This window comes from Salvelinus fontinalis, chromosome 42, assembly GCF_029448725.1.
Source record: "Salvelinus fontinalis isolate EN_2023a chromosome 42, ASM2944872v1, whole genome shotgun sequence".
Taxonomy (NCBI): domain Eukaryota; kingdom Metazoa; phylum Chordata; class Actinopteri; order Salmoniformes; family Salmonidae; genus Salvelinus; species Salvelinus fontinalis.
This window is the reverse complement of record NC_074706.1, coordinates 12,440,833-12,562,029: the sequence shown is the minus strand read 5'-3', so window position 1 is coordinate 12,562,029 and position 121,197 is coordinate 12,440,833. Positions and strand designations below refer to the sequence as shown.

Here is a 121,197-nt window from a genome sequence, read left to right as displayed (position 1 = left end):
TAGACATACTCTCCAGACTCCAGCCCAGAGGGAATTGTTGAATATGCTGTCAATTCTGTATAGATAACATTTTATTTGGAAAAACCTTGACAAAAATGTCTTTAGTATTGTTGCGTCAAAAAACCGAACACTCAAAACATGAGCACAATGGCAGCTCTTCCTTTAAAGAACTCCAGGCCTCAAGAGGGCAGATAACCCAAAAACACGGGTGGAACTAAAAAATTGAGCCAGGATTTCTGGAGGGACTACTTTTACATGCACACCTGGCAGATAAGCATGGGTATAAAATGTTTGGGCATAGCTTTGCTTGGGTCCTCAACATACAAACAGCTCATTGTTCAACCCTAAAGACGCAACTGGTATGTAATGTTTGGAATTATTTATTATGTTGCATCCAGTGCTTAGCACAATTTACATGTTTAACTCTGGTAGGAGTGGTGACTTCTTTTGTTGTGGATATTTTCTGACTGCAGAAGTAATTGCTTGAAGTGCTAGATTAAATTGTTTAAACGTTTACTTTATTCAAAGCCATGCTTTGTTGCTGTGTCATGCATTGTTTATTGTGTAAAATAATGCATGTTTATTCTCTGTTTAAGGTTATCATCCTATTCCTATTCCCTATTCCTTATTCCTCTGTCATTCAACTACTCTATTCAACAAATCAACTGTTTCAACATATTCAACAAATGGCATCAAAACCATAATAAAACACTGGAAAGGAATTGAGTTGTCCCTTTGCATCCTTCACGTGTTGAGCAAGCCGTTTTCAAGTTTGGGCAGAACTGAAATAATTATAACACCTAGACAACTTGACAGTTGATAACCAGCGTGGCAGTGAAGACAAAAGGATTACCGGCCTGAAGTCAGGAAAGCTGTCGTCGCAGAGAGGAGGATTGGCTTACATCTCAAAATGGCAGAGGAAACTCTTGGGAAAACAGTGAAGGAGCTGAAGCAAGAAAGAACTTTGGCTAAGAGTGCTTTTACCAAGCAAGCAAACTTCCTTAGCAGAGGTGCAAAACACATGACTAAGAGCGAACTGCGAGAGGAGTTCAAGAAGCTCACGTCGGAGGCAAGTAAGGTCAGTGAGACAAATGATGAATACAGGGCTGGACTTCTGGCAGACATTGAAGCTGGAACCGATGAGGGTGAAGAAGCTGACCTGAGCAAGCAGCAGTAGACTGAACTTGAGAAGACATTCCAAGAATGCGAAGTACGATTGGATGAGGTCAGGGGGATGATCCAGTCCAACCTATGGCCTAGATACGGGGAGGACGAGGTGAAGTCTGCAATCAAAGAAGCTGAGACCACCTGTGATGGAGTTGCTCAAATACCTGTTATTGCTGTAAATAGAGATGGCTTCGAGCTACGGTGGGATGGTGCGAAGGCACAAGTCCAAGATGCAATCACAAGCCCAGCAGAGTGGGAGATGTGGATTCCAGTAGCAGAAAAAGAACGTCTGGAAGCCAGAGTAAAGGATCTTAATGCTTTCAGATACAACCTTGAAGCAAGGAGGGCAGGATTTGCAGAAGCGCAAAGAAGCGCAAAGAATTGCAGAAGAGGATAAAGACAGAGGGAGAGTGCCGCAGATGCCCGTGCCAGCTCCACAGCTGACACTGAGAATAAAACCAACCTGTTTACCCAGGTTCAGTGGGTATAAAAGTAATTTCCATCGATGGAGGAGAGACTGGGAGAGTCTACAGAAGCAGGGGGAACCAACAGGCTCAGTCGAAGTAAAGAAGATCCAACTCCTTGACAGTGCAAATCAGCCAAGGAAAGTTATCGACATGATCCAAACTATAGAGAAGGCACTGGATGATCTCACAGAGCTTGGAGGCACAGGAGCCATCAACAACCCTCTAGTGATCAAATCCATAGAAAGCAAGTTACCTGACAACATCAAGCGAGATTGGCTTGTCTTCATGGTTAACCCGAGGAATAATGTCACGCCGGACAATCACTTTGAAAACCTTCTTAAATTCCTGAAAACACAGGAGGAAATTCTTGAAAAATTAGAGCAGCTGGGAGTGAGTGAAAAGCCAGAGAAGAAATATGCTTGTGTGGAGAGAAAATATGCGTCCACACGTTCCACAAGTAAAGGCGGCTGTGTTGTCTGTGGAGATGAAAAGCACAGAGAAAATATCTTCTTTTGGAAGCGTTTCAAAGAACTGAAGCCTGTGGAAAAGTTGGATGCTGTAGAAAAGCTAGGGGCCTGCAAGAGGTGCTTGGTCTGTCATGGAGAAGATGATGAATGCAAAGACACTTACCTGTGCAGGAAAAGAGACTGTAAGAAAGACCATAATTTCTTTCTTTGTCTGAAGGAAGATTTCAAGAGGAGTGACTCAGACAGAAGACAATCCAATGTGAGAAGGTATACGCTTACAGAGGAGCAGGAGGAATTTGTATCTAAGCTCTCCCCAGAGATGGCAGAGAAATTCAAGAAAGCATTCACCAACATCACTGCGAAAACAAACTGTGTCGAAAAGAATCAGCTGGGAGTGACTGAGTCAAGTGCAGTAGAAGAATTGCCAGTTATTCTAATGCTGCTCAAGGTAACTGCTAATGCAGGACAAAAAATTGGAACCCTGATCGACTTGGCATCGGACACAAACTACATCACTCACAGAGCTGCCAGAAGATTAAATCTTCGAAGTGAAAACATCACTTTAGTCGTTCATCGAGTCGGAGGAATGGCCATGAAGGTTAGAACCAGAAGATATCTCCTTAGAGTGAGGGTCAAAATGCCCATAGGCACGGAAAGAGCTCATGAGCTTATCTGCTATGGTTTGAATGAAATTTCCAACATCCACAGAGTCATCAAACCTGAGCAACTCAAGAAGTTCTTCCCAGAAGTCAATCTAGGAGATCTGAATAGACCGGAGAGTATTGAGCTACTGATAAGCCACCACGAAGGAAGACTTGCTCCGCAAAGAGTGAAGGTGATTGGAGACATTGTCTTGTGGGAAGGCCCGCTAGGAAAGACTGTTGGTGGAGCACATCCAGATCCGTTTGAAGAAGTGGATATATCCGCACACAGGTCTGAAACACACTTTGCTCGATCCATGAGAGCAACCGCTGTCGAGTATCAAGAGATAGCTAAGCTGTTCACAGCTGAAACCAAAGGCACAGTTGCTTGCAGAAAGTTCTTGGATTGGTGGAAATGGGACAGCATTGGAGCAGCTTGCGACCCAAAGTGTGGAGGATGCCGGTGCGGCAACTGTCAACCAGGAGGCAAGGAAATGACTCTGAGTGAGGAAAGAGAGCTGGAGATCATAAGGAAAGGCCTCACCTACATCAAAGCAGATGCTCACAGTGATGAACCCCACTGGGACACAAAATACCCCTGGATTCAAGATCCAAGTTCCCTTCCTGACAACAGGAGTGGGGTGGAAGCCACCTTCTTGAGAACAGAAAAGCAACTCAAAAAAGAGCCAGAGTGGAGAATAGCATACACAGCTCAAGTCCATTAAATGGTGGAGAGAAGAGCAGCGAAGAAACTCACCAAAGAGCTCATTGCCAGCTGGAAGGGGCCAGTATGGTATGTCAGCCACTTGGTGGCTGCAAACCCGCACTCTCTCACAACACCTGTGCGACTGGTATGGAACAGCAGCCAGAAGTTTAGAGGGGTCAGCATGAATGACCTTCTGCTGAAAGGGCCTGATGTCCTCAATCCCATCCGAGCAGTACTACTCAGGTTCAGGAGAGGCGTCCATGCTGCCCTCGGCGACATTAAGAAAATGTACAATTCTGTGTGGTTGGAAGACCTGGAGATGCACCTCCACAGATTTCGCTGGAGAGACACTGAGGAGGAAGAGATTGAAGAGTATGCGCTCACCAGAGTCAACATTGGTGATCGACCAGCAGGGTGCATTGCGCAATTGGCTATGAGAGAGACAGGCAAACTGCCCATGTTTGCTCACCTGGAGGAGGAACGTAGGATCCTTGAAGAGGATACCTATGTCGATGACATCCTGACTTCCCATAATGACTTGCAAAAGCTGGACCAAAACACCAAAAGGGTTGAAGAGATCCTGAAGGCAGGCGGCTTCGTCCTCAAGCCCTGGGTCCGGTCAGATCAAAGTGGGAGGCAGGAGATCGTACCAGGAGAACAAGGAGCGCAGTCAAGCACAGCACAGCACTCATTCTCCCAAACCAAATGAGCGAAGGAGACATTAAAGCCCTTGGAGTTGGATACCTTGTTGAGGAGGATAAACTGTACCTCATGACTTCAATCAATTTCTCAAAGAGGAAAGGGAAAATGAGAGTCGGCCAAAATCTCCTTGATGAAGAGGTGATAGGGAAAACTCCAAACCCACTGACAAGAAGAGAACTGCTGAGCCAGGTAGCTAGCCTGTATGACCCAATAGGCCTTGTCACACCTACCAAACAAAAGGGCGCCATTCTTGTCAGAAAGGCGTTTCAGGAAGCTGGAGGCAAAACTCTGACCCGAGACACTTGGGACAAACCTTTGTCTGAAAATTTGAGGGAAGAAGCCATCCAATTCTTTGAGGAATACACACCTCTTGGCCAAATCACCTTTCACAGAAGCCTCCCACCAGTCAACTGGATTGGAAAACCTTGGGGAATAACATTCTCTGATGGAAATGACAAGAGCTATGGAGCCATAGTGTACTTAAGATAAGAGACCCAACAAGACATCAAAGTCAGACTGGTTGAATTCAAAGCAAAGCTCACACCATTGGACCAAAAGGGAGAACCAGTAAAAGCTGAAATCTGCGGTGCTGTCTATGCAGCACGACTTCGAAAGTACGTTGAAAAGCACAGTCGAATAGAAATTGAACGATGGCTCCATCTACTGGACAGTCAAACTGTGTTGGGAGCAATCCAGAGAGACAACTATGGATATCAAACTTTCTTTGCAAATAGAGTTGGAGAGATCCAGAAATCCACATCCGTAGAAGACTGGTGGTGGATCCCAGGAGGCCTGAACAGTGCTGACATCATAACAAGAGGGGCAGCCCCAGAAGACCTCCAGGAAGATTCCATGTGGCAGGATGGACCAGCATTCCTGAGGCAACCTGTGAAAGAGTGGCCACATAAGTCAGCCAAAGAAATCGCTGCGTATGCCAAGGAAGGCATAAACAAACTTCGAAGGAAAGCTTTCTCGGCAGCACTGACCAGAGCGCAGGTCAAGAGAAACCAGAGTGATGCACAGCAAAATAACCCAGATGAACCCAAGACTCGGATCCGAAGATCACCAGCCGGCTCTGCGGTAACCAAACTGATTGACATCAGGAAATTCAGCAGTCTGACCAGGCTGATCCGAGTCATTGCCTGGGTTTGGAGAGCCGCAACGAGATGGAAAGAAATGTTGACCAACAATTCAGCCTCAGATAAACCAAAGTGGGAGGACGCTCTTTCAACAAACTGGAGGTCCAGAGCCAAACAAGCTGTACTCACTGTCGGAGAGTGTGAAGATGCACTAAGAGACTTGTTCCTTGCAGCTCAAGAAGGTATAACCTTTCAAGACACCACTCTCAACAGACTCGCTGTTTACAGAGATAGACTGGGCTCTTAGTTTGTGGAGGAAGGTTCCAGATCTTTGATGAGGACGAAACTGCCGTACTAATTCTACCATATGAGGCATGGATATCCAATCTTCTAGCTCAAGAGGCTCATGCTGCAAACCATGAAGAAATAGCAGGCACACTCCTCCGGATGAGGAAGAAAGCCTGGGTGATAAAAGGCCGGAAGCTGGCTAAAAAGAGAGTTGACAACTGTGTGGTGTGCAGAAAGGCCAGGGCCAGAAAGTGCCAACAGATCATGAGTGACCTTCCATCCGAGCGGATAACACCAGCCAGACCATTTGAATACACAACAGTGGACTTATTTGGACCGTATGAAGTCAAGGACGAGGTGAAAAAGAAAACCAAGCTCAAGGTGTGGGGTATTGTCTTCTGTTGCATGGTATCCAGAGCTATACACACAGATGTTGTCAGGGACCAGTCGACTGAAGGCTTCCTACTGGCTTACCAAAGATTCACGGCACAGAGGGCACCCAAAGAAATTGTGGTCCGATCCTGGAAAGAACTTTGTGGGTGCCAGACCTGCCCTCAAAGAACTCTCCCTCTTCTTCGATCAACTAAGTAAATCTGAGCTTGAAAATGAAGCTTCCAAGCATGGGACAGAATGGAGCTGGAAAATCCACCCAGCAGACTCCCCTCACAGGAATGGAGCTGCAGAAGCAGCTGTTCGTACTGTGAAGCGAGCTTTGCACAACCTGGGAGGAGAAGGAGTCTTCACATGGAGTGAGTTTAAACCATTTCTCTACACGGCTGCTAACCTTCCCAATGAGAGGCCCATAGATGCAAGAACTCAAAGCCGGGAGGACTGCATAGAATACATCAGCCCAAATTCCCTTCTGCTTGGATGGATTGGACCCAGAGGAGATCTTGGATGCTTTGATTTTGAAAGCTACCCATACAAAAGATTGAGAGCTATCCAAACAGAAGTTGACCGGTTCTAGAGGAAGTGGAGTCAGTTAGCTGTGCCCAATCTATTCGTGAGGAGTAAATGGCACACAACACATAGGAATGTGGCTGTTGGAGATGTTGTCTGGCTGGCTGACCAAAATGCCTGGAGGGGTCACTACAAACTAGCCAGAGTCATCAGTGTCAACATTGACAAGAAGGGAATCGTCAGAGATGTGCATGTCAGAACTTTTCCCAGCTACCCAGTCCCAACTGTGAAGCCTGCTCAAGAGAAGTCAAAGAAACTCTCAACTAAAATACCTGCTACAGTTCTTCATAGGGATGTCAGACGCATCATTGTTTTACTTCCTGTTGAAGAAGGAAGAGCCTGATAGCTGAAATCGAACCTGCCCCAACACCGAGGTTCGTGTGACCTCCTTGGGTTCAAGAACCAGGAGGTCAAGTGGGAGGTGTTGCGTCAAAAAACAGAACACTCAAAACATGAGCACAATGGCAGCTCTTCCTTTAAAGAACTCCAGGCCTCAAGATGGCAGATAACCCAAAAACACTGGTGGAACTAAAAAATTGAGCCAGGATTTCTGGAGGGACTACTTTTACATGCGCACCTGGCAGATAAGCATGGGTATAAAATGTTTGGGCTTAGCTTTGCTTGGGTCCTCAACATACAAACAGCTCATTGTTCAACCCTAAAGACGCAACTGGTATGTAATGTTTGGAATTATTTATTATGTTGCATCCAGTGCTTAGCACAATTTACATGTTTAACTCTGGTAGGAGTGGTGACTTCTTTTGTTGTGGATATTTTCTGACTGCAGAAGTAATTGCTTGAAGTGCTAGATTAAATTGTTTAAACGTTTACTTTATTCAAAGCCATGCTTTGTTGCTGCATCATGCATTGTTTATTGTGTAAAATAATGCATGTTTATTCTCTGTTTAAGGTTATCATCCTATTCCTATTCCTTATTCCTCTGTCATTCAACTACTCTATTCAACAAATCAACTGTTTCAACATATTCAACAAATGGCATCAAAACCATAATAAAACACTGGAAAGGAATTGAGTTGTCCCTTTGCATCCTTCACGTGTTGAGCAAGCCGTTTTCAAGTTTGGGCAGAGCTGAAATAATTATAATACCTAGACAACTTGACAAGTATTTTACAGAAAGCTTTTTTTAAAAGTCAGATCCTGGACTGTCTTAACAAAATGAAACAAAAATATTTAAGCTGACTTCATTCCAGTGTCCAGAAATGTTTATTTGCGTGGTATGCAAATACGGGCATATTTATTGAGATATCGCCTGATTTGCTTCTTATATTTGCGCCTCTTCGATGGTCCAACATCCCTGTCTGTTCGGTGCTTTCCCGGGTAAGGGGGCAGTAGCTCTTCGGCTGCATCAGATTCACAACTGTCAGTGTCCATGCTAGCTGGGCTAACAACAAATGTAAAATTACTGATGCTAGCATTGGATGTGCTTGTGGAAGCAGAACAACTTGTGTCATCGACAGGTGCAGATGTAGTACTGGTGTGTTTCTATGGACGCGGGCCTTACTTTTTTTTAACCATTTATCCATTTTCGAGCAAACGGAATGAGCAGCAGCTATGTTTGGCAACATACGGATCGTTAGTGGAATTCCCCCGAGAGAGTAACGGTTAATGTGATTGGATGTTAATTATTTGACTAGGCTACCTGTATTTGACATTGTGTTATTTCGCTGAACACTAGACACTGATTTATTCCAGAAGTATCGAAATGAATGAATTAATTCATGGTACATTTCTTTAGTGGGAAAGAACCTGACATACTGTAGGTAGCATACACGTTTGAAATGGTGCTAGACAGGGAATCATTTCTCTATCTATTAACCTATATTTTCATTTTAAAGAAAGCTACACCAATTTGTAGAAATGAACAGCAGAAACACAGCAACCCAGTGCCACACAAACATCGATCCATTCATTACAGCCAATGTTCTCCTACACGTCAGATTATTTCCCCATTGGCTCTTTTTGTGGCAGACCACCTAAACTGAGGGCATCGTGTTAACAGAAAAGAGCATCTGCTATTCTCCTATAGGACAGTAAAGACATCACAATACGTTATCTGTTAGGGCTTACACTATCCCTGTGCAATATTAACTGACAGCTACAAAGGTCATCATTTTTCAGGTCAAGTAGTGGGACGATTATTAAGGTTAAAGTCTTAATGGAACCAAACTTTATCAGAGATGCAGATGATTAAGGTAGGCAATGGAGGCAACGGTTAAGATCCAAGGCCACCGATGTGAACCAGTCCTAACACATAACTGTCCTTATCACATCTTTACTGTCCTATAGGAGAAGAGCAGACGCGCTTCTTATGGTGCACTCAGTTTAGGTGGTCTGCCACAAAGAGCTGGTGGGGAAATAATCTGACGTCCATAGACCAAATAGGCAGCGCTATCTATGCAGAGCCAAAGGTGAGAATGACGTCAAGTTCATGGTGAAAGTTTACGTTGATCTTTATTGTTCCATATAAGACATGGGCCAGAGGGCAACTTTTCACATATTGGTCCACCCTGGGGTGGCATAGTCTAATGATGAGTTTCATTAAGGTCCATGTCTGTGGGTTATGTTTTGGCTACACACGAGCAAAAGACCAGAGCAATGACAAGAGCAAAGTTCATGAAGGTTACGTTTATCTTTATTGTTTCATAGTCATTGGGCCGGGGGGGGGGGGGTGGTTAAAAAAGATTTTCATTGAGGTCAATGTCTGTGGGTTATTTTCAGTATGATAACCACTTATCGGATGTAGCTAAGTTGTGGTTATCTGTACATTAATGTTATGACCCCAATAAGGTAAGTGCTCTATTGTGACACGGTCCCTTGATGATAACTCACACCAAATTTCACATACAACATGGAGACCCATTGAGAAAGTATTTTAGTTATATAGAGTCATCATATGTTTAGTCCATGAACTAATAGGGACATTTGATCTGCAGGCAGGATGACACAGCAAACTACATACAATACAAACCAAAAAGACAGTAATATAAACTATACATAATGTAAAATAAATAAATAATATATATACAGCACATTGTGCTATTGAATAAAAATACATGATTAGGAAGAAATAGTAAAAATATGAAATTAAATAATTTCATATTTTTTTCTACTTGGTACTCATCCCGGATCCGGGAGCACCCTCATCAGTAAAAAAGATGACTAGCATAGCCTAGCATAGCGCCACAAGTAAATACTTAGCATCTAAATATCATGAAATCACAAGTCCAAGACACCAGATGAAAGATACACATCTTGTGAATCCAGCCATTTCTGATTTTTAAAATGTTTTACAGGGAAGACACAATATGTATTTCTATTAGCTAACCACGATAGCAAAAGACACTTTTTTTCCCCCACCATTTTTTTACTGCATAGGTAGCTATCACAAATTCGACCAAATAAAGATATAAATAGTCACTAACCAAGAAACAACTTCATCAGATGACAGTCTTATAACAGATTTATTGTATAGCATATGTTTTGTTAGAAAAATGTGCATATTTCAGGTATAAATCATAGTTTTACATTGCAGCCACCATCACAACTCTCACCAAAGCAACTAGAATAACTACAGAGAGCAACGTGAATTACCTAAATACTCATCAAAACATTTATGAAAAATACACAGTGTACAGCAAATGAAAGACAAACATCTTGTGAATCCAGCCAATATTTCAGATTTTTTAAGTGTTTTACAGCGAAAACACAATATAGCATTATATTAGCTTACTACAATAGCCTACCACACAGCCCCATTCATTCAACATAACGTTGGCGATAGCGAATAATCCAGCAAAAGATATTAATTTTTTCACTAACCTTCTCAAACTTCATCAGATGACAGTCCTATAACATCATATTACACAATACATATATGGTTTGTTCGAAAATGTGCATATTTAGCGGTACAATTCGTGGTTGAACAACGTGAATACTAGCCAAACTACAAACAAAATGTCGGGAGCAATCTTGGGAGAGGCACCTAATCTAATCAATAACTAATCATAAACTTGACAAAAAAATACAGGTTGGACAGCAAATTAAAGATACATTAGTTCTTAATGCAACCGCTGTGTTAGATTTTAAAAATTAACGTTACTACGACATAGCGTACGTTAAAGCGAGACCGCGCCGAAATTAATGGCGGAATAATAGTTTAACATTTTCGACAGAAATACGAATTAACATCATAAATAGTTCTTACTATTTGATGAGCTTCCATCAGAATCTTGTACAAGTTGTCCTTTGTCCAGAATAATCGTTGCTCGGTTGTAGAATGTCGTCTTCAACTGTGGAATTAGCAGCAAACGTTAGCCATGTGGCACAGACGTGTCCAAATCCCCAGAACGCAGCACAAAGAAATATCCGAAAATCGCAATATACTGATATAAACTGATATAACTCGGTTTAAAATAACTGCATTATGATATTTTTAACACATATATCAAATTAAATCAGAGCCGGAGATATCTAACTTATAAAATGAAAGCTTTTCAGAGCGCAATGCAAGACGTCCATCTTGCGTCAGGCCAGACGATGAAAAGACCAGTCCTTCCGTTCCAAGAAGTCTTGTTAGACCTCAGATCTAGCTAGATACCCCATTCCAACTCTCACTGCTTACTGACATCTAGGGGAAGGCGTATGCAGTGCATGTAGACCCATAGATTCCATGCAAATTAATGAACTGACCCTGGAACAGAGCCCCCGATTTCAGATTTCCTAGCTTCTGACAGGAAGTTTGCTGCAAAATGAGTTCTGTTTTACTCACAGATATAATTCAAACGGTTTTAGAAACTAGAGAGTGTTTTCTATCCAATAGTAATAATAATATGCATATTGTACGAGCAAGAATTGAGTACGAGGCAGTTTAATGTGGAAAGAATTTTTACAAAGTGAAAACAGCGCCCCCCTATTGAGAAAAGGTTTTAAGGTTTATTTGATTGAAAAAACACATTTATAAATGTGTTTAAATGTAGTTAATGAACTGTTATTTATTCGTTTATGGATGAAATACTTATACATTCGATTTTTAAGTGTAACCAAAATATGGCCATGTAACCACAAAATCTGGTCACAATCACCATAATCTGATCAAAATTTTCCATGTCTACACTTGGCATTAAATTGTGTCTTTTATCAGTCCACTGTGACTGTGGCTTAAGCTATGCACAACGGACACAATTGCATTTTATCGATTGCAATTTGAACGCACAGAAATACTGTGATAAGATCCAGAGGCCCAATGTGAGGCCCCTTTTTTTTTAAGGTATCTGTGACCAACAGATGCATATCTGTATTCCCAGTCATGTGAAATCCATAGATTAGGGCCTAATGAGTGTATTTAAATTGACTGATTCCCTCATATGAACTGTCATTCAGTAAAATCTTTGAAATTGTTTCAAGTTGCCTTTATATTTTTGTTCAGTATATAATGACATACATATAACCAAAGATAAAATGATATGACTCGTTTCTGAAAGTTAGTCCCACACATTTTCAATTGCTCACCTCTCACTTTAGACCCCTTTGAGAGAGAGAGAGAGAGAGAGAGAGAGAGAGAGAGAGAGAGAGAGAGAGAGAGAGAGAGAGAGAGAGAGGGGTTAGGAGGCACACATAATTTTAACTCATATTTGATGTTTGTTTTTCAGCGGCTGTGATCAGACGATTCCACGGTACCACCAAGGGGCAGCTTGGGAAAGTAATAAATTGCTGAGCTCCGCAACTACTACTACTACTACTAGTCTACTACTATTACTACTTTACTACTACTTGTAGTAGGAGTCGGACCAGCAGCAGTACTGCTCTACTAAATAAAACAGTGACCCATTGTTTATAACAAAGGAACTATCCTGTACATCCAAAGCACAGCACTTGTACACAGATTATCTGCGACCACAAATAATTATGTGATAGTAAAGGGCAAAGAATGTCAGAACAATGCCCTTGCATTGTATGATCATTAAAGGGACAACTCCCATTATACCCAATCACAGCTATTGGCACTACACAGTGGGAGATCATGACTTGTGTAGCCTTGAGGAAATATGAGCTTTACACAGCAATATCAGCATATGAGATAGGGGAGAGCGATAAGAGAGTGAGCTAACACGGGACATGGTTTAAAAGGCCAGGTGGTAGGCTAAGGCAGGTCACTCCTTAGAGTAGAGCCAGTCCAACCCTTCCAGCAACCATGACCTACAATGGCACTTGGAAAGTAGACCGCAGCGAGAACTATGAGAAATTCATGGAGCAGATGGGTAAGAGATTGATCGTTTTTGGAAAATGTGTTTTGGGGAAAGTCTTTTGGGTATAAATGGTGCAAATGGATTTGAAAGCAAAGACAAGTAGGCCTACAAAATGTATACATAAACATGCATACAAAGTGCATTTAAGAAATAATGATGTCAATTAACTTTTTTACCACAGGCAAATTCAGTGTTTGTAATAAAAGCTATTTTTAATGCATTAAATGCCTTTAGATTAGAGGACTATGTATGCACCTTGCACCTAAGGCGCTGTAAAACGAATGCATCATCTCTAGCCAGGCTCTGTACATGCAGATGAAATATCGTGTATAGTCGTTTGCTCATGGTTCAATGAGATGTGGGGTTGGACACATGGATTGTGTGTCTGGTCACAGGTGTCAACATGGTCAAGAGGAAGCTGGCCGCTCATGATAACCTCAAGATCACCCTTGAACAAACTGGAGACAAGTTTGTCGTGAAGGAGGCCAGTACTTTCCGCACCCTGGATATGGAATTTACCCTGGGTGTCACCTTTGAGTATGCCCTTGCAGACGGCACAATGCTATCAGTAAGCAATGCATTTATACAGTATTATATAGTATTATATTATTGCAGCCATACATACAATGGCTGTGGAAGAGCCTATGCATAGTTGTTATGTTGATGCATAGTGTATTCCCAGGATAATACATTTGTAACAATATAATTGAATGGGTGCATACCACAATTCCAAATATTTTAGCCCAACCTCTTATTGCTTATAACAAAAATGTATTGCATTATTTTTCTGTGCTCAAAACTATTGAGAAGCTATTCAGGACTTGATAATGAGTTGCAAAGTACAAGGCAGTTATTCTTCCTCAATGAAACAGTACAGTCCCATTGGCTATGTTCCAATGTGTCCACACTGGGATACCGGTTAGAACACATTCACAATCCACTTGTGAGAACCACAGGCCTGATGAAGTATAAAACCTTTCAGCAACTAGATGAATATGATATCATCTTTTGAGATGTGCAGCACGACTGCAATGATTACCTGGAATGTTGCCACTTGATTCTTGGACCAGTATCATGATGAATTATTTGACCTTTCACCTCTCAGGGTTCATGGGGCATGGAAGGAGACATGATGAAAGGTACATTCACCAGAAAGGACAATGGAAAGGTGCTGACAACTACCAGAGCCATTGTTGGAGAGGAACTTGTACAGGTTAGTTACCCTCTCTGGAAAATGTTTTACACACCATTAATGAAAACCTCCATAAAACATATTTACACTTCTGAAGAAGAAAACAGGCAGCAGACCTTGGCCAAAGTACAAATCAAATGCTTGAAAGTACCCGTCTTATTTTACCTTGGAGTTTGCAATGTTGGGACTATTCCATTGGTTCAATTGTACATGGCAAACCAAATCAAGTGCAGCATTTGACAGAAGTATTTGTCATGGATATGGATTTGAACCAGGTCTGGTTGTAAGATATTGTCATAATAATATATATATATACTCCTCCTCCAACAGAGCTATAGCTATGATGGAGTCGAAGCCAAGAGAATTTTCAAGAGGGGTTAGAGGAAACCGATCAACCAATCCAGCCACTAAGACCAAGAGGCGTTACCTTCGAATCCAGAATGATACCATTGTGACACTGAACATTTTACAACCATCCCTAAGCCATTGGACCACTTCAGGTCTTTGTGACGCCAACATAATTATTCGCTGTACAAAATGTACTATTTGTGATAGAAATGTATAAAGCAGGTTTGATTTGCACTTCAAGTTTTGATATTTTAAGAAGTAAACACGTTTTTGAATTATTTATGGACTGATTTTCTCAATTTCTCAATGTGCACATAATGTATACAGATATTTCTGAATATTCACGATTAGATGAGTACAAGCACACTAGTGCAATACGCTATTGCCAATGACTGACTCACTGTTGGCAATCAACAATGGAAATCAGGTGACTTCAAAAACCAGAGGCATACAAAACACGTTTAGTGATTGCATAATCTGAAGTTTATTAAACAATGAATAAAAATAAATGCATAGGCATCTCCAAAAATATAAAGTGCGCACAGTCAGCTATACTGTACATGTTTCTTCTTAAATGGAACCTGTTCAACTTTCTCATGGAAAAAATGCAAAGGCACTCCAGATACAACAGCAGAGCAATGTATACAAAGTCCATACTCCCAAAAATAGCCAGTGAGAAGCAAGACTTACATAAATGAATAATAAACTGTATATTACATGAATCATTTAATGTAAAGCATTGAAATAACCAACTTAAAAACACTACCAGTGAGAACTGGGAACACATTTCATGTGAGCTACAGTAAAAAAAAATACGAAAGGGGATTCATACAGTATTTCAACAGCCCAGGAACATTAGTGAACAAATACTAAGACATTTTTATTGGAAGGTCCCAGTTTGAGTCTTACCCCAAATTCTTTGAAAAGCCAAAATGTCAATACTTATTTTACCATTCCAAAAAATGTATTTTTACCAGAAGTAATGGCAAAACCGTGAATTTCAAAGCAGCATGCATTTTAATAAACGCCCCAAAATCAAATGACAGAACACAATTGGATTATGAGTCAAATAAATAGCATAATCCATAAAGAAAAATACATTGTTTTGCTAACTGAAAAATGACAGCCAAAATGCTAAGTATTCAATAGCTTTTTTCACGTAAATTTTTTTGCCCATAGAAGCTGCACTACATTTTATGCCGATGAGTCAACATGTAGGACCTGAACCATGAAAAATTCTAATATCAGGGATATTGACTTGCATTGAATTTGTGACATACATGCTAAAAAGTTTGGAGACAGTGGCCAATTAAACAAAACCAAATCATGGATTGCTGTCTTACCTTGTCCATAGACTGCATAGACCAACATGTCATTTTGTAATTTGGGTGAACTATCCCTGTAAATTATTTTTCTGAAAGTACCAGGGTCCTCTGGGACATGGGGCAAGATTCAGACTCAAGTTTTGTTTTTGCTTCTGCCCAACCATGCAATTGCTGTATCTGTTCTTTGCACATATTGCAAATGGATCAAGGAACATTGTAATTAAAATAAATCATTATGTTAATTAATCTACATACAGTGGCTTGCGAAAGTATTCACCCCCCTTGGCATTTTTCCTATTTTGTTGCCTTACAACCTGGAATTAAAATATATTTTTTTTGGGGGGGGGGGTTGTATCATTTGATTTACACAACATGCCTACCACTTTGAAAATGCAAAATATTTGTTATTGTGAAACAAACAAGAAATGAGACAAAAAAAACGGAAAACTTGAGTGTGCATAACTTTTCACCGGGATGAAAAAAGAAGAAGCTGAACCTCCGTCCCAGTCTCAAATCTCTGGAGGACTGAGACAGGTTTCCCTCAAGAATTTCCCTGTATTTAGCGCCATCCATCATTCCTTCAATTCTGACCAGTTTCCCAGTCCCTGCCGATGAAAAACATCCCCACAGCATGATGCTGCCACCACCATGCTTCACTGTGGGGATGTTGTTCTCGGGGTGATGAGAGGTGTTGGGTTTGACCCAGACATAGCGTTTTCCTTGATGGCCAAAAAGCTACATTTTAGTCTCATCTGACCAGAGTACCTTCTTCCATATGTTTGGGGAGTCTTCCACATGCCTTTTGGCGAACACCAAACGTGTTTGCTTATTTTTTTCTTTAAGCAATGGCTTTTTTTCTGGCCACTCTTCCGTAAAGCCCAGCTCTGTGGAGTGTATGGCTTAAAGTGGTCCTATGGACAGATACTACAATCTCCCCTGTGGAGCTTTGCAGCCCCCTCTGGGTTATCTTTGGTCTCTTTGTTGCCTCTCTGATAAAGGTTCTCCTTGCCTGGTCCGTGAGTTTTTGTGGGCTGCCCTCTTGGCAGTTTTGTTGTGGTGTCATATTCTTTCCAATTTTTAATAATGAATTTAATGGTGCTCCGTGGGATGTTCAACGTTTCGGATATTTTTTCATAACTCAATCCTGATCTGTACTTCTCCACAATGTTGTCCCTGACCTGTTTGGAGAGCTCCTTGGTCTTTATGGTGCTGCTTGCTTGGTGGTGCCCCTTGCTTAGTGGTGTTGCGAACTCTGGGGCCTTTCAGAACAGGCGTAGAAATATATATATACACACTGAAATCATGTGACAGATCATGTGACACTTAAATAAAGTCCACCTGTAGACAGTCTAACTAATTATGTGACTTCTGAAGGTAATTGGTTGCACCAGATCTTATTTAGGGGCTTCATAGCAAAGGGGGTGAATACATATGCACGCACCACTTTTCCGTTTTTAAATTTTTTGAAACAAGTAATTTATTTCATTTCACTTCACCAATTTGACCTATTTTGTGTATGTCCCATTACATGAAATACAAAAATAAAAATCAATTTAAATTTTAGGTTGTTATGCAACAAAATAGGAAAAACGCCAAGGGGGATGCATGCTTTTGCAAGGCACTGTACGTATCCCCAGTTAGCCGCAATGTGGTTTTGTCCATTGATGACTTAAATACCATAAAACCAAGATGTAGCTCTGTTGCAATTTTTTTATAACAGGCAATGGAGTTGAGATATCTGGAATGTGACATTTTCCTCTCACAAAGAAGCACTTTGCATGAGCAAGCTACCTATAACATTTTCAATATGTAATGGCATGTGATCCAAGGCAATGTCCAAATGCTGCAAAATTGCAACATAAATCATGAGCTGCAGTGTTCAGAAATCACCGTGGATAAAGTACCATCCCACCTATATAAAATAAGCAAAGTGTTACTCTGTGGGAAGAAAATGTCACCCATAAAGTGTTAAACTATGAAGTGTTAAAGGTTCAATGCAGCCACTCAATATCAAATCGTTTCTGTGATTGTTTTCAATTAAAATGGTCAAAAAGAAACAAAAATAGCTTATTAGAAAATAGCAATTTCTCAAGCAAGAATTTTGCTAGGACTGTCTGGAAGTGTTTGTGGGAAGGGGAAAACTACAAAAAACTACAAAATGGTGTTTTTGCTGTTAATGGCAGAGAGGTTTGGAACTCTCTTTCTTATTGGTCAAAAAAATAATTTACCGCATGGTGATATCACCATGGAAGGCCAAAACTCCCTCTCACCAAAACAGGCTGAAATTTGAGTAATTTCAAACAGCTCAACACAGCTCTTACACTACAATTATCACAATTTCACAGTATTATTCTAACCTCACAGTTTGGAAATATATATAGAACACGGGAAAAATCTAGACTTTGACTACAGTGGGCCTTTAAAGTTTTATACACTAGCATTGCACAAAATTATCTGAATGGTTCTTTTATCACCAAAACTGAAGCCATTTCCCATTGGGTTATTTACCTAATACGTAGGCGGGTAGCCTAGTGGTTAGAGCGTTGGGCCAGTAACCAAAAGGTTGCTGGATTGAGTCCCCGAGCTGACAAGGTACAAATCTGTCATTCTGCCCCTGAACAAGGCAGTTAACCCACTGTTCTCCAGTAGGCTGTCATTGTAAATAAGAACTTGTTCTTAACTGACTTAAGACTACTTAAATTTAAAAAATGTTTTCCTATTTTGTATTCACAATGTTAAATGTCAAAATTATGTATCTAAAAAAAACATGACAATAAGTAGAAGTTATGGTTCCTGGTTTTTGACAGGAAAGGACCCGACTTATACAATGAAAACGGTATAAAATGAATTATAATGTGAATGATATTTGTTTGGCTTCATTCATAAACATCTAGAGGACAACTTGCTATCATCTTCATCAAAATTGTAATAAATTGCACCTTAATAAATTGCGATACTATGGGTGTCATTGACAAAAACATATAGACACAATCATGCTCGCATAGTGTCCCACACCTGGGCCCGGTATCAATCTGATCGCGGGTTATAGGCATTGACGAAAACATATTGACACTATCATGCTTGAATACATTAGTATTCCACACCTTGGGACACTATGCTATTTTTCCGATTGAGACAACACTAACAGCACTTACCGTGAATAAGATCTCCGTGAATGTGGGAACATTTCCTTTAAAAGCTACAATAGCTATAACCCGTGATCATATTGAATCCCTACCGTTATCTTCACGAAATAAATAAAAATAATAATGACAACTTAATTAAAGGAGATTTTCACTGTTTTCAGACTTACCTCTATTTTTTCCACTTACTCTGAAAGTAGTCTACGGAGCCAGAGAAGCTGTCATCCACAGCTTTGATTTGTTTAAATAGCCACTACTAACAATGGGATTGATAGGGGCTTTGCTCACCATGTTCAACATTGCACGACAAAATCAACTCAAATACCTTCAAATCAGTGGTGCGAAGGTGAACGGCAAGGCACTGGAGTGACAAACCACCCTTGCTGTCTTTTTCTGGCTGGTTCCCTCTCTCCACTGGTATTCTCTCTGACCCTATTACTGGGGCTAAGTCACTGACTTCCCATGCCGTCCCTAGGAGGGGTCTAGCTTTTTTCACTATACTCGACGTCATCTTCCTGTCCGGTTTTGCACCCCTTGGGCTCGTCCGGTGCGGGAGATATTTTTGGGCAATACTCCGCCTTGTCTCAGGGCAGTAAGTCGGTGGTCTGTTTATATCCCTCTGGTGGTGTGGGGGCTTTGGCAAAGTGGGTGGGGTTATATCCTGCCTTGTTGGCCCTGTCCGGGGGTATCGTAGGTATCGTGTCCCCCCATCTCAGTCTCCAGTATCTATGCTGCAATAGTCTTTGTGCCGGGGGGCTAGGGTCAGTCTGTCCTATCTAGTGTAATTCTCCTGTCTTATCTGGTGTCCTGTGTGATCTTAAGTATGCTCCCTCTAATTCTCCAATCTTTCTTTGCTTTCTCCCCTCCCGGAGAACCTGAGCCCTAGGACCATGCCTCACAACTAACTGTCCTGGCGACTCCTGGCTGTCCCCGTCCCCAGTCCACCTGGTTGTGCTGCTGATCCAGTTTCTGCTGTTCTGCCTGGAACCCTGACCTGTTTAGCGAACCGGTTACCTGATGCCGGACCTGCTCTTTCAACCCTCTCGACCTGTCTCAACCTGTGAATGCTCGAGCATGAAAAGCCAACTGACATTTATTTCTGAGGTGCTGACCTGTTGCATCCTCTATAACCACTGTGATTAATATTTAACCCTGCTGGTAATCTATGAACGTTTTAACATCTTGAAGAACGATCTGGCCTTAACGGCCATGTATTCTCATAATCTCCACCCGGCACAGTCAGAAGAGCACTGGCCACCCCTCAAAGCCTGGTTCCTCTCTATGTTTCTTCCTAGGTTCATGCTTTTACATCAGCATTGCTTGCTTTTGGGGTTTTAGGCTGGGTTTCTGTATATACACTTTTTGACATCTGCTAATGTAAAAAGGGCTTTATAAATATATTTGATTGATTGAAGTTACTTAGAGGTGATTTTGCAACAAATTCTGAACATAGTGAGCTTTCCCCTATCATTCCTTTTACTTTTTGGTTAGCAGTGGCTGAAGTTGATCAAGTTAGCAGTGGTTGAAATAAATCTGATGTCTCTCCTGGCCTATAAAGTACTTGCACGGTACTGTACGTGGAAAAATTGAGGCAGGTCCCAAAAAAAGTGAAGATATAATTTAAGTAGACCCAATAACATAAACCAATTGGAATTTGGATGTCGGTTGGATACAAATGTAAAGTATGCCATGCGCATGCCCATACTGTACACATCACTATTGTTACCTCTTTATAAGTCCTCATGCAGGTTGGCTAACATTGTAACAGTTGTCTATTCAGCAGGATAACAACTATACAAACACAATGTTTGTGTTTGTATTCTGAGATTGCTGAATTTGGTGCTCATATTCGGAAATACAATGTGTGTTGGCCACACAATCAGGGATGCAAATTACCTTAAACCAAAAGGTACACCTCTTGATCCCAGAGGTCAATGTCACACTGTAGCAAGTGTATATTCAACAGGTTATCATTATATTGGACTGTATTATGCCTTGGGCTGCCCTTTCCAACTTCCAACTCATCTATCAACATACATAAACATTTTTCTCTCTGACAGTGGACTATCAAACTGTATCTTACTTCAAAATACATATAAGTACTTATGTAACCCACAGTGCATCAGTGATTTGGCATTTGACACTGATTTCAATTGAAGTTCTCGGAGCAACACTTTTCCAGTCAGCAGACTCTTTGGCATCCAGTTCAATAGAGTATTTTCCATGGACATCAGACCTATGAGTCAGAAGAGGACAGTAGATTATTATGATATGGATCATACTGTATGTGTACGCCATGAGTACGCCATGAGTACATTTCCAAGAAAGAAATGCCATTTAGCAGACACTTTTATCCAAAGCATACATAAATTGTTTATGGGTTATAATTGCCTTGCTCAGGAGTAGAACGACAGATTTTTAGCTTGGCAGCTCGGGGATTTGTCCAGCAACCATTTGTTACTGGCCCAACGCTCTAACCACTAGGCCCACTGTCCTGGTGTTCAAAGCACAATGCTCTACCAACTAAGCTACAGAGGCCCACATTACCAATGTGCTATAGAGCTTGTTACTAAAAACCTTTCTTGTCCTTACACACTTCTTGTACTGCAGACCTGGGTAAAATATATAATGTCAAATATTTTCAAATACATTCAAATACATTTCATTTGGTTGAGTACAATGAAACCAACGCAACAGTAAAAGAAGTGCACCACACAAACAAAATATTTCTGATTAACATATATTTTAAAGTATTTCGACCTATGTATTTGACACAAGTCTGGTTTATTGGTTGTGCATTTTTCAGCTCTTGTTTTTGCTTGTTTAAGTTGACATTTTAGTCATTTAGCAGACACTTTTATCCAGAGCAGCTTAGTTAGTGCATTTCTTAAAGGCCCAATGCAGCTGTTAATTTATCAATATCAAATAGTTTCTGGGTAGCAATTAAGTACCTTACTGTAATAGATTTCCATTAAAATGGGAAAAAAATTGCTTTTTAGTAAAAAAAAGCTTCTCAACCAAAGATTTGCTAGGTCTGGGAGTGGTCTGAGTGGGGAGGGGAAAACTGAAAACTAGCTGTCACTGGCACAGAGGTTTGGGACTTTCTTTGTTATTGGTCAATTCACCGCATGGTGATGTCACCATTAAAACCGAAACTCCCGCCCATGCAAACCTGCTGATAATATGGTCATGTGTAGATTGTATTTTCAACCAGCAACTTTCAGATACAGTGCGGGTAGTCTGTGCGGGTAGGCTAGTCTACATGAGGAGATTATTATGTGTAAGAGCGAGAATATGTGTATTTGTCAAATGGCAGTCAAGCATCGATCATCATGTCACCAGAATAAGATTTGTAAGTCGCTCTGGATAAGAGCGTCTGCTAAATGACTTAAATGTAAATGTAAATGTAAGACATTCGATATACATTGTAAAGGAGCATCAAGATCAATGTGCACTTTCACCACCATGTGAAGTTCATCATCACTTATTATCTGTAGCCTAATAAACTGCATGGTTTACCGAGTCGTAGTGGGAGGACCACCCACTATATCATCGCGTGACTCCAAGTTTACTTCGATATGATGGTTATTATATCGATACATGTGCATAAAGGTGTTTCCACCACCATTTCTCGCATGATACATTTTACAGACAAAATAATTCCCAGGTCGAACAAACAAACGATCTGTCGGCATTTATAAAATTGTATCGAAACTGTTTCCATCACAGCTGTCGTGTTTTTTAAAATACGGTATGACTTTAGTCGTATAAAAAACGGTGGATGGAAACATGGTTACTGTAAGCAAATATTTCCTCAATAAGTAGCAGAGTCAGTGCTTGTCCTGAGTAGTGGTATTGAACAGCTTAAGGTCTGGTATACAGATGAATAAATATTTTTTACTGCATTAAATTAAAATGAGAAATGTCATGCATTATCATCATCTACAGGGAAATGAAATGATTTTGTGTCTGCCAATCTCTCACTGATTTTGTCTCAGGCGAGTGCAGCATGCCGTGCAGTAATGCTTGTACAAAATAAACTGCATCTGTATTCATAGAAGGATCTGGTAGTGGAGCCATCAAAAAAGTGCTGATGAGAGGAACTATCACTTACCAGGTAATACCATCACAAATAGCCACGCTCGTCCAGTCCTTTGGCTGTCACTGGGTTCCATTTTGCAGTGGGCTTATTGCTGTTATGGCCTGTTTTCGAGGAAACAAATAAAACAATATAGATACAGATGAACTCAATGCAAAAACACATGGATTTTTTTATTTTTTTTTATGTACAGAGCAAATTTTGGGCAGATGTCAGAATTTAAAATATTTGGATGCTTTAATATTTTTGCTTTATTAGAGTTGTAATTTTACTGTTGAGACCACTTGTACAGTACGAGGAGAACATTTTTGGAACAGTGTACGTTTTGGAACAGTGTACTGTACATGAATGTCCGTAGGTGTTTTTACAAGCCGCTGTGACTGTCCAAGCTTACCTGCATCAGGCCGGGTTTTGGATGGGTCTAGCATGGAGTGTGTGTTTGCGGGGTGCAGGTGGTGGCTGGGGTGTTCTCGGGGCTCCGTCGGTGCTCGGGGCACAATAGCCGAGAGTAGGAGGGGTCGCTGGTGATGGTACTTAAGTCTGTACGTGTCCGTCATGCAATTGTCCACGCTGAAGTACGTGGTGAGGGAAACCCCTTGGGTTGCCGCTGACTCGGCTCCAGGTGGCCTGCAGATGGGCAGCCTCTCTTCACTTTCGCCCGACGACGGGTTACTCCTCTCTGGGTCCGAGCCCGACTTGGAGCTGGCACCCGACGAGGGCCTCTGCAGAGGGCCATTGGATTCCGACCTCCGGTTGGGGCTGGGGGAATGTGAGGCCGGAGTGGGCCAGACGCTGGGCCGGGGGCTGGTCTGGGAGGGCTCCTGGAGTAGCCTGGGATGGAAGCAGTTGCGGCCAACATCCCCCTGGTGAGGGGAAGCTTGCTGGGCGGCTTTGGGGTGAGGCAGTGGTGGTGTGGCGGGCTGATGTTGAGATGAGGGCTCTTCAAGTTCGATATGGGGGGGCTGGTGGAAGGCCAGGTGGTGGGGGGGACATGGCGACTCGGACAGAAGGGGCTTGCTGTTGCTCGAGCGGTAGGCACTGTCCTCTGGTTCCGAGAGATTCCCAGACAGGTTGTCGGGGCTGTTCCACTCCGAGCTGCTGGGTTTACCCAAGCGCCGCAGGGCGGGGCTATCGCCATGGTGACCACCTCTGTTGTTGTTACTCATCTCTGGTGATTCCATCATGTGACTGCTCCTGTTGTCTGAGGAGCTAGCATCCCTCTCTGGACCAGCTCCTTTCTTAGAACTACCGGGGCTGTATCTACATTTTCGTCTGTAGAATAGAACACAATATACTTTTTAAGTGCACAAAATATGGATGTACACATTGACAATTAACAACATTAAACGTATCAACATAACATTACCTTGAACTTGGACTACTTTTCAGGAGATGTGGAACTTGATGGTCACAGTTCTTTCCCTGAGATGTCAGTTGATGTTTGCCTAGAAGAAAAATAGACACAGCTGAAATTAACACAATCACTGCTTAGGACAAAATGAAAATGAAACCCCAAAATTATGCAATCACCAACATTTTATGGAGTTATTTATTTACATTATTTATAAAGTCTGGATAGTTTTCCCCCCACGATAAATCTTGATATTTTGTCCAGAAGGGTAAAGTAATACACCTTGGGGGTGATTCCATTGAATAAATTAAATCAACAGTTAATCAGGTCTGTTTATTCATGATTTATAAATTAGGAATAAGTATTTGACATTTTCATTTAAACCACCATTTTCTAGAGAGACATAGAAACTAACACCTAATCGCAGAGGAGAGAAAAAAACGAACAGAGCAACACACAGGAGAGACATTAGAGCAAGAGAGAGAAAGAAAGAAAGAGAAAGAGGGATGGACAGGCAGGTAGACAGACAGACACAGACAGAGAGAAAGAGAGAAAAAGAGTAAGAGAAATAGGGACGGGCCTATTTGTCTCACAGTGCCAGTGAGTTGGGAGAGTAAAAGCAGTTCTGTTTTTCTGATGCACGATGGCAGCACAGGGTTGATCTCCACCGCCATTGACCCTGCTGCTGGATCGACCAATCGGCAGACGGTCAGCACAGCAGGAGGCAGTATGCATGCTAAATTCATCCACTTTAAAAATAGAAGCGTCATTTTTTTCCCTTCCTGCCACTAACCTAGAGGTCCATGCAAGGATAAAACCTGTGGGAGTCGGTTTGGCTCTAGATTCACACAGGTTGACTGCAGAAGGAAGCATTGCTATAAGCTAACATATTCAGGTGAAGGGATAAAACATGTTCAACTCTATGCTCTTGCATAAAACTATGAAAGAGTGCTTGCAGCCAACACTCGATCACATGAAAATGTAAAAAAAAAGGGCCAGCACTTGATTCAGTTGCAATCAAAGCTTTGAATAGCTTAGCTTTTATATATTTTACGGGGAACATATCCTACTGGAGCACACAGCGCTCTACACATAAGCTAACATATTAACAACAATGACTAAGGCGGAAACAAGTCCAGCTGTGGCATCTGAACAAGCATTTGGGGATTACTGTCAGATTAATGAATGTGAAGGGGCTTAATGGGTGAACAGGTTAAATCAACTTTTTGGCATTCTAGAGACCAACAGTCAACCAGCGCACAATCCAAATTGACATTCTGTGTACGTTTATTCACCCATACAGCGTTTACATTTTTTATTTGTATGTGACTAAAATGTCTTCTTTAGCCTCTGAACACACATAGGATAAAACTTGACTAAAATGCCATACTCTGGCCCCTCAAATACACATAAGATACAATGGCATAGAATATCATATTCATCATCAAATACACATGGGATAAAATGTGAATAGAAGGTCATCTTTACCCTCAAACTCGCATAGGACTTGTGCATCCTGTCAAAAGATATAGCGAGCACAGAATCTACAAATCTAGAATCTAGCTATCGAGGCAGAGCGCAACAAACTCCCTCTAGGAGACAAAGTCAAGAGGGTCGAGCTTAGGCAAGGTTTAGGCAAGATTAAACCTTAAGCAAGGTTTAATCTACCTCTCAACATGGCAACAACAAATCATTGAGTCAGGATGTTACTGTATTTTTATATTTTGCCTACCCTCATTATCAGTGTGGAAAATAGTCAGAGACCTACAGTACTACACACGTCTGATAGATTTTGACGTGTCACTTACAGTACTGCTATTTACAGTAGCAACGGTAGGCCATTTGTTAGCTCGGCTCAAAATCTACTTCCACACTAGGTTTATTTTGCGATTTCTTCTCGGATATCGTCATGTTTTAAAAAAAATAGCTAGTGCAGATTAGAACGTAAGAGATTTGAAGGGCTTGATTTTGCATGACTCACCAGGGCTCTGCAGTCATGACAAAGGTCCTTTGCGTTTAGGGCCTATTGCCCCCATATTCAGTTGGCCATAATCTAGCACCATTAAATCAGGGGATCAAAATGAACAGTCCCTTAATCTGTTTTTCCTTCTTTTTTAAAGCCTATGTTTCCCTGAAATGTTGGTATGGGGGAGGGGAAGATAATACTGGTATCTCTCTTTTCAAAACACTGAGGATTTTGTCTTTGCTCGGATGTATATACAAAGTCATCTTATAATACAGTTTGACATTTTATCAAGGGTTGAACTATGATAGTGTGATGGAAATTAAGTATAACATTTCCATCACAATAGACAGAAGATACATTATGTATTGTATTGATTTAGAACTATTACTATGATTTTGCAGGTATAACGCTAAACCTTTGTAAGAACAACACAATTTTTCAAGTGTTCTGAGAGATTTGGTGTTATGAACTCTTTAGGGACAGTTTGAAATATGAAGAAAAAAAAATGACACACCCTCCCCCTCAAATCAAAAATAATGATTACCACCATAAATAACAACAACTGTAGCAACCCTGTGTTTATAAACGTGGATATCGACTTCATAAAGTTGAGGGTTTGCCGACCACAAGCTCACTCTCCCTGCCTGTATCATTACACTATGACCAGAGCTGGCTGCAGACAACGATCAGCTAGGGGGAAATCGTATTTTCCACATGTTGATGCTATATTTATAATTATATAAAATATATGCAATTAATTTTCCATCAACAGGTTTCTTGTGCCAATGCACCACACAACCAATAAGCAACATATAACTGCATACTGATTACCGACTTCGAGCGATTATCATCATGGTTTGAGTCTTCAACACCACAACCAAGAAGAGTATGTCAGTCTCGACAAAACAGAAAATACATCCCTACCTACTCAGTATTGAAGGCTTGGTTTGACAATCTCCAAATGTCATGAAACCTTTGTGTGTTTTGTAATAGATTTGTAACAGATCGAATGGCTGTTAATCAAGGAACCTACCAGGTACAACCCTAAATCCGTAAACTTGGGCACTCTCATAGATATCATCCTGACCAACCTCCCCTCTAATTACACCTCTGCTGTCTTCAACCAGGATCTCACCGATCACTGCCTCATTGCCTGCGTCCGTAAGGGGCCCGTGGTCAAACGGCCACCCCTCATCACTGTCAAACTCTCCCTAAAACACTTCTACGAGCAGTCCTTTCTAATCGACCTGGCCCGGGTATCTTGGAAGGATATTGACCTCATGGCGTTAGTAGAGGATGCCTGGTTGTTCTTTAAAAGTGTCTTCCTCTCCATTTTAAATAAGCATGCCTCGTTCAAAAAATGTAGAACTAAGAACAGATATAGCCCTTGGTTCACTCCAAACTTGACTGTCCTTGACCAGCACAAAAACATCCTGTGGCGTACTGCATTAGCATTGAATAGCCCCGGCGATATGCAACTTTTCAGGGAAGTCAGGAACCAATATACACAGTCAGTTAGGAAAGCTAAGGCTAGCTTTTTCAAACAGAAATGTGCATCCTGTAGCACTAATTACAAAAAGTTTTGGGACACGGTAGACTCCATGCAGAATAAGAGCACCTCCTCCCAGCTGCCCACTGCACTGAGGCTAGGAAATACTGTGACCACTGATTAATCTACCCCTACCAACAGCAACTTTCCCAAGCCCCCCCCCCCCGCTGCCGCCGCTTCTCCTTCACCACAATCCAGATAGCTGATGTTCTGAAAGAGCTGCAAAAGCTGGATCCCTACAAATCAGCTGGGCAAGACAATCTGGACCCTCTCTTAAAATTATCCGCCGAAATTGTTGCAACCCCTAGCCTGTTCAACCTCTTTCGTATCGTCTAAGATCCCTAAAGATTGGCAAGCTGACGCGGTCATCCCCCTCTTCAAAGGGGGAGACACACCAAAACTGTTACAGACCTATATCCATCCTGCCCTGCCTTTCTAAAGTCTTCGAAAGCCAAGTTAACAAACAGATCACCGACCATTTCGAATCCCACAATACCTTCTCCACTATGCAATCTGGTTTCCGAGCTGGTCACGGGTGCACCTCAGCCACGCTCAAGGTCCTAAATGATATCATTACCGCCATAGATAAGAGGGTTTTCATCAACCTGGCCAAGGCTTTCGACTCTGTCATTCACCGCATTCTTATCAGCAGACTCAATAGCCTTGGTTTCTCAAATGACTGGCTCGCCTGGTTCACCAACTACTTCTCAGATAGCGTTCAGTGTGGCGTATCGGAGAGCCTGTTATCCGGATCTCTGGCAGTCTCTATGGGGGTGCCACAGGGTTCAATTATCGGGCCTACTCTTTTCTCTGTATATATATCAATGATATCGCTCTTGCTGCTTGTGATTCTCTGATCCACCTCTACACAGACGACACCATTCTGTATACATCTGGCCCTTCCTTGGACACTGTGTTAACAAACTTCCAAACGAGCTTCAATGCCATACAACACTCCTTCCGTGGCCCACAACTGCTCTTAAATGCTAGTAAAACTAAATGCATGCTCTTCAAGCGATTGCTGCCCGCACCTGCCTGTCCACCTAGCATCACTACTCTGGACGGTTCTGACTTAGAATATGTGGACAATTACAAATACCTAGGTGTCTGCTTAGACTGTAAACTCTCCATCCAGACTCACATTAAGCATCTCCAATCCAAAATTAAATTTAGAAACGGCTTCCTATTTTGCAACAAAGCCTCCTTCACTCATGCTGCCAAACATACCCTAGTAAAACTGACTATCCTACCGATCCTTGACTTCGGCGATGGATGTAGTCTATCACAGTGCCATCCGTTTTGTCACCAAAGCCCCATATACTACCCACCACTGCGACCTGTATGCTCTCGTTGGCTGGCCCTCACTACATATTCGACACCGTAGCATGCGCTCCAGCAGGTATATTTCACTGGTCATCCCCAAAGCCAACACCTCTTTGGCCGACCTTTCCTTTCAGTTCTCTGCTGCCAATGACTGGAACGAATTGCAAAAATCACTAAAGCTGGAGACATATCTCCCTCACTAACTTTAAGCATCAGCTGTCAGAGCAGCTTACCGATCACTGTACCTGTACACAGCCCATCTGTAAATAGCCCACCCAACTACCTCGTTCCCATATAGTTTTTTTGTTGTTGTTTTTTTGCTCGTTTGCACCCCAGTATCTCTACTTGCACATCATCTGCACATCCATCCCTCCAGTGTTAATGCTAAATTGTAATTATTTTGCCACTATGGCCTATTTATTGTCTTTACCTCCCTAACCTTACTACATTTCCACACACTGTACATAGATTTTTCTATTGTGTTTTAAACTGTACATTTGTTTATCCCATGTGTAACTCTGTGTTGTTGCTTTTGTCGCACTGCTTTGCTTTATCTTGGCCAGGTTGCAGTTGTAAATGAGAACTTGTTCTCAACTGGCCTACCTGGTTAAATAAAGGTGAAATAAATGTTTTAAATAAAAAAAATAAAAAGCTGTTTGGATGATGGAATTCTATTAGAGTGGGGTGGATGAATGTGAGAAGGTAGCCAACAGGAGAATTTGGAAGTACTGTAGCTTAATCAGATAGTTGTGTTTATGCTAGGGTGACCAGACGTTTCCGTTTTCCGGGGACAGTCTCCATTTTTGGTGGGCTGTTTCCCGGCTGTGGCTGTCCCCGGAAATGTCCCCGTTTTTAACTGTGTGCTAAAAACAGACCGCAAAGTGAAATTATATTTTACGTTGCAAGAAAGACCGGGCAACAGAGCCTACTGGTTGATGTCTCAATCGTGTTGTGCTTGTTTTGTCCAGCAGAGGGGGCTGCTCGCTATAGCAGCTTCATTCACTCTTCTTCTTCTACTAACTACTTGCTCGCGATAGTTTTAGCGAAAACTGCTGTGGAAAACTCAGCCAGAAGCTAGCAAGTGTCAAGTGAATTCACAACATCACCCCAAACTTATTTTCAAGGCAGGTGAGTTACAATCGTTTAAAATACTAGCTAGTGATGTTATAATGTCACAATTTATTATATAGTGTCACGCCTGCTCCCCCCCCAGGCGCTCGAGGGCGCCAGGCTCCCCAGCATTGGACTCAATCACCTGTTTACTACCTCCCCTATATTTGTCAGTTCCCCATCTCTGTTCCCCGCTGCTGCATTGATTGTCGTTTGTCATTGTGTATCCGTGTGCTGACGCTGTTTCGGTCTGGCTCTTTGTCTGTTCCTAATTAAATGTCAACTTCCCGTACCTGCTTCTCATCTCCGGCATTGGTCGTTACAGATAGATGATCTGCTCTATAAGGTTTTAAACATTGCTAAGTAGCTAAGTTAGCTAGCTAGGTTAACTAGCTACTGTCATGGCAGCTAGGTTAAAAAACGTTCACATGTAAACATGCAGTGGACAGGCTATTTTGAAAATATGATTATATTAAATGAATGCACAATTCATTATGAGGATATTTATTTGTAGATTACAATTTTAATGGTTTGGCATTATAATAAGTAGTGTGAAAATATACTTTGACATTTTCATGGATAACATTAGCATAATGTTTTCTTTTAGAGAGTGGAGAGGAAGGAGAGGAGGAAGACTGGATAGGAGGAAGAGTGAAAGAGAGAGAGGAGGAAAGGTAAAGATACGATTACAGAGCCTGCCAATGTATTATTCCAAACAATGTTTTTCAGATAAAATACAAAAATGAGGCACGCAATGGGAATCTGTTAACCAAAGTAGTTTATCTAATAGTGTACTATTTATTATTAAAGATTGCCACACATAAAAGTTAACACATGTTAAAAGTGAAATGACTCATATTTAGGCATTATTGAAGCTTTAGATTCTAGGTCAAGGAATAGCCGCTCGGATCAGAAAGGAGGCAGAACACTTGTTATACTTTCCTGAATAACAGGGCCTGCTGGGAGCATAGGCCCATGTGGACACACTATATAGGACGACTTCGGAGAATGATGATCGGCAACAGACAGCGCATTAGTATCAGAAGTGAAAATACAGTCCGACTGTCCCGCTACTATGCCTTTCTATAATCTGTCCTGAGTAGACCCACAAGTGATCCTAATGGAATGAAACATTCAAATAACAGGTCTTTTGCGCAATTACTGATATGAACATTTCACTCACGTTTACACCAGAGTAGAATTTTACTCAACTGTACACTTGAAAACAATAATGCATTTATTAATTGGATTGTGTTGTAAACTAGTCTAGGTTGGATCATTTCATTGTCCCTAAACAAGATCAATCGGGGATCTTTTTGAGCTGTGTTTCGTTACTGTTCTTTCATGCAGCTAGCCTCTCAGCTGCCTATCAGCTATTCCTCTATCTTGTGGATTTATATTGAACATTTGTGAAGATTTGAATACTTTTTTTGTGTGGTGTGATTGATAGTCAACCTACTGCAGATCTTGACAAACGATTCACCTACCACGATTGTCACTATGGATAGACAGTTGACTGGTAGACTACCCAGCTAGCACATAACGTTCTGAGAACCATGTTTCTTAGAGCTTGGTGAGTGTGAGGTTGTCCTATGGTTATTCTGCATACAACCGTCCCACAACATTCTGGGAATGGTGCAAGATACCCAGCTAGCACATACACTATGTATAGAAAAGTGTGTGGACACCCCTTCAAATTAGTGGATTTGGCTATTTCAGCCACACCCGTTGTTGACAGGTGTATAAAATTGAGTACAAAGCCATGCAATCTCTATAGACAAACATTGGCAGTAGAATCGCCTTACTGAAGAGCTCAGTGACTTTCAACGTGGCACCGTCATAAGATACCACCTTTCCAACAAGTCAGTTCATAAAATATCTGTCCTGCTAGAGCTTCCCCAGTCAACTGTAAGTGCTATTATTGTGAAGTGGAAACGTCTAGGAGCAACAACGGCTCAGCTGCGAAGTGGTAGGTCATACAAGCTCACAGAATGGGACCGCTGAATGCTGAAGCATGTAGCGCGTAAAAATAGTCTGTCCTCGGTTGTAACACTCAATACCGAGTTCCAAACTGCCTCTGGAAGCAATGTCAGCACAAGAACTGTCCGTCAGGAGCTTCATGAAATGGATTTCGATAGCCGAGCAGCCGCACACAAGCCTAAGATCACCATGTGCAATGCCAAGCGTCGGCTGGAGTGGTGTAAAGCTTGCCGCTATTGGACTATAGGAATCTGTCCCAATGCATAGTGCCAACTGTAAACTTTGGTGGAGGAGAAATAATGGTCTGGTTCAGACTAGGCCCCTTGGTTCCAGTGAAGGGAAATCTTAACACTACAGTATACAGCATACAATGACATTCTAGACGTAGCAACAGTTTAGGGAAGGCCCTTTCCAATTTTGCATTGCCAATGCCCCCGTGCACAAAGCAAGGTCCATACAGAAATGGTTTGTCGAGATCAGTGTGAATGGACTTCACTGGCCTGCACAGAGCCCTGACCTCAACCCCATCAAACACCTTTGGGATTAATTGGAACACCGACTGCAAGCGGTGCTCGACCTCACTAATTCTCTTATGGCTGAATGGAAGCAAGTCCCGTAGCAATGTTCCAACATCTATTGGAAAGCCTTCCCAGAAGAGTGTAGGCTGTTACAGCAGCAAAAGGGGAACCAACTCCATATTAATGCCTATGATTTTGGAATGAGATGTTCGATGAGCAGGTGATGATGTAGTGTAGTGTAACATTCTGAGAACCATGTTTCTTAGGAGGGAATTTCAGTACTTCAGCATAACGTTTCCTACAGGTTTCCTCATGGTTCTATTTAAAGTAATGTTATCAAATTGTTCCGAGACCGTTAAGAAACAATGATATTCTGTTAGAATTTCAGTACTTCAGCATAACGTTTCCTACAGGTTTCCTCATGGTTCTATTTAAAGTAATGTTATCAAATTGTTCCGAGACCGTTAAGAAACAATGATATTCTGTTAGAATTTCAGTACTTCAGCAGAATGTTTTCTACAGGTTTCCTCATGGTCCTATTTAAAGTAATGTTGTCAGAATGTTCAGAGAACATTAAGAAACAACGTTCTTCTGTGTGAATTTCAGTACTCCAGGATAATGCTTTCTGCAGGTTTCCTCATGGACCTATATGAAGTCATGTTTTCAGAACATTAAGAAAACTTTCCATAAAAACCACAAGAAAAAACCACAAGAATACTTTCTCAAGGCACTGTATCTATTTTTAAATTACATTTTTAGAACATTCTTTGAATGTTAGTAATATTTTCTTGTGGTTTTTATGGAAAGTTTTCTTCTTCATATAGAACCATGAGAAAACCTGCAGGAAACATTATCCTGGAGTACAGTCGTGGCCAAAAGTTTTGAGAATGACACAAATATTAATTTTCACAAAGTCTCTTGCCTCAGTTTGTATGATGGCAATTTGCATATACTCCAGAATGTTATGAAGAGTGATCAGATGAATTGCAATTAATTGCAAAGTTCCTCTTTGCCATGCAAATTAACTGAATCCCCAAAATATTTCCACTGTACTTCAGCCCTGCCACAAAAGGACCAGCTGACATCATGTCAGTGATTCTCTCGTTAACACAGGTGTGAGTGTTGATGAGGACAAGGCTGGAGACCACTCTGTCATGCAGATTGAGTTTGAATAACAAACTGGAAGCTTCAAAAGGAGGGTGGTGCTTGGAATCATTGTTCTTCCTCTGTCAACCATGGTTACCTGCAAGGAAACACGTGCCGTCATCATTGCTTTGCACAAAAAGGGCTTCACAGGCAAGGATATTGCTGCCAGTAAAATTGCACCTAAATCAACCATTTATCGGATCATCAAGAACTTCAAGTAGAGCGGTTCAATTGTTGTGAAGAAGGCTTCAGGGCGCCCAAGAAAGTCCAGCAAGCGCCAGGGCCGTCTCTTAAAGTTGATTCAGCTGCGGGATTGGGGCCTCATCTGTATAGAGCTTGCTCAGGAATGGCATCAGGCAGATGTGAGTGCATCTGCACGCACAGTGAGGCGAAGACTTTTGGAGGATGGCCTGGTATCAAGAAGGGCAGCAAAGAAGCCACTTCTCTCCAGGAAAATCATCAGGGACAGACTGATATTCTGCAAAAGGTACAGGGATTGGACTGCTGAGGACTGGGGTAAAGTCAATTTCTCTGATGAATCCCCTTTCCGATTGTTTGGGGCATCCGGAAAAAAGCTTGTCCGGAGAAGACAAGGTGAGCGCTACCATCAGTCCTGTGTCATGCCAACAGTAAAGCATCCTGAGACCATTCACGTGTCGGGTTGCTTCTCAGCCAAGGGAGTGGGCTCACTCACAATTTTGCCTAAGAACCCAGCCATGAATAAAGAATGGTACCAACACATCCTCCGAGAGCAACTTCTCCCAACCATCCAGGAACAGTTTGGTGACGAACAATGCTTTTTCCAGCATGATGGAGCACCTTGCCATAAGGCAAAAGTCATAACTAAGTGTCACGGGGAACAAAACATTGAGATTTTGGGTCCATGGCCAGGAAACTCCACAGACCTTAATCCCATTGAGAACTTGTGGTCAACCCTCAAGAGGCGGGTGGACAAACAAAACCCCACAAATTCTGACAAACTCCAAGCATTGATTATGCAAGAACGGGCTGCCATCAGTGAGGATGTGGCCCATAAGTTAATTGACAGCATGCCAGGGCGGATTGCAGAGGTCTTGAAAAAGAAGGGTCAACACTGCAAATATTGACACTTTGCATCAACTTCATGTAATTGTCAATAAAAGCCTTTGACACTTATGAAATGCTTGTAATTATACTTCAGTATTCCATAGTAACATCTGACAAAAATATCTAAAGAGAGTGAAGTAGCAAACTTCGTGGAAATTAATATTTGTGTCATTCTCAAAACTTATGCATATAGTAGATTTGGATAGAAAACACTCTGAAGTTTCTAAAACTGTTTGAATCATGTCTGTGAGTATAACATAACTTATTTAGCAGGCGAAACCCCGAGGACAAACCATTCAGATTTTTTTTTTTTTAGGTCACTCTTTTCAATGGATTTTCATTGGGAATACAGATTTCTAAGGGACCTTCTTGCAGTTCCTACCACTTCCACTGGATGTCAACAGTCTTTAGAAATTAGTTGAGGGTTTTTCCTTTGTGTAATGAAGAAGTACGACCATTTTGAATCAGGGTCACTTGTTGTGTACTGTTAGATAGAGGGGCGTGACCAGAAAGCATGCTACAATAATCCTGTATTGAACACAGATCATCCCGTCTTCAATTTGATCGATTATTTACGTAAAAGAATACCTAAAGTTGTATTACAAAAGTAGTTTGAAATGTTTTGGCAAAGTTTACAGGTAACCTTTGAGATATTTTGTAGTCATGTTTCACGAGTTGGAACGGGTGTTTTTCTGGATCAAACGCGCCAAATAAATGGACATTTTGGATATATATCGACGGAATTAATCGAACAAAAGGACCATTTGTGACATATTGGAGTGCCAACAACAGAAGCTCGTCAAAGGTAAGGCATGAATTATTTTTTTATTTCTGCGTTTTGTTTCGCGCCTGCAGGGTTGAAATATGCTTATCTCTCTTTGTTTACAAATGGTGCTAACTCAGATAATAGCATAGTTTGCTTTCGCCGAAAAGCCGATTGAATTCTGACATGTTGGCTGGATTCACAACCAGTGTAGCTTTAATTTGGTATGTTTCATGTGTGATTTAATGAAAGTTAGATTTTTATAGTAATTTATTTGAATATGGCATTTTCTCTGGCTTTTGGCCAAGTGAGACAGTAGCGTCCCGCCTAAACTCGGATTTTTGGATATAAATATGAACTTTACCGAACACAACATACATGTATTGTGTAACATGAAGTCCTATGAGTGTCATCTGATGAAGATCATCAAAGGTTAGTGATTAATTTTATCTCTATTTCTGCTTTTTGTTACTCCTCTCTTTGGCTGGAAAAATGGCTGTGTTTTTCTGTGGCTATGTACTGACCTAACATAATCGTTTGGTGTGCTTTCGCCGTAAACCCTTTTTGAAATCAGACATGTTGGCTGGATTCACAACAAGTGTAGCTTTAATTTGGTGTCTTTCATGTGTGATTTCATGAAAGTTGGATTTTTATAGTAATTTATTTGAATTTGGCGCTCTGCATTTTTACTGGCTTTTGGCCAAGTGGGACGTTAGCGTCCCACATATCCCAGAGAAGTTAATGGCTGTGATCAGAGAAAACTGAGGATGGAACAACATTGTAGTTACTCCACAACAATAACCTACATGACAAAGTGAAAAGGAGGAAGCCTATATCAAATAAAATATTCAAAAATATGCATCCTGTTGCAATAAAGTAAAACTGCAAAAAAATGTGTCAGAGAAATGTTCTTCCTGTCCTGAATACAAAGCGTTTTGTATTGGGGAAACTCCAACAGAACACATCACTGAGTACCACTCTTCATATTTTCAAGCATGGTGGTGGCTGCATCATGTTATGGGTATGCTTGTCATGGGAATGGACTAGGGAGGTTTTTAGGATAAAAAAAAACAGAATAGAGCTAAGCATAGGCAAAATCCTAGAAGAAAACCTGGTTCAGTCTGCTTTCCAACAGACAGTGGGAGACAAATTCACCTTTCAGTAGTACAACAATTTAAGGCCAAATATACACTGGAGTTGGTTACCAAGACGACATTGAATGTTCCTGAGGGGCCTAGTTACAGTTTTGACTTAAATTTTCCTGAAAAACTATGGCAAGACTTGAAAATTGCTGTGGAAAAAGTGGAATGTGGATGTGGAAAAAGTCAAGAGGTGTGATTTTTTTTTCTGAAGGCACATTCTCAACATCAAGAAAACATTCTATATCCACCATCTTGTTTAAAAAATATATATTTAACTAGGCAAGTCAGTTAATTAAGAACAAATTCTTATTTACAATGATGGCCTAGGAACAGTGGGTTAACTGCTTTGTTCAGGGGCAGAACGACAGATTTGTACCATGTCAGCTCGGGGATTCGATTTAGCAACCTTTCTGTTACTGGCCCAACGCTCTAACCACTAGGCTACCTGCCGCCCCGTATGTCTTAATTAGGGCTTGTTTCCTTTGAAATGGGGTCTGTTTGAATTTACTAAAATGAACAGCTTGGTATGAGTAAAAAAATAACAATGCATGCTAGCTCCATCCTGGTGCCAAAGTGGACTACTTCCACGGATAGACAACAGAAGGAAATTAATATAATGTGTACCATCTGTGCTTGGAGTTCAAAACAGTTAATCTTATGTAGCAGTGTTATTAAAAGTCTTATTGAAACATTCTCAGAACCTGCCTGCAAGCTATGTAAGTTCCCAGAACAGGCTAAATATTAACTTCCGTTTTCTGAACATTAATAAAACTTTCAGATTTACCAGTCAGGAAACTTATGTATTCGTTCCAAGAACCAATGGGAAACCAAAAACGTATGTTCCCCCAACCTCCAAGGAACCAAATGTGCTAGCTATAGCTATATTAACGTGTGGTGTAGTACCCGTGTGGAAAAGCGTAGTGGATAAGTGAAGTGCCAAAACACCTAGATAGGGAGGCACATGCAAACAGATGAGGAAATTGGCAATATGGAAGACATGAAAAGCTGCAAAATGGTGAATGTAAATCAGGGAAAAAATGTACTACCCTCCCCTTTGCCCAATAAAAAAAACACACAACCCTCCCCAAAGCAAAACAAAAGTTAGACAACCCTCCCGTTTTGGAGCAGCCCTCCCAACCTACTACATTTTCAAACTGTCCTTTAGAGAGAACATGACTCAGTTTCAGTTTAAACTACAAACAATGAACCTTCACTACATACTGTACTACAGCTGTAGGATATTAATTGACTAGTATTGTTGCAGCAAAAATAATGTTGCTTGATCGGTGGTTAGGCTATATTAGTGGTTAGGCTATTAGCCGGCCAAAATTAGGCTACATGAAAAGTGAAATACTGTTAATATAACCATGTGTTATTGCATGTTTTCAGTGAATGTACGTAAATCATGAAGCCCATCTGCATTTCCCACTGTGCAGAAAAATTCTCAGCAACAAAAGAGTGATCAAATTAAGATCATACATCTGTACAACTTATATATTAAACACACACGCTTGAAAGCGCAGAACATCCACTTACCTTGATGCAAAGGGGAGTGTACCGCATCAGGTTTTGAATCGCACCTGTTTGGGTGAAGCTGACCCCTGCTGAAAAAAATAAGAAGATTTAAACTCTGAAACGACTCTGCCAAAATGGACTTCAGAGAGTAAGATCGTTGTGTTTCACCCAAGAGACTAAGTTTATGATGGACATTGTGGTACAACTATCCTTGTGTGATATTTAAAGTGTTAAATTCATTGTATTATTATCTGGAAACACATGGGTCCCCTGAAAAGACAAAAAATATATATAAACAAATATAAGGCAAGTTTATTAGGTGTCAACACATGAACTCGATTAAACTTAACAAACAGTGCATTACAGTCACTTAATACAATATTTGAATGTAAACAAAGTCCACCTTTGTGACTGCACACCTGGCATTAATCTATGCTCCTAGACTTTAGCTCAGCAGGCTAAAGCCCAGTCTCTAGATCTGGGTTTAAATCCCAGTCTGCCATCATACCTCTGAGACTGCACCTCTGGTGTCAACCGTTGCTCCTTCCCGGCAAAATTGTCCACCCCGGGTGAGTCAGGGTTGGTGGAGCCGCTGCTCAGCCGGTCGCTGCTCTCGTATCCCGACTCAGTCCTCTGGATTGTCCAGGTGTCGCTGCGCAACAGGGCTTTGGGCCCGCCCTTGGCCCTATTCCCACTTCTTCCACCCCCTCCACCGCCCCGGTCGCCGTGCCCACTTGCCCTGCCCTCCGATTCTAGGGAGCTGTGGCTCCCTGTCTCTTGCCGCTGCTCATCCTCGTAAATCGTCATCAAGCCCTTCTGCTGCTTGCACACTTCCCTCATCCTGAGACGGTCCCGTTCCCGCTCTTTATCCCTGTCCCGCTCTTTTTGCCATTCCCGGTTGTCCTGTTTGCTGGCGTGCGGGATCTCCTGACAGAAGGGTTTAGCGAGCCGGGGGCTACCACCGCCGCCATAGTGCCACTGTTGTTGTCGCCGTTCAAGGTCGTTCAAGACGCTGTCCACATTCAGAACTTCCCGGATGGGCCTCCAGGAGGGCTTGGCTTTGTTACTGCCCGCTCCCGACCTGCTGCCCTTATCCCACGCGTCCTGGCTGCTGTCCTGTTCTTGGCGACCAGGGGAGGTTTCCTGTCTCCAACTGTGTCCGCCAAGGGCACCGGATTGAGAGTGTGGGTCCTGGGAAGCTCTGCTCTGGTGGGAGGATGACAACTTGTCAGCCCGGGCTCCACTGCCGCCTCGCAACCTCTGGTCAGCGTGCTGCCTCAGCCCATCCTCAGAAGGGGATCTTGCATAGACCATATCTAAACAGGAAGTGACATACAGATGTCGGATCTTAATGTGTGCTAGTTTGCTACAGCAGAACAATAATCCTACAGCAACATGAACTGTGAATTATTATATGGATTATAATTAATGGACATTTTTGTAGGGGTTGATACATTAGCTTTAACTTTAGAAATGATACATTAACTTTAGAAATTCTAAACCTCAAATACACTACACATTTACATTTTTCTAGATTGCTCGAAAGTTCTCCTGCAACAGGGTGATCAAATTAAGATTCTACATATGTAAGAAACAGGATTTTTGTTTTAGTGTGCCAAGCATGCATATTGTACATGTGTAGCATCGTAAAATGTATTTAGGCCTACAATCTACGTTTAAACTTAATCTAGGTTGTTTTTAAATATATTTCTCAGGATTGGATAAATGTTGCATGAACAATGAATGGCTCGATTAGGATTAGAACTACACAAAAAAACTGAAAGTGGTGAAGCACTCTGGAACCAATTATTTCCATCTTGCATGGTTCTATTTGCCCCGAGACAACTTTATCTGTGTCGGACAGATGGTATGCTATTTTATTGGAGATTGGCCAGTCCTGTAAAACTTTTCCTGACTTAATATTGCTGTCCTTAGTTTGCCCTTTGGTTTGGGTCCACATCTAAAAAAACAATGCACCAACACATTATCCAAGTGACCCTTCAGGCAATCTATTGGAAGTGCACCGCATCACATCAAGGGCTGATTTCAAGGTTTTACTGCTAACCTACAAAGCATTACATGGGCTTGCTCCTACCTATCTTTCCGATTTGGTCCTGCCATACATACCTACACGTACGCTACGGTTACAAGACGCAGGCCTCCTAATTGTCCCTAGAATTTCTAAGCAAACAGCTGGAGGCAGGGCATTCTCCTATAGAGCTCCATTTTTATGGAATGGTCTGCCCACCCATGTGAGAGACGCAGACTCGGTCTCAACCTTTAAGTCTTTATTGAAGACTCATCTCTTCAGTATGTCCTATGAATGAGTGTAGTCTGGCCCAGGAGTGTGAAGGTGAACAGAAAGGCACTGGAGCAACGAACCGCCCTTGCTGTCTCTGCCTAGCCGGTTCCCCTCTCTCCACTAGGATTCTCTGCCTCTAACCCTATTACAGGGGCCGAGTCACTGGCTTACTGGTGCTCTTCCATGCTGTCCCTAGGAGGGGTTGAGTCACTGACGTGGTCTTCCTGTCTGGGTTGGCGCCCCCCTTGGGTTGTGCCGTGGCGGAGATCTTTGTGGGCTATACTCGGCCTTGTCTCAGGATGGTAAGTTGGTGGTTGAAGATATCCCTCTATTGGTGTGGGGGCTGTGCTTTGGCAAAGTGGGTGGGGTTATATCCTGCCTGTTTGGCCCTGTCCGGGGGTATCATCGGATGGGGTTACAGTGTCTCCTGACCCCTCCTGTCTCAGCCTCCAGTATTTATGCTGCAGTAGTTTATGTGTCGGGGGGCTAGGGTCAGTCTGTTATACCTGGAGTATTTCTCCAGTGTCCTGTGTGAATTTAAGTATGCTCCCTCCAATTCTCTCTTGGGGCACCTGAGCGCTAGGACCATGCCTCAGGATTACCTGGCATGATGACTCCTTGCTGTCCCCAGTCCACTTGGCCGTGCTGCTGCTCCAGTTTCAACTGTTCTGCCTGCGGCTATGGAACCCTGACCTGTTCACCGGACGTGCTACCTGTCCCAGACCTGCTGTTTTCAACTCTAGAGAGACAGCAGGAGCGGTAGAGATACTCTCAATGATCGGCTATGAAAAGCCAACTGACATTTACTCCTGAGATGCTGACCTGTTGCACCCTCTACAACTACTGTGATTATTATTATTTGACCCTGCTGGTCATTTATGAACATTTGAACATCTTGGCCATGTTCTGTTATAATCTCCACCCGGCGCAGCCAGAAGAGGACCGGCCACCCCTCATAGCTTAGTTCCTCTCTAAGTTTCTTCCTTGGTTTTGGCCTTTCTAGGGAGTTTTTCCTAGCCACCGTGCTTCTACACCTGCATTGCTTGCTGTTTGGGATTTTAGGCTGGGTTTCTATACAGCACTTTGAGATATCAGCTGATGTAAGAAGGGCTATATAAATACATTTGATTTGATATCACATTATAGTCAATACTATTTGTGTCTATAAACAGTGTGAAAAATCATCCAACCAATCTTGAGGACAAAACCCTTGTATCTTAATAATCTGCAATCAGGTTAACACAGTTAAGAATACATTGATTTTGGTTGTAGCACTGGTTGGTTGAATAGTTCACTCATCACACACAAGATTACGTTTGTGGTAGTCAGTGACAAGTAACTGCCTCTGATTGAATGAATAGTCATTTCAATTTTTGTGCAAGTTATTTCTATCTTGCCACTGTAAGCTAAAACTGTTTTGACCAAAAGAGTATGGACACACTATACTGGTTCTTACGCATGTCATCAGCGCTCAAAGTACAGTAAAATGTTACCTTATGAGTATAGCAATCACTGTAGTGCACGTTACCTTTGTGTGGATCTGCTTTTCGACGGCCTCTTTCGGCCTCCTTCTTTATCCCCTCTACAACCCTCTGGGAAGTCTCCTTGGAAGGAACCCGGAATTTGTTGGGACTACAAGGTGGGCCTTTCACTATGGATATCAGGATTGGGATAACACATGCTTATTTGATTTGATTTATTTTACAATTTAAAAACCCAATTCAACCACACGATGTGGATACGATGCATTTCAAATCATTGAATATGACACAAAAAAGGTTTAACACCACTTATGTTTTGAGGTATCTTTTTACATCTTAGTTGTCTTCCTCTGCCAAAATCCAAGTCTGGGTCATGTTCTGCAGAGCACCCCGAAGTACAACGTTTTGAAATGGAAAACGAAAACGAAAATGAGGTTCATTATGCTTCAAAACATTTTCTGTTCTGTGCCTACTGGCCTCAACCCAGATCTTACCTCTTTTGTAGCCTGAGGTGGAGGGTGGAAGTAGCATCTGTTTATAGGGCCCCTGGTTGGAGCGGAATGGGCCTGCATTCTCCCGGACGGCATCCAACTTCATCATCCCTGCTGCAGAAGCAGAACATCAGACAGGCATTCAGTGAGATGAGGTGGGAGCTAATGGTCACGTTCCAGGCTGACTACATTACAGATGCAGGCCAGATCTCAGAACGCTTGGATGGGTGTTTAACATGCTTTTTTTTTTCATTAGCTTTAAGCACCAGCTGCCAGAGCAGCTCACAGATTACTGCACATAGCCTATCTATAATTTAGCCCAAACAACTACCTCTTCCCCTACTGTATTTTATTTATTTTGTTCCTTTACACCCCATTATTTCTACTTTGCACATTTTTCCAATGCAAATCTACCATTCCAGTGTTTTACTTGCTATATTGAATTTACCTCACCACCATGGCCTTTTTTTTGCCTTTACCTCCCTTATCTCACCTCATTTGCTCACATTCTATATAGAATTATTTTTCTACTGTATTATTGACTGTATGTTTTGTTTATTCCATGTGTAACTCTGTTGTTGTGTGTCGAATTGCTATGCTTTATCTTGGCCAGGTCGCAGTTGCAAATGAGAATTTGTTCTCAACTAGCCTACCTGGTTAAATAAAGGTGAAATAACATTTAAAAAAAATTCAATGTCAGCTATCCACATCATATGATATAGCAATCTGATGCTTAACTGCATGGTCAATGACGTGGCACACAACCATTTTGTCATGGCCGTTAAAAGAAGAGGACTAAGGAGCAGCGTGGTGAGCGTACATTTTCTCTTTATTTGAAAAGGACGCCGAACAAAACAATAAACAATACAAAACAAACCGTGAAGCTACAGGCTACGTGCCCTAAACAAAGTCAACTTCCCACAAAGACAGGTGCAAAAAAGGGCTACCTAAGTATGGTTCTCAATCAGAAACAACGATAGACAGCTGCCTCTGATTGAGAACCACACCCGGCCAAACACAAAGAAATACAAATCATAGAACCTAGAATACCCACCCCAACTCACACCCTGACCAAACCAAAATAGAGACATAAAAAGGATCTCTAAGGTCAGAGCGTGACAGTTGTGGTGGGTATTCTAGGTTCTATGATTTGTATTTCTTTGTGTTTGGCCGGGTGTGGTTCTGTGTTTGGCCGGGTGTGGTTCCCACCAAACCAAAAGGCAAAATGGCACCCTAAATAGGATCCCCAATCAGAGACAACGATAAACAGCTTCCTCTGATTGGGAACCAATTCAGGTCACCATAGACCTACAATTACCTAGACTTACAAAAACCCCTAGATCTACAAAAACCCTAGACAAGACACACAAGCATATCCACCCTCGTCACACCCTGACCTGACCAAAATAATACAGAAAACATAGATAACTAAGGTCAGGGGGTGTAACACATTTGTTGTTGTAATGCAACATCTGCAATGCAGTTGGTCTGGAACGCAACCTATGTGTATGAAGGCCTTTGTTCCAGCCCTACACTAACCCAGCTGATTTACTTTCTCAACAGTTAGCAGAATAAAGTATGTTAAAGTAAGACTAGAATAAAATCCTGCAGTGGTGGCCAACTGCACAGGAGGAGAGCTGGCCACAGCTGCTGTAAGCTAAAACGCAACATTGGACAATGCATTTAAAAAAACATTATAATAAAGTTGCACTTGTTCCACAAGTGTTGTCTGCTCCTTTGGTGTTTTTTCTACGACACATGACCCAGTGTCGTAGACTCAGCCTGTCACAAACCTGTGTCTATCCTTGCCAAGGTGTTCTGCCTCACTAAAACAGCAACTGCCATTATTTTACTCCATTTTTGGTAGCATCTAGCCAGCCCATGTTGCGTACCAATTCTCTAACCTGCTGCTTTGTGTGTACACATTTTCACTTGCCTTCACGGATTTAAAAGGAAAAGACTGGTGCAAAGAATACGGTGGATGGCTCTCTCCCATGGCTCTGGAGCCACATCAGGCCCTCAAAATGCTTTCTTGTAAGGTCCAGACTAATATCTGATTCCTATTGGAATTAGGCCCTCAAAATACTTTTCTTGCTTTTGGAATCAACCCACATGCACAATTAGGTAAATTATTTTTGCTTTACTTGGTCACAGGTGCAGCAATATGACTGAAAATTGCACTCTTTTTTTACTTTACAAAATCTGCCAAATATGGCATGGTAACAGTGTATTTATATTGGATTGGATTTCAACATGAAACAAGTATTTATGTAATCTGTGGCGAGCCCACAATGTACGTTTTTCTGACCAGACAATCTCCAAATTGGGAAAAGGTCATTCTCAGATAAGAGCACTGCTAAGGCAGGTTAACGATGCCTAAAAAAAAACTATCAACAGCATCGATAATACGGCCAATACTGCCCGAAAGCATCCTCACAAATATCCGTCTTTATATAAACCAATAATCTACATCAAACAATAACGAACACAACACTTGAATGACTTACGCTTATCCACGTAAAAATGCAAATCAAATCAAATCCCATTCCAAAAGAGGTGACCGGATACGACGCCCAGGCTAAACGGTCCGTTTCAAAGAGCAGTGCACCATTTCCGAAAGCAAGCGCATATTAGAATGGGAACAAACGCGGGATGGGAGATCACGGGAGGGAGTGAAAGCTACCAAGCGCACTTGAGCAGGGAGAGCAGGGATTAGGCAGGGAGGCGGGCGTAAATCTGCATGCCACAGAGGCGTCGTCCTCGTATCAAGTTCAACTCTGCACACGACAAGGGCGGACAATCCCCATCGCTCCGCCTGGGGAGTGCTTTTAAAAACAATGCCAGGCGCCATCACAATGAAAGGATGTTTTTTCTCTCAAAGCGATGACAGTGTTAGTTACTGTAGGCCTGTTAGTTACTGTATTACGCATGAAGTGGAAGCAGACTAGTACATATTCTCTTTCCACAGCTACAATATTTGAGGGAAAATGTATTGTGGCTGACGGTGTGGTTGTTGGATGTGTGATCTAGATAGAACCTTGTGTATGGGCAAGGCCATTGAGGAAAGACACTGAGCTAGCCACAGGAAAGTCTTACAATGCCTTATGATCTCATCATAATGCATTCTACCTAAATGCCTTAAGTAAAGTGTTACCAACATTTTTGCACCAGGTGGTAGTGACCAAAAAGTTAAGTGAATGTTTAACGACCCTTCACCTACCACGCCCCACACCTCCCATAAAGGTCCGCTACACTGGAAACTTACATTTTGGCTGAACGTGAGACACTCATTAATTTCAATATAACCTAGAACCTACAAAACGTTGCATCAAATTATGCTCCAGTTCTATTTTCAAGAATTTGAAGTGCGGCACACGGCCAAAAACTATTTATAAAGTGACTCACTCTCTGCTCACCATGGCAAAGTATCGAGTCCAGTGTAGCAGCTAAAAACCAACTGTTTTTGTGGCGACTCATTGTGACACACATGTAAACCAACCGTTAAGGTTTCGTCTTACCTGGCACTTCCCCGTTGACGTGAGCTTTGAAGCGGGGACACATAATCGTTTGTCTGGGCGCGTCATCGCTGGAGACTGGGGTCCCCTCTAGGTTAGTGTAGAACAAGAGCAGTGGCTGGAAATGTCCCCGGATGCATTTAGAGGCCACGTCTTTCCACTTGGATCCGATCTAAGAAGAACATAAAAAGAACGTAAAAGTGAAAAGAATGTTTTAATGTGTGACTGACATGTTTGCGACTGAACGCTAAAGAGTAGCAACTAGTATGTTGACGTTTTTATTTTCTTCATATAATGTGAAGTACAGAGTATTTGCTGTGTCTTTCTCCGTGTGTGGTGATTCCAGATGAAACATGGTCCAGTGTCGTGTTTTTGATGGTGAGGCATAGACCTTGCTTAACTGTCAGCTTAACAATGGAATTTCTTTGGAGAGTCTTTAGTTGATTGCTGAGCTTTTAAAATGTTTTGTTTTTATTTAACAAGGCATGTCAGTTAAGAACAAATTCTTATTTACAATGCCACCCAGCCAAACCCTCCCTAACCTAGACGACGTTGGGCCAATTGTGCACCGCCCTATGGGACTCCCGATCACGGCCGGTCGTAATACAGCCCGGGATTGAACCCGGGTCTATAGTGACGCCTCTAGCACTGCGATGCAGTGCGCCACTCAGGATCCCAAGGATAGATCAAAGGATAGCCCAGCTGTTAAAAGGAAAGCATTGCTTTTACGGCTACTGTCAAAAGAGTAATAATAACCTACTTTCTTTTATTCATTAAACACAGATTATGTTTACCGGTCGGCAATGTTAAAGGAACATTACACTCCAAAATCAACATTTACCAGATGTTTTTGAACCTAATATGTAGTCTAACATCAAGGTGAATCCCACGCCTTGGATTATGGCAATCTATCTGTATGCCAACACCAAATGAATGGAAAAGATAAGCACCGAATAAGATCTGGAAATGATTTGGTCCTTAATTTGGTCCTTAACGATTCATTTGATGTGGCTGGATCTACTGAATTGATGGCCTGGGACTTATCTCCACATGAGAACACTTTTGAGGTGGTTTTCAAAGTTTTGACATGACTCTTGCAACATCTGCACAAATAGATCATCTATGAGATATTAGGGGCATTTTTCTCAATTCATTTGAAACAGACACCAACACATTAATTTGAACACTCACCTCTTTCACGGTGGCGTCATCAAAGAAGACCCATTTTGAGGACTTGGTGTGATAAGCGAACGCAGAGTAATGTTTGCCGGAGAAACAAATCATTCCCACGAGATGTAACTCACTCCTTTTGGCGTTCTCATCAGTGACCCGGTTGAACAGCTGAAATATGACATACATGAAATAAGACATATATGAAAGATGGCATACCGATGATCAATTAGGACAGGAATCTTCAACCAACATTGACACTTGGTTAATACTCAAGCAACCCTAATACAGCTATCCAGTCTGGCTACTTTACAGACGCCTGCCAGATCTCACACGACCTGGATAGGATTTATTCAGACTGGAATGTGAACATAATCATTGGACAATCATGTTGTCTCTTTGTGTGTGAGCCATTTCACATTTGAAATGTGTGTTCAGAATTGTGTTCTTTGATCATACTTCACAATATGTGCCCCTAATAACTATGCATTTAAATGGTAGTTACAAAGGCAGGTACAGTGTAATTACAATTACATATTGCTACATACTACTAACAATTGTTATACCTGATTGTGGCATGAATAAATTCAAGGATTTACGAATAATATCAAGGTCACGTTTTACAATAAGCGTCCTTAATACCTACAGTATGTATTTACATGGTACTTACATAGGCAAGGTGCAGTCAGTGTAATTATCGTGTATATGTTATAGCATTGTAACATATAACTTACATCTGTTAAACCTGTTTCAACACTACGCCTAAAGTTCCACTATTCATGTAATTACACAGTAATAACTGTACTAACATTGTAGTGCTCGCCTAAAGTTCCACTATTCATGTAATTACACAGTAATAACTGTACTAACATTGTAGTGCTGTCAGCTTTTCCTGATTTGTTTATCTCTTGTTGTCATATTTTGTAATATCTCACATACATGCAAACATTTGATTTAGTGTTTTTTGTTTTCTTTCATGATACGATCTTCATTTTTAAGTTGTTTTCCTCAAAATGGAGGCGTAGCTACTTTATGTTAGCGGTTAAAATGAGAAACAGCAAATCTTACAGATGAAACTGTATATACTGTATCATGTATACTGAAGATTTGCCTCTGGGGGTGCGTTTAAAACCAAAAGGGTCCACTAAATGGGATACAATTCTGTGCAGAAATTACATAATTGGATACCCATGTAAGAGTAAAAAATATTCTAAAATGAAGGACTGTGTGGTTGAATGGGATTGGGGTGCTGTGTGGGTCAGTTGGTAGATCATGGCGCTTGCGATGCCTAGGGTTTGTGGGTTCGATTGGCAATGGGGCCACCCATACAAAAATGTGTTGCTTTGGATAAAAGTCTGCTAAATGGTATATATATATATATAGTTATTATTATTATTATCTTACTCTGTAGTATTATTATTAAAATAAATGGATTAATATTACATAATCATGTATATGAACCATACAGTCAACCCTCAAGCCAAATTTGAGTTAAACAATTAGCGACTAAACTTCCACGGTGCATCTTTAACTCTTACCCCCGAGAGGTTGAGATGTGGACCCAGTGACCTCACCACGTCCTCTGTAAGGTCAGACTGCTCTGCGTCCCACACAAAGCCAATGGTGACGATCTCTGGGCGGTTCAGGAGAACCCGGCGGATCTTGATGCTCTGGCCACAGTTGCTCTGCAAAGACAATGAGAAACTATCATCCAGGAGAGATAATTAAAAGCAGAGATCTATATATAAATCTATGTATTTTATTCCAGAAACCGTGTCAACTTTGCCATGAAACATGTTGCATCATATAGGAATCATAAACTATAATATATACAGGACTATGGTAGCACTTTATAATAACTCCACGTAATAAAGCATTTATAATGGATTAGTAAATAGTTTATTCATTTATTAATGATTACTCCCACATTTGTAAATGTTAGTAACCTAGTGATTCATATATTTATGGACAACTTCTAAAGTATTTAATAATGATGTATAAGATGTTTAATATAAGTCTTTATAAACCATTTACTAATCGTTAGTATTTTTGTGCGGCCTCATCTAAAGTGTGGGCTATATATATTTAATAATTGTTTTGAGTGACCAGTGTAATTTATCACAGGATATGCCATTGGTAGATATTCCAGCAGTACCTCCTAAAGGTCTCAAAATAGCCCATAGAATATATCAATGGTTAAACAATAAGCACACAGCACAGAGGATCCTTAAGAAAATATATTGAACATTTTATTCGAAAACAGTCAAACTGTTGTAATAGTGTGATGTGTACCTTCATACAAACTCTATGCTGAGAAAAATAATGAAAATGCTAATATATGCACATACAGTGCCTCCGGAAAGTATTCACCGCCCTTGACTTTTCCCACAATTTGTTACGTTACAGCCTCATTCTAAAACTGATTAAATAAATAAAAATCCTCAGCAATTTACACACAATACCTCATAATGACAAAGCGAAAACAAGTTTAGAAATGTTTGTATATTTATAAAAAATAAAAAACAGAAATACCTTATTTACATAAGTATTCAGACCCTTCGCTACGAGATTCAAATTGAGCTCAGGTGCATCCTGTTTCCATTGATCACCCTTGAGATGTTTCTACAACTTGATTTGAGTCTACCTGTGGTAAATTCAATTGATTGGACATGATTTTGAAAGGCATACACCTGTCTGGTCCCAAGGTCCCACAGTTGACAGTGCATGTCCGAACAAGACAACGTGAAGTGCCTGGAAACAGCCCTTAGACGTGGTACATTGGCCATACATCACTAACCCCCGAGGTGCCTTATTGCAATTATAAACTGGTTACCAACGTAATTAGAGCTGTAATAATAAATGTTTTGTCATACCCGTGGTATACCGTCTGATATACCATGGCTGTCAGCACTCAGGGCTCGAACCACCCAGTTTATAATGATTAATAAACTATTTACTAATCCTTTATAATTATTATTTACACGTTGTTAGTTATTCTTAATGTTGTTAATATGAAAAATGTAATACAACTTTTATTACATAAAATACAAAAATATCTTTAATATCTATCTTTAATAATCCTGCGTGATAAGATTTTTTTCATCCAGGAACAGTAGAAAGGGTTAATGGAACAAAGCACTTGCACCAGGGCTGACGCACATTGAAGTGGTAGACCGGTGCTAGCCAATCGAGATGAGAGAGCAACAGTGGATAAGCCTTAACTGCTATTAATATCCCTAACACTAGTCTGGCTGCCTCTCCTTCAGGCCTGTTCCATCATCATGTCACACAGTAGAATACAGAGAGTAGAAATCAGCTCGATGCGGGTTTGAATTAAATACTGTCTGGATCTGCATTCACTTGCTTTGGGATACTGCAGGTACAGTAGCTATAATATATTGTTCTGATGGTCATACGTTAAGGTTCAGTTCAATAAAACAGTATTGTAGTATTTACAGAGTAACATTTATGTGAAGATGTGTCCTGTAGTTAATCAATCACCGAATTTTTTGATACTGTTAGAATAGCTGGTGGAATCCATTCATCGCTAGATCCTTTCTGTATTCAGAAGACGACAGTGATTTATAAACAAATAACATCATGAACATTGCTACGGTAACGGACTTCCACAGTTCAGAAAGCACAATCCCCGTCCACGACATGACCTGACCGACAGTAATTGACTAACAGAGTGATTTGATTGGACGAGGCGTTCTGGATCAAATAAATCAATCAATGGGTTTGGACTATTTTGGTCATAGATGACATAAAAAATCCATTGGAGTCATGTACTGCTAGGAGCTGGGATGACGGCACGTTGCGGTCCCATTGTTCAGCGCCAACGTTCTGGCTGCATAGATAACAGCATGACCACATGTCTATTCTTAACACAATACATCGCGTTGGATATTAGACATCAAACTGTGGTTCATAATGAAAATGAGCATCATACCGGACAGTTCCGTAGGTCACCGATGGTGCTTGCCGCCTGCAGCAATTCCCCGAACGCGTCCGACCGAAGCCTGTCGTTCTGCCCCGAGACGCGGTCCACCTGTTGGCTGGGACACAGAGGGGGCGGGATATGAGGGGTGTCCTTCTGCACTCTACATCACACAACCCTAATCCAAACCGGACAGAACGTGTAAGAGGAACAACGTACGTTGTGATCGCTTAGCAGGCCAGCACGGTCCCACTTTACAGTACAGTAAAGTTATTACGCTGTACTGACACACTCTACTTACACACAAGTTATACAGTTAGAATAGCATTGTGGCGTAAAGTCTTACCTACCACTAGCACATTATGCAGTTGGAGTACTTTGGGGAAAAAAAAGTTGTGGGACGACCTACTAGAGCAGTAGGTCTATTCTACAACTAGCTGTGCGTACACACCTGGTATAAGGCATTCACATAGGTGATTGCCTTATAGTTACCATAGAATGATGCCTACGCACTGTAATATAAAGTGTTGCTAAGGCAAATCAAATCAAATGTTATTTGTCGCATGCCTCGTATAACAACGGGTGTAGACTAAACAGTGAAACGCTTACGTACAGGTTTTTCTCAACAATGCAGAGAGAAAAATAGAGAAACATAATAACACAAGGAATACATACACAATGAGTAACGATAACTTGCTAGACACTGAGTGTACAAGACATTAGGAACACCTGCTCTTTCCATGACAGACTGACCAGGTGAACGCTATCATCCCTTATTGATGTCACCTGTTAAATCCACTTCAATCAGTGTAGATGAAGGGGAGGAGACAGGTTAAATAATGATTTTTAAGCCATGAGACAATTGAGACATGGATTGTGTATGTGTGCCATTCAGAGGGTGAATGGGCATTACAAAATATTTAAGTGCCTTTGAACGAGGTATGGTAGTAGTTGCCAGGCACATCTGTTTGAGTGTGTCAAGAACTGCAACGCTGCTGGGTTTTCCACACTCAACAGTTTCCCGTCTGTATCAAGAATGGTCCACCACCCAAAGGATATCCAGGCAACTTGACACAACTGTGGGATGCATTGGAGTCAACATGGGCCAGCATCCCTGTGGACCGCTTTCGACACCTTGTTGTCTATGCCCTGACAAATTGAGGCTGTCGATGTGCAGGGGTATGAGGTAATTGAAGTAGATGCACTATATATACAAAAGTATGTGAACACCCCTTCAAATGACTGCCATGCAATCTCCATAGACAAACATTGGCAGTAGAATGGCCTTACTGAAGAGCATAGTGACTTTCAACATGGTACCGTCATAGGATGTCACCTTTCCAACAAGTCACTTAGTCAAATTTCTGCCCTGCTACATCTGCCCCGGTCAACTGTAGGTGCTGTTATTGTGAAGTGGAAACGTCTAGGAGCAACAGCGGCTCAGCCGCAGTGTTAGGTCATACAAGCTCACAGAACGGGACCGCCGATTGCTGAAGCATGTAGCTACCGAGTTCCAAACATCCTCTGGAAGCAACGTCCACACAAGAACTGTTCGTCGGGAGCTTCATGAAATGGGTTCCCATGGCCGAGCAGCCGCACACAAGCCTAAGTTCACTATGCGCAATGTCAAGCGTCGGCTGGAATGGTGTAAAGCTCGACGCCATTGGACGCTGGACCATTGGAAACGCGTTATCTGGAGTGATGAATCATGCTTCACAATCTGGCAGTCCAAAGGACAAATCTGGGTTTGGCGGATGCCAAGAGAATCCTACCTGCCCCAATGCATGGTGTCAATTGTAAAGTTTGGTGGAGAAGGAATAATGGTTGTGGCTGTTTTTCATGGTTCGGGCTAGGCCCCTTAGTTCATACAATGACATTCTAGACCAGGCCTGGGCAATTATTTTCCATGGAGGGCCACATTAGAATATATCATTGCGGACCAGAATCATATTACAGAATTACACAGGTATATGACTGTGTTGACAGATATATCTACTGTAAATCACGTCCAGATATGCTACCTATTTAACTTTAACATAATAAACCATAAATAAACCACATCCACGCTCTCCTTTTGGTAGGTATTTACATTATTAAACGTGCAATGAACTACATGGAGGGAAAAGTACACTGTGCATTCAGCACCACGGATTGAACTCTTTTTAACGCACTGCACAATAACACGAGAGAGAGAGAGCTCAACATTAAATTTAAATGACTCAATCCGTGTGAGGAGTCTCTGATGGACATTGACTAGAGCAGTGAAGTCAGCTATTGTTTCTGACGTCGCAATGCGCAGGATTGCTGAGAGGTGAGAGTCAGTAAGAGATGATCTGTCCCTTGACTTCAAATTAAATCGGTATTAGTTACATGCGCCGAATACAACAAGTGTAGACCTTACAGTGAAATGCTTACTTACAAGCCCCTAACCAACAATGCAGTTTAAAAAAATACTGATAAGAATAAGAAATAAAAGTAACAAATAATTAAAGAGCAGCGGTAAAATAACAATAGCTAGACTATATACAGGGGGGTACCGGTACAGAGTCAATGTCTGGGGGCACCGGTTAGTTGAGGTAATATGTACATGTAGGCAGAGTTATTAAAGTGACTATGAATACATGATAACAACAGAGAGAGGCAGCGGTGTAAAAGAGAGAGGGGGGGGGGTGCAATACAAATATTCTGGGTAGCTATTTAATTAGGTGCTCAGGAGTCTTATGGCTTGGGGGTAGAAGCTGTTTAGAAGCCTCTTGGACCTAGACTTGGTGCGCCGGTACCGCTTGCCGTGCAGTAGCAGAGAGAACAGTCTATGACTAGGGTGGCTGGAGTCTTTGACAATTTTTAGGGCCTTCCTCTGACACCGCCTGGTATAGAGGTCCTGGATGGCAGGAAGCTTGAACCCCATTGATGTACTGGGCCATTCGCACTACCATCTGTAGTGCCTTGCGGTCGGAGGCTGAGCAGTTTCCATACCAGGCAGTGATGCAACCAGTCAGGATGCTCTCGATGGTGCAGCTGTAGAACCTTTTGAGGATCTGAGGACCCATGGCAAGTCTTGTCAGTCTCCTGAGGGGGAATAGGCTTTGTCGTGCCCTCTTCACGACTGTCTTGGTTTGCTTGGACTATGTTAGTTTGTTGGTGAACTTGAAGCTCTCAACCTGCTCCACTGCAGTTCCGTCGATGAGAATGTTGGGCGTGCTCGGTCCTCTTTTTCCTGTAGTCCACAATCATCTCCTTTGTCTTTATCACGTTGAGGGAGAGGTTAGTTGTCCTGGCACCACACGGCTAGGTCTCTGACCTCCTCGCTATAGGTTGTCTCATCTTTGTCGGTGATCAGGCCTACCACTGTTGTGTCATCGGCAAACATAATGATGGTGTTGGAGTCGTACCTGTTTGTGCAGTCATGAGTGAACAGGGAGTACAGGAGGGGACTGAGCACACACCGCTGAGGGGCCCCAGTGTTGAGGATCAGCGTGGCAGATGTGTTGTTACTTACCATTACCACCTGGTTTCGGCCTGTCAGGAAGTCCAGGATCCAGTTGCAGAGGGAGGTGTTTAGTTCCAGGGTCCTTAGCTTATTGATGAGCTTTGAGGGCACTATGGTGTTGAACGCTGAGCTGTAGTCAATGAATAGCACTCTTACATAGGTGTTCCTTTTGTCCAGGTGGGAAAGGGCAATGTGGAGTGCAATTGATATTGCATCATCTGTGAATCTATAGGGGGCGGTATGCAAATTGGAGTGACTCTAGGGTTTCTGGGATAATGGTGTTGATGTGAGCCATGACCAAACTTTCAAAACACTTCATGGCTACAGACGTGAGTGCTACGGGTTGGTAGTCATTTAGGCAGGTTCCCTTAGTGTTCTTAGGCACAGGCACTACGGTGGTCTGCTTGGTATTACAGACTCAGAAAGGGAGAGGTTGAAAATGTCAGTGAAGACACTTGCCAGTTGGTCAGCGCATGCTCGCAGTACACGTTCTGGTAATGTCACTGAAGACACTTGCCAGTTGGTCAGTGCATGCTCACAGTACACGTCCTGGTAATCTGTTTGTTGACCTGTTTATAGGGCTTACTCACATCGACTGCGGAGAGTGTCATCACACAGTCTTCCGGAACAGCTGGTGCGCTCATGCACATTTCAGTGTTATTTGCCTCGAAGCGAGCATAGAAGTAGTTTATCTCGTCTGGTACGCTCGTGTCACTGGGCAGCTCTCGGCTGTGCTTCACTTTGTAGTCAGTTAGGGTTTGCAAGCCCTGCCACATCCGGTGAGCGTCAGAGCCGGTGTAGTACAATTCGATCTTGGTCCTGTATTGATGCTTTGCCTGTTTGATGGTTCGTTGGAGGGCATAGCGGGATTTCTTATAAGCTTCCGTGTTAGAGTCCCACTCCTTAAAAGCGGAAGCCTTTAGCTCAGTGCGGATGTTGCCTGTAAACCATGATTCCATTAACATATTCCTGTCTGTGCTAGCAAAACAGTTCTGTAGCTTAGCATCTGCTTCATCTGACCACTTTTTATTGATCTAGTCACTGGTGCTTCCTGCTTTAATTTTTAGCTCGTAAGCAGGAATCAGGAGGAGAGAATTATGGTCAGATTTGCCAAATGGAAGGCGAGGGAGAGCTTTGTATGCGTCTCTGTGTATGGAGTAAAGGTGGTCTAGAGTTTTTTTCCCTCTGGTTGCACATTTAACATGCTGATATAAATTTGGTAAAACGGATTTAAGTTTCCCTGCATTAAAGTCTCCGGCTACTAGGAGCGCTGCCTCTGGGTGAGCGTTTTCTTATTTGCCTATGGCAGAATACAGCTCATTCAATGGTGGCTTAGTGCCAGCCTCTGACTGTGGTGGTTTGTATACAGCTACGAAAAATACAGGTAGATAGTGTGGTCTACAGCTGATCATGAAATACTCTACCTCAGGCGAGCAATAGCTCGAGACTTCCTTAGATATCGTGCACCGGCTGTTATTTACAAAAATACAATAGTCCACCGCCCCTTGTCTTACCAGACGCCACTGTTCTATCCTGCCGATGCCGCGTATAACCAGCCAGCTGTATGTTGATAGTGTCGTCGCTCAGCCACGACTCCGTCAAGCATAAGGTATTACAGTTTTGACGTGTTATATTTCATCACCAAAAATATCTGTACACATACATAGGTTGACACAAACAGTACATTCATCTTCTGAGCATGACTCCTAATCTTTGGAAAGTTTTGTTTTCATCGAGAGATGCATATAACCTCATCAGTGACATTGTTTTGAATAGTTCTCTAATCACTGCATCAGACTGAAGATCGATAAGCTCAAGTTGCAGGTCAGTGGGAGCGTTATCCACATTGAAGGTGAAAGGAGAGGAAACCAACAGCATGTCATTTTCCAACACTTTGAAATCCTCAAAACGACGAGAAAACTCACCGTTCATAGCATGCAGCAGCGATGTATTCTTCTACCGCTGGTCATCTGATAGGGAACAGACTAGTAGTGTCGGAAGGTGGGTGAAATTGTTGGCTTGTCCCTTGAAGGCTTTGACAAGGCTATACATCTGATGTGAAAAAGGCCCTTCCCTTGTAGTTTGGAATTCAGTTCATTTATGATGGCCACGATGTCCATGGTGATTGCAAAATCAGCCAACCATTTTCATCTTGCAGTTGAGGGAACTCCACATATTTTCCTTTAATTTGCAAAAACTTCAAGTCCCACACCTTCACCAAACTAAGGCATCTCAGGTTTGTGTGGTAGGGGAGATCTGCATGACCCGACTATCTCTTCCAACAGTGAGACAAACTGCCTGTGGGTTAACGATTTTGCTCTGACGAAGTTTACCACTTTAGTGACTGTATCCACAACATGGCTTATTTTCAGAACACATTTGCAGAGCACCTCCTGATGAATAATGCAATGCAGGAAAATCATTTTCCGATCTCGGTTCAGCTTAGCTACTTGATCTTGTATCTTTTTCAAAAGGCCAACGTTTTTCCTGTCAAGTTTGGGCACCCATCAGTGGTTACACTGCATAACTTCAAACCTCAGTCCCAGCTCTGCCACACTTATTAACCTCCTCCAAAAAATATTTCCCTGTGGTTGTGGTCTTCATTGACTGCACTGAAGCAAGCTCCTCTGTAATTTAAACGTCTGGGGTTATACCTCATAAGAATATCAACTGCTCTCATCCAGGGCCAAGGAGAAATAGGTGAAATTCTTTACCATGTCTTTCAACTGTTGTTCCATATTCTCTGTGATGTCCTCAACACGCCATATCGTCTTGACAGGGAAACATGTTCAAACAGCTCTTTCTTGTCGGGGCAAAGTATTGCTGCAGAGTCAATTAAACATTATTTAATGAATTCACCCTCAGCTAAATGGCTTGCTATGTTTAGCAATTTTGTGAGACGGTACACAGCTAGCTCTCGCAATTCCGTCGTTTGCTGAATGCAGTTTTGTGAAAAGTCCTTGCTGCTTTTGCAACTGAGAAAGTAACTCTTTCGATGCACTTGCCCTCTGCTCAGAAGACATATTCCTATATTTCTCTGCATGCTTCGTCTGGAAGTGTCAGGACAAATTGTAGTCTTTCAAGACAGCGATGCTCTCTTTGCACACTAAGCACACAGCTTTCCCTGATACCTCAATAAAGAAATATTTTGATGTCCACTCTTACTGGAACACCCGACATTCATTGTCTACTTTCCTTTTTGAAAATGTTTTGCCAATTTATAGCTAGCTACTATTTGTAACTGTGACGTGTGTGTCAGCCTGTCAGTCACTGTCTGTCCTTGTGCAGTTGTTATTTATACGTGCCTTCAAAATAAATGTCCCACAAGTGGTGGGAGTTAAGTCATTGCACAAAGGCGAGGTTTCATTGGGCTTTTAATTTGAACAAGAAATTCGTTTTTCAAAACTTTACTATCGCAAATTCTTTATGTGATCTGAGCATGATTCCGCGGGACGTATTGAATCAGGTCGCGGGCCCGGGCCGGCCTTTGCCCTGTTCTAGACGATTCTGTGCTTCCAACTTTGTGGCAAAGGGAAGGCCCTTTCCTGTTTCAGCATGACAATAGTCCAGTAGATGCAGGCAAGAACGTAGGAAAAATGTATTCAATAGGATTGGTTGCTGGGAAAGTTTAACCGAAAACGATTTTTTCATTCGTTTTCAAATATATTTTTAAATAATTTGTCATAGAGTTTTGTCATAGAGTTCTCCACCCGGCACAGCCAGAAGAGGACTGGCCACCCCTCATAGCCTGGTTCCTCTCTAGGTTTCTTCCTAGGTTTTGGCCTTTCTAGGGAGTTTTTCCTAGCCACCGTGCTTCTACACCTGCATTCTAGCTGTTTGGGGTTTTAGGCTGGGTTTCTGTACAGCACTTCGAGATATTATCTGATGTACGAAGGGCTATATAAAATAAAATTGATTGATTGATTGATTGATTTTACTCTCGCTTTAAAATGATATGTTTTGGGGTTTTGCTTTTGATGTCTTATTTTTGGGGTTTTTGATTTCAACATCCATTATTTCACCCGTAATGTTTACATTCTCAACTTTATTTGTCATGTTCACAATTTATTTTATTTTGAATTGAATACATATGGCGTGAAATTGACCCCCTCTCATCTTACCCGAAGCTGCCGTCCAATCTTGACGATGCATGGAAAAGCCAGCGAGGTGTATATTATCCAAGTTCATGTTCAGTCACGACTTCAACAAACATAGGATATTACAGTTCTTCAGGTTCCGTTGATAGGATAGTCTCGAACGGAGCTCGTCCAGTTTGTTCTCTAGTGATTGTACGTTCGCCAACAATCAGGGCCTGGTCCGGGGTAAGCATAACGTCCAGAACTGCCGACTCGTTGAAGTACAGATCTTCATCTAAATTGAGGTTAGTGATGGCTGTTCTGATGTCCAGAAGCTGTTTTCGGTCACAGGAAATGATGGTGGAAATAAGTTAAGATCAGCTTAAAAAAAACACAATATCAGGACCCCGTAAGACGGCAGCTATCCAGTTCAGCGCCATCTCACCAGAAAATCCCCCCTTGGCTCAGAGCAAAGATTTAGTTCTGTTTGTCAAGTTTCTTAGAGGAAGTACTTACCATAGGGCTGTGGTGGAGACATAATGCACTAACTCTGTGAAAGGAAGGGGGTCCGACGAGGCGCCACAACTACGACATACAAACTGCAGGGGGAGAAAAACAAAGTTTCATGTCAAATTAAAATAACAGAATAACTAACAGAAAGTTGAAATTGGAAATCCGATGATATGTGTATAGGCCTTATCAGATTGGCTTTCGGGTCAAATATATACCGTATATTTGGCAAAATCTAATTTATGCTGTATGTATGCTTTTATTTATGCATGTACAGTATATGTCTTTCTTAGGTGAATTCCCCTACGGGGACAATAAAGATCTATTGAATTGACTTGGTTTTACAATCTTTATTGTAAAAGTATGTCACTATTGGGTAACACTTTACTTAGGGCATACAGTTATAGTGTATTATTACTTGATACAAGTATGTATAAGTCCTTATAAATGTTTTAGAAATTAACTTATAAAATGCTACGTCTTTTTATATGGAAATTTGTGAAATGGCTGAAAATGGCTGAAAATAGCTGTTTCATTATAAGATGATAACACATTATAAACACTTCATAGATACTGATGGTAAGGCTTATAATGCATTATGAACGTATCATGATGTATTATACCTGTATCCCTTAAATAGAGTGTTACCCACTAGTCTATATGTCTCTCCTTTTCCCTCTTTCCAATCAACAGTGGATTAAATAAATCACATGACCTGTTCATAAAGTGTCATGGCAAACTTCTGGTGGGTAATGCAGGACTTGGATGTGCAGGCCTCAGTCGCTGTGTCAGAAACGATGTGCAGGTGAATCCTCTCCAGAATGTTCTCCTTGTGCACCGAGAATTAAACAAAATGAGGTCAGACATCTGAAGTCACAGTTTTCCATTACATCCTTAGCATCTGTAGCCCAAACTGTCCTGATACACATATCTGTGAGTAGAAACATAACAGTGTACACTGAGTGTACAAAATGTTAAGAACACCTTTCTAATATGGAGTTGCACTTGTAGTCCATGCCTCAATTCGTCGGAGCATGGACTATAAGGTGTCGAAAGCATTCCACAGGTATGATGGTCCACGTTGACTCCCAATGCTTCCACAGTTTCGTCAAGTTGGCTGGATGTCCTTTGGGTGGTGGACCATTCTTGATACACACAGCAAACTGTTGAGCGTGAAAAACCCAGCAGTGTTGCAGTTATTGACACACTCAAACCGATGTGCCTGGCACCTACTACCATACCCCGCTCAAAGGCACTTTAATCTTTTGTCTTGGTCATTCACCCTCTGAATGGCACACATCCGTCTATAATAAAGCACAGCTCTGCCATCTTAACAGCACTATCAACAAGGCAGGTCCTACAGGCCCTAGTTTGTCACACCTGGACTACTGTTCAGTCGTGTGGTCAGGTGCCACAAAGACGGACTTAGGCTCAGAACAGGGCAGCACGGCTGGCCCTTAAATGTACACGGGGAGCTAACATTAATGATATGCATGTCAATCTCTCGTGGCTCAAAGTGGGGGAGAGATTGACTTCATCACTACTTGTTTTTGTAAGAGGTGTTGACAAGCTGAATGGACCGAGTTGTTTAAACTACTAGCACAAAGCTCGGACACCCATGCATATCCCACGAGAGGTCTCTTCACAATTCCAGAACAGACTGGGAGGTGCACAGTACTACATAAAGCCATCACTACATGGAACTCTATTCCACATCAGGTAACTGATGCAAGCAGTAGAATCAGATTTTTAAAAAACAGATAAAAAAACATTTTATGGAACAGCGGGTAGTGTGAAGAGACACACACACGTACAGACAAACGCATATGCACACAGGCACGAGCACACACACTCCACACACACGTACATTGTAATATTGTTGTATGCGCTATATGTACCCCTTTGCAGCAGCTAATGGGGATCCCTAACAAATGCAAATACATACACAATCCATGTCTCAATTGTCTCAAGGTTTAAAAATCCTTCTTTAACCTGTCTCCTCCCCTTTATCTACACCGATTGAAGTGGTGACATCAATAAGGGATCATAGCTGTCACCTGGATTCACCTGGTCCGTCTATGTCATGGAAAGACAAAATCAACTGCTCAAAATTAAAAACATTTTTACAGCACAGGAGAAATGTAGTCTCATCTTTCCCTGGCATCTTCCTGACTTCTCTTTTGGTTGAATAGGGTTATTATGGTCTTCAGCTACTGTAAGATGGTACCATTGGACGGCTCTAGGAGAATCCCCAAATACCTCAGTTGGAGGTATATCCTTGTGTGTGCTAAGCAGAAAATACCCTCTGACCTCCTAGCTTCTGTTCCTTCAGCTCAGTGTTTCCCAAACCTCTCCTTAAAGTACTCCCAGCCGTTTCCACTTATTTGATTTATTCCAGAACTAGCACAGCTGACTTAACCGGTTAAGTGACTAGATGAATCAGGTATATTTGTTCTGGGTTAGGGTTGCAAAATTACTTTTGGGTTACTGTAATTTTGCAAATTTAAGGGGTACCAACGGAGAGTTTTGGGAAACTGCTTCAGTTCAATAAAAAAGGCTGACATGACATTTCGATCGCTAAAAAAGAAAGTGCTACGGTTCTAGACTTACAAAGCACTCTGCAGCGTCGTCCATGTGGCCAAGTTGGAAGCGCTGCTCGTCCTTAAAGGTTTCAGCGAGGGCGTGGCGCAGGCTATCCGAAGGCAACGCTCGCTCTCGGTTCTGCTGGAACTGGCTGAAAATACTCTGCAGGGGGAAAAAGCGTTGTAGAGAATTGAGGGGAGAGGGGTACTGTACATTGCCTTAATTATCACAACTCTAAGAGCCGGTTTCCTGGACCCAGATTCAGCTCAGTCCGGGACTAAAAAGAATGTTCAATGCAGTCCAGGATTAGACTTAATTCTAGGTCTGGAACTCTGCCCACTGGGCACAGACGTCAATTCAACGTATATTCCACGTTGGTTCAACATTATTTCATTGACATGACGTGGAAACAATATTGATTCAACCAGTGTGTTTAAAAGATCTTCAGATATCAATGGCTATTTTTGTTTAAATAGAAACGAAATAACTATTCTACATTTTTTATGAGTGGTATGGTGAACTTGGACATCTTGTGAATCTCTTGAATAAGTAATTCAACTAGGTGTAAGATGTATTGTGATGATGATATTGTATACAAACCTTTAAAGCGCAGAAAATGCAGGCATCCCCTAGACAAAAATGACCAGGAAGCTGTCTCAAACTCCTCCTGAAAATGTCCAACTGCCATAGTACCTGTTCAGGTGAAATGACAGCATTGCACTGATCATATTCAAATCATATGTATGTGTATTAATCCAACAACATCTGTAACATAAAATGTTATGACTGTTTTAGTCCTACATGAAGTTCTACATGAAAAGTAGACCTAAATCCTACATAGAAAAAAGCATGGACACATCTTAATTTAGTAGTAATCTTGCCCCTTAGCCTTCCGTAGGAAATAAGCTATGTTTACACTATTGCATAAACCTGCAAATTGACAAGTTTTAGCACTCACCTGTACGGCACTGTTGAGGAAGCAGCTATTCTGGCCTGGTTCGTTCAGCAGGCCTTTGGTTAGAGCCAGAGACAACATGCTCCCAGGCTGATAGGACTTCCCCAGACCCCCACCACCACCAACAGCTCCAGGCTTTTTGAAGAGCTTGACCCATGCCAGAGAGTTAGAGCCTGCCCCTGGGGAGAGAGCAGTCACCAGCTGTTGTTATGCTCTAATGGGAATTGGATATACAAATGTGTCTCCTGGACCAGGAGTTTAAGACTGCTGTTATGAGATATATCCATAGAGTACACTTTAATCATACAATACATTTATTTGATTTATTTAACCCTTATTTTCCCAGGTAAGTTGACTGAAAACACATTCTCATTTACAGCAACGACCTGGGGAATAGTTACAGGAGAGAGGAGGGGGGATGAATGAGCCAATTGTAAGCTGGGGATGATTAGGTGACCGTGATGGTATGAGGGCCAGATTGTGAATTTACTGTACATCCTGAGGGGTAAGTCCTTATGTGTCCATGCACATCTTAGAGAGTGAATAGCACTTGGCCACTGGTTATGATCAGACATTGGGTTAGGTAGGATTTAGTGACTTGTGTGATGGGAGCTGTTGTTTACCTTCTCCGGAGAGTGGGGGAGGCTTGCCACAGCTGGACATACTGGGAAGAGGGAGCTAGCAGGCCATGGGACCAGTCCATTACATCCCTGCCTCGCACTTCCAAAAAGATCCATTGAAGTCTTTTCCAAGCTCATCCATAAGGAAGCTTTTGAATAGCACTATTGGACATTGAATGACAATGGGACCAAGTCTAAAGAGAGGAAGAGAGATGGGACAAATCACTGGCTAAAAAAAAAAAAAAATGGGGCAATGACGGCACAAACAGCCCAAAGCGTCATTCTGTTACCAAACTTTGCATCTGCACTGTCCTTCAAGTAAATGTGCTTTTGTAAAAAAAAAAAAAAAAAAAACCTGCGGGAATTGTTAAAAGTATTAATTGTGCATATAGTTGTATGGTTTAACTTTGCAATCATTGGTTTTTGTTTGACATTCATTTTGAAAGTGAGTTGCCCTACTGCTTTCAAAGGTTGACAAAATTCCCTACCAGTGAGTTACCACTTAAGTTAACATGTATCAAACTTAATATTTTCCCTGTGTGCATTTTCAAATCGATTTTATGAACATATTAGGGACAGATACAAATGAACAGTTGAAACAGTTTTTCAATAAAACGCATCATAGTTCAAGCCAATTGTCAACACTATTTGTGATACAGTTTCCTGAGTTCCCATGGCCATCCCTGACTGGTGTTTGGTCCCCCTCTGGCCCCCCATAAAAATACATCTTCAAATTGCCCCTGCTATCATGTTGCATTACTGCCATTGTTTTATTCCATGCCTTTATACATTGTTTATGACTTTCTCAAAGTCTTATGATAGTTATATAAGTGACCATAGAGACTAGGCCTACGGTTGCAATAGCTTCTCTGTGTTGTGACCTGGGTGGACAACGTTACAACTGTATAGATTACTTGGGCACAGATTCAACAGCCAGTTCACAGGCATTTGCTGCTTTTCAAGTCACGGGGTGGCACAGCACTGAAAAATACAGTACCCCCTGGCATTTCATCACATTATTTAATCCCATTAGGACTGTGTGAAAGTCTGGATACTCCCCATGCCAAAACAGCACATATAGCTAGCTAACTAGGCCAATGAGGCTCCCTGCAGGGTTGTGGTCAATTTGAATGGAAGTCAGTCGATTCTGGAAGTAAACTGACATTCCAATCCAATAATTGAAAAAAGGGCATCTATTTACAATGACTTCTCAATTAACTGAAAAGTAGAAGATACACTACATGACCAGAAGTATGTGGACACCTGCTCGTCGAACATCATGGGCATCAATATGGAGTTGGTACCCCCTTTGCTACTATAACAGCCTCCACTCTTCTGGAAAGGCTTTAAGCTAGATGTTGGAACATTGCTGCGGGGGACTTGCTTCCATTCAGCCACAAGATAATTAGTGAGGTCGGGCACTGATGTTGGGCGATAAGGTCTGGCTCGCAGTCAACGTTCCAATTCATCCCAAAAGGGGTTCGGTGTGGTTGAGGTCAGGGCTCTGTGCAGGCCAGTCAAGATCTTCCACACCAATCTCAACAAACCATTTCTGTATGGACCTCGCTTTGTGCACAGGGGCATTGTCATGCTAAAATGGGAAAGGGCCTTCCCCAAACTGTTGCCACAAAGTTGGAAGCACAGGATCGTCTAGAACGCCATTGTATGCTGTAGCCTTAAGATTTCCCTTAACTGGAACTAAGGGGCCCGAACCATGAAAAACAGCCCCAGACCATTATTCCTCCACCAAACTTTACAGTTAGCACTATGCATTCAGGCAGGTAGCGTTCTCCTGGCAGCCGCCAAACCCAGATTAATCCGTCAGACTGACAGATGGTGAAGCGTGATTCATCACTCCAGAGAATGCATTACCACTGCTCCAATGGCTATACACCACTCATGCGCATGGTGATCTTAGGTTTGTGTGCGGCTGCTCGGCCATGGAAACCCATTTCATGAAGCTCCCAACGAACAGTCCTTATGCTGACGTTGCTTCCAGAGGCAGTTTGGAACTCGGGAGTGAGTGTTGCAAACGAGGACAGATTATTTTTTACACGCATTAGCACTCGGAGGGCCCATTCTGTGAGCTTGTGTGGGTACCACATCGCTGCTGAGCCGGTGTTGCTCCTAGATGTTTCATCTTCACAATAACAGCACTTACAGTTGACCGGGGCAGATCTAGCAGGGCAGAAATTTGACGAACTGACTTGTTGGAAAGGTGGCATCCTGTGACAGTGCCACATTGAAAGTCACTGAGCTCTTCAGTAAGGCCATTCTACTGCCAATGTTTGTCTATGGAGATTGCATTGCTGTCTGCTATACAGGTTATTGTTCTTGTTGCTGAGCTGTGATGCTGCCGAGTCATGATGCTTTCCAGGAATCCACAGAATTAATTCCATATGAAGTAGGATTAGGCCTCGACCCAAGTAATATACCTAATATCCTACAGGTAGGTAACCCAGAAGCACATTACAAAACATTAGGTTGCTCTTATAGGAGTGTAATAACACTGTAATTACACTTTATTCTAAATTGAACTCCATCTCTATCCCTACGTGATTGTAAAGCATTACTAAAACAATATGTTATTACAATGTTGTTATTGTAGTAAGTACAGTAATACACAGGTATAAGTGCAAATTAATGCAAAGTCTTACCGGTAAACTTTTCTCATCCTCTTCTCTAACAGTTGCCTATGGACTATCACTTTAGTGTGTCTAATCCATAAAGACACTGCTACTGTATATAACACATAATAGTTTATATTCTATAATATTTTATGGTTATTCTCCTTCTGTCTGACAATATACAGTTGAAGTCGGAAGTTTACATACACCTTAGCCAAATACATTTAAACTCAGTTTTTCACAATTCCTGACATTTAATCCTAGTAAAAAGTCCCTGTCTTAGGTCAATTAAGATTACCACTTCATTTAAAAAATGTGAAATGTCAGACAAATAGCAGAGAGAATGACTTATTTCAGCTTTTATTTCTTTCATCACATTCCCATTGGGTCAGAAGTTTACATACACTCAATTAGTATTTAGTAGCATTGCCTTTAAATTGTTTAACTTGCGTCAAATGTTTTGGCTAGCCTTACACAATCTTCCCACAATAAGTTGGGGGAATTTTGGCCCATTCCTCCTGACAGAGCTGGTGTAACTGAGTCAGGTTTGTAGGCCTCATTGCTCACACACGCTTTTTCAGTTCTGCGCACACATTTTCTATAGGATTGAGGTCAAGGCTTTGTGATGGCCACTCCAATACCTTGACTTTGTTGTCCTTGCCACAACTTTGGAAGTATGCTTGGGGTCATTGTCCATTTGGAAGACCCATTTGCGACCAAGCTTTAACTTTCTGACTGATGTCTTGAGATGTTGCTTCAATATATCCACATAATTTTCCTTCCTCGTGACGCCATCTATTTTGTGAAGTGTACCAGTCTCTCCTGCAGCAAAGCACCCCCACAACATGATGCTGCCACCCCCGTGCTTCACGGTGTGGATGGTGTTCTTTGGCTTGCAAACCTCCCCCTTTTTCCTCCAGACATAACGATGGTCATTATGGCCAAACAGATCTATTTTTGTTTCATCAGACCAGAGGACATTTCTCCAAAAAGTACGATTTTGTCTCCATGTGCAGTTGCAAACCGTAGTCTGGATTTCTTTCTTCCTTGCTGAGCGGCCTTTCAAGTTATGTCATTATAGGACTCATTTTACTGTGTATGTAGATACTTTTGTACCTGTTTCCTCCAGCATCTTCACAAGGTCCTTTGGTGTTGTTCTGGGATTGATTTGCACTTTTCGCATCAAAGTACGTTCATCTCTAGGAGACAGAACGCGTCTCCTTCCTGAGCGGTATGACGGCTGTGTGGTCCCATGGTGTTTATACTTGCGTACTATTGTTTGTACATTTGAACGTGGTACCTTTAGGGATTTGGAAATTGCTCCCAAGGATGAACCAGACTTGTGGAGGTCTACAATTTTTTTCTGCAGTCTTGGATGATTTCTTTTGATTTTCCCATGATGTCAAGCAAAGAGGCACTGAGTTTGAAGGTAGGCCTTAAAATACATCCACAGGTACACCTCCAATTGACTCAAATTATGTCAACTAGCCTATCAGAAGCTTCTAAAGCCATGCCATAATTTTCTGGAATTTTCCAAGCTGTTTAAAGGCACAGTCAACTTGGTATAGGTAAACTTCTGACCCACTGGAATTGTGATACAGTGAATTATTAGTGAAATAATCTGTCTGTAAACAATTGTTTGAAAAATTACTTGTGTCATGCACAAAGTAGATGTCCTAACCGACTTGCCAAAACTATAGTTTGTTAACAAGACATTTGTAGATGTAAGGGCTGTCGTTCTCCTCATCCTCGGACGAGGAGAGGAGAGAAGGATCAGTGGACCAATACGCAGCATTAGGGAAATAAGCCATCTCTTTATTGACACGATGGCAACACGAAAACAAAACACTTTCAAAATACAAAACAAGAAAACGACGTAGACGAAAAAACCTGAACATGAACTTACATAACTAACGTAAAACTCACGGACAGGAACAGACTACATCAAAACGAAACGAACAGCCAAACAGTCCCGTATGGTATAGACATGAACGAAACAGGAGACAATCACCCACAAACAAACAGTGAGAACACCCTACCTAAATATGACTCTCAATTAGAGGAAAACGCAAAACACCTGCCTCTAATTAAGAGCCATACCAGGCAACCCAAAACCAACATAGAAACAGAAAACATAGACTGCCCACCCAAAACACACGCCCTGACCATAAACACATACAAAAACATAAAACAGGTCAGGAACGTTACAGAACCCCCCCCTCAAGGTGCGAACGCCGGGCGCACCAGCACAAAGTCCAGGGGAGGGTCTGGGTGGGCAGTTGACCACGGTGGTGGCTCAGGCTCCGGACGCTGTCCCCACACCACCATAGTCACTCCCCGCTTCTGTCTTCCCCTCCCAATGACCACCCTCAAACTAACATCCCCTAAATGAACGGCCAGCACCGGGAGAAGGGGCAGCACCGGGACAAGGGGCAGCACCGGGACAAGGGGCAGCACCGGGACAAGGGGTAGCACCGGGATAAGGGGCAGCACCGGGATAAGGGGCAGCACCGGGATAAGGGGCAGCACCGGGATAAGGGGCAGCACCGGGACAAGGGGCAGCACCGGGACAAGGGGCAGCACCGGGACAAGGGGCAGCACCGGGACAAGGGGCAGCACCGGGACAAGGGGCAGCACCGGGACAAGGGGCAGCACCGGGACAAGGGGCAGGTCCCGGCTGAGGGACTCTGGCAGATCCCGGCTGAGGGACTCTGGCAGGTCCCGGCTGAGGGACTCTGGCAGGTCCCGGCTGAGGGACTCTGGCAGGTCCCGGCTGAGGGACTCTGGCAGGTCCCGGCTGAGGGACTCTGGCAGGTCCCGGCTGAGGGACTCTGGCAGGTCCCGGCTGAGGGACTCTGGCAGGTCATGGCTGAGGGACTCTGGCAGGTCATGGCTGAGGGACTCTGGCAGGACCTGGCTGGACGGCTCTGGCAGGTCCTGGCTGGACGGCTCTGGCAGGTCCTGGCTGGACGGCTCTGGCAGGTCCTGGCTGGACGGCTCTGGCAGGTCCTGGCTGGACGGCTCTGGCAGGTCCTGGCTGGACGGCTCTGGCAGGTCCTGGCTGGACGGCTCTGGCAGGCCCTGGCTGGACGGCTCTGGCAGGCCCTGGCTGGACGGCTCTGGCAGGCCCTGGCTGGACGGCTCTGGCAGGCCCTGGCTGGACGGCTCTGGCAGGCCCTGGCTGGACGGCTCTGGCAGGTCCTGGCTGGACGGCTCTGGCAGGTCATAGCAGGACGGCTCTGGCAGGTCATGGCAGGACGGCTCTGGCTGGTCATGGCAGGACGGCTCTGGCTGGTCATGGCAGGACGGCTCTGGCTGGTCATGGCAGGACGGCTCTGGCTGGTCATGGCAGGACGGCTCTGGCTGGTCATGGCAGGACGGCTCTGGCTGGTCATGGCAGGACGGCTCTGGCTGGTCATGGCAGGACGGCTCTGTAGGGAGGAGAAGGAGAGACAGCCTGGTGCGTGGTCTAGGCACTGGCTGCGCTGGAGAGGAGGAAACAGCTGGAGAGAGAACCCGGAGAGACAGCCTGGTACGGGGGGCTGCCACCGGAGGACTGGTACATGGAGGTGGCACCGGGTATACCGGACCGTGAAGGTGGACACGTGCTCTTGAGCACCGAGCCTGCCCAACCTTACCAGGTTGAATGGTGCCCGTAGCCCTGCCAGTGCGGCGAGGTGGAATAGCCCGCACTGGGCTATACTGGCAAACCGGGGACACCATTCGTAAGGCTGGTGCCATGTATGCCGGCCCGAGGAGACGCACTGGTGGCCAGATGCGTTGGGCCGGCTTCATGACATCCAGCTCGATGCCCAACTTAGCCCTCCCAGTGCGGCAAGGTGGAATAGCCCGCACTGGGCTAAGCACGCGTACTGGGGACACCGTGCGCTTTACCGCATAACACAGTGTCTTACCAGTACGACGCCTTCTACCTCCACGGTAAGCACGGGGAGTTGGCTCGGGTATCCTACCCGGCTTTGCCACACTCCTCGTGTGCCCCCCCCCAAGAAATTTTTGGGTCTGACTCACGGGCTCCCAACCGCGTCGCCGCGCTGCCTCCTCATACCAGCGCCTCTCAGCCTTCGCTGCTTCCAACTCCTCCTTGGGACGGCGATATTCCCCTGGCTGAGCCCAAGGTCCTCTACCGTCCAGGATCTCCTCCCAAGTCCAGGAGTCCTTGTTGCTCTGTTGAGCACTCCCTTGCCGCTTGGTCCTAGTTTGGTGGGTGATTCTGTAAGGGCTGTCGTTCTCCTCATCCTCGGACGAGGAGAGGAGAGAAGGATCAGTGGACCAATACGCAGCATTAGGGAAATAAGCCATCTCTTTATTGACACGATGGCAACACGAAAACAAAACACTTTCAAAATACAAAACAAGAAAACGACGTAGACGAAAAAACCTGAACATGAACTTACATAACTAACGTAAAACTCACGGACAGGAACAGACTACATCAAAACGAAACGAACAGCCAAACAGTCCCGTATGGTATAGACATGAACGAAACAGTGAGAACACCCTACCTAAATATGACTCTCAATTAGAGGAAAACGCAAAACACCTGCCTCTAATTAAGAGCCATACCAGGCAACCCAAAACCAACATAGAAACAGAAAACATAGACTGCCCACCCAAAACACACGCCCTGACCATAAACACATACAAAAACAACATAAAACAGGTCAGGAACGTTACAGTGGAGTGGTTGAAACGAGTTTTAACGAGTTTTAATGACTCCAACCTAAGTGTATGTAAACTTCCGACTTCAACTGTAGTCAGATCTCAGATGTGCCATGGAAACAATGAGCAGGAAGAAGTATACCTCCCATTAATAGTGTGCCTGTGTCCCAAATGGCACCCTATTCCCTTTGAAGTGCTCTACTTTTGACCAGGACCCATAGGGCACTATATGGGGAATAGGGTGCCATTTGGGATGCAACCAATACCTCCTAATAATAGTAATGTGTTAAACAAGAAGCCCTGTATTAAGACATGCAAATCCCAACCTAAAGTGCTCTACAAACCTACTTCTAGCATATATGCTGCTTGGTTTTAAAAAGCTATAGACTTGTCCAGAAACAACCTGTTAGGCGCTAATGCAGATCTGAAAGGTTTGGATAGGAATAAGCAACATGACAGAACATCCCACCTATCGATACATTCATTTATGTTATGCATGAAATGAGATGTGTTTTCGGTGAACTATCCTTTCACATTATGTTTGCCATCACTCATTTTAGCATAATATCTGACTGCACCTGTAGTTGACCCATGTTTGTCCTTACTTCTAGTATTTGCAAATAAGATGTTTTTGCTTGTAACAATCACATATTTACAACATTTATAAAATGTTTACTGTATACACTAGATACACTGCCTTCAATTCGAATTGAGCCCAAACCTGGTTTCTAGACAAGTGTATCCAGCCCATGTTGTGACCAAAAAGTGGAATACATATAAACCTGAATAATCACAAGCAAATAGAATAGACATGAACAAATATGATTACATTTGCTTATCTGCACATGTGGTGTATTCTTCAAATAGAAAAAGGATCCGTATCATAGCCCTATAATTATAACCTAAAACTTCATATGATTTCATTTAGCCTATAATTCTCCATCCTTGCATGCATTGTATTATTCTAAATATCGAGGGTTTTACACGAACACGAGGGGTCTTTTCTACCATGCATAGGGCTACTTCAGATGCCATTGCGTATCGTGCAATTTACACCTGTTAGTACGCATGCGTGTTATGGGGGAACGGCTTTATTTACCGCAACTCGCATCACTGCATCAAATTGAAACATACCCGTTAGATACAAATGTCATAACACACATGCCATACTCACTGTATCTCGTCGATAATATTTGGCCGATATAAAATATCTCCCAAAACAGCTTAGTTGTCAACATTAGATTCCCACATGTTTTGTCCCCTACAAAGCGTTTAAGCAAAAATGACTGCAATAGACTACCCGGACACGCTCGTGGATAATGTCAGGCAGTACTGGTGGATGGAATCTGTGGGCAAATGCAGTATTAAAGTCTGCATAGCTACAATAAATTGCAACGCCAGTGCAGTGACACAATGCCAACCGGCATTTTAACCGTCATACCCGAATACGTTTTGTCTATTGTCTTATTGTAGCCTGATAATGTCCTTGCTGTTTTTACGTTTTCGGTTCAATAGCGGAAATAATTTCTGGAAATAAATCCAGTAGTGGTCTATGCCTGAATGTCATCCGCAGATTATTGGTGCTTCGAGAGTTGCGAGGTCAAAATCCGCCCCTAGTGTACAGTAGCCTACTGCAATTCACAACGAGATATCTCGGCCGCATGGGTGCACTTGATGGCAAATCACTTGTCTCGCAGAGCAGACACAAGCATTCGGCGTTTGGTTTGTCCCATTTGAGGTGAGACTAGGACTCACATGACTCTCAAAAAAAACTGTTTCACTATAACGCTGACTGCAGCATGTAATGTGGCAATAGTTGAGGCTTTCTATATTAAGCTTTGATGTTTGCAATTATCAAATACAATTATCTAAAGACCATTTTCCTCGAGATAAAAACATTCAGGGGGGAATTATAGATTGTGCGAGGAAAGGAAAGTCCATGTCTATAGCTAGGTATCCATCCAATTGGAGACAGATTTGCATGCGAATATTCTAAAATACGCATAAAGAAAATATGCACACTTGTTGATAAAAGTTCAGTGTGCTTCCATCACATTTTCAACTCTACGGATAGTTTTGTCACAAAAACTGTTGCATTAAATAGCAAATGCGCCTACTCTGGGCTTGGCACTTGCGCTCTAGCCAACAGTTTACAAATAGAGTGCAGGTAGGCTATGCGGGTTGGCCAGTCTACATGATCAGATTATTATGGATAAAAGCGAGAATATTTTATTTGTCAAATGGAGGTCAAGCATCGATCATAATGTCACCAGAATAAGACCCTCCGTATTTATTGGATAGCAGGATCACGCTCATCACGTGCACTTTCATCACCCTGTGAAGTTCATCACATCTTAATTCATCTGTAGCCTAATGAAGCGCAAGGTTTCCCAAGTGGTAGTGGGAGGACCACACACCATATCCTCATGACTCCAAATGTACTTTTATATGATGGTTATTTTACCAATTTTTACCCATGGCGTTTCCACCGCCATTTCCAGCGTAATTAATTTTACCTACACAAAAATATCCCATGTCTAACGAGCAAAAACGTCCTGTTTCTGTCAAAGCTGTCATTATTTTTTTTAAATAAGATATGACTTTATTTGCATAAAAACTGTGGATGTAAATGTGCTTAGTAGCTAGGTTTTCATCCAATTGGCAACAGATTTTCATGCTAATATTCTAAAATCCACTTAAAGAAAATATGCACATTTTCCCACCAGTGGTGTATCTCCACCAAACTGACTTGTTGAGGATTAAAATCAGTGCGCGATGATGTGGTGCAAACAAAATGTATTATTTAGCTTTAGTTTTACCGATTGTCACAAAAACAAAAAACATTTTTTTTAAAGGTCAACACATCCACCCCTGGACTAGACATGCCCCTCAATGAGGGGGATTGAATCCCCAATATGGAAGTTTCTGAACTGTACTTCCCCTTTTTGTCTCTCCCGCTCTAACTTCTCAACTAAAGCAACAACAAAAAAATAACACTGCAATTTTTTTTATTATCCAGTCAATAGAGTAGACCAACCTCCAGCACTCATAAACAATACAATTAAATTGAATAAAATGGCATATGCAGGCCCATGGCCTCTATTTCAGTCCGCTATCCACAACTCAGAAAGCACCGTTGCATTTGTTGTGACTAGGAGGCCTATGCTAATTTCCCACAAAAATGCATGCACGGTGGCAGGGGAACACTGATCGGGAACATGTCTTCATTCCCATTAGATCGGGAAACGTGGCAGATGTAAAGGCAGAACCATTGTCTGACTCTGACACAATTATATTTGACAGGCTCTCAAGTTGAAATCAATGTTTGAAACGTTTAAAACGATTTCTATCCCAAATTTTGTAACTCTCTTTATGTGCATTTTCCCCTCACTTTTAAGCCTCTTGTTCAGCCTTGGGAGGCAAGGGAGAGGAGCTCTTGTCCAACTTTTGATCGTTTCAAGTAATGATTTGTGTTCAAAAGTATTTCTTATTAAATGAGATCTACGACAGCTGTAGCGATATCATACCATCATGAAATACAATCGATGTTCGATATTTTTCTGGGCATATCTAAACAAATGAATGGAAACCAATGGGATGCTAATATTAGCAATATGCTGACATGACCTACTGAAACAGCTGATTCCATGGACTCCTTTTGAGAAAAAAAAACATGAAGGAATTGCTACAATAACCCCGTTTTCATCCACCGTTTTTACGGTAGTAAAGTCATATTGCATAAGAACAAATTGGGAAGCTACACAGTATATTAGGCTACAGATTAAATAAATGATGATGAACTTCATAGGGTGGTGAAAGTGCACAGTGATGAGCTTGATGCTGCTTTCCAATAAATATTGAGGGTCTTATTCCGGCGACATGATGATCGATGCTTGACTGCCATTTGACAAATCAAAATATTCTCGCTCTTATCCATAATAATCTGATCATGTAGACTAGCCAACCTGCACAGCATACCCACACCGTATATGCGAGCTGTTGGCTAGGGCACAGGTGCCAAGACCAGAGGAGGCACATTTGCTGTTTAATGCAACAGTTTGTGATAAAACGATTGGTGGAGTTGAAAATGCAATGGAAACACATTGAACTTTAGATTTTTATTTGGTACATGAACACTTTAGCGAAAAAGTACATTCTGTGTGCACTACACACTGATTTTTATCTGCAACAAGTCCGTTTGATGGAAACATACCACTGGTGGGAAAATGAGCATATTTTCTGTGTATTTTAGAATATTCACATGAAAATCTGTCACCAATTGGAATGAAATCTAGCTACTGTCAGGAAACTATTCTTGTTATAATGTCATAAAACTACCCCTTTAAAACAGCATACTTGTTTAAATGTTAATTTGTGATTTTTATACACATAGGCCTGCAGTAGACCAGTGCTATATTCAGACTGCTCCGACTACAGAGAATTGTTTCACACTCCTGTCTGCCGGGCTGGTTCTTTAGCAGCCAAATGGTTCAATCCATATTTTCTGCTATAATTAGTTTGCCAGCCATTGTGGCTAATGAGCAGGTCACAAAATGATCTTCTGCAGTTAATGCTAACAACATTGCTATGGATAAAGCTATTTTCTAATTCCACCCAATTATTTAGCAGAATGACTTAAAATAATGACATTGGTTCTGGGTATTTTCCTCTCCATTTAAATTGTGATTTTAGCATTGAAAAAAAGTGAAATGATTTCTGGAAATTCTTTTGAGGTGGTAGCTGCAAAGCTATTTTTACCTTCTTGAAATGTAGTCTGTCAACGGACCCTAGCGTATCATTTACAGTGTGTGTGTATGTGTGTGTGTCACACCCTGATCTGTTTCAGCTGTCTTTGTGATTGGCTCCACCCCCATCCAGGTGTCACCCATCTTCCCCATTATCGCCTGTGTATTTATACCTGTGTTCTCTGTTTGTCTGTTGCCAGTTCATCTTGTTTGTCTAGTCAACCAGCGTTTTTATGTCTCAGCTCCTGCTTTTCCCAGTCTCTCTTTTTCTTGCCCTCCTGGTTTTGACCATTGCCTGTCCTGACTCTGAGCCCACCTGCTTGACCACTCTGCCTGAGCCTGCCTGCCGACCTGTACCTTTGCCCCGTTATTAAACCATTGTTAATTCGACATTGTCTGCATCTAAGTCTTACCTTCATACCTGATAGTGTATGTGTGTATAAATGGATCAGACATCATCAACTGTTGTTGGTGTATGGTTGTTGGTCTGAGGTTGGTCATACAGTTCCTGGGTAGTACCCTGAACTAAGCATTGTTGCATCTTTTAAAAAAATATTTGAATTCAGGGAATTGGTACGAAGTCAGTGAAACTATTTTCCGATTCAATTTGGTATGTGTTGGTTCTTTAATGTTAGCATACTGTAACTCAGTAATGTTTTTTTCTTCCGATAAGTACAGTACATATGACGTTACTTAAGCAATACTTTCATAATGAATGATGTATTGTTACTCATTAACAAATAGCATGTACACTGTAGCCCACTTACTTTTCTTTTAATTTGCAGAATTGTGTGTTTCAAGTCAAAGTACTGTACATAACAAGTTAATTTGTTCCACATATCCAAACCACACATTGATTTACATAAGCCAATTAATTATACAATGTCATGAAAAGAGATATACATTTTTATTTGCACATCGATAGGCCCATTCTAAAAGATTAATAGGCAACATGTCTACATAATTAAAGACAAAGATACTTTTGTATCTGATATCCAATATAAGCCAAAATATGTATTGAAGTTTCAATGTATTACTCATATTTTTTCTCTTAGACATTTCAATAACATTTCTGCCATGTGTGCTATTTATTTACATGTTATTCTCTGAATACACAATGCAAAACGAACCATCAGTATCATTACTCTGGCAAATGGCACAGAATTGAAACAGGACAGCAGGGAACCCCTATTTGAAACCATCAGTTCGGCGTCGGTCGCACATATTCAATAATCATGATTTAGGCTTCAGCTCCGACCCCTATATCGCAGATCAGGCAGTAAGGTTAGAGGTGCCAGCAGTGGATCTTGTCGGACCGGTGCGCTCTTGTCTTTCCAGGTATTTATGGGTCATCTATAGGTCATCTAGAGATCATCGGACTCAGGGATGGGCATAGGTTCCAGAGGCACGGTGGGCAGGATCAGTGGGATGCCGTCGGTTATCCATCCCTGGGCGACCCTGTTGAAGGTGGGCCGTTTCACCCCTGGGTCCTGGAGCTCAGAGTAGTTGGGGAGGTTCAGGTCGATCTCAGGGAGCTTGAACGTGATCCCACTGCTCTGGGGGGCTTTGTCGAAACCACCAAACGGTGTGGCCACCCTGGAAATCAGATGTGGAGATACAAGTGTGAATGCAAAATCAAAATGAAGATCTCTAAAAATGTGACGGTTGCATAGAATATAGAAAGCTGGCTTTTTATGGAGCGTTACAGTAGTGCATCCATGTAACAGTGAATCTGAACTGTGTTATAAGAATGAAAATGTTTGCAATATCAATGTCATTATAAGTACTGAGTATCCTATCTACTGAGAGTACTATCCCAACCTTGAAATTTGCATACTTAACTCAAAGTCTGCCATTGAGAGAAGTTCACGGCTGATGCATTATGTTCAAGTAGCTCGGAAATCTTTGGCTTAAACTTTGAGTTGTTGAATAGCAGTTGTCTGAAAACTCTCCTCGGAACACCTCACCTGTTAAAGCTCTTGTAGTCAGGAGCCTCTGGTCTCGGCTCAGTGACAGGCATCCTGATATTGAGGGTCTCGGCCAGGTTGGGGTCGTTAATGATAGCCTGCTCCCAAGGGGAGTGGTAGGACTTGGGTATAGCTGTAGAGTTGAATGTCTCTGCAGGGACATCCTTCAAGGGGCCTCCATATCCTGAGACACATGCCAAGAAGATAGGATCATAAGACCAACAGTGCAGCGTATAGACACTCACTTATCCTATCAACACATTAGTATATCTGTGCGGTTGGACTTAAGTGCGATAAATGATTACTGGCAATTTCTTGCTTGTAGTCCTTGCACAAGAAATGTGAAAAAGTACTAGGGCATTGAGACTGTATTTTGTCCAGACCAGGGTTCCCCAACTGGCGGCTCGCCAAGTTTTTTTGTGTTGAATTTTCATTGCTGGACATAAAAGACTGTACAAACACCAGGAAATCAGCTCCAAGTGATTGTAATTTAAGAAATCTGTTCTCAAGTATTCCCAAGCATTACAGAGAGACACGGGATCATTTACAAATGTAAGCAAAGTTTGAATGATTCTATTTTAGTCAAACATTATATCTGTTTGGGCTTCGTGCAGTCAATTTGCAGTCCACAAATTATTTGTAATTATGTTCCGCCCCCCGACCATCCGCTCCAGAAAAAAATCGGCTCACGGCTGAATCTAGTTGGTGATCCCTGATGTAGACAGAGCAAGGTAACTGTCACGTTCCTGACCTGTTTTCTGTTAGTTTTTGTATGTGTTAGTTGGTCAGGACGTGAGTTAGGGTGGGCAGTCTATGTTTTCTGTTTCTATGTTGGTTAATGGGTACCTAATATGGCTCTCAATTAGAGGCAGGTGTGTGTCGTTTCCTCTGATTGAGAGTCATATTAAGGTAGGTGTTTTCACACTGTTTGTTGTGGGTGGTTGTCTTCCGTGTCTGTGTATGTTGCGCCACACGGGACTGTTCTCGGTATGTTTGTTCGTTCGGTTTTTGTGTAGTCAGTTTTCCTGTTATTGCGTTCTTCGTGTTTCATGTAAGTTCGTCGTCCAGGTCTGTCTACATCGTTTATTTGTTTTGTTAATTATTCAAGTGTAGTTCGTTTTTTCGTCTTGTTTAATAAATCATGTCATTTCACAACGCTGCGCCTTGGTTCAATCCATGCTCCTCCTCTTCGGATGAAGAGGAGGAGGAACACCGTTACAGAACCACCCACCGATCCAGAACCAAGCAATACATTAAAACTTTTGATATTTAATCGAACTGTTTGGCCAAAAATAACAAGGAAATGAGCATGCTGCATATCCTTGAAATATATGTAATTATCAGCCATAACATTCATGGGATCATTCTCTGGGATCTTCTCCAAACATACACTGAGTACCTCAAACATTAGGAACACCTTCCTAATATTGAGTTGCAACCCCTTCGCCCCATTTTCCCTCAGAACAGCCTCAATTCGTCAGGGCATTAACTCTACAGGTGTCTGACTCCAATGCTTCCCACAGTTTTGTCAAGTTGGCTGGATGTCCTCTGGGTGATGGGCGATTCTTCATACACACAGGAAACTGTTGAGCATGAAAATCCCAGCAGTGTTGCAGTTCTTGCGCCTGGCACCTACTACCATGCCCCGTTCGACACTAAAAAATGTTGTCATGTCCATTCACCCTCTGAATGGCACACATACACGGGGGGCCAGTACAAAAAAGTATGAATGTATGTACTTGTAAGTCGCTCTGGATAAGAGCGTCTGCTAAATGACTTAAATGTAAATGTAAATGTAATACACAATCCATGTCTCAGTTGTCTCAAGGCTTTAACCTGTCTCCTCTCCTTCACATAAGTGACATCGATAAGGGATCAAAGCTTTCACCTGGATTCACCTTTTCAGTCTATGTCATGGAAAGAGCAGGTGTTCTTAATTTTTTGTATACTGGCACAGTTGCATCAAACATTGTATTATGTAATTATAAATGTATTATGTCGTTGTGTATCTCATATTAGGCCTATATTTCCTGGCTTTAACTATAAGTCGATACGAGGAAAGATCTCTCGATTTATTTCATGTTAAGCCGAGCTGCATTGTGAAGTTTGCTCTCTGTTGCTGAAAATAACTATATGTTCTGTGTTCAGCACAATCATGGCTCGGGGCAAATACTTTCAGCAGCATAGACCATACTTTTTGGGGGGGATGAGATAACACATATTTCCTCTTAACCCCTGAACTGCCTGTTGCAAAGAGACAAGCATGAGATATCTGTTAAATCCGCACCATTTCCTGTGGGTCTGGTTGTATCTGTGAGTCAAATCAAAATTGTATTAGTCACGTACACATGGTTATTAGATGTTATTTCAGAGGGGTTGGGTTAAATGCGGAAGACACATTTCAGTTGAAGGGATTCAGTTGTACAACGGCCAAGAGATCAGGACTCATGGACTTGGGAGGAAGTATTAGAGGGAGAAGGACACTGGGCGCACATTGGGGAATATCGCCGCGCTCGTGAGGAGATGGAAGCAGCGCGAGCCCAGGAGCGGTGGTATGAGGAGGCAGCAAAGAGACGTGGCTGGAAACCGGAGAATGAAGCTCAAAACCGGATTTATGAAGGTACACGGCTAGCACGGAAGCCCGTGAAGAAACCCCAAAAATTTCTTGGGGGGGGCTAAGAGGTAGTGGGCCAAGGGCAGGTAGGAGACCTGCGCCCACTTCCCAGGCTAACCGTGGAGAGCGGGAGTACGGGCAGACGCCGTGTTACGCAGTAGAGCTCACGGTGTCTCCTGTACGTGTGCATAGCCCGGTGCGGGTTATTCCACCTCCCCGCACTGGTAGGGCTAGATTGGGCATTGAGCCAGGTGCCATGATGCCGGCTCAACGCGTCTGGTCTCCAGTGCGTCTCCTCGGGCTGGCTTACATGGCACCAGCCTTACGCATGGTGTCCCCGGTTCGCCTACATAGCCCGGTGCGGGTTATTCCACCTCCCAGCACTGGTCGGGCGACGGGGAGCATTCAACCAGGTAAGGTTGGGCAGGCTCAATGCTCAAGGGAGCCAGTATGCTTGCACGGTCCGGTATTTCCGGCGCTACCTCCCCGCCCCAGCCCAGTACCACCAGTGCCTACACTACGCACCAGGCTTCCAGTGCGTCTCCAGAGCCCTGTTCCTCCTCCACGCACTCTCCCTATGGTGCGTGTCTCCAGCCCAGTGCCTCCAGTTCCGGCACCACGCACTAAGCCGCCTGTGCGTCTCCAGAGCCCTGTACACACTGTTCCTTCTCCCCGTACTCGTCCTGATGTGCGTGCCTTCAGCCCGGTGCCACCAGTGCCGGTACCACGCACCAGGCAAATAGTACGCTTTGAGAGTCCAGTGTGCCCTGTCCCTGCTCCCCGCACTAGGCTTGAAGTGCGTGTCTCCAGTCCGGTGCCTCCAGTTCCGGCACCACGCACCAGGCCTACAGTGCGTCTCAGCCCGCCAGAGTCTGCCGTCTGCCCAACGGCGCCTGAACTGTCCGTCTGCCAAGTGCCGCATGAACTGCCCGTCTGTATTGAGCCTTCAAAGCCGCCCGTCTGCCATGAGCCTACAGAGCCTTCCGCCAGACAGGAGCCGCTAGAGCCTTCCGCCAGACAGGAGCTGCTAGAGCCTTCCGCCAGACAGGAGCAGCCAAAGCCTTCCGCCAGACAGGATCAGTCTGAGCCATCCGTCTCCGCAGCGCCATCTGAGCCATCCGTCTCCGCAGCGCCATCTGAGCCATCCGTCTCCGCAGCGCCATCTGAGCCATCCGTCTCCTCAGCGCCATCTGAGCCATCCGTCTCCCCAGCGCCGTCTGAGCCATCCGTCTCCCCAGCGCCGTCTGAGCCATCCGTCTGTCCCGAGCCATTAGAGCCGCCCGTCTGTCCCGAGCCGTTAGTCAGTCAGGAGCCGCTAGAGCCATTCGTCAGTCAGGATCTGCCAGAGCCGCCAACCAGACAGGATCTGCCAGAGCCGCCAACCAGACAGGATCTGCCAGAGCCGCCAACCAGACAGGATCTGCCAGAGCCGCCAACCAGACAGGATCTGCCAGAGCCGCCAACCAGACAGGATCTGCCGGAGCCGCCAGTGAGCCATGAGCGTCAAGAGCCGCCAGTGAGCCATGAGCGTCAAGAGCCGCCAGCGAGCCATGAGCGTCCAGAGCCGTCAGCCAGCCATGAGCGTCCAGAGCCGTCAGCCAGCCATGAGCGTCCAGAGCCGTCAGCCAGCCATGAGCGTCCAGAGCCGTCAGCCAGCCCGGAGCTGCCAGTAATCCGGAACTGCCCCACAGTCCAGAGCTGTCTCTCTGTCCGGAGCTGCCTTTCAGTCCGGAGTTGCCCCTCTATCCTGAGCTATCTCTCTATCCTGAGCTACCTCTCTATCCTGAGCTACCTCTCTATCTCGACCTACCTCGCTGTCCTGAGCTACCTTGTCTTGGTGTTGCCCCTTATATTAGGTGGGTGGAGAGAGAGGGTGGTCATTCTAAGGTGGGAGATGTAAGCTGGGATTGACTATGGTGGGGTGGGGACCTCGCCCTGAGCCTGAGCCACCACCGTGGTCAGATGCCCACCCAGACCCTCCCCTAGACTTTGTGCTGGTGCGCCCGGAGTTCGCACCTTAAGGGGGGGGTTATGTCACGTTCCTGACCTGTTTTCTGTTAGTTTTTGTATGTGTTAGTTGGTCAGGACGTGAGTTTGGGTGGGCAGTCTATGTTTTCTGTTTCTATGTTGGTTAATGGGTACCTAATATGGCTCTCAATTAGAGGCAGGTGTGTGTCGTTTCCTCTGATTGAGAGTCATATTAAGGTAGGTGTTTTCACACTGTTTGTTGTGGGTGGTTGTCTTCCGTGTCTGTGTATGTTGCGCCACACGGGACTGTTCTCGGTATGTTTGTTCGTTCGGTTTTTGTGTAGTCAGTTTTCCTGTTATTGCGTTCTTCGTGTTTCATGTAAGTTCGTCGTCCAGGTCTGTCTACATCGTTTATTTGTTTTGTTAATTATTCAAGTGTAGTTCGTTTTTTTTGTCTTGTTTAATAAATCATGTCATTTCACAACGCTGCGCCTTGGTTCAATCCATGCTCCTCCTCTTCGGATGAAGAGGAGGAGGAACACCGTTACAGTAACAAACACAACACTTTAGTCACTCCGTTGTTACCACCTGTTCCTCCATGCTAATTTCATCAAGACATAACAAAAAAATTTTTTTACATTTTTGTTTAGAATTACCTGTTTTTATTGCTTGGAAAACAAAATAGGTGTCAAAATGACTGTGGCGGTGCTGTTTTATCAATAGCCACTATAATTTAATAACAGTATAAACTAGAGCAGTGAAAAAAAGTGATGTAGACGCAACACTGGCAGATTGAGACAATTTTGTCCATCATTAGCTCATGTCTTAAAATAGTGCACACCGTAAGTGTGCGTTCATCCTTTGTGTGAAAAGCGGGTTGGTCCAGTTGACATGGGTTGACACCATGCTTGGTCATATCAGATTCTATAAGAGTGTTCTGTTTGTATCTCCTGCTGACAATTTAATGCAGTTAAAGGAAATGCTTCTCATGTATCCTGTGTAAACTCGTCGTTGGAATGAGGTGAGGACCAAAGCGCAGCGTGGTAAGTGTTCATCATTATATTTATTAAACAGAGAACACTAAACAAAATAACAAAGGAGAACGAAACGCAACAGTTCTGTCAGGTGACATAAACACAGAACAGAAAATAATATAATCACCCACCACACAGAATGACAAACAGGCTACCTAAATATGGCTCCCAATCAGAGACAACGACTGACACCTGCCTCTGATTGAGAACCATACTAGGCCAAACACATAGAAAAGGACAATAGAACAAAACATAGAAAAAACAACATAGAATGCCCACCCCAACTCACGCCCTGACCAAACTAAAATAAAGACATAACAAAGGAACTAAGGTCAGAACGTGACATCCTGCTTAAAGGCCAGAGGTCTGCTGAGTCACTATGGGGAACTAGACTGGTCCTTGGAGGTAACATGAACATCTAAATAGGGCCTTAAAAATGCATTCACAACCCATTCATAAGCAGTACATAAGCAGTTCATAAATGTTCATGTCAACAATTGCAAGACATAGCATACATATCCATTTCTAGTTGTTGAAAAACGACATTTACTTATGAATGCGGTATGTATGGAGTTATGACTGTGTTATGAAGTCCTTATGTAGGATCCCTTCAAGTGAAGCGTTACCCATGCTGAACACTACGTAATAATGAAATAAAGATATTTTAATAAGCCCTTATTATTCCCTTAAACTATATTATTCCGCCTTATAAGCATTCATAGATGTTGAATATTGATGTGGTAGCTACATACCTGGTGCAATGCATTCTGGATTTGAAGGGTTTCCTGGGGCGGGTGTGCAAGGAAGTGTTTTTGATCCCTCTTTGTTTTCGGCACTGTCTACATTCTCAGCTAGAAGATCCCTCTGGAAGAAAATGGAAAGCATTTTGTTATTAGCTAAAGCTTTACCCTTTTGCTCAGTTCTGAACCTATCTCATTTCTTTATTTGGGGATTAGCTGCAACGAATTGTTCACTTTGAGTAAATGAGACTCACTAGGTAAATGGGTAGATCGATCAGCGGTTTTACGACCATGTTAACTTAGTACACCGAGCTAAAGCTTGGGCATAACATCAAAGCAGGATCAGCTACCACCAAAATGCCCATCAAAAGACTTGAAATAGCAACTAATTCATGTTTGTTTGCAATGTTGAGAATTGATGTGCAATGTTGAGAACATGGCACTTTATGTGCAATGTTGCTAAATTTGAACAGTTGCCAAAAGTAAAAACAGTCATTTGCAACCAGATCCCCCCCCCCCATAGTTGATACACAATCACAATAGAAGTTACTAAATATTTACATGTAACAAATCATTTTTGTCATTTAGCAGTGCTACAGTAGAGTGGCATCTAACCAATGTACACATGAACATATAATGCATATAATTCAGAAAGTATTCCTACCCTTGACTTATTCCACATTTTGTTGTGTTACAGCCTGAATTCAAAGTTGATTAAATCGATTTTTTTCCTCACACATCTACTACACACACTATCCTATAATGACAAAGTTAAAATATGGTTGGAGAAGTTTTTGGCACATTTATTGTAAATGAAATTCAGAAATATCTCACTTACATAAGTATTCATACTTCTGTCAATACATATACCTTTGGCAGCGATTACAGCTGTGAGTCTTTCTGGGTAAATCTCTAAGAGCTTTGCACACCTGGATTGTACAATATAGTTGTTGATCATTGCTAGACAGCCATTTTTAAGTCTTGCCATAGATCTTCAAGCTAATTAAAGTCAAAACTGTAACTAGGCCAATCAGGAATATTGAATGTCGTCTTGGTAAGCAACTCCAGTGTATATTTGGCCTTGTGTTTTAGGTTATTGTCCTGCTGAAAGGTGAATTTGTCTCCCTTTGTCTGCTGGAAAGCAGACTGAACCAGGTTTTCCTCTTGGATTTTTCCTGTGCTTAGCCCTATTCCGTTTCTTTTTATCTTAAAAAACTCCCTAGTCCATGTCGATGACAAGCCTGCACATAACATGATGCAGATACCACCAGGCTTGAAAAAATGAAGAGTGGTACTCAGTGAGGTTTTGTGTAAGATTTTCCCCAAAACATAATACTTTGTATTCAGGACATAAGTTAAACTGCAACAAAAATTGGCTAAGAAATGAACTTTAAGTGCCTTATTGCTGTCACGATCGTCGTAGTGAGGAGACCAAGGCGCAGCGTGAGAGAAATACATTCTTCTTTTTAATAACGACGAACACTTAACAAACAATACAAAATGAACGTGACCGCTATAATACTGAGTGCAAACATGCAACATCACATAGACAATTACCCACAATAGCCTAATGCCTACGGCTGCCTTAAATATGGCTCCCAATCAGAGACAACAATAAACAGTTGTCTCTGATTGAGAACCAAACCAGGCAACCATAGACTTTCCTAAACATCTATACTGAACACAACCCCATACACTCTACAAAACCCCCTATACAATACAACCACCCAAGACGAGACAAATACACACAAACATCCCCCATGTCACACCCTGACCTAACTAAAATAATACAGAAAACAAAGATAACTACGGCCAGGGCGTGACAATTGCAAGCAGAATGCATGTTTTGGAATATTTTTATTCTGTGTAGGCTTTCTTCTTTTCATTCTGTCATTTAGGTTAGCATTGTGGAGTAAATACAATGTTGTTTATCCATCCATTCTCCTATCACAGCCATTCAACTCTGTAATTGTTTTAAAGTCACCATTGGCTCATGGTGAAATCCCTGAGAAGTTTCCTTCCTCTCCGCGACTGAGGTAGGAAGGACACCTGTATCTTTGTAGTGACTGGGTGTATTGATACACCATCCAAAGTGTAATTAATAGTCGCGGAGAGGAAGGAAACTACCATTCTCAAAGGATAGTCATTTTCTGCTTTTTAGATTTTTTTACCCATCTGCTAATGGTGCGAAGCATTGGAAAACTTCCCTGGTCTTTGTGGTTGAATCTGTGTTTGAAATTCACTGCTCCACTGAGAGACCTTACAGATAATTGTATGTGTAGGGTAGAGAGATGAGGTAGTCCTTCAAAAGTCATGTTAAACACTATTATTACACAGAGAGTGAGTCCAGGCAACTTATGTGACTTGTTAAGCAAAACGTGATGCCATAATGAAGGGAATGAATAATTATTGACTCAAGACATTTCACCTTTTCATTTTTTATTAATTTGTAAAAATTTCTGACATTATGGGATATTGTGTGTAGTGTCGTGACGTGACTATCATTAGTGTGATGATGGCTATTTTAGCAAATCAATTAACTATGTTTAATTATTACGTGATTAAATGTATCATGTAATAATTAACTCATTAGCAATCTTGGGGCACCACGGAAAAAGTTTGTTTAATGAGTTACAGTTTCCCGAATTAACTCAAGAATATATCAGAATATATCGTTATCCTACCAGTCATCCATTAGTTATTATTATTACCCCATATCAGTCTCGTTCTGAACAACGTTGACTTCAAATCTGCACGAACCCTAGTCTAAAATGATGATTCAGCAATACACGCATTTTTACTAATATTTACTAACTAACTAAATAATCACACAGCATTACATAAACACAAACCCAGGATAGAGTATACGTTGATTACTAACATAATGCAATGAAAAGTCCCTAGTGGACTAACCTGATATGACGGCTTGTTACACAATGGCGAGGGGGTGGGGACAGATATAGAGCGGGAAAGGCATTGTACATACAGTTGGATAACTATGCTCATGGGAATGTGAATTCTTTGCACATGAACGATTGCTCATTCAAAAATAATTGCAATGTATATATATTTACGCTTGTATTTCTTTGTCATCTCTCTCTGTTTAAATCGCCCGGTCCATCTATGGGGAGCCAGTTCGACAGAAGTCTCTGGTTGTGTAAGTCTCTGGTTGTCCATCAGAGGTCACAATGTCCTCAGTTGTAGTAGTAGTAGGCATTCTTTGATCTTTAGAATGGGTACATCAGACGTACCGCACGGTGTTGAGAGGGAAATGTTCTTCTTTTCTCGTCTTCGGTCAAGTTTCCTAGACTGCATTACATGCAGAGCTGCAGGCGGTGCATGTCTTAGTCTTCTTCTTCCCTGTTGAGTTTCAGAGGGTCTTACCATTTCGTATCATTCCGCTCACGCTGTGGTCACGTTGGACTATATTTAAACTGCAACCATTTCAACGTGTAGCCACCCCTCCATGCTGTCTGGTGTCAATGGTTGATTATTCAGGGTACAGCTAGAACCACTTCATACACCGACATGCAACCCGGCATGTTTTGGTCTTGTAGTTTTAAATAATTTTACACGACAGTAGCAACCCGGCAATGTACTGGTCTAATATGTTAATTCTTTAGGAGTCCTTTATAAGCACTCTGGCAAAAGGGGCGTTCCATCCTTTTAGCATAATGTCTGTGCTCACGTGGGCGTGGTTACCGACTGGGAAAAACAATTATCTCATTTAGAAGACTAAAATCACATTTCATCTTCTCACAAATAGTTTCATATTTAATCATATACATTTTACAACATTTAGATTTAACTCTGACATTTACATTGTGAAAACTCTTAGAGTTACAATGATTCCATTATGACATGTTTAATGACATCACAAAATGATAAGTGATGACATGATTGTTCTTCATGTCCCTCCCGACCATTTCCCACATTCTTTGTGTTAGAAATATTGTTTCATTATCCACTTTTGGATGTTGGAGTTTTGGCAGGAATCTCTTTGTAACAAAAGGGTTCTGTCCCCTCAATACTGCATGGCAAGGGAGAGAAAGTTCCTGCAAGGCATTTACGACCGTCAAATAACTGGCCAACTCCCCCAGGAGAGGGGGGTCTTGAAACCTTTGATTAGCCGCCACCTTTGATCTCCATCCAGGAGGGCAAGTTATGACAGTAGGCCAGTGACAAAAACATCCACATTTAATCAATTTCAAATTCAGGCTATAACACAACAACATTTGGAAAAAGTCAATGAGTGTGAATACTTTCTGAAGTAACACACACACACACACACACACACACACACACACACACACACACACACACACACACACACACACACACACACACACACACACACACACACACACACACACACACACACACACACACACACACACACACACACACACACACACACACACTATCTGCAAGCACTGACAAGCGACATACAATTTATTGAGCAAAGTGCTCCAGGAGCGTTTGGCCAGAGTAGGTGCAGAGAAATGTTTCTCCATATCTCCCATGTGTTCTAACACTTTTGTCTGGGTGCACACATCATTATTGCAACCATGAGTCACTCAGAAACATATTTAAAATCCGGTAATATGGATGTTGCACTTTTGGATCGAAGTAAACAATGAAACATAGTTACTGTACTGTAATTGAAAATAATCACAAATACTTTTGAAATCCCAAAGTCCAGAGATCCAATAATGTGATCCCACGATTCAACCCTTGGACCCTCAACCCATAATATCCTAGATACAATAATAACTGTGTGTCTGATATAATCAGACTCGGCATTACGGGCTGGCAAAACCGGGCATGTGTAAATAGGATTAAGATCATAAAGTCAATCTCATAACGTCAGTCTCGTCCAAAACGGAGTTTTGTGAGACTGGTCAGGACTGCTTTACAATGTAAATTAAGTTTGGGTCAATCCTGTGCACATGCCCACAGCTGGCAGCACAATTAAAAATCGATTCGGAAGGCAATCTGATTGTAATGCCTGTGGTAAATGTGGGTTGACTTTGGACATCCCTATGGATATTAGGGACTATCGGTAAATTACACAATTTAAATCAAATCAAATCAAATGTATTTATATAGCCCTTCTTACATCAGCTGATATCTCAAAGTGCTGTACAGAAACCCAGCCTAAAACCACAATCAGCAAGAAATGTAGGTGTAGAAGCATGTGTCACGTTCTGACCTTAGTTCTTTTTTTATGTATTTATTTTAGTTTGGTCAGGGCATGAGTTGGGGTGGGCATTCTATGTTGTTTTTCTATGTTTTGTTCTGTTGTTAGATTTCTATGTGTTGGGCCTAGTATGGTTCTCAATCATAGGCAGGTGTCAGTCGTTGTCTTTGATTGGGAGCCGCATTTAGGTAGCCTGTTTTTCATTGTGTGTTGTGGGTGATTGTTTCCTGTTGTAGTGTTTGTTTCACATTTCAGGACTGTTTCGGTTTTCGGTATTGTTAACTTTTGTCACGTTCCTGACCTGTTTTCTGTTATTTTTGTATGTGTTTAGTTGGTCAGGGCGTGAGTTTGGGTGGGCATTCTATGTTTTGTGTTTCTATGTTTAGGTTAGTGGTAATTAGCCTTATATGGTTCTCAATCAGGGACAGGTGTTTGACGTTTCCTCTGATTGAGAACCATATAAAGGTAGGCTGTTCACACTGTTTGTTTGTGGGTGATTGTCTTCCGTGTCTGTGTATGTTGCACCACACGGGACTGTTTCGGTTTGTTCGTTCGTTTGTTGTAGTCTGTACCTGTTTGTGCGTTCTTAGTGTTATATGTAAGTTCTCATAGTTCAGGTCTGTCTACGTTCGTTTGTTATTTTTGTAGTTTGTTGAAGTGTTTTCGGTTTTCGTCTTTACTTTAATAAACTTCATTATGTCAAACTATCACGCTGCGCTTTGGTCCAATCCCTACTCCTCCTCTTCTTCCGAAGAGGAGGAAGACAACCGTTACAACTTTGTTATTTTGTATTTTTCAGTGTTCAGTTTTAATAAATTAAAATGGACACTTACCACGCTGCGTATTGGTCCGATCCTGTAACGTTCTTCGTCGGGCGAAAGAGAGGAGGACCAAAATGCAGCGTGATGATTATCCATTTTAATAGAATACTTTAATAACGAACAAAAACAATAAACCAGCAAAATGAACGAAGACGAAAAAGTCCCGTAACGTGAACACAAACACAGGACCAGGAACAGGAACAATCACCCACAACCCACAATAACAAACAGGCTACCTAAATATGGCTCCCAATCAGAGACAACGACTAACACCTGCCTCTGATTGAGAACCATATCAGGCCAAACACATAGAAACAGACAACCTAGACATACAACATAGAATGCCCACTCAATCCCACTCCACCATAGTCATTGCCTGCTTCAGAATTAAAACCTAAGTTAGTTGAAATCAAATAAAATAATTTAAATACAGTAAGACATTGTTAGTTTGACCAAACAAAACATAGAAACATACAACGCAAACTATGGTCAGGGCGTGATAGTACCCCCCCGCCCAAGGTGCGGACTCCGGCCGCAAAACCTAAACCTATAGGGGAGGGTCTGGGTGGGGACCTGTCCGTGGTGGTGGCTCTGGCGCGGGACGTGGATCCCACTCCACCATAGTCATTGCCTGCTTCAGTGGCCTCTTTAGAGCGGCAACCCTCGCCGCCTACCTTGGACTGGGAACCCTAATAAAGGGCCCCACTGGACTGAGGAGCGCCTCTGGACTGAGGGGCAGCTCCGGACTGAAGGGCAGCTCTGGACTGAAGGGCAGCTCTGGACTGAAGGGCAGCGCCGGACTGAGGGGCAGCTCCGGACTGAGGGGCAGCTCCGTACTGAAGGGCAGCGCCGTACTGAAGGGCAGCTCCGTACTGAAGGGCAGCTCCGGACTGAAGGGCAGCTCCGGACTGAAGGGCGGCTCAGGCGCCTCTGGACTGAATTGCGGCTCAGGCGGCTCTTGACTGAAGGGCGGCTCAGGCGGCTCAGGACAGACGGGGGGGCTCAGGCGGCTCAGGACAGACGGGCGACTCAGGCGGCTCAGGACAGACGGGCGGCTCAGGAGGCTCAGGACAGACGGGCGGCTCAGGCGGCTCAGGACAGACGGGCGACTCAGGCGGCTCAGGACAGACGGGCGGCTCAGGCGGCTCAGGACAGACAGGCGGCTCAGGCGGCTCAGGACAGATGGGCGGCTCAGGACAAACGGGCGGCTCAGGCGGCTCAGGACAGATGGACGGCTCAGGCGGCGCTGGACAGGAGGGCGGCTCAGGTGGCGCTAGACAGGAGGGCGGCTCAAGCCTGCCGAGGCGCACTGTAGGCCTGGTGCGTGGTGTCGGAACTGGTGGTACCGGGCTGGGAACACGCACCTCAGGGCGAGTGCGAGGAGGAGGAACAGGGCATACTGGACCCTGGAGGCGCACTGTAGACCTGGTGCATGGTGCCGGAACTGGTGGTACCGGGCTGGGAACACGCACCTCAGGGCGAGTGCGAGGAGGAGGAACAGGGCATACTGGACCCTGGAGGCGCACTGTAGACCTGGTGCGTGGTGCCGGAACTGGTGGTACCGGGCTGGGAACACGCACCTCAGGGCGAGTGCGGGGAGGAGGAACAGGGCATACTGGACCCTGGAGGCGCACTGTAGACCTGGTGCGTGGTGCCGGAACTGGTGGTACCGGGCTGGGAACACGCACCTCAGGGCGAGTGCGGGGAGGAGGAACAGGGCATACTGGACCCTGGAGGCGCACTGTAGGCCAGGTGCGTGGTGCCAGAACTGGAGGCCTGGTACGTGGAGGAGGCACCGGATAGACCGGACCGTGGAGGCGCACTGCAGGTCTCGAGCACCGAGCCTGCCCAACCCTATCAGGCTGAATGCTCCCCGTAGCCATGCCAGTGCGGCGAGGTGGAATAGGCCGCACTGGATGTGCTGGCGAACCGGGGACACCATGCGTAGGGCTGGTGCCATGTACCCCGGCCCGAGGAGACGCACTGGAGACCAGATGCGTAGAGCCGGCTTCATGGCACCTGGCTCGATGCCCACTCTAGCCCGGCCGATACGAGGCGCTGCTATGTACCGCACGGAGCTATGCATACGTACTGGAGACACCATGCGCATCTCCTCATAAAACGGTGCCTGCCTGGACCCTCTCTCTCCACGGTAAGCACGGGAAGTTGGCTCAGGTCTCCTACCTGACTTAGCCACACTCCCCGTGTGTCTACCCCAAGAAATTTTTGGGGCTGCCTCTCGGGCTTCCAGCCGCGCTTTCGTGCTGCCTTCTCATACCATCCCCTCTCGGCTTTCGCTGCCTCCAGCTCTGCCTTGGGGCGGCGATATTCTCCCGGCTGTACCCAGGGTCCCTTGCCATCCAAGATCTCCTCCCAAGTCCAAAAGTCCTGAACCCGCTGCTCCTGGGTACCACGCTGCTTGGTCCGGTTGTGGTGGGTGATTCTGTAACGTTCTTCGTCGGGCGAAAGCGAGGAGGACCAAAATACAGCGTGATGATTATCCATTTTAATAGAATACTTTAACAACGTACAAAAACAATAAACCGACAAAATGAACGAAGACGAAACAGTCCCGTAACGTGAACACAAACACAGGAACAGGAACAATCACCCACAACCCACAATACCAAACAGGCTACCTAAATATGGCACCCAATCAGTGACAACGACTAACACCTGCCTCTGATTGAGAACCATATCAGGCCAAACACATTGAAACAGACAAACTACACATACAACATTGAATGCCCACTCATATCACACCCTGACCAAACAAAACATAGAAACATACAAAGCAAACTATGGTCAGGGCGTGACAGATCCTTGCTACTCCTCAGACGAAGAGGACGAGAACCGTTACAGCATGGGACAATATATATATATTACAATTCTAATAGCTCCAAATTTAAATGACTTAAAAACCTCAGACCAATAATAAATTGTATAAATTAATATACAAATATTGAAAGCATTTAATGAGAAAAATGAAAGGTGTGAAACATGAACATATTTTCTCATTTACATTTATTGCCGGTCTCTAACTATCACTCCAGATAGGCTATCCAAAGTCAAACTAATTTTGCCACGGTTGCACGCCAGTCGGCTGTAGATAATTGGCTAAATAATTTGACTTACTTTTCCCACCTGCGAACACACACGAGACACTGATATCAAACCACACCCCGAAACCAACTCAAGTTTTAATTCTCTCATGGTCATTAACATTTCTTAATGAACCAAATCTAAAACGAGGCAAAATCAGGAAGTGCCGTCACCCTTTAATAAGATGTCGTCTTTTCGACTCTATATAGACATTAAAAAAAATACTGGGCTGCGTGTAACTGTATGATGAGGTTCTGAAGTTGCCTTTTTGTTATAAAAGATATATATGCGCCATTGCGTTCCATTTCCCTGCCTCATGGTAAATAGCCTGTACTCTGTTTCTTGGTCTTCATTCACTATTTCACAAATGTTAATATTCTCACCCATCAAACTATTTTCAATTTCATCTTGTGTTTACATCTACAATTATATATGTGACATTATTTTTGATAGGCTACGGTTTAGGTGTAACCTACGCCTGCATTTCGAATACACTTGTATGTCGTAGTGGGACCAATATCTACCTTGTGTTATAAGGGCTATAAAGTAATATGAGTTGTGAACATCTTTAATTTCAGGTGCCCTCCATGGATTTCGTCCTAGTGCCGGTCCTGAAGTTGAGTGTAAAACTCTAGTCTAAAACTCTACAAACAAGACCCTGCCTGTCAGAGATTTTTCTGCTCCAGCCTCAGAGCGGCGGAACAAGCGTCCTGCAACACTATCCATCTGACCCGTCTATCAAAGATGTGGCATAACCCAGATGTATGATATTGGTAGTGAATGTGAGTTGTGAGTTGTGTTGTATTTTGTGGTTGAATAAGTCTCCGTATTTGCATCCACTTATTGTTGGTCTTTGGGATAAGAGCGTTTAGATTACTAAATTCCACAAATGTACATGTAAAAGTCCTTACACTCAGCTGCACGTTTGCCTCATTTTGGATACTTTCAAACGTGTATTTCTCTGATCTTCGCTGGCGCATTTTGAAAAGACGAGAGCCTCTGTTGGATTGCAGTGACAGCTCCTCCAGCATGATGTCTTTGGGAGTGCTAACCTTTATCCCCAGGTCCATGGTGTCCCCTAGAAAAAGAATTAAAACAAGTTCCAGTAGATGCCCATGACTAACTTTCCATTAAAGGTAGACTCAGCAATGTGACATCATCTAACACAGTAGGGCAACTTCCTGTTTACAGACATAAATAACAACAGAATTTAAATCTGTCCAAAACCGCCACTATTGGTTCTTTGCAATTTGTGCCATTCTTTGAGATATGCCCATATTAGGATGAGCTAATAGTGCAGTTTTGGCAGTCAGATTTTGTTATTGGGCATTGTAAACCGGATGTCTTCCAGCTGTATAATGATGTCATATATGGTGATCTCATGAGTCTACTGCTCTAAAAGTAAAGCAACTGTGACCTTCAAGATTCCCCCAAGAGTGTATTATTATGTCTTAGTTGCACAAAATATATCGTCTCCCTAAATATATACAGTATATATCTTTTTTCTGACACTCTCCCTAAGACATAATGTACATAGCAAGCATTTTTTATCATTTATGATTACAGCGAGACCTTTATCAGAGGAAAAGTTCATTAGCATTATTATTCTGATATTATCTGATTATCAATGACATGTCGTTACTTCAAAATGCTTTCTGCTGAGCAGTTAGCATGCCTAAATCAAATGAACGTAGCGTCATACCAAGCTGTATAGTCAGCATCACAATATGATAAAAGGTTGCACGTGTATAATAATAATTGGTTGCCTCAATATACAGTATACTGCAATAGTTCATTCTGCATTGTATGGTTATTAAACAAAATTGTGCGTTGAGTTGATTTAGGCATGCTCTTTGGTCAATGCAACCACAGCCTTGTGAATTTCCATTAATTGGCACTCAACAGTGCTAACGCTACTTGCTATTTGCGAGTTCTAGAAAGTCTAGGTGAATTTTGGGAATTTTCAACTCCGATTGAGACAAGCGCAGTCTTACAATTTTGTATGCATCATTTCTTATTGAATTCAATTTGTATGATGTCATTGTTCCTATTACTTATTGAAGGCTGAACATGATGCTGCTTCAATGAGCTATACCCAGACAGAATGTACTTCAGCTGTCGCAAACCCTCACAGTCCCCTAAATCGCTACGCGCAGTTGTCCAACTCTGCCCTCCGCAACTCCCCACCTCACCCGCCCCACAATAACAGTTTCAAAAGGAGAACGACAGAAGGATTTGTTGCCGTAGGTAGTAAAACATCCCCGTTAGCGTTTTACGGCAACCGCTAGAGAAACGGCCCTGACATGTTCAACCCGGATATGAACGACTGCCCTCCACCAGAAGAAGTTTGATTCTCTTTGCTGTTGAGGCTGTCGTTGAGCCCTGGCCCAGATCATACCATTGGCACAGTGGACGTCTCGATAAATAGCCGCTGCATGCATCTTCCTCTCTCCAGCTGGCATTGTACAGAATTGCGACATTGTGGCTTTGGGAAAGGCGGCACACGATTTGCCCCTGGGCACTGGAAACACATAGAGGACACAGGATGTACTCTCTGTTCTACCCCAGCGGAATTGTTTTTCAAATTGTGGTGTTGATATGAACTGAATATTAGAGAGCCAACATACTGCACTGCTATAAATAAGATGACTGTTAGTGAGGGTTTGAAGTAAAGTGGTAATGCTCACATGGTACATGCAATACTAGTTGACCTATCGGATTACTACTGCATGCTAATAAGACCGCATTATGATATGCTGTTAATGTCCTGTAAGAAAACAGTTATCAAATATTATGATGGCCTTTATGTCGCGTTTATGATAGCATTAGCTAGGCATTATGGCATTTAATTCAAGGACAGGGTTTCTGTCAACCCCAAACCAAGACATTACATCTAACTCATATAACTCAGATTGGCAGGTGTAATTCATTGTTTGCGCTTGAAGAGCAAAGTCAACACTTACTTTAAAATAACCTTGTAACGAATGCTAGATGATGCGCATTAAGGTGTCACATGGCATTCAGTGTTGTGAATCATCAGTGTTGGGTAAGGGGTGAACATTGCGTCCCAGGGTAGTATGTGACACTGAAAACCCTTAATGTGATCTTGACAAAATAAATATTTTTCATTCGGCACGATGGCATATGGAGCAAAAATAAACTATTTCCGTGACATATATAACAGCCTAGTTACCCTAAGTCTAATTCCAGCAGTCCTAAAAAATCACAACTTAACTGTAAAAAAAAATAAAAAATTGTATTGAATTTGAAAATACTGTGCACATTTTTTTCTCTGGCAAACAAATGAAACGAAACAACAATGCCCTCTGCATTCACATCACAACTTTCACTACAGCTCTCGACGTTACCCCAACATGTTCATATCCTCTCCTATGCAAAGTTAATATGACTGAATGCGTCAGACAATAGCACAATCAGAGTTACTCGTTGTGAATGGTCAAAGCACAAGACATTGACACTAGTATTTCGCCATACCTCGGAATCACAACTGCACACCTTGATGGGACTAGTCCATACCTGTGTGTGTGTGTGTCCTGTCTGTCTTGTCTTTCAAACAAACTGGATCCTTGACTGGAAGGCAAGGAGGCTCAGGGATCGACCTAGGTAGTTTCGATCCAACCTGAACTTCACACTCCCAGCCACTGAAGCCAATCTGTTGGGGGGGTGTCTCTGTGTCTGTTGTCAATGGAATGTAGCTTACATCAATAGGCTAAATTTAGCAGGCCAAACACTCAAAACCACTCACAAAGCAATGGGGACGGGGAGGCTATGAGAGAGAGATTGGTGCACCCGACCTGTGCCACCGGGCCCACCGAGGGAGGGCTCTCCGCTCATGAGCAGTTGTGTTTCCTGAAGCCTAGGAATGTCTAGGGAAGACATGACTCTGAAAGTGGTGTTGGAGGGCCGGTTGAAGGCCCTCTTTCCTCTGGTGTAAAACAAATATATACAGTACCAGGCAAAAGGGGTTTTCTATATTTTTTCTATTTTATACAGTGTAGAATAATAGTGAAGATATCAAAACTATAAAATAACACATGTGAAATCATGTAGTAACCATAAAAGTGTTAAACAAATCAAAATATATTATATATATTAGATTTTTTGAAGTAGCCATCCTTTGCCTTGATGATAGCTTTGCACACTCTTGGCATTCTCTCAACCAGCTTCATGAGGAATGCTTTTCAAACAGTCTTGAAGGAGTTCCCACATATGCTGAGCACTTGTTGGCTGCTTTTCCTTCACTCTGCGGTCCAACACATCCCAAACCATCTCAATTAGGTTGAGGTCGGGTGATTGTGGAGGCCAGGTCATCTGATGCAGCACTCCATCACTCTTCTTCTTGGTCAAATAGCCCTTACACAGCCTGGAGGTGTGTTTGGTCATTGTCCTCTTGAAAAACAAATTATTGTCACAACCAGATGGGATAGTGTATCTCCGCGGAATGCTGTGGTAGCCATGCTGGTTAAGTTTATTCTAAATAAATCACTGACAGTGTCACCAGCAAAACACCCCCACACCAAGCACCCCCACACCATGCTTTACAGTGGGAACCATACATGCAGAGATCATCTGTTCACCGACTCTGCGTCTCACAAAGACACGCGGTTGGAACCAAAAATCTCAAATTTGGACTCATCAGAGCAAAGGACAGATTTCCACCGGTCTAATGTCCACTGCTTGTGTTTCTTGGCCCAAGCAAGTCTCTTCTTCTTATTGGTGTCTTTTAGTAGCATACCACCCTGCATACCACTGCTGGTTTGCTTCTGAAGCTAAGCAGGGTTGGTCCTGGTCAGTCCCTGGATGGGAGACCAGATGCTGCTGGAAGTGGTGTTGGAGGGCCAGTAGGAGGCACTCTTTCCTCTGGTCTAAAAAATATCCCAATGCCCCAGGGCAGTGATTGGGGACACTGTCCTGTATAGGGTGCCATCTTTCGGATGGGACGTTAAACGGGTGTCCTGACTCTCTGAGGTCATTAAAGATCCCATGGCACTTATCGTAAGAGTAGGGGTGTTAACCCCGGTGTCCTGGCTAAATTCCCAATCTGGCCTTCAAACCATCATGGTCACCTAATAATCCCCAGTTTACAATTGGCTCATTCATCCCCCTCCTCTCCCCTGTAAATATTCCCCAGGTCGTTGCTGCAAATGAGAGCGTGTTCTCAGTCAACTTACCTGGTAAAATAACGGTAAAATAAATAAAACAAAATTAGTAGTGTTTCTTTTCAGAAATTTGACTATGAAGGCCTGATTCACGCAGTTTTCTCTGAACAGTTGATGTTGAGATGTGTCTGTTACCTGAACACCGTGAAGCATTTATTTGGGTTGCAATCTGAGGCTGGTAACTCTAATGAACGTATCCTCTGCAGCAGAGGTCTTCCCTTCCTGTGGCAGTCCTCTTGAGAGCCAGTTTCATTATAGCGCTTGATGGTTTTCGCGACTGAAATTTTCCGGATTGACTGAAGTCGTGGTAATTTCCTGTATTACTCAATAAAGAGAGAGAGAGAGCGCCAACCACACACAAGTCAGAGTTATATTATAAAGTACATTTTTAATATATATACAAGCTTCACCAAAGCCTTTTTTTGACTCTCAGATCAATTCAGTGTCTATAAATGAATTCTTTGAGAGTGCTTACAAAACAATTCTTAGTTTCATTTATAGCCAAGATACACCCCTCTCAACTTACAAAGAATCCTTTACCCGAAAGAGGAGTATCCTATCGCTAGACAGCATCAGCTATAAATCATTGTTCAGTTTGATCTCCCAAGACAAGGTTTCAATCTCATGCTTGGTACTTCACTATCTACCAACCATTACCTCATCCAATGGCATATATCAATTGTCATTTCTAGATACTCCCAAACCTGGACAAACTCAAAATCAGACAGTGAGCCTCTTAGGTCAAATACCAGGTCAATATAAGGGCAACCTCAGAGGGGAAATACAATGGTTCCAAACACGGCCAAACTCCTTCCCCCTATGAGAAAAGTAGGGAGTGACTGGCGTACAGACATTGTATGAGATAACTAACTGGTTCCCCAATTAATTACTCCATCCCGTCACATGGTTTAGGAATAGTTACAGACACACTCTCATAAGAACACAATGTTCCACTCTGTCCTCCTCCCCTTCTGATATTCTACCTAGCACCACATGGTTTAACAGATACATTGACTTATGAAGACAAGCCTGACCTCTCCCCTCTCTGGCCCCATTCTAATGACAAGTGTCTCACAAGCATATGATGAAAATAACATCTTATCTAAGTTGCCTAGCTAAATCTGATTCAGCCACGACACTGACTTTCATGTTTTAAAGTAATGATGGACTGTCTTTTGTCTTTGCTTATTTGCTGTCCTTGCCATAATATGGACTTAGTCTTTTAACAAATAGGGCTATCTTCTGTATACCACCCCTACCTTGTCACAACACAACTGATTGGCTCAAACACATTAAGAAGGAAAGAAATTCAACAGATTAACTGTTAACGAGGCACACCTGTTAATTGAGAGAATGCTAAGAGAGTGCAAAGCTCTCTTTATGATCAGTATAATAATCGTTACCACTGAGCAAGATAATCTTGCCAACTGTAGTTATAGTGACGTACATATTTTTAATCAACAAAAATTAAGCGATTGCATTTTTGTCCATTCTAGTGTTTAAAAAAATATCTTATGTTACTTATTGAAGCTGTAAGGATTCATTCCTTACATCTTCAATAAGTAACATAAGATATTTTTTTAAACACTAGAATGGACAAAAATGCAATCGCTTAATTTTGAATGAATGGCAAAGAGTGGCTACTTTGAAGAATCTCAAATATAAATATAATTTTGATTTGTTTAACACTTTTTTGGTTACTACATGATTCCATATGTGTTTTTTAATGGTGCTTATGTCTTCAATGAATAGGTGAGTCCAAACTTTTGACTGGTACTATATATTATTATGTTTTTTTAACCTTTGTTGCATGCTATTTTGGCATTAATAAGTGTCACATATGAGTTTGCAAAACAATTAAAAAAGTTAATAAAGCCGTATACAAACATGGTCTCTTTTTTGCTTTCTTAAGTAAGGCAGCTCCAAAATACAGGTGTTTCTGTAAATATAACTGCGAATGTTACAAAGCAATCATTAGCCTGCTATTCAGTGAAATGGGTGTGAGGTCCAAGTCTGGGTTTAAGGGTATCTTTTCCAATCTTACAAGGATAAACATTCAACACCATGTGCCAGAAAAGGCTGAATACATTGACCATGCTGTCAATCCAGCATGACTTCTGCCGCATTCAAGACAATTGGAAACTCAGACTTGGAAAATACGTTTTGAACGGTCATCCAATTTGGAATTCCAAGTTGGGAATTCGGGCCTCTTTCTAGAGCTCCGACCTGAAGATCACTATTCAACCTGTTTTTTTTCCCGAGTTTCCAGTTGTCTTGAAAGCAACATAAATCCAGAGAATGCCAAAATTTGCCCACATGAACCGCTGCGCCACATCCCTGTTCAAGAGAGCACCCCAAAAATGACTTGTATGCTGCTGCACAAATTATGTAATATGCCAGGGAGATACTATGTATACTGTAGCTAAGAAAGTAATACTAAGTGTATGTTGTTAGTATCCCATGTGCCTCACCCTAATAATTTAGTCCCTTTCCCCTCATAACTTAGCCTACTGTTCTGACTTGATGGTGCACATGTAGCCTATAGCCTGTTTTAGAGAAATGTAATCATTGAATATTGTAAGAGTTTTCATTGTCTGCTTATATAACCCCTTTATTTATCCTACGGTTCTGACTTGGTGTACAGGGAGAATACTGTAAGAACTGCCAATCATCTGAATTCTGTCGCTGTACATTTCAAAAGTGCTGAACAAATAGTTATATTGACTACATCCATCCTAGCTCACTCATGAATGACTTCATCAAATTTACGGATCGACTCTTATGCGCTCATCCCCTTATGCCAGAGGCGGTTCTAGCTTATATGGTTCCCTGGGCAACCCCCCCCCCCAAAAAAAATGCGCCATTCTACAGTAACTGTAATTTTTATTCAGATATTCGGGACAGCAGAAATAAATAATCATAACATTTACTATATAAATATAAAAATATATACAAAAATAAGACTCATAAATATCAAAAAGAAGTAACAAAGACAAATAGAAACAAATACATTACCCATCCCCCAACACTGTCAACCAAGAGTCAAGACTAAACCAACTCACCTTGGGGATGTGCACACTGGTTTTATATTATTCTTAATGATTTCTCACAAACCAGAAAAAAATGCAACAGTATTATGAAAGAATTGTGGTTTATTTGGTAGCATTTCGTAGTGTGGCTGATTTTACTAATTGCATTAGTACTGTACAGAGTTACTACTATACAAAGATAGATTCCCCTGCTCCCCCTACCTCGGGCTTCCAGTGGGGAGACCTGAGGTCAACCTATCCCCCGCCCCCCTCCCCATCTCGTACTTCTGAGTGGGAGACGTTCCCAGGCAGTTGCCTGCCTAGCTCACAAACTAGAATCAGGGCGCCCACTCCGACAAGGTTTATTGACCCACAGTCCCACACGGTGACATGATATCATTGACGTGACGTGCAAATGAACGATAGAAAACTGATCGCACAAACGTCACCATCCCAAATTCTTTTGTGTGGGCACCCCGTGCCGCCCCCGGCAGGATGCCGCCCTGGGCGGCTGCCCATGTCGCCTATACCTAAATCCGCCAATGCCTTATGCCATAGTTTTTACATCTCAATTGTCAGTAGAAACCACATTTGTTTAAGCCTGTCAGCCATATCAGCTATGTTTTTTAAAAAGTCAGTAAATGAGGCTGAATGAACTGTTTCGCTGCCAGACAAGGCTCCGCTGATAGCCAGGTGTAGCGGTTGTAATGATTCACTCCAAGGTGTTGAAAAGAAAGCTCTGCTGTTGGGACAGCTCTATGTAGGTCCTAAAGGTTTGTGTGTGTAATGCGGTGCGTACTCGCGGCAGAGAAGTCAGTACCCCCCCCTTGACGCGCGGCTCCAGCAGCGCGTCAACCCCGGCCTCGGGGACGACCCGGAGGGCGAGGCGCAGGGCAATCCGGACGAAGACGGTGGAACTCCTGCAGCATTGAAGGGTCCAACATGTCCTCGACCGGAACCCAGCACCTCTTCTCCGTACCATACCCCTCCCACTCCATGAGATACTGAAGGACCCTCGCCCGACACCTCGAATCCAGTATGGAGCGAACGGAGTACGCCGGGGCCCCCCCCCCCGATGTCCAGAAGGGGCGGAGGAACCTCCCGCACCTCAGACTCCTGGAGCGGGCCAGCCACCACCGGCCTGAGGAGAAAACATGGAACGAGGGGTTAATACGGTAATTGGGGGGAAGCTGTAACCTATAACAAACATTGTTCACTCTCCTCAGGACTTTAAATGGCCCCACAAACCGCGGACCCAGCTTCCGGCAGGGCAGGCAGAGGGGCAGGTTTCGGGTCGAGAGCCAGACCCAGCACCGAGGTCTCACTGCGGTGGCGATCTGCGTTCTCCTTTTGGCGTATCACGGCCTGCTGAAGGTGAACACGGACAGCCTCCCATGTCTCCTTCGCGCGCCTGAACCAGTCGTCCCCCTGCAGGCACCTGATGCCAAGGCGCCAGAACCGGCTAGTAACCTAGTATGCACTGGAAGGGAGAGAGGTTAGTGGAGGAGTGGCGAAGCGAGTTCTGTGCCATCTCGGCCCAGGGCACGAACGCCGCCCACTTTCCCGGCCGGTCCTGGCAATAGTACCACAGAAACCTGCCCACATCCTGGTTCACTCTCTACACCTGCCCATTACTCTCGGGGTGAAACCCTGAAGTAAGGCTGATCGAGACCCCCAGACATTCCATGAACGCCTTCCAGACCCTAGACGTGAACTGGGGACCCCGATCAGACACTATATCCTCAGGCACCCCGTAGTGCCGGAAGATGTGTGTAAACAAGGCCTCCGCAGTCTGTAGAGCCGTAGGGAGACCGGGCAGAGGGAGGAGACGACAGGACTTAGAGAAACGATCCACAACGACCAGGATCGTGGTGTTACCCTCTGATGGTGGAAGATCCGTCAGAAAATCCACCGACAGGTGCGACCAAGGCCACTGTGGAATGGGTAAGGGGTGTAGCTTACCTCTGGGCAGGTGCCTAGGAGCCTTACACTAGGCGCACACTGAGCAGGAGGAAACATAAACCTTCACGTCCTTAGCCAAGGTAGCCCACCAGTAACTCCCGCTCAAACAGCGCACTGTCTGACCGATCCCAGGATGACCAGAGGAGGGTGACGTGTGGGCTCAATAGATCAACTGGTCACGAACAGCAGGCGGGACGTACAAACACCCAGCGGGACACTGGACGGGAGCGGGCTCTGCACGTAAGGCCTGCTCTATGTCCGTGTCCAGCTCTGTTACGAGAATTATGTTCTCAATGTTCATAAACCCAATTCAATGAACTACTCAGTCTGAAACCCAGGATTTGTTAAGAAACTGGTTGAAATGAATCAGACGGAGGCCCAGCTACGATAGTCAGAAAGTTTATTTACGAGAGCGCTGGTTAGTTGTACAAATCATTCATTTTATACTAGCTCCTCACGCACATACTCTTGCACACAAACAGAACTCATACGCACATACATTTACACACAAACAGTAGGTATCTTACGCACACACTGTCCCACTACCCAGCCGACAGAGATTAGGGACCGTGAGAATCACTCGCTGTCCTTTCCCCAATCTCTCAGTGGCCCCTAGCCAAGGTCGGCACCGAATCTTGCTCAGACCGTCTGTGTTTAAGACACTTTAGAGACATATTGTACAGTTTATATTGTTTTACCCTAATTCTGACTAAAACTACACACCTCCTTAATTATAATTTTACTGACTAAACCTAAACAAACCCATCAGATAATAAATGTATGATTCTAATCAATTTCATACCGTTATAAGGTTATGTATGATTCTAACCCATTTCATACTGTTATAAGGTTTCAGAGTGGGAATTATTTCATCATTATCTTTCAACATTTAAATTACTTTAACAAGCTCCCACACTACCGGCGCCACCAGGCAGGAGGCGGGGAGTATGGGAGTGGGATCCATGGGCCGCCCTTCTGTGTCAAACAGCCGGGACAATGCGTCTGCCTTCGCGTTCTGGGAGCCTGGTCTGTAGGAAAGGGTAAACACAAAACGGGTGAAAAACATGGCCCACCTTGCCTGGCAAGGGTTTAGTCTCCTCGCTGCCCGGATGTACTCCAGATTGCAGTGGTCAGTCCAGATGAGAAAAGAGTGTCTAGCCCCCTCAAGCCAATGTCTCCACGCCTTCAAGGCCTTGATGACAGCCAACAGCTCCCGGTCCCCCACGTCATAGTTTCGAAGAAGGCACAGGGGTGGAGCTTCGGTGGCGTACCCGAGCGCTGAGAGAGCACAGCTCCTATCCCAGCCTCGGACGCCTCCACCTCCACTATGAACACCAAAGAGGGATCCGGATGGGCCAGCACGGGAGCCGAGGTGAACAGAGCCCTCAGGTGACTAAAAGCCCTGTCCGCCTCAGCCGACCACTGCAAACGCACTGGGCCCCCTTTCAGCAGTGAGGTAATGGGAGCCGCTACCTGACCAAAGCCTCGGATAAACCTCCGGTAGTAGTTGGCAAACCCTAAGAACCGCTGCACCTCCTTTACTGTGGTGGGAGTCGGCCAATTACGCACGGCTGAAATGCGGTCACTCTCCATCTCCACCCCTAAGGTGGAAATGCGATACCATAGGAAGGAGACGTACTGCTGGAAAAACAAGCATTTCTCAGCCTTGACATACAGGTCATGCTCCAACAGGCAACCAAGCACCCCGCGCACCAGGGACACATGCTCGGCTGGTGTAGTGGAGTATATCAGAATGTCATCAATATACACCACTAAACCCTGCCCGTGCAGGTCCCTGAAAATCTCTTCTACAAAGGCTTGGAAGACTGATGGAGCATTCATCAACGCGTACGGCATGACGAGGTACTCATAGTGCCCTGAGGTGGTACTGAAAGCCGTCGTCCACTCGTCTCCCTCTCGGATACGCACCAGTTTGTAAGCGCTCCTGAGATCTAGTTTGGTGAGGAAGCGTGCCCCGTGCATTGACTCAAATCGTTGTAGCTATGAGTGGTAGCGGGTAACTATACTTCACAGTAATCTGGTTCAAACCCCGATAGTCAATACACGGGAGCAGACCTCCATCCTTCTTCTTCACAAAAAATAAACTCGAGGAGACGGGTGAAGTGGAGGACCGAATTTACCCCTGAGCAGGGATTCGGAGACATACTGTATGTTTCCATAGCCTCCGTCTCCGCCTGTGAGAGGGGACACATGACTCCTGGGAAGTGCAGCGTCTACCAGGAGATTTATCGCACAATCGCCCCGTCGATGGGGTGGTAATTGAGTCGCCTTCTTTTTAGAGAAGGTGAGAGCCAAATCAGCATGTTCAGGGGGAATGCACACGGTGGAGACCTGGTCTGGACTTTCCACCGTAGTAGCACCAATGGAAACCCCTAAACAAACACCTCCCCGAGCACTCCCGCGACCACCCCGTGAGAGCCCTCTGTAGCCAAGAAACAGTGGGGTCATGACAAACTAACCAGGGTAGGCCTAGCACCACGGGAAACGCAGGGGAGTCAATAAGGAGGAGACTAATTCTCTCCTTGTGCCCCCCCTGCGTCACCATGCCCAGAGGAGCGGTGGCCTCCCTGATCAAACCTGACCCTAATGGTCAACTATCTAAGGCGTGAACGGGGAAGGGCACAGCCACGGGAACAATGAGGATCCCTAAACAATGAGTGAACAATATATCTATAAAATTCCCATCCGCGCCTGTATCTACGAGCGCCTTATGCTGGGAATACGGGGAAGACTCAGAAAAAGTGACATAGGCAAACATATGAGCAACAGAGGGCTCTGGGTGAGAATGGTGCCGGCTCACCTGGGGTGATGCCAGAGCGCCCTTCCTGCTGCCTTGATCCCCAGAGGAACCAACCCGGCACCGACAGGCAGTGTGACCTCTGCGGCCACAGGTGATGCACAAGCTGGAACCCCCTCCGGTCTCCCTGCGCACCGCCCCTCCCAGCTCCATGGGTATCGGAGAGGGGGTGCGGGGGGATGGAACCACCAGATTCCGATCTGAACGTCCACGGGTAGCCAGCAGGTTGTCCAGCCGGTTGGACAGAGCCACCAGCTGGTCGAACGTGAGGGTGGTGTCTCTGCAAGCCAACACCCGACGGACGTCCTCGCGCAGACTGCAGCTGTAATGGTCGATCAGGGCCCTTTCATTCCATCCCGCGCCGGCAGCCAGGGTCCTAAACTCCAGGGCGAACTCCTGGGCGCTCCTCGTCTGCTGCCTCAGATGGAAGAGGTGCTCACCCGCCGCTCTACCCTTGGGCGGGTGGTCGAAGACTGCCCAGAAACGGCAGGTGAACTCCTAAAACTGGTCCAACGTCGCATCTCCCTCTCTCCACATGGCGTTGGCCCACTCCAGGGCTTTCCCGGTGAGGCACGAAACGAGGGCGGACACCCTCTCACGGCCCGACGGAGCCGGGTGGACGGGGGCCAGGTATAGGTCCAGTTGTAAAAGGAGTAAACGCAAAGTGTGTGTGCAGCGAGAACCCAGGGAGAACGAGAACGCGTAATTACTAGAACCGCTGACAGACACCCACAGATTCTCTGTGAATGCCCGCATTCAGCTGTGCTCCACTGTGCTAGGCTGTGCTGCAGAGTTCTGCTGTAATGCACTGCGCCCCTGTAACAGTTGTGCTGTAGTGATTTATCATGTTTACTCCGCTGTTTCCTACTCTAGTTAATTCTGATTCAGAGACTGTTGTGGAAAAGGCCAAACCACTTGCCAGATCCTCCCTGTGCCATTAAAACTCAATTTCGGTACCTGCTTCAAGGAATGCCGCACAGAATCTTGTAATGGGAGGAATTTAAGAGGCACAAGGGTGCAATTTTCCCACTCTGTTTAATTAATTTGGCGCTGGCAGTTCGCAGCCTTCCCATCGTATTCCTGGGGCAGGGAGATACAAATCCCACTGGAACCAGGAGGGAGAGGGGCCCTCAGGGGAGACCCCAGTTGTGCAGATGGAAGCGCTGGAAGAACTCCCTCTCTCCCAGCGGTCCATTGTGGTCCATGACGGTGCCAAGATGTTGGAGCATTGCTGCGTGCTCCCGGACGCGTTCCTCCACCCCTATACCCCGGGTACCTGCTCCTGCTGGCTCCATAGTTTTGGTCCATAATTCTGTAATGCGGTGCGTACTGGCGGCAGAGAAGTCAGGCGCAAGGAGAACGAAAACTGATTTACAACAGTGTCGTTTAATAACCATAACACACCGTCAACAGAACAATACATGAAAGTGGTTAAACAAAACCCGTTAAATACTAGTATACCGTGCACAAGCACTACAAGAAAACAATTACGGACAAGGACATGGGGGGGAACAGAGGATTAAATACACAACATGTAATTGATGGAATTGGAACCAGGTGTGATGGAAGACAAGACAAAACCAATGGAAAATGAAAAGTGGATCGGCGAACGCTGCCCGAATAAGGAGAGGGACCAACTTCGGCGGAAGTCGTGACAGTGTGGACCATTTGTCACCATTAGAGTGCAATTCATGTATTGTTTAGTGTTGTGTTGTGTAGTGGCTTTGCTGGCATGCATCTAAAAAAAATTGTGGAATGTCCCCCACCAAGATTTACATGCTAAAATCGCCACTGTAGAGAGATAATTTATTTTTAACATTGTATTGTAACAACCAAGCAAACAACTTAGCAGGAGTAATGTTATAGAAATAACTGTATGTTCATGGGGCTTCTAAGATAAGTGCTGTCAAGATACTAAATCATTTATCTTCACAGTGCTGCCAAGAAACAAACTTACTGCTTGAATTTTCGAACTACTTCTGAAGTGACTGGTTCTTCTCATGTTATTCAATCCCAATCCTAAAACTTGTTGTCAGCTATCGGGGGGATTTGTGTCAATACATTTTAATATTAAAACATTCAGTGTAAAAAGGAAACTACAAAAGCACACTGAACAAAAATATAAATGCAACATGTAAAGTGCTGGTTCCATGTTTCATGAGCTGAAATAAAAGAACCCAGAAATGTTCCGTACGTACAAAAATCATATTGATCTCAAATTTTGTGCACTAAATTGTTTACATCGCTGTTAGTGAGCATTTTATCCTTTGTCAAAATAATCATCCACTTCACAGGTGTGGCATATCAAAAAGCTGATTAAATAACATGATCATTACGCAGGTGCACCTTGTGCTGGGGACAATAAAAGGCCACTCTAAACTGTGCAATTTTGTCACACAACACAATGCCACAGACGTCTCAAGTTTTGGGGGAGCGTGCAATTGGCATGCTGACTGCATGAATGTCCACCAGAGCTGTTGCCAGAGAATTATATGTTCATTTCTCTACCATAAGCTGCCTCCAACGTTGGTCTTTCTTTCTGTAATAAAGAGTTTTCTGCCCTTTTGTGGTGAAAAACTCATTCTGATTGGCTCCCTCCCAGGCCCAGTCACATGAAATCCATAGATTAGGGCCTAATTTATTTATTTAAATAGACACATTTCCTTATATGAACTGTGACTGAAAAATCTTTGAAATTGATGTATGTTGCATTTATATATTTTTATCACTATAGATTTAAATGGTTGGGGTGTCATATGGCTCTCTTCACACCTAAAAAATGTATGATAGTGAGACTCAGTTTTTAGTTTTTTCTCATATTTAAAATTGTAACTTTCTCTTTTCGACATCATTTACACAGTGTAAAGTCGTTTTCCCATACAATTTTATTTTAGTGTGAATCATCTACCACTGTTCATCTCCCACCAATAGCTCAGTCTCTGCTGTGATTATGTAACCATCTCTTTGCTTACTTGTCCCTGGATGGACCTGTGGAGATGCTTTGTGACAGATGTCGAAGCAATAACCTGACATGTTAGCAAAACAAACACTTTAGCTGCAGTGGAGTGTAACTTTATAAAAGTACTCTCTCTACTAACTCTCCACATTCCACTCCATTTCTATACCTGTATCTAATATATTATTATATGTGTGATTGGTATTCAGCAATTGTTTGTTTCTCAACGAATTCAGCATACCAAACATTTTAAATGGATTAAAAAAAATGTCCAAAGTGTAAGAAACATTTTCACAAATCCTGCATTTCTTACATACGTGTTAATTAAATAAGACGTCAGAGGCACGGTGTACTCGACAATGTGAACGTTTTATTGGAAGAGTGCAATGTGGATCTTCGGTGCTGCAACAAATGAACAACACAATCAAGTGATGAGAGTTGCAATATCTTCAACACATTCACGGTCCATATGAAAGTGTGACACATTTCATAGGCCTTTCACAGAAGTGCCAAACCAATCACGGAAACGTCAACCTCTATTCAATGACGTGGTCTTGAATATAGTGTGTGCCTATGTTTTGCAAACTGACTGAGTTATATGAATGAAAACACTGTTCATTTTCTATATTTCAGCAATAAAATCAGACATTTGATTTATTATTTGAAGAAAATGTCCTTAATTTTCATAGTAACAGAAGGGATTGTCTGAACGTGAACATGAATATTGATTGTTTTCATCAGCATGTGCACTTGGTACTTGCTATCTAACCTGCTACACGTGCTATTGTGCATATTACACAAACCATCAAGGAACCCTAGAAATACATTTGAAATTTGATTTACTGTATTTCTATTTTAGATGTTACCGCTTACATCACATACTGTTACAGTACTCAATCAATTTTTCAATTTAGTTTTCATACTATGTGGAAAATAAAAAATGTAAGTTATAGGTTCAACACATCTAACTTTCCTTTCCCTGCCATCTGTCATTTTCTCACTCATCACCTTCCACACCTCTTACTTTTAGAGGTAAAACACATGCAAATAAATAATAGGCCTATCATGTATCCATTTATACAAATTCATAAAACTTGTTTTGAATTTGAACTTTTCTGGTACAGAACATCCAATGGAACATACATTAGAACATACTATAAATGTGTGTGAATGCACTTCACTGATCAGAATTATAGTAGAGAATGAGATAATAATTATTTGCCCCGGGACAGTATTTTTTTCCCCAGAAATGAAAACCTTAAAAGCTAGGATCCATAGTGGTGAAACTGCCACGCCCGTTTGCAACATTACAACAACAAAATAGCTAAAAAACCACTACAGTAACACTGTTTTTGCGTTCATGACACTATACCCCTCTTTAAAAAAAGAAACACTATATTGATTCAATTGTTAATTATATAATGCTGGCCCTATTGTTTACATCTGTACATCCAAATTACATTTTCTACGTTTGTTCTTACAAGTGCGGTGTTTTTTTGTTTTTGTTTTCTAGCTGAGGAGCGAGGTGTGCGAGATTACCTTCTCATAGTTGTGCGTGGCAAGGTAGCGTAGAAGGACTGACACGGGTGGCCTGGGTCTCGACCCATATGTCCAACGGTAGCACTCACCCATGACCCCAGAGGCTGGGCCTGTCTGAAGGGAGGCCCGTAAACAGGGGCAGAGGTCAAGCTCATAGACCTAGTATGCATGGCTGGGGGTGGAGCATGATAGTAACCACCACTGACACCGGGGGCGTCCAATGACACCTTGCACTTCCGTTCGTCCGGAGGTTCCGGAAGAGATCGTCGGTTGGCGGCGGAGTTGACGTTAGTGGAGATGGACTGAGGGAAGTTCTGGAATCGGAAGGCATCGTCCACCAGACCCAGGGGGCTCCGGGAGGCAGCCTCCCAAGGGCTGTGGGGCTTGAGGGTGACTTTTTCCTGCCAGGAGGTCTGCCTCCCGAGAGATGGATGGAACACAGGGGGGGTCACAGGGGACACAGATGACTGTGAGGGCGTGTAGGACATGGAGCACATCCGTCTGGGTAGGGACAGAGAGTAGCTTCTGCCAAGACCCTGGAAGAAAAGGACATTGTACATGATTGATGTTAATCTGCTAATATAAAGCATACTGTACACACTGGGGCTCAGGGTCGAAATATAAAATACCAAAAGTAATGTAATGCACATGTATTCATGAGGCACTAAATAAATGTGTTCATGACACTGTACCCCTCTGTTTCCAACCAACAGTAGTTCTATACAACTTGCTTTGGCCTGGATTACTTGAGCAGAAAGGAGAGAAGATTCTTCATCCTGTGCAGTAAGTTGATTCATTTTGCGGTCCAATAAAACACACACACACACACACACACACACACACACACACACACACACACACACACACACACACACACACACACACACACACACACACACACACACACACGCACGCACACAGTGTCAGAGGGAATTGCCTCCCGTGAAAGAGCAGGATATCCACTTTCAATCTCTTCATACGGACATGAGCCAAGTCTACTCAACTGAGTGTTCATCACCATCCATTACCTTTCCCCATGATTATTGCTAATTTTTGTTCACAACATAAAAGTCATATCACTCTCTCATACAGTAGCATTGTGGCCTGGAGATGAATGCCTATAAATAATCACAGTAGTGAACGGGCCCTCAAACCTGATGATGCATTATCACTGCACATTTTGTTCAGTGTTCATGTACCAAACATAGCTGGGTGACGTAATGGGGTAGTTTCTCCCTAAAATACACGAGTCCCCATGACTAATTAAGACCAATGGCTGGGAAGAGAGTTTTGTTTTCAGCACTTACCTTTGGCAGGGGTTGATCCTATCGGGTCTCTGCTTAGCAGAGCTAACTTTTCGAAAGGGATAGCATGTTTTAAAGATGGGGAGTCTGAGCTATATTTGGAAACGGGTGAGCCCTTTGCTCATAGCAGGTCTCCATGCAAACTTTGGGTTTCAGCAAATACCTGTTTAGTGGACGTAACACATTGCCTTAACAAGTCATTGAAAACATAAACCTACAAAAGTGTCTTAAACAGGTGGAAAGGACTCAAATATAGTTAAATTTGCTGTAAAGTAGAAAATGTGAACTGACCTGCATTATACACAATGAGGAAATCATTGTTTTATCATGACTGTTTTTAACCAGATATTGCTTAAGGTACCATGAATTGGCAACATTAGCAAATAGATAAGCAACATTAAAATAGAAGAGGTATTACAAATGAATAAAGAGAACAATATGAGTGTGTGTGGTGCAATAATTAAAGCGTGATGCATTCATAAAGGAAAACGTTGCAAGAGTCCATGCAGTAGTGATGAAATATGAAAACATACACAAGGAAAGGGAGATATTTAATAGCAAGATTGTGCCGAGTACGAGACGTGCAATATACAATGGAACACATAAAAGAGGAAAGATAGACGTAACAAAGGACAGAAAGGGTCTGATTGGAAATTAAAAAAGGATTATTTGTAACATATATATCAATTAACCTGAACATAAAACATGTTTGATTAAGTGTTAAAATGAACATGTTGATAAAAACCACTAAGTGACTGGCCATAATTGACAATAAAATACAAAATTCCACATTGTCAACAACACAAAGACGTGGTGGGGGCTTTAAAAACACAATTAGGAAAAGCTTTGAGCTGTATCACACTATTAAATATAGTTTGGAATGAGCCTGAAGGAATTGTAAGAGGTCTGCATCCAAATATAGGGCCTATTATTATTGTATCTCTTCTAATCATAGTCATCATAAAAGTATGAACAAACCCCCTTGTTTTTATGTTAGGCACTATCATTGCTATCATTTTGCATACATTGCAAACATAATTTTGTCTAGCATCCAACCTACCCACACTGTTAAACATTTCCTATGGGTATGAACATTACTGTTGCAATAATGGTAGTGTTGCATGTGGTTATGACACCACTGGTGAATACAGGCTACCCTAAACATAAATGAATTTACACCAAAAAAAAGGCGAGGCAAGGCACCATAGACAAACTAGAAAGGTTTCCTCTTTTCAGCTGCACACACAACTGATCACACTTTCCTGAGAATACTCAACACGACGTATCCCTAGTGGAACCAAAAAAAGGAGGGGACTTTTTTATTGAATTCTTCCTCTTATGCCTAATGAGTATATAACTTTCCCATGCCAGTATCTGTATCTTCACTAATGATCTAGCGCTGCAGACAACAATATAGCAGTATAACATATAATAATATAGCTACCTTGACTTGCTAAACTGTGTATCAATAGCTAGCAAAATTAGCTAACTAGCTTCATTGGCAAACACAACATTGGTATTAGCAGTAGCTAACATTAGCTTAATTCACAGCTTCATTAACAACACCTACAATAGTTTCTCATTCTGAAACACTCATGTACAGCTAGTCTCTAATTTCATTGTTTTACAAGCTATGAAGCAAACAGATAGCATTATGAAGTTGAAGTGGGGCATTAACTCAAGCAAAAGAGGTAGATCGAGGCAGGGTGGCAGAGTGGCCAATTAATGATAACAACCATACGCAGTGATACCTACTGAAATATTCTATCTGTATAAAATCACTGGTATAACACAGGTTGTTGGTCTGGAAAATGACTTCCATAAGCCAAAGACAGAAGCATTTGTTTTCTCATGTTAATTTACTATAAATCTAAATGTTCTGCAATTTGTAAAAAAAAAAATGTGTAAAGCTAGAGAGAGGAACATTATGAAAATGCATTCATTGGTTTCCCTTGTTGACCTGCCATGCATAATGTATATTCTTTAAATATTCAATTCATTGTTTAGTTTTATTGTTCTAAGTTGTCATGTAAAATGTTTTGTGATAGGTTTGCATACTACTGTATGTATAGTAGAAAGTAAGAAGATATAGGGTGACATTTTGACACCGCAACAATGCAGAGATATTACCAAAAATAATTAGATTATTTGAAATACTTGGCAGGACACATCTAATTTAAGTTAAACCATTTTAAATATATGGTGCTTTAGAAATGGTAAGAAATAGTGTATAATCTCTGCATCTTCTGCAACATCAAAATGGGGCAGTGGGTCGGGACTAATGTTGCAGAACGACATGCCTCCACTGCTTGGTTGTTACCGCTTGCTTTTTGGCAGAAAATGTTGGCCGAGGAGCCATTTGAATGGTACCTCTAGAGAGGACATCAGCATCAAAGGGTATAGAAGACATAGATTCTGAGTTGACACTGAGACATAGCTGATGGGGAGTGCTTGTGGGTATAGGGCAGTGGGTGCTTGGAGCTTGGGGAGATTTTTTGGGGATATCATGCAGAGCAGGTGAAGCATTACGCTTCCAGTCCAGTTGCTTGCTAAATTGGAGTGGTTCACTTGACTGTGTAGATTGACAGCCGAAAGGGTATAGGACACTCACCAATCTAGTAGACTTAGCAGGAGCTATGGGCTTGCTTTGTTGGTTTGCCGGGGGAAGATCATGGGCAGGGTAAAGAGAAATGGCAAAGGCAGGTCTAGGGCTGACAACAGGGGCAGGTTTAGGGCTCAATGGTGGGTTTGAATCAGGGGTTGGGATGGGGGCCATTTTGAGGCTAGGGCTAAGGCCTTCAGCCTCAGTGCCTATGTTATATCTAAAGAGTGATGAGTCCAGCTGGTAAGGCTGATGTTTCAAGACATCTAGGGCATCCAGATGCTTGTGGGGTGGTGGTTTTGTTTTTGCCTTGGTCTTGGGCTTGATTTCTGGACTTTTTGAAGGGGGCTGCTTAGCTCCTGCAGGGGGGTAGAAAGGAGCATGACGGGAATTGTATGACAAAGGAGGTGGGGCTCGGATGTTGGATGAGTATCTCCAAGCATCTGGAAGGGAGGCGGTGGGGGAAGGAGACTTTGCTTTGTTGGCCTGAACTGTTTCGGCATCCACCACATATTTCTCCATACGGGTCTTCCTCTTGGCAAAGAGTTCGGCACCTCTTCCCCTCAGAGTTGGACCATTTATTGCTGGACTTACATGGCCCTCAGAGATGTGACCCATTGGAGATGTAGATGGTGCCTTGGCTGCGTGGCTGTAAGAGATCCCTTGTTGGGGTGGGCAAGATGCCACCGAAGGATTTGGGGACTTATTCTTTGAGACTGTGGGTTGGCGAGGTGCCGCGTGAGTTGGGTTCGGGGCCTGAATACTCACTGGGGACCACGATGGATGTGGACTCCAGCTATTCATGGTTGGCTGAAGTTGAGAGGGTGATGTTGAGTTGGCTGGTGCTCCGGTGTTCATGGGTGGCTGTGGTCCTGCCCGAGTTTGGGGTGGTTCACGGGGGTTCGCCATTTGCTGAGGCAAAAGCCAGTCTTGTTGTTTGAAGTATTGCTGAGGAGGAGCCCCCACTGGACTTGGGAAAGATGCTGGGATTGGACTCCTTGCCGGTTGAAGTAGCACATTTGAAGAACTCTCCTTCAGCCATGGTGGACAGGCTGGGTTGATGCTAGGCTTTGGGGCAACAGGTGGGGGATTCTTGTGCTTGACTGTTCGGGGTTGCATAAAGTTGCATGCCTCAGCACCAAGACTAAAGTAGTCTTCCTCTTCTCCTGACTCAATGTATGATCTTCTTTCCCCTCTGTTTTGAATATAGGCGTTGGAGGGTTGATCAGAGGATGCTCTATTAGCACCTCTTCTTTTTGAGTCTGGTAGGATGCCAGTCTTGATTGCTGGTACAGATATGCGTTCATCGCGTGACGCTATGAACTCCCCAGTTGGGGACCAGACCTGTGGAACTGTGTGTATAGGGACCGATACCTTGAATTTGAGTTCATGATGCTTCACTGGACTAGTGACACCACTAAGAGGAGAAAATGTGATAGGCACTCTGTTTTGGGATCCCAAGAAGGGCTTCGCTGTTCTGTTGGGCACAAGAGGCTTTGGTACGGCACTAGATAGGTGGTTGGGCATTCTGTTCATCATGTGAGCACCTTGTTGCACCTCCTCTTGGTTTTCTTTGCACAGCAGTTGTTGATTGCCATGAGCATGATTGGATTGCATGTAAGTTTCATCCATTTTGTAAGACTTGTGCAGTTCTGTGTCTTCAAGCTCTACAATACCTTCGCCTGGTAAGCCTTTGCACCTCGTTTCCTCGTGCTCTGAGGCAATCTCATCCATCCTCTGGCGGCGCTGCACAAACATTGCCATGCCCTTGCCTCTTGTCTCTGGCAGTCGCTCCATCTCTTCCAGGTGCTGAAATATGTTGGCTATTCCAAGGTTCTCCTAGTTTAAATTGACGTCTCGTACTTGTACATTCATTGAGTAGTCTTCTTCAAGTTCTGAATAATCATCAGCGGTCAAAGTAAACCTGACCGTTTTGCCGTCTTCACTTTCTATGTCTCCGTCGCTTTTGTCGTCAAACTGGTGCTGACCTGTCCCGTAGCTGACAGGTGTATACTTCTTAACCCTTTGCCGCCAGCTTCTTGAACATCAACACCCCTCTGTTTCTGGGATTTGGTGCATCGGTCAACAGCAAAGCAATGCTTTTACATTTAGACTTGGCTTCCTTCACCTGCCTGTCTGACTGGCTCTTGCTTTTTCTGGGCCCTGGAAGAGAGATTTGAGGAGAGAGGACAGAGATAAAAGGAGAGAGATTTGATCAATGCAGTGTAATTACCTAAATTATATATTTTTTTACTACCTCAGAATGATGCATATGTAATGTGAGGAGGTATCACATAAAGGACATTACAAGAGCACTGTCTACCCATTTCAAATAATCTGTGTCCTGAGAATGTCATCAACCGATTACTTTTAGGGTGTAGCTTTCTCAATTTCCAGTTACAGTGCATTCGGAATGTATTCAGACCCCTTCACTTTTTTCCACATTTTGTTACGTTACAGCCTTATTCACACAACACCCCATAACGACAATCTCCCTTGATTGTTCAGTTTGGCTATGCGGCCAGCTCTAGGAAGAGTCTTTGTGGTTCCAAACTTCTTCCATTTAAGAATGATGGAGGTCACTGTTTTCTTGGGGACCTTCAATGCTGCAGATATTTTTTGGTACCCTTCCCCCGATCTGTTCCTCGTCACAATCCTGTCTCGGAGCTCTACGGACAATTCTTTCGACCTCATGTCTTGGTTTTTGCTCTGACATGCACTGTCAACTTTGGGACCTTATATAGACAGGTGCGTGCCTTTCCAAATCATGTCCAATCAATTGAATTTACCACTGTTGGACTCAAATCAAGTTGTAGAAACATCTCAAGGATGACCAATGGAAACAGCAAAGGGTCTGAATACTTATGTAAATAAGGTATTTCTGTTTTTTATTTTTAATACATTTGCAAAAATGTCTAAAAACCTGTATTCGCTTTGTCATTATGGGGGATTGTGTGTAGATTGATGAGGAAAAACATTAATTGAATCAATTTTATAATAAGACTGTAACGTAACAAAGTGAAAGAGTCTGAATACTTTCTGAATACATTGTACATGGGGTTAGCTGCGGAATATAATGGATATTGAATAGAAATATCTATTCAATGTCAAATGGTTGATCATTTGACATTGTTCAACTTAGTTGCTTCTGACTTGTTGATCTCAGCACCTATGGTTATTCTTGCCTTTTTTTTTGTCTCTAATTGAATTAGTATGGTTCTCATATCATCCTTTGTCCTTCTGCAAAACAGTTAGTGTTTCTGAATATCATGCTAATATTATGACAGCCTACATGATTCAGGAGGAAAGGAATTTATCATGTACAGTACCTTAGTTTACTACATCATAAATAGAAGGCTTGGAGACAGACAACTTTGGAAGTCCCTTTCAAAACAACGAGCTCCATCATTTCATTATGTATTACAAATCATTCAAACATTATTGGCCAATATTTTAGAATAACCCTTTTCTTCATAATATTTCGACTTTAACTCCAAAATAAAGGAACAAATAGAGAGCCAGAGATTTGAAGTTTAATTCCAGACCTAATTATTATATTGTCACGATGGCTCCTGACAAATGGCTCGTATTGTATTATAGCAAACACTTCCATTTACTTGAAGCTTCCACCCTAAGGTCTACAGAACACTGTCATCTATTGACATGATGGATGTCATGTCAACTGACTACACAGTTTAAGAAAACCCCATTATAGCTACCTAGCCAATTACCTGTGGCTTATATAAAGACCCTGTGCAGTCTAATAATACTTTTAAATAGTTATATTATAAGTAGAAAACGAATACAAATAATAGAAATATGATACTTTTTAAGTTCGATTTTAGTCAGTTGACATTTTGAATTTATTTTATTTTATCCGAAGAGCTATAAAGTTTTTATAGTGCCCACTAGAGGATGTTAATATATGTATTTTTGCCGACAAATATATCCAATTTACATATTAGGATTTGCAACATTAGACAACAGACACAACCTGTTAATATTACAACTTTCATCTTTACATTAAAATAATACGTTACTTACTATACTCGTGCCTACATTGTCGCTAAATTAATACTTTAAATGTTAAAAGGGATGTTCAGTATTATACTATACAGTAACTAAAAATCTATGGAAGTAATGGGAGCATGCATGCAGTGCCTGTAAAAATGTTTACGGCCAAATCAACTTTAATCAACTTAGTTATTTGGTTAAAAGTTACTTAAAGGTGATCCAGTTTATTTAACATGCACCACATGCCCCCATCACTCCCATTGTTTTCAGCTAGCGGTGGCTAAAGTTAGCTGAAGTTAAAAGAAAACCGAACCATGCATTAATGTTTTTTCCTGGGCTATAGACTACTTTCAGGAGGAGGAACCATCTAACATTACATTTTACTTACTTAACTTAACTTCTCCTTTAACTCTTCAAATAAGTTACGGTTAAATGTCTTGAAGCACCAATTTATGTTCGGTCAATCTGATTTATCCATGTTTTTCTGTTATTGTCCATCTGCCAGTGTTGTAGACTGAATGAACTCAAATTATTTATTGCATTTGATATAGTTGAGACTTTACTTGGAGGATTACACTAAAAAAGAATAACAATGTATAAACACATAATGACACTTTGTGTTAATTTAAAATAACATGTATCAAAACATCTGACCCCATTTAAAAAGTCAAATATAATAATAAATATAGAGTTTGCATGGTCTTTGCGACAAACGGTTTGCTTTGTGCATATAACATACATTGACAGCAAATCCAATGAGGGTAAACATTCACCAAAGTCGGACAGTTACTTTTAATGTGCTTTAATTTCAGTATCGCCTGGACCTGCAGACTCTGCAACTGTGTACTTTTATTTTTAGGTCCACATTGCAAGATGCAATAAAAGCACCAGTCTCATTTTAGAGCTAACTTAGGGGGGTCTCTGAGGCAAGAAAAGTGAGGAGCTAACTTTCCATTACACAGTCAACGCTAATGGTTTGAAAAGGGATCGGGTGTCAAGCCAGGATGACACATGGTGGTGTCCGTCAAATTAACTTCTGCCAGTCTCATCAGAGGCATGGATGGTCGTATTTTATTATGATCCACTCAGACTATTAAATGCACAGGAGAGTCCGCCTGTATGCCCACTTCCAATCAGCACACATCTCAGCAGTCATGCCCTTTAGTCCAAATTCAAACATTGCATCATTATCTATTTAGCTTTATAAACGTCACTGTACTTTGTAGCAGCAATAACAGTAGTTCCTTTACAATACAAATAACATGATTTAAGTGACAACAAGCCAATTATATTTTGACATGCCTTTTCATTTCAAATTATTGTATTAAAATAACATTTCTAACATTGTTTTATTTCATAATAAGCCGAATGCAACACAGAGAAAATTACCACATCATTTTGAGTTGCACAGATTTACATTGGTACTCGATCTACAGTAAATGAATGAGGGGGTGGAGGGAGGAGGATGGTGGCTACTTACGTGCGCGCCTCACCCTGTGTCTGCTGGGACTGGGGAGATCTCTCTCAGACGCGGAGTCCCACTCCTCTGCCTGCTCAGCACCCTGCGCTGAAATTCCAAAGGATAGATAAGCAGGAGGTGTTTCGCTGTGCCCTCCTTCCTCCGGAGACTCAACACTCCCATTCCCCCTGGCCCCGGTCCCAGAGCCCAGCCTCCTGCCGCCCCCCCTGGGTTGCCCATGGGTAACAGTTAGGGTCATCTCACTCTGGCCAACGGAGAAAGAGGAGGTGGACCGTTGCCTTGATATTTGACACAAGTTGGGGTCCGGGGCGGGGGCTTGTGGGGTCTTTGGGGGAGTCGGTGAAGGGGTGCTTGAGTAGGATTCGGCATCGGAGACCCCGGATTCCCCAGGGTAGACGCTACATGGCCCCTGTGATAAAGTGTCTATCTCTTTGCTTCTGCTGTGGCGCAGTCCCCTGACCGGGCTACATTCTTCCGGGCTGTAGTCGGAGGGTGGTCTCTGATGTTCCACCATGGCTGGGTGTGGGAGGGGGGACTCAGCCTGTCTAATGTGGGTGTGCTGGAGATCTATGGGGAGCTCTGTATGACTCTTCCTTTCTTCATAGTAGGATCCATCCCGGGACTCTGAGATGTAAAGGTCATCAGAGGAGTGGCAGTATTCAGAGACTGACCAAGCGTACATGACAACGATCTCCTGGTCCTCTGTTTCTGACTCCATGTCTTGTATGTAACAGACACAGAGAGCGTCCTGGATGTGACAAACGCAACATTTAGAACAAGACAGGAGACGAGAGAGCATGATAAATAAGAAGAAAGGGACCTTCCACTAAGAAATTGATCATGTACACGTGATTAAGTATTCAGAATGTCAACAATATCACCTTGCAGCTGTAAACACACAGCAGCAAAGCAATGTGATACAATTTGAACACGCACACAGACACATGCACACACGCGCATGCATCCACATACATAAGCATGCATGCACGTACATACACACACACACACACACATCATCATCATTGTCAATTCTGATGAGAGAGCAGTGCCTGTATTTCTTCAACTATCTCAAGCAGTCAAGTTAATATTTGATGTTTCAATTCAAATTTGGCGATAATCAGGTAGCTAATGTTACCAAAATAACAACAACTACAGTTAGAACTTGTGCAGCCGGTTTAGCCACATATTTCACAAGGAATTGAGTTTGCAATCCAGCTACTGTGTGATCAATGCATTCCTTATCCCCAATAGGAAGTCGCAGTGGCTTGCGTCAGCAATTTCATCTGCACTGCCACCACTCTAAATGGAATGGTATGCAATATCACACGGGAAACAGCATTCACATCCAAGGCTGTTTTCCAAGCTATGATTTATACAAAGAGA

At 43.0% G+C, this 121,197-nt stretch overlaps 3 protein-coding genes and 1 pseudogene across 6 annotated transcripts; 1 reads left to right on the top strand and 3 right to left on the bottom strand.

Annotated features, from left to right (window-relative positions):
- The first annotated feature begins 12,613 nt into the window (after positions 1 to 12,613).
- LOC129840918 (fatty acid-binding protein, intestinal-like) lies at positions 12,614 to 14,353 on the top strand. The gene is made up of 4 exons (XM_055908953.1): positions 12,614 to 12,755; positions 13,139 to 13,311; positions 13,849 to 13,956; positions 14,266 to 14,353. The coding sequence occupies exons 1-4, from the start codon at positions 12,689 to 12,691 to the stop codon at positions 14,314 to 14,316; spliced, it is 399 nt and encodes a 132-aa protein (XP_055764928.1). The 5' UTR covers positions 12,614 to 12,688; the 3' UTR covers positions 14,317 to 14,353.
- Positions 14,354 to 16,767: 2,414 nt separating this feature from the next.
- Positions 16,768 to 72,461, bottom strand: LOC129840917 (inactive ubiquitin carboxyl-terminal hydrolase 53-like). 3 transcript variants are annotated; one of them, XM_055908952.1, is made up of 19 exons: positions 71,914 to 72,005; positions 63,436 to 63,626; positions 62,816 to 62,991; positions 62,458 to 62,550; positions 61,885 to 62,019; positions 59,990 to 60,103; positions 59,281 to 59,363; positions 51,211 to 51,316; positions 48,797 to 48,943; positions 47,280 to 47,429; positions 46,092 to 46,260; positions 42,577 to 42,687; positions 42,130 to 42,252; positions 38,808 to 39,615; positions 38,321 to 38,388; positions 24,217 to 24,295; positions 23,245 to 24,122; positions 22,866 to 22,954; positions 16,768 to 20,987 (listed from the first exon to the last, which is right to left on the bottom strand). In XM_055908952.1, exons 2-18 carry the CDS (start codon positions 63,473 to 63,475, stop codon positions 22,878 to 22,880), a joined length of 3,357 nt encoding a protein of 1,118 aa, XP_055764927.1. In that variant the 5' UTR covers positions 63,476 to 63,626; positions 71,914 to 72,005; the 3' UTR covers positions 16,768 to 20,987; positions 22,866 to 22,877. The 3 variants fall into 3 exon arrangements, with proteins under 3 accessions (XP_055764927.1, XP_055764924.1, XP_055764925.1); XM_055908949.1 differs by lacking the exon at positions 63,436 to 63,626 and having other exon boundaries at positions 71,914 to 72,461; XM_055908950.1 differs by lacking the exon at positions 63,436 to 63,626 and having other exon boundaries at positions 38,321 to 38,385; positions 71,914 to 72,461.
- Positions 72,462 to 76,255: 3,794 nt separating this feature from the next.
- LOC129841502 (myozenin-2-like) lies at positions 76,256 to 96,576 on the bottom strand. 2 transcript variants are annotated; one of them, XM_055909792.1, is made up of 5 exons: positions 96,468 to 96,576; positions 93,842 to 94,008; positions 83,820 to 83,931; positions 77,452 to 77,635; positions 76,256 to 77,080 (listed from the first exon to the last, which is right to left on the bottom strand). In XM_055909792.1, the coding sequence occupies exons 2-5, from the start codon at positions 93,998 to 94,000 to the stop codon at positions 76,849 to 76,851; spliced, it is 687 nt and encodes a 228-aa protein (XP_055765767.1). In that variant the 5' UTR covers positions 94,001 to 94,008; positions 96,468 to 96,576; the 3' UTR covers positions 76,256 to 76,848. The 2 variants fall into 2 exon arrangements, with proteins under 2 accessions (XP_055765767.1, XP_055765766.1); XM_055909791.1 differs by lacking the exon at positions 96,468 to 96,576 and adding an exon at positions 95,329 to 95,523.
- A 12,659-nt stretch (positions 96,577 to 109,235) lies between these two features.
- Positions 109,236 to 120,532, bottom strand: LOC129841405 (synaptopodin-2-like; annotated as a pseudogene).
- Positions 120,533 to 121,197: the final 665 nt, after the last annotated feature.

Bases quoted from the DNA above. Each gene is read 5' to 3' on its own strand.
- LOC129840918 (XM_055908953.1), top strand. From the start codon at position 12,689: ATGACCTACAATGGCACTTGGAAAGTAGACCGCAGCGAGAACTATGAG. The intron at 12,756-13,138 runs GTAAGAGATTGA...GTCTGGTCACAG, and splicing joins GAAATTCATGGAGCAGATGG to GTGTCAACATGGTCAAGAGG. The intron at 13,312-13,848 runs GTAAGCAATGCA...TTCACCTCTCAG, and splicing joins CAGACGGCACAATGCTATCA to GGTTCATGGGGCATGGAAGG.
- LOC129840917 (XM_055908949.1), bottom strand. From the start codon at position 71,977: ATGTTGACAACTAAGCTGTTTTGGGAGATATTTTATATCGGCCAAATA. The intron at 62,020-62,457 runs GTTTGTATACAA...TTCCCCCTGCAG, and splicing joins GCATTTTCTGCGCTTTAAAG to AGTATTTTCAGCCAGTTCCA. The intron at 22,955-23,244 runs GTAAGCTTGGAC...CCTCGAAAACAG, and splicing joins CAAAACCCGGCCTGATGCAG to GCCATAACAGCAATAAGCCC.
- LOC129841502 (XM_055909791.1), bottom strand. From the start codon at position 95,410: ATGTCGCAATTCTGTACAATGCCAGCTGGAGAGAGGAAGATGCATGCA. The intron at 83,932-93,841 runs GTAAGGACTTTT...ATTTTCTTCCAG, and splicing joins AGGCAAACGTGCAGCTGAGT to AGGGATCTTCTAGCTGAGAA. The intron at 77,636-83,819 runs GTATGTAGCTAC...CATGTGTCTCAG, and splicing joins TCCAGAATGCATTGCACCAG to GATATGGAGGCCCCTTGAAG.